The 137,186-nt window shown below is 49.9% G+C and overlaps 1 protein-coding gene across 1 annotated transcript; it reads right to left on the bottom strand.

Annotated features, from left to right (window-relative positions):
• Nucleotides 1-29,044: 29,044 nt before the first annotated feature.
• On the bottom strand, nucleotides 29,045-125,874 carry LOC141157772 (uncharacterized). Its single transcript, XM_073645301.1, has 31 exons — nucleotides 125,737-125,874; nucleotides 97,955-98,022; nucleotides 97,219-97,377; nucleotides 88,097-88,175; nucleotides 87,729-87,858; nucleotides 87,553-87,613; nucleotides 87,000-87,124; nucleotides 86,858-86,920; nucleotides 86,509-86,588; nucleotides 84,591-84,683; nucleotides 84,220-84,325; nucleotides 83,999-84,106; nucleotides 80,881-81,018; nucleotides 80,635-80,637; nucleotides 78,388-78,587; nucleotides 76,075-76,158; nucleotides 75,922-75,993; nucleotides 71,307-71,394; nucleotides 71,145-71,254; nucleotides 70,237-70,289; nucleotides 68,509-68,718; nucleotides 67,759-67,822; nucleotides 67,149-67,278; nucleotides 66,895-66,955; nucleotides 40,423-40,547; nucleotides 39,997-40,059; nucleotides 35,359-35,438; nucleotides 32,818-32,910; nucleotides 32,343-32,448; nucleotides 29,611-29,718; nucleotides 29,045-29,459 (listed from the first exon to the last, which is right to left on the bottom strand). The coding sequence occupies exons 2-31, from the start codon at nucleotides 98,016-98,018 to the stop codon at nucleotides 29,316-29,318; spliced, it is 3,000 nt and encodes a 999-aa protein (XP_073501402.1). The 5' UTR covers nucleotides 98,019-98,022; nucleotides 125,737-125,874; the 3' UTR covers nucleotides 29,045-29,315.
• Nucleotides 125,875-137,186: the final 11,312 nt, after the last annotated feature.

Here is a 137,186-nt window from a genome sequence, read left to right as displayed (position 1 = left end):
GAGGATGTTACCCCCTGACTGCATTGTGCCCCCTATACAGATGGTGGAGGAGGATAATGCTCTGGGCTGTTATCAGGGGGCGGCTGCGGACCCTCAGCTCCAGTGATGGGAAATCTTATATAACACAAACTGTAAGCCTGACCTCCCCACAACATCAGGGTCTGACCCCACAAATGATCTTCTGGGTGAAGGGACAAAAATTCCAATAGACCCTTCCAAAATCCTGTAGAAATCCCAGACGAGCGGGAGCTGTTATATCTGCACAGGAGCGACTCCATATTAATGTCTATGGATGAAGATGAGGACAGAGAAGCCCCCGGAGGTGGATGTGGGGGGCACATACTTTTCTCCATATTAATGTCTATGGATGTAGATGAGGACAGAGAAGCCCCTGGAGGTGGATGTGGGGGGCACATACTTTCCTCCATATTAATGTCTATGGATGTAGATGAGGACAGAGAAGCCCCTGGAGGTGGATGTGGGGGGCACATACTTTCCTCCATATTAATGTCTATGGATGTAGACGAGGACAGAGAAGCCCCCGGAGGTGGATGTGGGGGGAACATACTTTTCTCCATATTAATGTCTATGGATGTAGACGAGGACAGAGAAGCCCCCGGAGGTGGATGTGGGGGGCACATACTTTTCTCCATAATAATGTGTATGGATGTAGATGAGGACAGAGAAGCCCCCGGAGGTGGATGTGGGGGGCACATACTTTTCTCCATATTAATGTCTATGCATGTAGATGAGGACAGAGAAGCCCCCGGAGGTGGATGTGGGGGGCACATACTTTCTCCATATTAATGTCTATGGATGTAGATGAGGACAGAGAAGCCCCCGTAGGTGGATGTGGGGGGCACATACTTTTCTCCATATTAATGTCTATGGATGTAGATGAGGACAGAGAAGCCCCTGGAGGTGGATGTGGGGGGCACATACTTTTCTCCATATTAATGTCTATGGATGTAGATGAGGACAGAGAAGCCCCTGGAGGTGGATGTGGGGGGCACATACTTTTCTCCATATTAATGTCTATGGATGTAGATGAGGACAGAGAAGCCCCTGGAGGTGGATGTGGGGGGCACATACTTTTCTCCATATTAATGTCTATGGATGTAGATGAGGACAGAGAAGCCCCTGGAGGTGGATGTGGGGGCACATACTTTTCTCTGTATTAATGTCTATGGATGTAGATGAGGACAGAGAAGCCCCCGGAGGTGGATGTGGGGGGCACATACTTTTCTCCATATTAATGTCTATGCATGTAGATGAGGACAGAGAAGCCCCCGGAGGTGGATGTGGGGGGCACATACTTTTCTCCATATTAATGTCTATGGATGTAGATGAGGACAGAGAAGCCCCCGGAGGTGGATGTGGGGGGCACATACTTTTCTCCATATTAATGTCTATGGATGTAGATGAGGACAGAGAAGCCCCTGGAGGTGGATGTGGGTGCACATACTTTCTCCATATTAATGTCTATGGATGTAGATGAGGACAGAGAAGCCCCTGGAGGTGGATGTGGGGGGCACATACTTTTCTCCATATTAATGTCTATGGATGTAGATGAGGACAGAGAAGCCCCCGGAGGTGGATGTGGAGGGCACATACTTTTCTCCATATTAATGTCTATGGATGTAGATGAGGACAGAGAAGCCCCCGGAGGTGGATGTGGGGGGCACATACTTTTCTCCATATTAATGTCTATGGATGTAGATGAGGACAGAGAAGCCCCTGGAGGTGGATGTGGAGGGCACATACTTTTCTCCATATTAATGTCTATGGATGTAGATGAGGACAGAGAAGCCCCCGGAGGTGGATGTGGGGGGCACATACTTTTCTCCATATTAATGTCTATGGATGTAGATGAGGACAGAGAAGCCCCTGGAGGTGGATATGGGGGGCACATACTTTTCTCTGTATTAATGTCTATGGATGTAGATGAGGACAGAGAAGCCCCTGGAGGTGGATGTGGGGGGCACATACTTTTCTCCATATTAATGTCTATGGATGTAGATGAGGACAGAGAAGCCCCTGGAGGTGGATGTGGGGGGCACATACTTTCTCCATATTAATGTCTATGGATGTAGATGAGGACAGAGAAGCCCCTGGAGGTGGATGTGGGGGGCACATACTTTCCTCCATACTAATGTCTATGGATGTAGATGAGGACAGAGAAGCCCCTGGAGGTGGATGTGGGGGGCACATACTTTCCTCCATACTAATGTCTATGGATGTAGATGAGGACAGAGAAGTCCCTGGAGGTGGATGTGGGGGCACATACTTTTCTCTGTATTAATGTCTATGGATGTAGATGAGGACAGAGAAGCCCCTGGAAGTGGATGTGGGGGGCACATACTTTTCTCCGTATTAATGTCTATGGATGTAGATGAGGACAGAGAAGCCCCCGGAGGTGGATGTGGGGGGCACATACTTTTCTCCATATTAATGTCTATGGATGTAGATGAGGACAGAGAAGCCCCCGGAGGTGGATGTGGGGGGCACATACTTTTCTCCATATTAATGTCTATGGATGTAGATGAGGACAGAGAAGCCCCTGGAGGTGGATGTGGGGGGCACATACTTTTCTCCATATTAATGTCTATGGATGTAGATGAGGACAGAGAAGCCCCTGGAGGTGGATGTGGGGGGCACATACTTTTCTCCATATTAATGTCTATGGATGTAGATGAGGACAGAGAAGCCCCCGGAGGTGGATGTGGGGGGCACATACTTTTCTCTGTATTAATGTCTATGGATGTAGATGAGGACACAGAAGCCCCTGGAGGTGGATGTAGGGGGCACATACTTTTCTCCATATTGATGTCTATGGATGTAGATGAGGACAGAGAAGCCCCCGGAGGTGGATGTGGGGGGCACATACTCTCCTCCATATTAATGTCTATGGATGTAGATGAGGACAGAGAAGCCCCCGGAGGTGGATGTGGGGGGCACATACTTTTCTCCATATTAATGTCTATGGATGTAGATGAGGACAGAGAAGCCCCCGGAGGTGGATGTGGGGGGCACATACTCTCCTCCATATTAATGTCTATGGATGTAGATGAGGACAGAGAAGCCCCCGGAGGTGGATGTGGGGGGCACATACTTTTCTCCATATTAATGTCTATGGATGTAGATGAGGACAGAGAAGCCCCTGGAGGTGGATGTGGGGGGCACATACTTTCTCCATATTAATGTCTATGGATGTAGATGAGGACAGAGATGCCCCTGGAGGTGGATGTGGAGGGCACATACTTTCCTCCATACTAATGTCTATGGATGTAGATGAGGACAGAGAAGCCCCTGGAGGTGGATGTGGGGGGCACATACTTTCCTCCATATTAATGTCTATGGATGTAGACGAGGACAGAGAAGCCCCCGGAGGTGGATGTGGGGGGCACATACTTTTCTCCATATTAATGTCTATGGATGTAGACGAGGACAGAGAAGCCCCTGGAGGTGGATGTGGGGGGCACATACTTTTCTCCATATTAATGTGTATGGATGTAGATGAGGACAGAGAAGCCCCCGGAGGTGGATGTGGGGGGCACATACTTTTCTCCATATTAATGTCTATGCATGTAGATGAGGACAGAGAAGCCCCCGGAGGTGGATGTGGGGGGCACATACTTTTCTCCGTATTAATGTCTATGGATGTAGATGAGGACAGAGAAGCCCCCGGAGGTGGATGTGGGGGGCACATATGTAGCACCCTGAGGACTCGGCTGCTACAGGGGTACTGCACCTCGACCCAGAGGTGTGGTATTCCACTCCCGGGTAAGGATGGAGTGTGGGACTGAGCTCAGTAGGCTGCATGCACTACATACATCCCATTTCCGGGGGACAGAACTACGGTACTCCCACCAGATAAATGTGCAGGTACGACAGCGTCTGTCCCTGGCTGGAGTGGGAGGGGGGGAGGAACATCCCAGTAGTGTAGGGGCAGATAGGGGAGGGGCTCTGGGCATAGAGGTAGGAGCCCATTGGGTGCTAGTCACCTGGGCTCACACATAGAGGGAGTATATAAGGTGGGCACCATCTTAGATTAGAGTCAGTCAGTCAGAGAGTCCAGGAGAAGCCGAGCAGAGGAGCTCAGCCAGGAGGGCTGACAGGGAGCTGTGGCTCCTGCTGGGCCCAGCTCCAGGGCCAGGCTTGTAGTGGAGGAGGAAGAAGAAAGGCCCAGAGACGCAGAGCCAGAGGGAACCCTGAGATCCCAGAATTAAGCCAGAAGGGTGAAGGGTTGGCAGAAGAGGGCACCGGATCCCAAGCTGGCGGAGGCAAAAGTAACCCTTAGCCAGGAACCGGAGGTCGTGGTCAAGCTTTGCCACGACCCTCACCACATCCACCAGGAAGGTACACCAAGAGTAGGGTCAGGAAAGCCAGAGAAGGTTTTGCCACCAGGAGGCCCAAGGGAACCGGACAAAGGTGGATCCCTGGTGGGGACGGCCAGCAGAGAGAGAAAGAGAAGGGAGCTCAGGACCACGCTCCGGAACTGCCTGGGGGTTAGCCGAGTCCCACACCTGGTGAATGCAGCACGGCTCGGGTGGTCACTCAAGGCCAGAGTGACTGAAAGAACTACTGTGAGTAAAAACCCTGAAACTGCATCTCACGCCTCTGACTCTCCTTTCTGCACTACCACTACCTCCATCATCCACACCAGCTGCCCTGAGGCCATACCCCTCCCGTTGGGGGTTATACCACCATCGCTGCACACATACTACCGGCCTCAGCGGACTGTTCTGCAGCGGCGGCCTTGTGACCGCAAATCAACGGGTGGCGTAGTCGACACTTAACAACATGTACAAAGACTGCCACACACTTAGTTTGACACCCTGGGCACGGACCGGGTCACCGCCACGAGGACTACTACCCCTGTCAGATCCGGCTCCGGGTATCCCCTGAACATGGCCCAGGGGGCGCGTCAACTTTGGCGTAGTTGGCAGGATCACGTGCCCGCAACTACCGGGTACTGCGTGCCTGAAGAAAAGTCTAAATGTACCGTAAAAAGAAGTCTCCCGCCAGTTCCGGAGGGTCCCCGCCATCGGACGCCATCTCGGATCATTTCCCGCCGGTTGCCCGCCATCTGCAGCTTTTTCCCGCCATCCACGGAGTTTCCCGCCACTGGGAGACGATTCCCGCCATCTGAGAAGATTTCCCGCCCTGGCAGAGCGGACGCCATTATGGGCGTGCCAGAGGGTGGCAAGAGACCACCTCCCATCGTGGGCCAGGTCCAAGAATGGCGCCAAAAGCGAAGACCGCCCCCACCATCAGAGACTGTAATGATTGAGATGTCCGTCAGCGTGGTGGGTCTGCCCCTGGAACTGACAATCACCAAGTTGCCCCAGGACCGCCCTGAGTGTGGGCGGATCAAGAACAAAAGAGTGAGGATGGGTGCAGCCTGGAGGAGTCTGGAGAGGACGCACCCGGAGATGGAGGGAGAGGCAGGCAGCACCGACCCAGTGGTCAGGAGCCTGTTGCAAGCCACCACCCCACCAGGCCTGGTGGAGATCCTGGCACAGCTCCCCCGAGACCGGGAGCGTGCACAGACCACGCTGGAGGGCTTAGCACAGAAGATGGCCGAAGTACAGCAAAAAGCGCTGATTGAGTGGAGCAAGGAGATGGCCCAGAAGGCTGGAACCCGCCAGCAAAAGACACCGCCCGCAGCGAGGAGCACGCCTGCCCCTGAAGGGAGAGCAGAAGGGACGAAGGCCGGAGACGGCGCCGTGGAGGGAGCTGAAGTAACGGAAGCAGGTAATGGGGACGTCAACACCCCGTACCCGGAGGCCGAGGACTTGCCCCAGCTCCCCGTCGCAGAGCCCGAAATCCCGTTCACTGCGCCCGTCGCTGCACCGCCACCGCTCCAAACTAGGCCTCACGCGGCAGGAGCCGCGGCCGCGCTCCCCGTGACGTCACGCGCCTCAAATCAGAGTGCGACCAAACAGGAAGCGCCATCGGCCTGGTCACAGGGCAGAGTACCCCCGGGCGCAGCCGTTTCCACAGTGCCCTTCACATTCAAAGTGCCCCCGGGCGCCGCGGCAATCATCGCGCCCTCAACCTCCATCGTGCTACCCCTGGGAGAAGATTTGTTTGCCCAGCATAGGTGGCCACCGGAGTTCGTCAATCCCCGACTCCGGAGGGAACGGCCTCTGGATGAACCTCTAATTCCGGCTCCGGCGCCCGCCAAACTTGACCCGCTGCCGTTGGAGGACGCCCAATTTGAGTGGGACCCCACCGGTGAGGACCTGATGGGATTCACCGAGGAGACCCGGGCGGCCGCAGCCCAGCGTGCAGAGTGCTGCCGGCAGCAGTTAGTGGTCTTTGACAGAGAAAGGAGAGAGAGGCGGGTCCGCGAGGAGCGGCTGCAAATCCAGAGTGCAGAGCAGAAAAGCCGGACCCGACGGAACCCCCGTGCAGCCCACGGTCCCCGTGCCACCGGGACTGTAATCAAATTCCAACTGCAGCACGGTTGGGGCTTCATCAGGGATCACAAAACCCCCGGTGACGTTTTTGTAACCCGCAGAGATGTCGAGTCTCACCTACCGGAGGGACACCGTGGTCGTGACCTGTACCTGGGTGACGAGGTCACCTTCACCCGGCACCAGTGTGCCGAAGGACCCTATGCCCTTCATGTACATCGCCTGACGGAAGAAGAGCTGCGGTGGGAGGAGGAACAAGAGGACCCGGACGGGTCTGAAGCCTACCCTCAGGAAGGAGCAGGAGGGCATCGTCACCATTAAGAGGCGAACTGAAACTGTATATAGTTACCCGTAAGGGTATATGCCATATGAGTTCCCCGTTGGGACAAGTGTGAACTGTTCCAGTGTGTCCCATCTCCCCACAGGCTGAGGACTGTGAGCAGCCACTCCCTTACCCCCACTGGCCGAGGACTGAGAGCGGCCATATTCCCTGTAAATAGTTGCGCTTCTTAAGGCGCCCCCTACTGGTTTTATAGAAGGACTGCGTTTCTATTTTAGAACTAGAGACTGTTGCACTTTTACCTGGTCACAAGTTGCACGGTGGCCAGAGATCAAGGACGTATTGGTCAGAAATGTTTTATATGAAAAGTTTTATTATGCTGAAAGAGTTAATGTTATTTTATGATGTATCCGTAACATTTTATACCTGTAACATTTTAAGAGAAAAGTACCTCCCATAAAGGGATGGGTTGAAAGTTATATTTTATATATGAGTGCACTTTAAAAATTTGTATGTTTATATGTTTTGCTCTTTTACAGCCCGAGGACGTGCTGTGATTTACCAGGGGGGAATGTAGCACCCCGAGGACTCGGCTGCTACAGGGGTACTGCACCTCGACCCAGAGGTGTGGTATTCCACTCCCGGGTAAGGATGGAGTGTGGGACTGAGCTCAGTAGGCTGCATGCACTACATACATCCCATTTCCGGGGGACAGAACTACGGTACTCCCACCAGATAAATGTGCAGGTACGACAGCGTCTGTCCCTGGCTGGAGTGGGAGGGGGGGAGGAACATCCCAGTAGTGTAGGGGCAGATAGGGGAGGGGCTCTGGGCATAGAGGTAGGAGCCCATTGGGTGCTAGTCACCTGGGCTCACACATAGAGGGAGTATATAAGGTGGGCACCATCTTAGATTAGAGTCAGTCAGTCAGTCAGAGAGTCCAGGAGAAGCCGAGCAGAGGAGCTCAGCCAGGAGGGCTGACAGGGAGCTGTGGCTCCTGCTGGGCCCAGCTCCAGGGCCAGGCTTGTAGTGGAGGAGGAAGAAGAAAGGCCCAGAGACGCAGAGCCAGAGGGAACCCTGAGATCCCAGAATTAAGCCAGAAGGGTGAAGGGTTGGCAGAAGAGGGCACCGGATCCCAAGCTGGCGGAGGCAAAAGTAACCCTTAGCCAGGAACCGGAGGTCGTGGTCAAGCTTTGCCACGACCCTCACCACATCCACCAGGAAGGTACACCAAGAGTTGGGTCAGGAAAGCCAGAGAAGGTTTTGCCACCAGGAGGCCCAAGGGAACCGGACAAAGGTGGATCCCTGGTGGGGACGGCCAGCAGAGAGAAAAAGAGAAGGGAGCTCAGGACCACGCTCCGGAACTGCCTGGGGGTTAGCCGAGTCCCACACCTGGTGAATGCAGCACGGCTCGGGTGGTCACTCAAGGCCAGAGTGACTGAAAGAACTACTGTGAGTAAAAACCCTGAAACTGCATCTCACGCCTCTGACTCTCCTTTCTGCACTACCACTACCTCCATCATCCACACCAGCTGCCCTGAGGCCATACCCCTCCCGTTGGGGGTTATACCACCATCGCTGCACACATACTACCGGCCTCAGCGGACTGTTCTGCAGCGGCGGCCTTGTGACCGCAAATCAACGGGTGGCGTAGTCGACACTTAACAACATCTACAAAGACTGCCACACACTTAGTTTGACACCCTGGGCACGGACCGGGTCACCGCCACGAGGACTACTACCCCTGTCAGATCCGGCTCCGGGTATCCCCTGAACATGGCCCAGGGGGCGCGTCACATACTCTCCTCCATATTAATGTCTATGGATGTAGATGAGCACAGAGAAGCCCCTGGAAGTGGATGTGGGGGGCACATACTTTTCTCCGTATTAATGTCTATGGATGTAGATGAGGACAGAGAAGCCCCCGGAGGTGGATGTGGGGGGCACATACTTTCTCCATATTAATGTCTATGGATGTAGATGAGGACAGAGAAGCCCCCGTAGGTGGATGTGGAGGGCACATACTTTTCTCCATATTAATGTCTATGGATGTAGATGAGGACAGAGAAGCCCCTGGAGGTGGATGTGGGGGGCACATACTTTTCTTCATATTAATGTCTATGGATGTAGATGAGGACAGAGAAGCCCCCGGAGGTGGATGTGGGGGGCACATACTTTTCTCCATATTAGTGTCTATGGATGTAGATGAGGACAGAGAAGCCCCTGGAGGTGGATGTGGGGGGCACATACTTTTCTCCATATTAATGTCTATGGATGTAGATGAGGACAGAGAAGCCCCTGGAGGTGGATGTGGGGGGCACATACTTTTCTCCATATTAATGTCTATGGATGTAGATGAGCACAGAGAAGCCCCTGGAGGTGGATGTGGGGGGCACATACTTTTCTCCATATTAATGTCTATGGATGTAGATGAGGACAGAGAAGCCCCCGGAGGTGGATGTGGGGGGCACATACTTTTCTCCATATTAATGTCTATGGATGTAGATGAGCACAGAGAAGCCCCTGGAAGTGGATGTGGGGGGCACATACTTTTCTCCGTATTAATGTCTATGCATGTAGATGAGGACAGAGAAGCCCCTGGAGGTGGATGTGGGGGCACATACTTTTCTCTGTATTAATGTCTATGGATGTAGATGAGGACAGAGAAGCCCCTGGAGGTGGATGTGGAGGGCACATACTTTTCTCCATATTAATGTCTATGGATGTAGATGAGGACAGAGAAGCCCCTGGAGGTGGATGTGGAGGGCACATACTTTTCTCCATATTAATGTCTATGGATGTAGATGAGGACAGAGAAGCCCCCGGAGGTGGATGTGGGGGGCACATACTTTTCTCTGTATTAATGTCTATGGATGTAGATGAGGACACAGAAGCCCCTGGAGGTGGATGTGGGGGGCACATACTTTTCTCCATATTAATGTCTATGGATGTAGATGAGGACAGAGAAGCCCCTGGAGGTGGATGTGGGGGGCACATACTTTTCTCTGTATTAATGTCTATGGATGTAGATGAGGACAGAGAAGCCCCCGGAGGTGGATGTGGGGGGCACATACTTTCTCCATATTAATGTCTATGGATGTAGATGAGGACACAGAAGCCCCTGGAGGTGGATGTGAGGGCACATACTTTTCTCTGTATTAATGTCTATGGATGTAGATGAGGACAGAGAAGCCCCCGGAGGTGGATGTGGGGGGCACATACTTTTCTCCATATTAATGTCTATGCATGTAGCTGAGGACAGAGAAGTCCCTGGAGGTGGATGTGGGGGGCACATACTTTTCTCCATATTAATTTCTATGCATGTAGATGAGTACAGAGAAGCCCCCGGAGGTGGATGTGGGGGGCACATACTTTTCTCCATATTAATGTCTATGGATGTAGATGAGGACAGAGACGTCCCCGGAGGTGGATGTGGGGGGTACATACTTTTCTCCATATTAATGTCTATGGATGTAGACATGGACAGAGAAGCCCCCGGAGGTGGATGTGGGGGGCACATACTTTTCTCCATATTAATGTCTATGGATGTAGATGAGGACAGAGAAGCCCCTGGAGGTGGATGTGGGGGACACATACTTTTCTCCATATGAATGTCAATGGATGTAGATGAGGACAGAGAAGCCCCTGGAGGTGGATGTGGGGGGCACATACTTTTCCAGGTCTTGCTCTCATAAGGTACGCTGGGGTACAATTAGTAGAACTCACGGGTATGTGGTTATACTGGTCCACCAGGTCAGGTAGCTTTTCTGGCCACTGGTTCCTTTCTTCCAAAGGTAGGGTTTTCAACAGGTCTATAACAATGTTGTTCATTTTCTCGCACATACCGTTGGTTTGCGGATGATAAGGCGTAGTCCGGATCTTCTTGCATCCATATGTGGCGCCCCTGAGGGTTCGGTCGCCACAGAGGTATTGCATCACACCCAGAGATGTGGTATCTCACTCTCAGGTAAGGAAGGAGTACAGCTCAGGACCCTAACACCTGCATCCAACACACCACTCCAGGCCAGCAGGAGGGGCAAGATGCCTCCCACGTAAATGCTGAGTCCCTTCCCTGCCTGGAGTGGGGGGGAACCTAGTAAAGGGGAACCATGTAGTGGGTGTGGGTGGAGGACGTATTTAAGGGGAGCACATAGAAGAAAGATATAAAATAAGACACCATCCTAGAGAGTAGTGTTCAGTCAGAGGAGGAGAAGTGACAGGAGCAGAGGCTCTGTACGAGCTCTGCTCCAGAGGCGGGCCAGGACAGTGAGGCCCAAAGGAGAGAAGAGAAGGAGGAGAGGGAGCAGGAAGTCTCCAGGAATGGAAGAAGGGACCCTAGGGGTCCGGGCCGTGCAGAAGGCCACCCGTACGCCTGCATCTACCGGGAGGTGGAGGGGTCAGGCTGTATACAGGGTACCGGATCCCTCAACTAGCAGAAGATTGCATATCTTAACTAGAAACCGGAGGCTGCAGTATTTCATGTCCTGTAGCCAACATTCCATACCAGTCTCACCAGGAAGGTAACTACATAGGACCCAGGGGACGGAACAGACATCGCCCGCGAAGGCCCGCAGGTACCGGACTGGGACCCTTGGTATGAGGTTCAGGGAGACAGCCAGAGAGAAGACACAGAAAGGGGTCCTGCTAAGTACTCCAGAGATATCTGAGGGTGGACTGAACCCCTCACTGAGTAAACGCAGCACGACGTGGACAGTTATACTGAGCTCTGTAACTTGGACTGCAATAACCATGAGTAATGACCCTGGGACTGCTCCACCTTGTCTCTGTGTATCTTGCTGCACCAACACTCCCTGCACTACAACGCCCAGCACAACCACCAACATCCACACCCTGCCCTGAAGCTAACTCTTCCTGTGGGGAGTCATAACATCCTTGCTGCAATACCACCAGCTTCAGAGGACTGTTCCGGAGCGGCGGCTTCCCCCTTTAGCCGCATTCCACAGGTGGCGTAGTCGGACTCTTTAATAAAACCTATACATATAATTTCCCTTGGATTGAACGCCCTGGGTCACGGGCCGGGTCATCGCCACTGTGACTACAACCCCCAGCATCTACCGGCCCAGCACCGGGTACCCCACGGCCCAAGGGGCACGTCAACTTTGGCGTAGTCGGCAGGATACGTAACCCACCCGTTATCATCGGGTATTGTGTGCCTAAAAGACTGTGTTTCCTACTGAATGTGGCACCCGCCCCTGAAGAACGGGCGCCATTATGTGCCAGCCAAACAACAACCAAAGATCACCTCTCATTGTGGGCCAGGTCTCAGAATGGCGCCAAAAGTGCAGCCCACCCACTGCAACTGTGGCCATAACCCTGGACCTGTCCATCAGTCTGGAAGAGACGCCCCCAGGTGTGACCGACAACAGGCAGACATGGGACCTGCCCAAAAAGTTGAGAGGGAAGAATAAAACTGGAAGACGGGGTGTGGTCTGGATCCTTCCAGACGGACCATACCCGGCAGGGAAGATGGAGTCAGGTGTAGCCGGAATCCCTGCTAGCGGCCTGCCGTCACAGGAGGCACCCCTCACCCTGGAGGAGTTAGTTGCCTGGCTGTCCCGGGAGGATTCCGAGTTCCTCTGCACCGGGATGGAAGACCTGAGCCGGAGGATGGGGAGGGCCCAGCAAGATGCTATCATCGGCTGGAAGAAAGAAATGGTGGAAAGGTTGGCGAGCCGGTAGCAAACACTGCTGCCAAGCATGGGCAGCGCCCCAGCTGTGGCGGATCCGGACCAGTGCCAGGAGGCAGAGTGCAACGCAAGAGCAGCCACTGGAGCAGGTAAGAGGAGTCTCCCTGTCTCGGGCGCTAGAGCCGCTGACCCGCTCCTGGGCCCCCTGGCGGAGCCGCCAATCCCGGGCGCTACAGATATCGGCCCTCTCCTGACACCCCAGCAAGGCCCTCTGCCCCTGGCCGCGGCAAGCGAGGACCCATTCTGGACCCTCCTTCCAGGACACCTGTCCCCAGGCGAGCCCGCCCTAAACGTCCTCCAGGCCCCGGAACCTTTACCTCCGGGCACCAGCGACACCGGCCCGCTCCTGGGCCCCCTGCAGGAACCGCCCCCTCCCACACTCGAGTGGATATGCAGACGCCATCTATGGGACTGGTCCGCGAAGGTGGAGGACCATCTGCCCTCACTCCCGCCAGCTCTCCAGCCCCCTGCCGACTCCCGCGGTGAGGAAGAGGAGTATGAGTGGGATAATCTCGGGGAAGACCTCATGGGGTTTTCCCAAGAAACCAAAGCAGCGACGGCTCGCAGAAAAGAGTACTGCAGGCAGGAGCTGGCGCAGCTCGAGAGGGAGCGACACGTCTGGCGGGTACGTTGGGAGAAGTTGGAGGCCCGCAACATGGAGGAGAAGGCCCAGGCTCGCAGAACCAGCAGAGCAGCATCCGGTCCCCGTGCGGAAGGGGTTATTGTAAAATTTAACCTGGAAGGAGGTTGGGGTTTCATCCGGGACCCGCACTCCGATACTGACCTCTTCGTTAACCGGAGGGACGTGGAGTCCCACCTAAAAGAAGGTCACCCGGACCGGGATCTGTATCCGGGTGATTATGTCACGTATACCAGACACCGAGGTGAATGGGGCTGGTATGCCTTGAATGTCCACCGGGTGGGGAAAGGGAGCAGCTCCTCACCCTACAGTGCTGAAGACCCGGCTGGGTCAGCCTACAGTGGACAAGAGCTTCCCCAGAGGGAGCACCACTACTGAGCGCAGTAGATGGAACTGAACTTTAACTTACATAAGTTACCCGTCAGGGTGTAGCAGAGACACTGCAAGTTAAAAGAGTTTATGTTTGCCCAGTTACCCGGTAAGGGTACCAAAAAACTGTCAGGTTATGGATGGTGAATAACCAAAGAACTTTCCCTTGTAAATAGTTGCACTTCTTAAAGTGCCCCCTATTGGTTTTATAATTGTACAACAAATGACCTCAGAACAAAACCCGTTTGGCGTGGCCGAAGACGTGGTCCAACGCCAGATCACCTACGCCCTGCAGCCACGCCCAGGGCCTACGTTGACGGTTTTCGGACTGGTCCCTCATGTTCGTGTTTACCAGTTAGCACTTTATTAAAGAAAATGGACACCTGGTTGCAAATTACACTGTGACCGGTTGACAAATGTTTGATATGAAAAATGTTTATAAAGAAAAATGTTTTATATGCAAAAGATGTGCTTATGCAAGTGAAAAGAGTTTGATAATGTTTTATACATGTGAAGAGAATTTTATAATGTTGTGATAGAAACGTAACCAGTAATGTTAAAGAAAAAGAACCTCCCCTAAAGTGAAGAAATGTTGTGTTTGTAATCTTCTATGTGAATGCATTCAAAAATTTTGCATGTCTTTAAAATACTTTGTCTTTTACTCTGTTCCAGCCCGCGGACGTGCTGTGTTTTACCAGGGGGGTGTGTGGCACCCGTGAGGGTTCGGTCGCCACAGAGGTACTGCATCACACCCAGAGGTGTGGTATCTCACTCTCAGGTAAGGAAGGAGTACAGCTCAAGACCCTAACACCTGCATGCAACACACACCACTCCAGGCCAGCAGGAGGGGCAAGATGCCTCCCACGTAAATGCTGAGCCCCTTCCCTGCCTGGAGTGGGGGGGAACCTAGTAAAGGGGAACCATGTAGTGGGTGTGGGTGGAGGATGTGTTAAGGGGAGCACATAGAAGAAAGATATAAAATAAGACACCATCTTAGAGAGTAGTGTTCAGTCAGAGGAGGAGAAGTGACAGGAGCAGAGGCTCTGTAAGAGCTCTGCTCCAGAGGCGAGCCTGGACAGTGAGGCCCAAAGGAGAGAAGAGAAGGAGGAGAGGGAGCAGGAAGGCTCCAGGAACGGAAGAAGGGACTCTAGGGGTACGGGCCGTGCAGAAGGCCACTCGTACGCCCGCATCTACCGGGAGGTGGAGGGGTCGGCTGCATACAGGGTACCAGATCCCTCAACTAGCAGAAGATTGCATATCTTAACTAGAAACAGTATTTCATGTCCTCCTGTAGCCAACATTCCATACCAGTCTCACCAGGAAGGTAACTACATAGGACCCAGGGGACGAAACAGACGTCGCCCGCCAAGGACCGCAGGTACCGGACTGGGACACTTGGTATGAGGTTCAGGGAGACAGCCAGAGAGAAGACACAGAAGGGGGTCCAGCTAAGAACTCCAGACATATCTGAGGGTGGACTGTACCCCTCACTGATTAAACGCAGCACGACGTGGACAGTTATACTGAGCTCTGTAACTTGGACTGCAATAACCATGAGTAAAGACCCTGGAACTGCACCACCTTGTCTCTGTGTTTCTTGCTGCACCAACACTCCCTGCACTACAACGCCCAGCACAACCACCAACATCCACACCCTGCCCTGAAGCTAACTCTTCCTGTGGGGAGTCATAACATCCTTGCTGCAATACCACCAGCTTCAGAGGACTGTTCCGGAGCGGCGGCTTCCCCCTTTAGCCGCATTCCACAGGTGGCGTAGTCGGACTCTTTAATAAAACCTATACATATAATTTCCCTTGGATTGACTGCCCTGGGTCACGGGCGGGGTCATCGCCACTGTGACTACAACCCCCAGCATCAACCGGCCCGGCACCGGGTACCCCACGGCCCAGGGGGCGCGTCTCATACAGGTGTTAGAATTCCTTGAATAGCTCAGCTTAAAAAGCAGGGCCTTGATCTGTGAGCACCTTTTCCGGATATCCATGGTGTCTGCAGAAGTAGGCTTGGAACGTTCTTGCTGCAGTTTCTGCCGTCAGGTCCTTGACAGGGGCTACCACCAGGAACCGGGAATAGTGATCCACCATGGTCAGGGCATAGGAATAGCCTGACCTGCTGGGTGACAGTTTGACGTGATCCAGAGCGACAATCTCCAGGGGTTGGGTTGTTTTGATGGACTGCAAGGGTGCTTTCTGGCTGCCGTAGTCTTTCCTTCTGAGGCTACAGGGCCCACAATTCTGGCACCACCTCTCTATGGAGCTCCGCATTCCAACCCAATAGAACCGGTCCTTCAGCAGGGTCTCCAGCTTCTTCCAGCCAAAGTGACCTACTTGATCGTGGTAGGCCTCTAACACCATCTGGATATCTGTCCTAGGTACAACAATCTGCCACACCATTTCATGGGTCTTGGGGTTGACATACCTTCTGCACAGCTTCTCTCTGTAGATGAACAGCCGGCTTCTCTCATTCCACAGGTGTTTTGCTTGTGGGGGAGCATCCTTCTCCAGGTGAGAACCTTCTTGGGTTATCAGTCTTTTGATGAGGCTGACAACCGGGTCACTGTCCTGGGTCTCCTTCCAGCTGTGATGAGGTAGAGGGTTTGGCATCCTACCATGACATCTTCTGGAGGCGTGTTGCTCGTGGACCACTCCGCTTCTGTGGAAGGCAGGTAATTCAACTTCTTCTAGGTCATCCACTTCATCCTCGGTGTCTGACTGGTGGGGCATCCTTGACTGGGCATCAGCATTGGTATTCTTGTGACCTGCCCGGTACTTGATTGTGAACTGATAATTCGACAGTCTGGCTACCCAACGCTGTTCCATGGCTCCCAAACTGGCAGTCTCCAGGTGTGTCAAGGGATTATTGTCGGTAAAGGCTGTGAATTTAGTTGAGGCTAGGTAATGCTTGAATCTTTCGGTGATAGCCCAGACCAAGGCCAGGAACTCCAGCTTGAAGGAACTGTAATTCTCCGGGTTCCTCTCAGTAGGGTGAAGCTTCCTGCTGGCAAACGCAATTACCTTTTCTCTGCCGTTTTGCTTCTGGGACAACACAGCTCCCAGTCCCTCGTTGCTAGCGTCGGTGTACAACAGGAAAGGCTGGCTGTAGTCAGGGTAAGCCAGGATTTCTTCACCAGTTAGGACTTCCTTCATTGATGCAAAGGACTCAGTCTGCTCTTTGCCCCACTGGAATGGGGGACTTTTTCCTCTTTTGGACTGTCCTACCAGTGTCCTACCTTGTAGAGGTGCTACCTTTTTGGTATAGTCCTTTATGAACCTCCTGTAGTACCCGACCAGTCCCAGGAATTGCCGTACTTCTTTGGTGTTTCTCGGTTCAGGCCACTTCTGGATGGCAGTGACCTTCTCCGGGTCTGGTGCTACTCCCTCTGAGCTGACTACGTGTCCCAGGTACTGAACCTTCTGTTTGAGCAGGTGGCACTTGGAAGGTTTTAGTTTCATCCCATACCGGGACAATGCTTCAAATACCTCCGCCAGGTGCTTCAGATGGTCCTCATATGTCCTCGAGTACACGATAATGTCATCCAGGTACAGCAGCACTGTCTCGAAGTTCCGGTGTCCTAAGCAACACTCCATCAGCCTCTGGAATGTCCCGGGGGTGTTGCAGAGCCCAAACGGCATACTGTTGAATTCGCACAGTCCCAACGGGGTGGTAAAGGCTGTCTTCTCCCGGTCTTCCTCAGCAACAGAGACTTGCCAGTACCCGCTAGTGAGATCCAATGTAGCGAAGTAATTGGCAGATTTTAGTGCAGCCAGGGATTCCTCTATACGGGGCAAAGGGTATGCATCTTTATGTGTTATTCGATTAATTTGTCTATAATCTACACATCCTCATGTTACCTGTAATGCACACGCCCGGGCTGAGCGGCGTGTGTGTGTGATTCCACTGGACCGTGCCAGAGAGTGAATGCCTGGAGGGGCGTAACTAGGTATTCACCCGATCCGACCAAGGTCGCACGAGGGTATACGACGCCAGTGCACCAAGGAGGAACCGAGCAGAGGGACCAGGTGCTACTCCAGGACAGACCCCGGACACGGCTGTTGACCCACACAGGGGAATACAGGAACAGACAGGTTAGGCTGGCACACAGACTGGTGGGTATAGGCAGGCACGACTGGTATGCAGGCAGGCGGGTATGCAGGCAGGGGGTACAGGCAAGCATGGCTAGAGTGCAGACAGGGAGGCACTAGCAGGTAGGAACACAGGCGGGATAGGACCCAGTACACACTGGGACTCAGGAACAGAACCACAGATGTGGCGGACAAACACAGCAGAGTAAGGCCGCCCAGAGTGGTGAGCGAGAGCAGGGCAAGACGAGGCCGCCTGGAGCGGTGAGCGAGAGTAGAGCAGGACGAGGCCGCCTGGAGCGGTGAGCAAGAGTAGAGCAGGACGAGGCCGCCTGGAGTGGTGAGCAAAGGGTCAGAGCAGAGCGAGACTGCCGGAGCAGCGAGCAAAGGGTCAGAGCAGAGCGAGACTGCCGGAGCAGCGAGCAAAGGGTCAGAGCAGAGCGAGACTGCCGGAGCAGCGAGCAAAGGGTCAGAGCAGAGCGAGACTGCCGGAGCAGCAAGCAAAGGGTCAGAGCAGAGCGAGACTGCTGGAGCAGCGAGCAAAGGGTCAGAGCGGAGCGAGACTGCCGGAGCAGTGAGCAAAGGGTCAGAGCGGAGCGGGACTGCCGGAGCAGTGAGCAAAGGGTCAGAGCGGAGCCAGACTGCTGGAGCAGTGAGCAAAGGGTCAGAGCGGAGCAAGACTGCCGGAGCAGTGAGCAAAGGGTCAGAGCAGGCCAGAACCGCCGGAGCGGTGAGCAAAGGCAGAGCAGGCTAGAACCGCCGGAGCGGTGAGCAAGGCAGAGCAGGCTAGAACGGCCGGAGCGGTGAGCAAGGCAGAGCAGGCTAGAACCGCTGGAGCGATGAGCAAGGCAGAGCAGGCTAGAACCGCCGTAGCGGTGAACAAGGCAGAGCAGGCTAGAACCGCCGGAGTGGTGAGCAAGGCAGAGCAGGGGGGACAGGGCTCTGTACACACAGAACAGGCAGGAAGGGAAAGGCAGAACCAGATACCCACAGGGTACTTACAGTGAAGTAGCGAGTGGACCACTAACTCACAAACGGAAGTACAGTGACAACGAGCAGGAGTTAGGTACGAGTTCAGACTCTGCAGAAAAAGGAAAGGTACGGACATAGAGAAACACAGGAAACAGGCTAGAAGAGTATACAGACAAGAACAGACACAGTAGCAAGATACAGGAGCAGGTCTAGGTATGCAGCCCCTAGAAGGCGGGAGGAACAGGCTAGGAGCGTGTTCAGACAGGACAGACAAGATACAGGAGCGGGTCTAGGTATGTGGCCCCTAGAAGGCGGAACAAACAGGCAAGGAGCGTGTTCAGACAGGCCTGGAAATACAGCCTCCAGGAAGGGCAGGCAAGCAAACACAGAAGGGGACCTGGCACATTCAGAGTGAGAGAGCACACTGAATGAAACACGATGCTCAGGCATGGGTTAATTGGAGCAGCTGGTTTAAATACCAGGTGACAGACAGCAATAGGCTGAGGACGCACAAGGGGTGTGCCTGCAGCAGCTACAAGAAGCAGGAAGTGATCGGGCGCCGCCCTTAAGCAGCAGAAACAGAAGCAAACAGACAGCATGGAGGGAAGCCAGAGAGACATTCTGGATTGGAGATCAAGTGCGCGCTCTTGCACAGTGGGAGATGGACCACTATGCAAGGACGCCGCCAGGTATGTTACCGTCCTTTTTCCTGACCAGGACCAAGGGAGCTGCCCAGGGGCTACAGCTATCCCTTATTACACCTGCCTTTTTCATGTCATGCAACATTTCCTTGGCTTTCTGATAATGTGCTGGTGGTATGGGTCTGTAATGCTCTTTAATGGGTGGATGGTTGTGTTTTACCCCTTTAACCCTTCCAAAATCAAGTGGGTGTTTACTAAACACTTGTTCATATTCCTGAACCACTCTGTTATCACCGTGTTTCTGATGGACAGGAGTGGCGTCAGTTCCAACATGGAGCTGTTGACACCAATCCTCCAGCTGAGCTTCAGAGTCATTGTCATCCACTGTATCCGGTGGGGTCAAGGATTCCACTGTGTATGGCATCATTACTCACAGTATACAGTCTGGCAACAGTGGCGTATCTTGGCAATTTGACTTCCTCCTCCCCACAATTTAGGAGACGTACGGGTACCCTCCCATTGCATACATCAACTACCCCTCTAGCAGTTAAGAGTGTAGGTCTGTGCTCTGAGCTAATGGGCTCCACTACCGCCTGGTAGTTCTGTCCCTTGAGACCTATTGCTGCCCTACACCAAATCAGCATCTCACTCATTGGGGGAATCACAATGGGTGTAGGGTCTGTCACCCGTACATTACCAATCTCACCACCTGTTAGTTTTGCCTGTTGCTGGTACAGGAGGGCTCAAATTTCTTTCTGGAGCACCTTCCTCTGCCCTGGTTTGGCAGTGTCAGCAATCTGTTGGAGTAAAAACAACACTTCTCCCAAACAGTTACCAACAATATTTGTACCAAGTATCATATACGGACCAGGGTTAGATTCTATGACAATTAGTCCTTGGTCCTTTAGTTCCACTCTCCCCACCTTCACTGTCACGTCCTTAACCCCTACTAGGTTAAGAGGAAGGCCATTGGAGGCATACACAGAGAGGTTCGGGGCTGGCGGGTGGAGTTCATCTATGGACCAGTACCTTTTGTAGAGAACATCAGGTATGATGGTTACCTGTGAGCCGGTGTCCAGTAATGCAGGTGTTGCTTTGCCGTCCAGCACGATGGACAGGAAAGGCCTTCCTCCTACAAACCGGTCGTACCAGCTTGATGGGCCTGGTTGATCTACTCCTGGGTGTCGGCCCTTGGCCCCAAGGTTTGCCCGTTTAAAGGACAGTTCCACACGGTGTGGCCTGCCTTTTAGCAACGGTAGCAGATGAATTCTCCTGGAGGGCGACGTTGGTCGTTGGTCCTCCCATGGGGTGCCGTTGTCCTCCTACGGGGTGGCGTTGTCCTCCTTCTTCTCCTCATCCAGGGGACATCCTCAGGACTGTCGGCGAGTAGGATCCTTCCTTCCTGCTCGGGCTCCGTCTGTAGCTACAGGGTGCTCAGGACGGTGGTCAGGGTTTTACTTAGCTGACGCACTTCAGAGTGCAGGCTGTCCAGCTCGCTAGGGGGCACTGTTTGTGTAGCACCCTGAGGATTCGGCTGCTACAGGGGTATTGCACCTCAACCCAGAGGTGTGATATTCCACTCCCGGGTAAGGATGGAGTGTGGAACTGAGCTCAGATAGACTGCATGCACTACATACATCCCATTCCAGAGGAGCAGGCCGACGGCACTCCCACTTAGAAATGTGCAGGTGCGACCGAGCCTGTTCCTGGCTGGAGTGGGAGGGGGGAGGAACATCCCATGTAGTGTAGGGGCAGATAGGGGGAGCAGTCTGGGTAGTGGTAGGAGCTCATTGGGTGCTGGTCACCTGAGCTCACACATAGAGGGATATATAAGGAGGGCACCAACTAGGATCAGGGTCAGACGCAGAGAGTAAGTCAGATGCAGAGGACAAGCCTGCAGAAAGAAACAACAGCCCTGGAGAGAGAGTGGAGTAAAGAAGGAGACCCAGAGGGGGACAAAGAAAGGACCCAAGAACCCAAATAAGAACACCGGGTGAGGAGTCAGCAGAAGGGTACCGGAACCCAAGCTGGTGGGGGTAAAGACATTCCCCAGCCAGAGACCGGAGACCGTGGGCAGAGTCTGTCACGGTCACCCACTACATTCACCCTGAAGGCACACCACATGGAGGGTCAGGGAACCTGAGGCCAAAGGTTGCCCAACAGAAGGCCCGAGGGAGCTGGATTTAGGTGAATCACTGGTGGGGACGGCTGAAGGAAGGACAGAGGGAGAGCTCAGGGCCACGCTCCGGACTTGTTTGGGGGTTGGCCGGATCCAGGACCTGGTGGACGCAGCACGGCTCGGGAGGTCACTTGGAGCTAGAGTGGCCAGGAACATCTGCAGTAAGTAAAGACCCTTAACTGCACTACCCGAGTCTGTCATCATTACCGGCTGCACCGCACCACCACAACCCCCATCCTCTGCGCCTGTCCCCTCTGAGGCTATACCCCTCCCGTTGGGGGTTATCCCACCAAGCTGCGCATCCACCATCAGCCTCAGCGGACCCTGCTGCAGCGGCGGCCACAGTGACCGCATCACAACGGGTGGCGTAGTCGACACAACGAACTTTAATAACATCAGTAAAGACTGCCACATAACCCTGAGCTTGACGCCCTGGGCACGGGACCGGGTCACAGCCGCTCGGAGACTACAACCCCCCCCCCATCTGATCCGGTGCCGGGTATTCCCCTCAAAACGGAATATGTCCCAGGGGGCGCGTCAACTTTGGCGTAGTCGGCAGGATTACGTGCCCGCAACACCCGGGTACTGCGTGCCTGAAGAAAAGTGCAAGTTTACCTCAGAAAGAAGACTCCTGCCGGTTCCGGAGGGTCCACGCCATCGGACTCCATCACCAGTCGTTTCCCGCCGATTGTCCGCCATTTCCAGCTTGTTCCCGCCATCTGCAGAGTTTCCCGCCACTGGGCGACGCTTCCCGCCAAAACCGCAGATTTCCCGCCTTGGAAGAGCAGCGGACGCCATTATGGGCGTGCCAAAGGAGGGCGAGAGGCCACCTCCCATCGTGGGCCGGGACAGAAAATGGCGCCAAAAGTGGAAACCGCCCCCACCAACAGAGACTGTGATGCTGGAGGTGTCTGTCAGCGTGAAAGAACTACCCCGGGAGCTGACAGTCACCGAGTTGCCCCGGGACCGCCCTCGAAGTGGGAGGAGACGAAAGAAAAGAGCAAAGATGGGTGTCGCTTGGAGCAGTCTAGAACGAGCGCACCCGGAGGCGAGGTGTCCAGAGCGAGAGCACCCGGAGTCGAGGAGAGAAAGAGTAGACCCGGGAATGGAGCGGCAGCAGAGCAGCACCGGCCCGCTGGCCAGGAGCCTGCAGAAGGAAGAAGGAGGAGAGCAGAGCAGCACCGGCCCGCTGGCCAGGAGCCTGCCGGAAGAAGAGCAGAGCAGCACCGACCCGATGGTCAGGAGCCTGCTAGAGTCAACAACCCCGCTAGGCTTAGCGGAGATCCTGGCGCAGCTTCCCCGAGATCGGGAGTGCGCGCGGAGTGCCCTGGAGGGCCTCGCGGGAAGGATGGCCCGAGTGCAGAGGGAGATCCTGGCGGAGTGGGGCCGGGAGATGGCCCAGCAAGCTGGAATCCGCCCACGGAACCCGCTCCCTTGGAAGAAGACACCGACTACCTCTGCGGATGACGCGGGAGGACCCAAGGCCGGAGACGGCGCAGAAGAGGGAGCGAGACGTATGGCAGCAGGTAAGGGGGATGCCTATACCCCATACCGGAAGACCACCCACCTGCCCCAGCTCCCCGTCGCAGAGCCCGAAAGTCCCCCTGCCGTACCCGAGACCGCCATGACACCGCCACCGACTAGGCCCCGACCGGAAGCCGCCGTCGCGACCCCAGTGACGTCACGCGTCGTGACCCGGAGCGTGGCGCAGGAAGAAGAGCCTCCGGCCTGGTCGCAGGGCCTAGCGTTTCCGGGCGCCGCATCCAAAGCAGAGCCATCTACCTCCGCGGAGCCTCCGGCCTGGTCGCAAGGCCAGGTAACCCAGGGCGCCGCCGTCCTAACGGTGCCCTTCACCTTCCAGGTGCCCCAGGCCTGGCCGCAAGGCCTGGGCAACCCGGGCGCCATCACCACCGCGCCCGCGCCCGTAATACCAAGGGTGCCACACCTGGGGGAGGACCTCTTCGGCCAGCTCACATGGCCGGACGGGCGGCCCTTCATCTGGCCCGAAGGGTACCCTGAGCTAGAGCGGCAGCAAAGACTAGGGCCCTTGTGTGAGCCCCTGATCCCGGCTCCAAAGCCCGTGACTCGGGTCTCGCCTCCACTCGAGGAAGCCCAGTTCGTGTGGGACCCCACGGGAGAAGATTTGATGGGGTTCACCGGAGAGACTCGGGCAGCTGCAGCAGAGCGTACCGAGTGTTGCCGTCAACAGCTGGCAGAGTTCAAGAGAGAGCGGGAGGAGAGGCGGGCCAGAGAGCAATGGGCCCAGACCCGCAGCGCGGAGCAAAAGAGTCGGACCAGAAGGAACCCCCGTGCAGCAGATCGTCCCCGTACCATCGGGACGGTAATAAAGTTTAATGCGCAGCATGGGTGGGGCTTCATAAAGGACCGGAACACCATGGGTGACGTCTTCGTTACCCGACGGGACGTCGAGTCCCACCTGCCAGAGGGTCACAAAGGCCGTGACCTCTACGTCGGTGACGAGGTAACGTTCACCCGGCACAAGTGTGCCAAGGGACCTTATGCCCTCCACGTGCACCGCCTGACAGAGGAGGAGTTGCGGTGTAGGGAGGAAGAGCCAGAAGACCCGGACGGGTTCAAGGCTAGGAGGTACTACGATTAAGAACAGTAGTAAAGAAAAACTGTATATAGTTACCCGTCGGGGTACACAAGAAACCGTGGCTGCTTTAACGTTTAGTCCCCGTTGGGACCAGTGAACAGTTTAACCCGTGTGTCCCTTACCCAAACCAGGCTGAGGACTGTGAGCAGCCATCCCTTTCCCTTACCTGGCCGGGGACTGAGAACGGCCAAAACTTCCCTGTACATAGTTGCGCTTCCTAAGGCGCCCCCTACTGGTTTTATGAGAAACTGCTTTTCAAAAGACTGTCGCACTTTACCTGGTCACGAGTTGCACGGTGACCAGAGGAGGAAGAAAGAAAGAGACGACGAGAATGTTATGATGATGTTTATATGAAAAAGTTTATATATATATAATATTTTATATGTTTTATATGTTTATAAAAATTTGTATGTTTGGTGTTTTTGTCTTTGCAGCCCGAGGACGTGCTGTGATTTACCAGGGGGGAATGTAGCACCCTGAGGATTCGGCTGCTACAGGGGTATTGCACCTCAACCCAGAGGTGTGATATTCCACTCCCGGGTAAGGATGGAGTGTGGAACTGAGCTCAGATAGACTGCATGCACTACATACATCCCATTCCAGAGGAGCAGGCCGACGGCACTCCCACTTAGAAATGTGCAGGTGCGACCGAGCCTGTTCCTGGCTGGAGTGGGAGGGGGGAGGAACATCCCATGTAGTGTAGGGGCAGATAGGGGGAGCAGTCTGGGTAGTGGTAGGAGCTCATTGGGTGCTGGTCACCTGAGCTCACACATAGAGGGATATATAAGGAGGGCACCAACTAGGATCAGGGTCAGACGCAGAGAGTAAGTCAGATGCAGAGGACAAGCCTGCAGAAAGAAACAACAGCCCTGGAGAGAGAGTGGAGTAAAGAAGGAGACCCAGAGGGGGACAAAGAAAGGACCCAAGAACCCAAATAAGAACACCGGGTGAGGAGTCAGCAGAAGGGTACCGGAACCCAAGCTGGTGGGGGTAAAGACATTCCCCAGCCAGAGACCGGAGACCGTGGGCAGAGTCTGTCACGGTCACCCACTACATTCACCCTGAAGGCACACCACATGGAGGGTCAGGGAACCTGAGGCCAAAGGTTGCCCAACAGAAGGCCCGAGGGAGCTGGATTTAGGTGAATCACTGGTGGGGACGGCTGAAGGAAGGACAGAGGGAGAGCTCAGGGCCACGCTCCGGACTTGTTTGGGGGTTGGCCGGATCCAGGACCTGGTGGACGCAGCACGGCTCGGGAGGTCACTTGGAGCTAGAGTGGCCAGGAACATCTGCAGTAAGTAAAGACCCTTAACTGCACTACCCGAGTCTGTCATCATTACCGGCTGCACCGCACCACCACAACCCCCATCCTCTGCGCCTGTCCCCTCTGAGGCTATACCCCTCCCGTTGGGGGTTATCCCACCAAGCTGCGCATCCACCATCAGCCTCAGCGGACCCTGCTGCAGCGGCGGCCACAGTGACCGCATCACAACGGGTGGCGTAGTCGACACAACGAACTTTAATAACATCAGTAAAGACTGCCACATAACCCTGAGCTTGACGCCCTGGTCACGGGACCGGGTCACAGCCGCTCGGAGACTACAACCCCCCCCCCATCTGATCCGGTGCCGGGTATTCCCCTCAAAACGGAATATGTCCCAGGGGGCGCGTCATTTGCATTTTTGTTTCAGCCGTTAATGAAGGAGCAGTAGGTGCTGCGGGCACTGGGATGGCCCCACCCTGGCAACGCTGGATAGCAGTGTCTGTGGTTTCCAGGGGCTGCAGGCCCTTTATAGTCATGTCCTTCAGGGCGTCAAAGGTGGAATTTGGATGATCTAAGGCCCACCACCGTAGAGTTCTGCTCTCCTCCTGGGACCTCAACCCCCGGATGAACTGTTCTGTCAGCATTTTGTCCTCACCATGTATGCTGGCTGGACTAACCTGTTTCAGGGCCCGCAGGGCTTCCTGTAAGCGCCAGGCATAGTCCCGGATACTGTCCTCAGGTTTCTGGGTACAGTGGTAGAACCTCATCCAGAGATCTGTCTCAGTGCGGTTTTCAAAGACAGTTTGCAGTCTCTTAAAGATAATGGATACTGATTCCTGGTCTGCGGCTGGCCAGGTTTCAACTTCCCGCTCTGCGGCACCAGTCAATTGTCCCAGCACAACAGCGGCTCTCTGCTTACCAGTCATTGAGTACATATCCAGTACACCGCATATTTCCCTTTTGAATCCGGGCAGGGTGTCTGGTTTGCCATCATATTGGGGAAGCAATATTGCTCCAGGGATATACGGCAGGGCCATGGGTATTAATGGAGTCACAACCCCTGCTGGTGTGGCGGCCGCTCCTTCCTGAGCAGCGCCGGGCGCGAGTTGAGCATCAGGAGCATTAACCGGTGCGCCGGCGTTTTGCTGGTCGTCGGCCATGGTTGCGCCCCCCCCAGCAAACCGTAGCCTACCTCCTGTTTCTTTTTCAGTTAGGCCGCAGCTCCGCAGACGACGGTCTCCTTCCAGGACCTGACGCTTCCTGGTGCTGCGTCAGAGCGCGAGGCGGGGCTTGAGCTTAACGCGCTTCTAGCAGTCACGCCTCTCCGATTCCCGCGGTTACGCCCCTCTTCTTCCCAAGCGGCGATGCGGTAATGGCGGCAATGTTCACCATAGTAAAAACACAGTTCAATTACGGCACACAGTACCCAGTGGCAACGGGCACGAAATCCTGTTTGTGATGCCAGGAAAGAGAGCTGTGTCACCCAGGGGGAATATAGGGGACTCGGTACCCGGGCCTTTTACCTTGTTTAGGAGGTCACGGCAGTCGGCTCCTGGGCCCGTACTCTGGGTCTCGCTTTAAAAAGGAGTTTTAGTGTACAGTTTGTCTCATGACCCCACCTGTGGTTTCCGGTAATAGTTACCGGCGCTGCTGCAGACCTCCGGGGGTGATGGAATGGCAGCTGGGATGTTTCTGCTCCCCACAGGCGGAGCGGGCCCCCGGGGCAGTGTAGGTGCAGATGGTGGTGATGCTGGGGCTTGTAGTGCAGGAGACATGGCGCAGCAGGAGTAACTGACAGAGACAGGGGATTCACTTCAGTACCTTTACTGGTGCGGATGACAGGTACGTTCCAGGGTACTCGGTAGGAAGGGTGCACTTCAGGACTTCTCCCCAGTGAGTGGGTATAAGGCCTCCTGGTCCGTGTTTCCCTCTCTCTAAGCTCCTGGCCAGCCTGCAACTGGGCCTAGCTTCTGTGTCGTGCTGTTCCTTCACCTGTCGCTTGGTATTAGGACCTTTTTCTGGCAACCACTATCCCTGGATGCCGGGGCCTTCGTGGTTCCTAGTCCTGTCAAGGGTTTAGCTTCAGGTCAACCAGGGACTTGTAGTCCTCCTGGTATGCCGGTGATCCCTACTGGGTATAAAGGACCCTGTAGGCGCGGACCCGGTGTCCGGTTCGTGTCTTGGGGTGAGCCTATGATGCTCCTCTGCCCCCTCAACTCCTCTCTCCTCTCCTCTTTGCCTCCAGACACACTCGGGGCCCTCAATGCAGCAGCAGACGTGCTGCGTCTTCACTGCTCTCAGTGGCAGCACACTCTCTGAACAACTAACTCTGACTTTCTGACTGCCTGGCTCCACCTTCCATATATATATATCCCTAACGGGCTCCCTCTGGTGGTATGAGGTGGAAGGGTGGAGGTGTTTGTTTGTAACGAGGGCCTCTTGTGGAGAAGTCCGTCCATGTACCCTTTTGGGACCTGTGGTACCTGTGAACAGCAGTGTGCCACACATACTTTCTCCATATTACATTGCTTGGTTTGAGGACCGAGAAGCCCCCGGAGGTGGATGTGGGGGGCACATACTTTCCTCCATATTAATGTCTATGGATTTAGATGAGGACAGAGAATCCACTGGAGGTGGATGTGGGGGGCACATACTTTTCTCCATATTAATGTCTATAGATGCAGATGAGGACAGAGAAGCCCCCGGAGGTGGATGTGGGGGGGACATACTCTCCTCCATATTAATGTCTATGGATGTAGATGAGGACAGAGAAGCCCCCGGAGGTGGATGTGGGGGGGACATACTCTCCTCCATATTAATGTCTATGGATGTAGATGAGGACAGAGAAGCCCCCGGAGGTGGATGTGGGGGGCACATACTTTTCTCCATATTAATGTCTATTGATGTAGATGAGGACAGAGAAGCCCCCGGAGGTGGATGTGGGGGGCAAATACTGTTCTCTGTATGTTATAGGTCAGATATTCTTACATTTAATAATATGAGCTCCTCCTCCTTCATTTTGCTCTATATTTACCAGGGGAGGGTCTCGGTCTGCAGAGGTCGGGGCTACCCCGGGACCTGGCACCTGAGGGCCACCATTAAGGCTTCCCCTTCTTCTCATCCTACCATCTTCTGTTTCCCAGTTGACCGCATGTCCATTCCTGGATGAGCTGGGTGCCCGGGGTCATGGGGGGTGTTATCGCCCCAGAGGGATCTCTGCTCTCGAGTCCGCAGGTTATCAGAGGGAGAGGAGTGACACATGTAGGATCCGTCTGCACAGAGTTTGTGTGTGGTCTGGACCCATGGAAATACATAGCTTTGCATAGGAGCTGCATACCTGAAATGTTTGGAGATTTGTAATTAACCTTCCTCACAACGATACTGGTGTTTGTTACTTTAGAAGCTTTGGAGCAATAACTTTTATATTCAGTGCAGACAAATACTAATGGAAGACAAAATGACATAAAACATGAAGATTCTGGGCATTGCCTGAGCCCGGTCTGCATCATCAACTCTGCTGCATTATGGTACCTGCCAGCCTGCTTGTCTCAACTATTCCAAGGTGCTGACTGCACACTCTTTCCTGCTGTGACAAGGTAACCACCGGCATACTCGTCTTTAGTAATCCAAGGTGCGGTCCGCACACTTGACTCTGCTACATTTAGTGCTTCCAGTTCACAGATTCACATGCCGCCCTGCAATCCCAGCTCTACTTATCCTCGCCGTTCCTTGTGCCCACCCTCAGCTGCACCGATGCTTCCGGTCTGTACTGCTCACCTTGATTTATTTAGTCCACCTTATAAGTGAGCCTTCACCACATTGATCAGATAACTTAAACTGACATTACGCTAAAACTGTGACAAAAGCGGCTTTTATTCACATGTGGTTCGGCTGCGGTGAAGAAAATGTGAATATGTCCCAAGTAACATAACCATAACAATAATGGCACCGGAATGACATAGGGAGCAATATTCTCCCTGTAGCTTCATTACAATGTAACACCCTGGATTATCACTTTAAAGTTCAGGTGCGACCTCATACAGGTCAGTGACCTTCTGTGAGATCACTGGTCCCGCCCATGAGGATCCTGGTCCTGGAAACAGCAGACATTAGCTGACGAGTTCGGTCACATGACAACGCAGCAGCTGCACTTCTGTGGATAGTTCTCCGTATACACTTGGTCCTCTTTTCCATATACAAAGTAATTATAGCGGTTCCCCTTCCACGCGTACTCCACCTTGGTGAGTGGCAGCAATTGGATGCTGTGTCTCTGCAGGAGCAAGGAAAATAATCATTAAACTTTGCATGGGTTAACCTCGCCCTCTGGGAAAGGATGGTCCCCGCATGAAGCCCACCGCCCACAGCTGCCATGTTGTAATCTCTATTAGAATCATAATTATTCATTTCTGCTAGTAACGCACCTGTCTGATCACTCGGCTCGAGGAGAAAAACTCGGTACGGTGCTGCTGCAAAGCAAACTGGGAAGACTGATTTATGGAAGGAACTGGAAAAGCAACGAGCGGAGACAACTGCAAGAAGGAAAATTTCCGATCACAAACACCGGCCTCTCCCATCTTTATTAAATTCTATTTATTATCAAAATGAAGAAATTATTTTTTTTGTAATAAACCAATGAAACAAGTACAATATAAATAACTGAACACAAATAATAATAATATAACAAAGATTTCTCTAAATACACCATAAAATGTCACTGTCGGTGGTGTCCACAGTGAAGCATTGGTGGTGGCTCAGTGATGCCTACAGTGAAGCATGGTGGGGGCTCAGTGATGCCTACAGTGAAGCATGGTGAGGGCTTGATGATATCTATAGTGGAGCATGGCGGGGGCTCTGTGATGTCTGCAGTGAAGTACAGCGGGGGCTTGGTGATGCCTACAGTGAAGCACGGCAGGGGCTTGTTGATGTCTGCAGTGAAGCACGTGGAGGCTCGGTGATGTCTACAGTGAAGCATGGCGGAGGCTCCGTGATGTCTACAGTGAAGCATGGCGGAGGCTCGGTGATGTCTACAGTGAAGCATGGCGGGGACTCCGTGGTGTCTACTGGGAAACATGGCAGGGGCTCGGTGATCCCTACAGTGAAGCACAGTGGGGGCTCAGAGATGTTTACAGTGAAGCATAGCAGAGGCTTGGTGGTGTTTACAATGAAGCTTGGTGGAGGCTCAGTGATGTTTACAGAGAAGCATGGCGGAGGCTCGGTGATGTCTACAGTGAAGCGTGGCAGAGGCTCGTTGATGTCTACAGTGAAGCATGGTGAGGACTCGGTGGTGTCTACAGTGAAGCATAGCTGGGGCTCGGTGGTGCCTATAGTGAAGCATGGTGGGGGTTCAGAGATGTTTACAGTGAAACATAGCGGGGACTCCATGGTGTCTACAATGAACCATGGCGAAGGCTCGGTGATGTCTACACTGAAGCATGATGGAGGCCCGGTGATATCTACAGTGAAGCAGGGCAGAGGCTCGGTGATGTCTATGTAGCGCCCCAGGGGTTCGGTTGCTACAGAGGTATTGCATCTCACCCAGAGGTGTGATGTCTCACTTCCAGGTAAGGATGGAGTGTGGCTCAGGACCCTAACACCCACATGCATTACACCACATTTCTGGGGGACAGGGCGACAATGCTCTCCGGTGTGAGCACAACTGCCCCTGTCCCTGGCTGGAGTGGGGGGAGGGAACACCTAGAAAGGGGGAACCCGGTAGTGTGTGGGTGGGGAGAGTAGATCCTGGGTGCACTGGGTAGAAGATATATAAGGTGGGCATCATCTTAGAGTTCAGTCAGTTCAGTCAGAGGAAGCAGAGAGAAAGAAGGAGGCTGGGAGCAGGGGCTCTGCATGGGCTCTGCTCCGCAGGCAGGCCAAGTCTCAAGGACTGAGCCTGGAGAGAGAAAACAGAAAGGAGAGGAACGGAGGAGGCTCCAGGAGTGGAGTGAAGGGACCCCAGGGGTGCGGACCGGCCAGCCGCCACCGCACACCCGCCGCTACCCTCATCTAGTGGAGGAGAGCAACTACCCTCAGTTAGTAACCGGAGGCTGTGGCATTGTACGTGCACGGCCCCTCACTACACCCGTTAGGAAGGCACCACATAGGGCCCAGGGAAACGGAACATACGTTTGCCCGCCAAGGCCCGAGGCAGCTGGACAGAAACGTGGTCAATTGTGGGGTACGACAGGCCAGAGAAAGGACACATGAAGGGGGTCCTGAAAAGCATTCCAAAGGTACCTGGGAGTTGGCCGAGCCCCTCACCTGGTGAGCACAGTACGACGTGGGCCGCCATTACCTGCAGAAGTGGCTTGGAGTGTAAAACTGTGAGTAAAGACCCTGGACTGCATCACTGGACTCTGAGTCATTACTGTTGCTCCTGCGCACCATCACCCCCACCATCTGCACTCACTGCCCTGAGGCTATACTCCTCCTGTGGGGAGTTATACTACCCCCTGCTGCGCACACAACATCAGCCTCAGCGCTCTGCCCGCAGCGGCGGTTCTCAGTGACCGCAATCTACTGGTGGCATAGTCGGACATTTAAACCTTACAAAAACCAAAGAAAGAGATCCGCCACTGGTTTGACCGCCCTGAGCCACGGGACCGGGTCGCCGCCACGGAGACTACAACCCCCAGCATTACACAGAGACCCGGCTCCGGGTATTCCCCTACCCACACGGCCTAGGGGGCACGTCATCTACAGTGAAGCAGGGCGAAGGCTCGGTGGTGTCTACACTGAAGCATGGCGGAGGCTCGGTGGTGTCTACAGTGAAGCACAGCAGGAATTCGGTGATGCCTATAGTGAAGCATGGTGGGGGCTCAAAGATATTTACAGTGAAGCATAGTGGGGGCTCATGTTGTCTACAATGAAGCACGGCGGAGGCTTGGTGATGTCTACAGTGAAGCATGGCAGAGGCTCATTGATGTCTACAGTAAAGCATGGCAGAGGCTCGGTGATGTCTACAGTGAAGAATGGCGGAGGATTGGTGATGTCTGCAGTGAAGCATAGCAGGAGCTCGGTGATGTCTACAGTGAAGCATGGCAGAGGCTCGGTGATGTCTACAGTGAAGCATGGCAAGGGATCAGTGATGCATCTATTCATTTTTGGGTTATCCATCCATCTATCTTTCTAAAGTACAAAGCCAAAGTTTTCTCACCTGCAATTTCTCATCCATGAATATTTTCTCTCCCGTCACCTTTCCAAACAGCTCAGTAGGAAAATCTGAATTGTGATCAGCTACAAACTCATAAATATGATTTTTCCTGGACTCAGAAGAGACAACACAATAATGACATAAAATTCACTATTACCCCCTAATATTCCGGTTGTGGTTTTCCCCCTCACCCTGAGATAAAGACTCCTCAGGGGTCGGCCTAGATATATGGAAATCCTCCACCTCACTACAGATGGAGGATCCTGCCTGCTGCAGTAAGTGGAATTATGGACTGGGGCCCCCCGGTGGAGCTATTTGACACCTGTCTCCCACCCTCCCCCTATTTAACTGCCTCCGTGACGACTACTACAAATTTTCTAATCCTTTGAAATTAAAACTTCACTGAAAACCCGCCAATAGTAATGATTAATGACTTTCTCTCTGGACCACCGCTGCAGATTATTACTCCCCTCCTCACCATGTGACAGTCAGCTCGATGAAGTTCAGGATCCGTCCGCGTCCAGAGCATCCCTCACACTTCACGTATTTGCTACTGTTACAGATCGTGCACCTGAGATTGAGGGGATGAAGAGTAAATAGAACATAAACATTGTACGTAATACTGAAAATGTAGCAAATATTGGATGTACGCAGCTCCCCTGCAGAACTATGGGCTCGATTTATTATTGCATTTGGCTTTTTTTTGTGTCATTTTTCCTGTTTTTTTTTGCTTTGTTTTGTCCTTCATTAAGTTGCCTCTATCTTGAAGTCGATTTTCCACTTATTCGTCATTGTGGCCGCTGTTTTTGAAATCCGGATGTTTGCAGGCAATTCATTATTTCTGACTTTTTAAGGCTGTGTGCCCACGTAGCATTTTTCAAGCGTATATGCTGCGGAGTTTCCGCAGCGTAAACGCTTGAAAAACGCATGTATATCCGCACCCCATGGTCCCCAATGGGATTCCGCAAGTTCTATGCACATGCTGCGGATTTTTCCGCAGCGTCTATGCCGCGTTCAAAAATCCGCAGCATGTCATTTAATTTTGCGTTTCCGCAAGCGGAATTGCCTTTGTCCAATGCATAAAAAACGCAAGGCAATTCCGCATGTGGAAAACGCGTGATAAACGCGCGAAAAATGCGCGATAAACGCGTGCGGAATTCCGCATGCATTTTTCCGGGAGAGGACTTGCATTTATGCAGCAGAAATTTTCTGCTTCATAAATGCAACGTGGGCACATAGCCTAACCCTTTTCCATTTTTTGGTTTTTCCTCCCCTTCTTCCCAGAGCCATAACTTTATTATTTTTCCGTCAATATGATTGTATGAGGGCTTGTTTTTTTTTTGTTTTTTTGCGAGACAAGTTTGACTTTTGAATGACATCATTCATTCTACTGGAAAATGGGGAAAAAAAATCCAATAGCAGTGAGATTACAAAAAAAAGTGCAATTAAAATTGTTTTTTGGATTTTTTATTTTTTTATTTACCATGTTCACTTTATGATAAAACTGACCTGGCAATATGATTCTCCAGCTCAGTACGAGTTCGCAGATTCCAAACATTTCTAGTTTATTTTTAATTTAAGAGGTGAAAAAAAAAATTCTGAAATTTTGTACGGAAGAAAAGAATTTCGCGTTTGTTGCCATTTTCTGAGACCCGTAACGTTTTTAATTTTCTTGATCTGGGGCTTATTTTTTTGCGCGCTATTTGGGGGTAGATACGATGTTTTGATTGCCTGTTATTGCATTTTATTGCAGACTGGACATTTCTGAATGCAGCAATACCAATTATCTGTATTTTTTTTTATTGTTTGTTTTTTAATGGGACAAAAGGGCGGTGATTTGAACCTTTTTTTATTTTTTACCGGGTTGAATAGTCCCCTTAGGAGACATGAAGCTGAAACCTTCTGATCGCCTGCATAACAAAAATCACGATCCCCTATGAACGCCAGTCACAGGGGTCTTCTGAAGACTCCCGGCTGTCAGGACAACCCATCGGCGCCCCGCGATCATGTGACAGGGGTGGGACTTCTGACGCGCTTCCGGTTAAATGTCGCTGTCAGTGATTGATGATCTATGGGTACCATTTTGGGGCATTTACAGCTTTTTGATCACTTTTTATTCAGTTTTTTTTATGGCACTTAGAGAAAACAAACTACAGAAATTCTAGCATTTTCTGATCATTTTTTTTACGGCATTAACCATACAAGATTAATAAGCTTATAGTTTTATGGTTCGGTTCTTTATGACACAATGATACTAATATGGATAGTTCTTTTTTTTCAATATTTCCTTGAATGGGATTTTTATTTTTTACAGGTAAAGTCTTTTTTATTTTACTTTTACAATTTTTATTCTCACTGTATGACCGTTTGGTCGTTTTTTTTTATTGCAGTCTATTATAACTATGGCAGAGTCTCATGGATGTACTAAGATTTCTGACCTGGGAGCCTATGTTAGGCCCCTGACTACCATAAAAACCGTCTGCACCCCTTGATTTCATTGTAAGGGTACTAATCAAGTGACAGATGCTGCTCCTTCCCTCTGTCTGACCGCTTACATGCTGTGGTTGAAATTCACTGTGGCATCTAAAGGGGTTAAATGGCTGGAATTAGAGGGTGTTGTAATCATGGCAGGTTGTCAGCTGTAAGTTATATCTATCACCGGCTCAGTATTAAAGCTTTATATGTCCAGCACACGGTAGAAAGAGGATAGGAGGGTTTTCTCAGTCCCTACGGTGGTGGGTATTCCTCAGGGTCTCTCTCTGTCCTGGGTCTTTCTATGACATCTGTAGGTCCCTGATATAACATATGGGCATGGGTTGTCTTTATGAGACACCTGTGGGTAGTGCCGGTGATATCTGACCGTTGGCCGATCCAACATGGCGTGAAGTGGAGAACTGGCGGTGAGATAGGGGACACGGTGAATCATGTTTTGAGGTGCTGCCCAACTGTCCGACAAGTCTCTTATTAGTCTCTTTACCTTCAAACAAGATGTTGTTATGGACTGAGACGTTCCACCCACCTTTCTGTTCCATGTCCCCTACATTGATGACAAGCATTCTCGAATTGGTTCCCTCTCCCATGACAAACCCAACACCTCACCTGCACAAGAGCAAAAAGTGACCCATGAATAGTGGACGAGCCCCTGATATCAATGTATCACTCAACTTCAGGACGACGTCAAAATGTTTCTATCCAGCGGCAACAGTGTTATCACCAGAAATACCGAATTCTAGGAACATGTAATCTCCGTCCTGTGCACCGACAACATCCGACATTTGAGAGAAGTTACAGCGTAAACCTCTGTGTAGACCTAACAAGAGCGGAACTAGCAAAATCATCCTGTGCATTTACTCCATATAACTAATCCTGTATTTTACAAAAATGCCAGAAACTGATAAAGCAGCAGGTTCCGTGCCCAGAGACAGGACGAGGGCAGAGGATGACTTTTCCATCATCTGTCCATTAATTTCCACCAGATTCAATGATTCCTAGAGTTTCACACAAGATCAAATATTATCCAGCCAGGCATGGTCCAAGAAGCACCGGTCACGTCCAGAGGAGTGGAGGGTCACGTCCAGAGGAGCAGAGGGTCACGTCCAGAGGAGCAGAGGGTCACGTCCAGAGGAGCAGAGGGTCACGTCCAGAGGAGCAGAGGGTCACGTCCAGAGGAGCAGAGGGTCACGTCCAGAGGAGCAGAGGGTCACGTCCAGAGGAGCAGAGGGTCACGTCCAGAGGAGCAGAGGGTCACGTCCAGAGGAGCAGAGGGTCACGTCCAGAGGAGCAGAGGGTCACGTCTAGAGGAGCAGAGGGTCACGTCCAGAGGAGCAGAGGGTCACGTCCAGAGGAGCAGAGGGTCACGTCCAGAGAAGCAGAGGGTCACTTCCAGAGGAGCAGAGGTGTGACGATACAACTTAAAATCTTAATCAGCCAGACGATTAGATTTGTTAATCCAAGAGAAATACACTATTGTGTTTAATTAGAGATTGCTGGCTGTGTTTTATTAATGTTCTGCTTGCTCGTCAGTTTATGTACACTAAACTTGTAAAGTGTCCAGAATTCCACTAATCTCATTAGTATCTCAGGAGCCTCTAAACATTGTTCAAAAATCGTTTAGGCCAAAGGTGTAAGTGTTGAAAGAGATCCGGCAGAGCCTTCGCCATAGGGAGTCTCACATGTAGACCCAGGTGATGCGGTTGACCTGAGAAAGATACCTCCACTAATGCACACTTAGCTTTGGGGGAGGAGGGTGAGAACAGTTCTGCCATTCAGGGGGCTGAGCTCAGAGAAGCAGAAGGGACATGTGTTTTTGTAGCAGTTTGACTTGGGACAGAGAGTGAGAAAGACTTTACAAGGAGAATGAGAGACATAGAGACATCCTTGAGGACAGCAAATGGATTGCATGGCACCCAAAGAGACACAGATTTGTCTTTTACATGATTCTAGTCTAAGGGTATCGGCCCTGACTGCAAAGATACAGATCTGCTCCATTTGACCATCAGAGAGACATGGATACATTTTGGGGAGACCAGGGTGCGACGAGGAAGTCCCTGGCCCCATGGATATGTTGTTTGGAGTTGCCAGGAGGGACCCACCAGTCGTCTGGCCACATGGAAAATCTCGGAGAGGTTGGGACCCTCGGGTCTCCTGGTCTTGTACCTCGATGGACTGCTAGCTTCCTAAGCTTGCCGCTACCTTCTCTCTGTGGGGGCCCGCCAGAAGCGGGTTACCACTGGTTGAGGTAGTCGGCCCTGGAAGTCTCCAAAGTCGCAGCTGTTCTATCCCAGGTGGGCGGAGAAGCAAAGGTGACACTGTGTAATGTTGTACCATCTTGGGTATTTTCTGAGACTGTTCTGTGTATTTATTGTCCCCTTTGTGGTTCAATAGAGTTTTGTCATGCTGTTTTATCTACACCCTGTGTTGTCTGAGTAGCGTTACACCCACGGAAGACCCCGGGTCTTCACAGGAGGGTCACGTCCAGAGGAGCAGAGGGTCAAGTCCAGAGGAGCGGAGGGTCACGTCCAGAGGAGCGGTGGGTCACGTCCAGGGGAACGGATGGGTCACGTCCAGAGGAACGGATGGGACACGTAAAGGGGAGCGGACGGTCACGTTCACATGAGCGGAGGGTCATGTACAAAGAAGCGGAGCGTCAGGTCCAAGGAAGCGGAGGGTCATATCCAGAGGAGCGGAGGGTCACATCCAGAGGAGCGGAGGGTCACATCCAGAGAAGCGTAGGATCACGTCCAGAGGAGGGGAGGGTCACTGTGAAGACCCGGGGTCTTCCGTGGGCGTAACGCTACTCAAACAATGCAGGGTGAGGGTAAAACAGTGTGGCAAGTTTAGGAAGCTAGCAGTTCATCAAGGTACAAAACCAGGAGATCCAAGGGTCCCACCCTGACCTCTCCAAGAGTTTCCATGGGGCCAGATGACCGGTGGGTCCCAATCTTGCTTCTCCGAATGTCTCCGTGGGTTGCAGGTGACCGGTGGGTCCCTCCTGGCAACTCCAAACAACATATCTAATGGGGCCAGGTGACTTCTTTGTCCTCTCCTGGTCTCCCCAAAATGTATCCATAGTCTCTATGATAGTTAATGGAGCAGATCCGTATCTTTCCAGTCAGGGCCGTATCCTTAGGCTAGAATCATATAGAATTCAAATCTGTGTCTCTTTGGGTAAAGCTATGCAATCCATCTGCTGTCCTGAAGGATGTCTCTCATTCTCCTTCTAAAGTCTTTCTCATTCTCTGTCCCAAGTCTGACTACTACAAAAAACACATGTCCCTTCCGCTTCTCTGGAATGGCAGAACTGCTCTCACCCTCCCTCCCCCAAAGCTAAGTGTGCATTAGTGGAGATATCTTTCTCATGTCGACCACATCACCTGGGTCTACATGTGAGACTCCCTGTGGTGAAGGCTCCACCGGATCTTCTTTCAACACTTTCACAATGGGCCTAGACGATTTTTAAACAATGGTTAGAGGCTCCTGAGATACTAATGAGATTAGTGGAATGCTGGACACTTTACCAGTTAAATTAGTGTACATAAACTGACGAGCAAGCAGAACATTAATAAAACACAGCCAGCAATCTCTAATAAAACACAATAAGGTATTTCTCTTGGATTAACAAATCTAATTATCTGGCTTATTAAGATTTAAGCTGTATCGTCACAGTCACATCCAGAGGAGTGGAGGGTCATGTCCACAGGAGCGGAGTATCAGGTCAATGGTATTGGAGGTAACTAACAAATAAAGTAGCACTCTGCAACGCTAGGTATGCAAACATAAAATATATGAAATGTGAACAACATTACAGTATTGCTCTAGAAAATAGAAATAACTGAGAAATCTTAGCACATAAGTTGGCCAATTCATGTTTACCTGGTAGCCACAATAAGGCGTTTAATTACAGCAAGATCTTACCTTCCCATACACATGCAGACTTTGGTCTCTTAGAGAGGAGTTCACACAGGCAGGTTCCTGGTATTAAGAAGCGCCTTACCGTGGCTACCAAGTACACATGAATTGGCCAATTTATGTGCTAAGATTTCTCAGTTATTTCTATTTTCTAGAGCAGTAATGCTATTCAAATTTCATATATTTCATGTTCGCATACTTAGCGTTGCAGAGTGCTGCTTTGTTTGTTAGTTGTATATGGAGGAAGCTGCTCCTAGTAAGCATCTGTTCACACCCATTTCTTGTTTTGGATGTGCCGGTCAGTTTTTTCTGTTTATAAGGGTAGCGGAGGGTCACTTCCAGAGGAGCGGAGGGTCACGTCCAGAGGAGTGGAGTATCGGGTCAAGGGTAGTGGAGGGTCATGTCCAGAGGAGCGGAGGGTCAGGTCCAAGGGAGCGGAGGTTCACGTCCAGAGGAGCGGAGGTTCACGTCCAGAGGAGTGGAGGGTCACGTCCAGAGGAGTGGAGTATCAGGTCTAGGGTAGAGGAGGGTCATGTCCAGAGGAGCGGACTGTCAGGTCCAAGGTAGCGGAGGGTCAGGTCCAAGGGACCAGAGGGTCACGTCCAAGGGAGCGGAGGGTCACGTCCAAGGGAGCGGAGGGTCACGTCCAGAGGAGTGGAGTATCAGGTCAAGGGTAGAGGAGGGTCATGTCCAGAGGAGCGGACTGTCAGGTCCAAGGGAGCGGAGGGTCAGGTCCAAGGGACCAGAGGGTCACGTCCAAGGGAGCGGAGGGTCACGTCCAAGGGAGCGGAGGGTCACGTCCAGAGGAGTGGAGGGTCACGTCCAGAGGAGTGGAGTATCAGGTCAAGGGTAGAGGAGGGTCATGTCCAGAGGAGCGGAGTATCAGGTCAAGGGTAGAGGAGGGTCATGTCCAGAGGAGCGGAGGGTCAGGTCCAAGGGAGCGGAAGGTCAGGTCCAAGGGAGCGGAAGGTCACGTCCAGAGGAGCGGAGGGTCATGTCCCGGGGAGCGGAGGGTCACGTCCCAAGGAGCGGAGGGTCACGTCCCGAGGAGAGGAGAGTCACATGAAGTCTCCTTCCTCCAGTCCGAGCGCCTGACTCTCTCCCATTACATATATTTACATATATTCTGTTCAGACGGAGGAGGTCAGCGTCTATAGTCACCTGATGATGTGTTTCAGGTTTTATTTCCTGCAGTCAGTGACCCGCTCCACGGACTTGAGATAACTTGTTCCTCATACTTAGCACTCACCTTACCGGTCCCATGACATTTCTTGCAGACGGTTCTGCAGGTTCCTAGACACTGGGGACAAGTCTGAAACAACAGAGGGACCAAGGATCTTATTATTACGCAGAGTAAAAAAAATGAAATCTGCTGCAGAAATATAATGGAGATACGCAAAATGGCGTCCAACCAGAGTGACAACGGTAATTAACCCTTTAAGGACGCAACAATTTTTATTTTTTCCTCCACTTCTTCCAAGAGCAATAACTTTATTTTCCCTTTGATGCAGCGGTGTGGGGATGGGGGGTGTTGTTTTCTGTGTGTCGAGCTCTAGTTTTTGTTGGTGCCATTGTGGGGAACCTGCAATGTTTGACTGCATTTTATTGCATTTTTGGGGGAAGGTGCAGCAGGGTCAGTGGTGAGGAAAAGGCCTCCCATATATTGGCAGCTTACCTTCAAGGAAGACGTATGAGGGACGGGCATCTTGGCTTCTCCATCTTTGAATAAAGCTGGGACCAGAATGGTGATATCCCACGGCAGAGGGGGGACCCCAAATTCTGCAGAGTCCACAAGCTGACCTGTCAGCAAGGACAAAAGGAATTAAATGTTGCAGTTTATTGGGAGTTTTCTTCTGCAAAATTTACAGTTAATCACTGAAGACTTTACTCAGGGGGAGAGAATAGACAGCAGCCACCATTACTTGCCCTTGGCTGGCACTTAGAAGCCTTCTAATCTGTCACCAGGTTCTGGGGCTAGCTGGATTTATAAAATGCTAATTTTATTACCAGATGGGAAAACTTAAACAAAAAAAATGTTATACCATTACTCAATGGATCTTAAAGTAGGCACACCGGCCTCATCAGGTTTAAAACATCTTTTAATGTATGCAGCATTTATTGTGAAATATGGTGATAGATCCCCTGTAAATGCACTAAACACTAGAGGATGCTGCACTGCAATAAAGCAGCAATGCCTGGAGACAAGGAAATGATGCAGATGGGGAAGGATTCTGTGCTAATCAGTACGTTTTACAGAGCATGGAAGGAAGCATGTGCAAACAGAAGGAAAACCTCCGAAAGCCATGCGAATAGAAAAAATAATACACCCAAAATCCATGCAACAGAAGGATAACACCCAAAATCTATGCAACAGAAGGATAACACCCAAAATCTATGCAACAGAAGGAAAACACACAAAATCTATGCAACAGAGGGAAAACACCATAAATCTATGCAACAGGGGGAAAATATAAAAAATCCATACAACAGAAGGAAAACACCCAAAATCTATGCAACAGAAGGAAAATACCAAAAATCCATACAACAGAAGGAAAACACCCAAAATCTATGCAACAAAAGGAAAAAACACCCAAAATCCATGCAACAGAAGGAAAACACCCAAAATATATGCAACAAAAGGAAAAAACATACAAAATCCATGCAACAGAAGGAAAACACCCAAAATCAATGCAGCAAAAGGAAAAAACACACAAAATCTATGCAACAGAAGGAAAACACCCAAAATCTATGCAACAGAAGGAAAATAGCCAAAATCCATGCAACAGAAGGAAAACACCCAAAATTTATGGAACAGAAGGAAAACACCCAAAATCTATGCAACAGAAGGAAAACACACAAAATCTATGCAACAGAGGGAAAACACCATAAATCTATGCAACAGGCGGAAAATATAAAAAATCCATGCAACAGAAGGAAAACACCCAAAATCTATGCAACAGAAGGTTAGCACCCAAAATCTATGCAACAGAAGGAAAACACCCAAAATCTATGCAACAGAAGGAAAACACCCAAAAGTTATGCAACAGAAGGAAAATATCAAAAATCCATACAACAGAAGGAAAACACCCAAAACCTATGCAAGAGAAGGAAAATAGCCAAAATCCATGCAACAGAAGGAAAACACCCAAAATTTATGCAACAGAAGCAAAACACCCAAAATCTATGCAACAGAAGGAAAACACCTCAAATCTATACAACAGAAAAGGAAAACACCCAAAATCTATGCAACAAAAGGAAAACACCCAAAATATGTGCAACAGAAGGAAAAGCCCCAAAAGTTATGCAACAAAAGGAAAACACCCAAAATCTTTGCAAGAGAAGGAAAATACTCAAAATCCATGCAACAGAAGGAAAACACCCAAAACCTATGCAAGAGAAGGAAAACACCCAAAATCTATGCAACAGAAGGAACATAGCCAAAATCTATGCAACAGAAGGAAAACACCCAAAATCTATGCAACAGAAGGAAAATAGCCAAAATCCATGCAACAGAAGGAAAACACCCAAAATTTATGGAACAGAAGGAAAACACCCAAAATCTATGCAACAGAAGGAAAACACACAAAATCTATGCAACAGAGGGAAAACACCATAAATCTATGCAACAGGCGGAAAATATAAAAAATCCATGCAACAGAAGGAAAACACCCAAAATCTATGCAACAGAAGGTTAGCACCCAAAATCTATGCAACAGAAGGAAAACACCCAAAATCTATGCAACAGAAGGAAAACACCCAAAAGTTATGCAACAGAAGGAAAATATCAAAAATCCATACAACAGAAGGAAAACACCCAAAACCTATGCAAGAGAAGGAAAATAGCCAAAATCCATGCAACAGAAGGAAAACACCCAAAATTTATGCAACAGAAGCAAAACACCCAAAATCTATGCAACAGAAGGAAAACACCTCAAATCTATACAACAGAAAAGGAAAACACCCAAAATCTATGCAACAAAAGGAAAACACCCAAAATATGTGCAACAGAAGGAAAAGCCCCAAAAGTTATGCAACAAAAGGAAAACACCCAAAATCTTTGCAAGAGAAGGAAAATACTCAAAATCCATGCAACAGAAGGAAAACACCCAAAACCTATGCAAGAGAAGGAAAACACCCAAAATCTATGCAACAGAAGGAACATAGCCAAAATCTATGCAACAGAAGGAAAACACCCCAAATCCATGCAACAGAAGGAAAACACCCAAAATCTATGCAACAGAAGGAAAACACCAAAAATCCACGCAAGAGAAGGAAAACACCCAAAATCCATACAACAGAAGGAAAATAGCCAAAATCCATGCAACAGAAGGAAAACACCCAAAATCCATATAACAGAAGGAAAACACCCCAAATCCATGCAAATAGAAGGAAAACACCCAACATTTATGCAACAGAAGGAAAACCCCCAAAAGCCATGCGAATAGAAGAAAAAAAGCACCCAAAATCCATGCAACAGAAGGAAAACACCCAAAATCCATGCAACAGAAGGAAAACACCCAAAATCCATGCAACAGGAGGAAAACACCCAAAATCTATGCACCAGAAGGAAAACACCCAAAATATATGCACCAGAAGGAAAATACCCAAATTCTATGGAACAGAAGGAAAATATTCAAACTCTATGCAACAGAAGGAAAACACCCAAAATATATGCAACAGAAGGAAAATACGCCAAATCTATACAACAGAAGGAAAATAGTTAAAATCCATGCAATAGAAGGAAAACAACCAAAATCTAAAAAAATCAAAATCCAAAATCTTTTTTAATAAATTTGCAAAGATTTCTACATTTCTGTTTTTTTTTTTCAGTCAAGAGAGTGTACTTTAATGAGAAAAAAAATTGAACTTTTTAGAATTTACCAAATGGCTGCAATGAAGCAAAGAGTGAAAAATTTAAAGGGGTCTGAATACTTTCCGTACCCACTGTATGCAACTGAAGGAAAGTACCCAAAATCTATTCTTCAGAAGGAAAACACCCAAAATCCATGCAACAGAAGGAAAATACCCCAAGTCTATGCAACAGAAGGAAAACATCCAAAATCTATGCAACAGGAAGAAAATACCCAAAATCCATGCAACACAAGGAAAACACCCAAAATCTATGCAACAGAAGGAAAATACCCCAAATCTATGCAACAGAAGAAAAATACCCAAAATCCATGCAACCGAAGGGAAACACCCAAAATCCATGCAACACAAGGAAAACACCCAAAATCCATGCAACACAAGGAAAACACCCAAAATCTATGCAACACAAGGAAAACACCCAAAATCTATGCAACAGAAATAAAACACCCAAAATCCATGCGACAGAAGGAAAATACCCCCAAGTCTATGCAACAAAAGGAAAACACCCAAAATCCACGCAACACAAGGAAAACACCCACAATCTATGCAACAGAAGGAAAATACCCCAAGTCTATGCAACACAAGGAAAACATCCAAAATCTATGCAATAGAAGAAAACACTCAAAATCTATGCAAAAGTAGGAAAACATCCAAAATCTATACAACAGAAGGAAAACACCCAAAATCTATGCAACAAAAGGAAAATACCCAAAATCTATGCAATAGAAGAAAACACTCAAAATCTATGCAACAGAAGGAAAACACCCAAAATCTACAGTACAGACCAAAAGTTTGGACACACCTTCTCATTTAAAGATATTTCTGTATTTTCATGACTATGAAAATTGTACATTCACACTGAAGGCATCAGGCTGTGTAAGGGCTATTTGACCAAGAAGGAGAGTGATGGGGGGCTACGCCAGATGACCTGGCCTCCACAGTCACCTGACCTGAACCCAATCGAGATGGTTTGCGGTGAGCTGGACCGCAAAGTGAAGGCAAAAGGGCCAACAAGTGCTAAGCATCTCTGGGAACTCCTTCAAGATTGTTGGAAGACCATTTCCACTGACTACTAGTGTTGAGCGAGCACTAAAATGCTCGGGTGCTCGAAGCTCGGGCCGAGCTCGCCGTGATACTCGGGTGCTCGACCCGAGCAACGAGCCCAATGTTAGTCTATGGGAGACTCGAGCATTTTTGCGGTGCACCCCCGGCAGTCTTTTAAAAGCCTAACAAGTGCCCAAAACGCTAGTGACAGTGCTCAAATGACATGGGGACAGCATGGGGATCGCCCCAGGAAGCATTTCTGACCCCCAGGTCACTGCTGTCAACAACGTGGTCAGAGGTATTAAGCCACTTTTACAGGCTCACAATAAAACGTTCAAAAACGAAAGTGAAACTTTTTTCCTGTGAAATATGTTAAGGAACATCCTTTCCAGGGTAAAGACTTGTGTATAAGTTAAAATAAATGACCAAAAACAAAAATACTCCTCCACACCTTCGGCTATGTTCACAAGTAGCATTTTTTATGAGTTTTTGCACTTTTGTATTGCTTTCAACTATGACAAATGCATTCACCGTGAAATGTCATTTTAACATTTTACAACCTTATCTGGCCATGTGATGTGTGACACATGCATAAAGTGCTGAAAAGACAAGGGAACAGCATGGGGAAGACCCCTGGAAGCATCTCTGACTCCCAGGTCACTGTCTAAAAGTGTGCCCATCATAAGTGATCCTTACCGCATCAGAAGATGCAGACTTGCAACTATCCCCATGCAAGTTCTAGTCCCAGGGCAGTGTTCAATTGTACCTCCCCCATTCCTTGCAATACAAGCTCAAGTATGCAGCCTGCCACCCACCCACCCCCAGGCTGCAATACCATACTGCTTGCTTGCTTGAACTTGAAATTGGGCTTTTTAGGCATGTGGAGGCGGAATCTGGCCACCACGTCATGGCTGTGTTGGCAGCCTGGAATCCATACTCAGTCCCCAGCCGCCCGGCAGCCGGGTGTCCATACTCGGTCCCCAGCCGCCCCGCGGCCGGGTGTCCACACACGGTCCCCAGCCGCCTGGGGGCAGCCGGGTGTCCATAAACGGTCCCCAGCCGCCCCTATTTCTCCTTGGAACATCCCCCCACACACTTTTCTTAGCCCGGCCTGCTTTAGGCAGCATTGGACGAGCCCACCAGAGAACCAGACTCCTCCGGTGGGCCCTGACTTCTCCACCGGTGGAGTTGAGAGTGCCAAGGTGAGGAGCATGATGATGATGACAGAAGTTAGCATCTGCTATGTTTTCTTTTAATGCAAGTGTAAGTGTGCAGCCTGCCACCCACCCACCCCCAGACTGCAATTCCATACTGCTAGCTTGCACTTGAAATGGGGTCTTTTAGTTTGGAGGAGGCCGAAGCTGGCCACTACCTCATGGCTGCTTCGGCAGCGAGGTATCCATACTCAGTCCCCAGCCGCCCATATTTGTCCTGGTGTGCCTTATACATAAGATTAAGCGCGTATACCAAAACATTACCTGTGCCTTCCCCAGTGCATTTAGTGGGAAGGAGAGCCTATTCCGCTGTAGTGTGTGCATGCCAAACCCCTGTTCATGGTACATGCGAAGATGCCTCCCACCTTGCACCTGTCGTTGCAGACTTGCAACTATCCCCATTCAAGTCCTTGTCCCAGGGCAGTGTTCAATTGTACCTCTCCCATTCCTTGCAATTCAAGCGCAAGTATGCAGCCTGCCACCCACCCACCCCCAGGCTGCAATACCATACTGCTTGCTTGCTTGCTTGCACTTTAAGTTGGGCCTTTTAGGCATGTGGAGGTGGAATCTGGCCACCACACCATGGCTGTGTCGGCGGCCTGGTATCCATACTCAGTCCCCAGCCGCCTGGTGGCCGGGTGTCCCCGCTTGCTCCCCAGCCTCCAGGGGGTGGTCGGGTGTCCATACTCGGTCCCCAGCCACCCCTATTTGTCCCGGTAACCTTTCCCACACTTTTCTTAGCCTGGCCTGCTTTAGGGCAGCATTGGCCGAGCCCACCGGACTATCAGACTCCTCCGGTGGGCCCTGGCTTCTCCATCAGGGGAGTTGAGAGTGCCAAGGTGAGGAGCATGATGAGGATGATAGAAGTTAGCATCTGCTTTGTTTTGTTGTAATGCAAGCGCATGTATGTAGTAGCGGCTAGGCCTGAGGTGGTCAGTGTTTTGGCGCATATCCTACCTCCTCAGAGGATTGCTGGATGTTTTCCTGCTACTATCCAAGTTCTATGACTCCCGTTAAAACAAAGCTTCAGGTGACAAATGATGGATGAGGTAGTGGCAAAGGAGAAAGAGCAGGAGGAACAGGGACCATTGACATCAATATCAGGCCAGTCAACCAGATATGTCTTGTAGGATATGTTTCTGTAACAAAAGGAGCGGTTCGGCTACACAGTTATTGGGCATACAGTGAGTGCAATGCCTACCAAAAATTTCGAGCCACTCCAATGCCCCTTGGAAATGACATGGAGGTCAGAGGGCGTTAACTAAACCTTTTTTTCCATTTATAGCAACTGGGTCTCCCGTGCACTGTTGGCCTAAGCTGTGAATGGAAGGCTTTCCAAAAATTATGAGGAACTGCAATGCCCCTTACAAGAGCCATGTGTGGCACCCCAGGGGTCTGGTCACCACAGTAATAGAGATATTACGTCGGATAGCTAGTGGGAGGTTTCCTGGTCAGGATCCCTTAAACATGCAACATCCTCCTGCCCCAATCCTGGGAGGGGAGAATTCTGCCCTTATAAACTGGATCTGGGGCGGGGTTGAGTGAGTCAGAGAACAGTCAGAGTGAGAGCAAGGGAAAGTAACAGCAAGGAGCTCTGTAGGAGCTAGGAGCTAAAGACCAGGGGCTGGAAGCTGAGCAGAGCTCGCCCTGGCAGAAGACAATAGGAACCGGACACAGGAGTCCGAAGCTGTGAGGACTTATATATCCAGCAGCAGAAACCAGCCGGCAGGGGATTTCAGGTCCTCTGGCCATAGAAGCCCGGAGGCTCAGTCACAAGCAAGGGACCAGCACCGCCGTCGTGGAGCGGAGGCTAACAGAAGGCCCCAAGTCACCAGCCATACGGGTGAGCACTACACGGTACACTCAGGGACGTGGGCTACTTCTACCCGCTTACAGCAAGGTAGCCAGGAAGAGTGCAGACAGACGGGGAGGCCTACAACTCCACCTGGCCAGAGGAACTCCTGCTTGCTCACAGACTGACCAGGCCTCTTATGCTAGCCAGTACTCCCGGGAGGGTCTACCTTATAATCATCAGTAAAGACCCTGAACTGCACTGCAAAGACTCTGAGTCATTCCTGCTGCGCTCGTGCACCATCACCCCCATCATCCACACTCACTGCCCTGAGGCTATACTCCTCCCGAGGGGAGTTATCCCATTCTATGCTGCGCACACAACACCAGCCTCAGCGGTCTGCCTCGCAGCGGTGGTACTCCCTGACCGCAATCCACGGGTGGCGCAGTTGGACAATTAACCTCAAAACCTAAGAAAGACTGCCACTGGTTTGACCAGCCTGAGCCACGGGACCGGGTCACCGCCACGGAGACTACAGACCCCAGAGACCCGGCACCGGGTATCCCACACACGTGTACACACGGCCCAGGGGGCGCGTCACATGCAGTACAGCATATTACAAACATAAGTCCCATTATTGGGGAGTGGGTGTCCCATAGTATTTGCTTATGCTTTCCCAGCAAAAGCTGCCAAAAAATTAGGACGGAGCAACTTGCAATGCCCCTTACAAGAGCCATGCAGTACAGCATATTACAAACATAAGTCCCATTATTGGGGAGTGGGTGTCCCATAGTATTTGCTTATGCTTTCCCAGCAAAAGCTGCCAAAAATTAGGACGGAGCAACTTGCAATGCCCCTTACAAGAGCCATGCAGTACAGCATATTGCAAACATAAGTCCCATTATTGGGGAGTGGGTGTCCCATAGTATTTGCTTATGCTTTCCCAGCAAAAGCTGCCAAAAATTAGGACGGAGGAACTTGCAATGCTGGCACCCTGGTGGTATAGTGGTGGTGGAGGCTGAGGATAAGGAGAAGAAGATTAAACAGCCGAAACGAGGAAGCGTATACCCATGTGTGGGTGTGAAGCGGTGCATGTGAATACACCTCCCGAAATAACACAGTGGATTTGACTTTATGTTACTCTGCTGTCATTTGGTGGTGATGAGAAGTCTGGCCCAATCCAACCCTTGTTCATTTTGATAAGGGTCAGCTTGTCAGCATTGTCAGTTGACAGGCGAGTGCGCTTATCAGTTATAATTCCCCCAGCGGCACTAAAAACACGCTCCGATAACACGCTAGCGGCAGGGCAGGCCAGGACCTCCAAGGCGTACAGAGCGAGTTCATTCCAAGTGTCCAGCTTGGATACCCAATAATTAAAAGGCACAGAGGAATCACGGAGGACGCTGGTACGATCGGCAAGGTACTCCCTCACCATCTTTTGAAACTTTCCACTCCTTGTGAGAGTACCCCGCGCCTCAGGGCCTGTAAGCTGGGCGGGTGTCAGAAAACTGTCCCAGAACGTTGACAGTGTTCCCCTGCCTCTGCTGGATTGGAGTTGCATCTCTCTCGCCTGTACGCCTTGGTTGGGCAACGAACTGTGACCTCTGCCGCTAGCGTGTTCAGATGGGAATTTTTTTAAGAGTTCTGCAGCAAGGGCCTCCATTTTTGTAGACCTCTCCACCTCAGGAATAAGAGAGTGAAAGTTCTCCTTGTAGCGGGGGGTCTACAAGTGTCACCAACCAGTAATGACTGTCACCCAACATTTTGACAACGCGAGGGTCACGGTTAAGGCAGCGTAACATAAAGTCAGCCATGCGTGCCAGACTGGTAACGGGCAAGATTTCCGTGTCCTCACCAAGATGACGACTGACCATGCTCTCCTCCTCCTCTTCCTCCTCCCCCCCTGTCCTCAGGCCACCCACGCTGAACCGACGGTATGACACCTGTACAGGTACTACCGTCTACAACGCATGATAGCAGCTCCTGTTCTTCCTCCTCCTCCCCCTCCTCCTCTCCCTCATTGTCCCCCAATGCACGTTGGGATGAGATGAGGCTGGGCTGTGTGTAATCGCCCGCTACGGCTTCTTGATCCATCTCATCATACTCTGGCTGCAATGCCTCCTCTTTAATTCTCTGCAGAGAGCGTTGCAAAAGACAGGCAAGTGGGATGCTGATACTAATGATGGCGTCATCGCCACTCACCATCTTGGTGACCTCCTCAAAGTTTGTCAGGATGGTACATATGTCAGACATCCAGGTCCACTCCTGAGGTCTTATGTGTGGAGTCTGACCTGAATATCGACGGCCTTGTTGCAGCTGGTACTCCACAACTGCTCTCTTCTGCTCACAAATCCTTTGCAACATGTGGAGGGTAGAGTTCCAACGTGTGGGGACATCACACACCAGTCGGTGTTCCGGAAGCTGCAAACGCTGCTGCAACACAGCAAGGGCGGCGGAAGCTGTAGCCGACTTGCGAAAATGAGCTGACAGGCGGCGTACTTTCACGAGCAGATCTGGCAACTCGGGGTACGATTTAAGAAACCGCTGAACCACAAGGTTAAGCACATGAGCCAGGCATGGTACATGTGTGATCTCACCTCGCCTCAGAGCCGCCACCAGGTTACGGCCATTGTCACACACGACCATGCCGGGATGTAGGTTCAGCGGTCTCAGCCACAGATCTGCCTGCTCTTTCACAGCTGTCCACACCTAAGCTTATGAGTTTCAGCACAGCCTGTTGCCGCTTGGCTGAGGCAGTACTGCAGTGCTTCCAGCTTGTAACTGATGTGGTGATATCTGAGATGGAGGCTGAACATGAGGAGGAGGAGGAGGAGGAGGATGCGCAGGAGCTGTACACTGTGAGGGCAACTCTGACTGACATAGGGCCCGCAATCCTCGGTGTGGGGAGGATGTGTTCCGTCCCAAGGTCCGACTGGGTCCCAGCTTCCACTATGTTTACCCAGTGTGCCGTCAGAGAGATGTACCGTCAAGGCCACAAGCACTTGTCCACGTGTCCGTTGTCAGGTGGACTCTCCCAGTAACTGCGTTGTTGATGGCACGGCAGATGCTTTGGGACACGTGCTTGTGTAGTGCGGGGATGGCACACCGGGCAAAATAGTGTCGGCTAGGGACCGAGTACCGAGGGACGGCCACCGCCATAAGATTGCGGAAGGATTCCGTCTCCACCAGCCTAAAAGGCAGCATTTCCAATGCAAGCAGTCGTGAAATGTGCTAATTTAGGACTGTGGCCTGTGGGGTGTTAGTTGCGAATTTCCGCTTTCGTTCAAAGGTCTGGGATATGGACAATTGAACGCTGCGGTGGGACGTGGACGTTGATGCTGTTTCTTGAGAAACTGCCATAACAAGTGAAGACTGAGAGGAAGGGTATCTTTACATGCAGTATAGACAGAGGATTGCCTTGCACACACAACAGGGGGTTCTATTGCACACACAACAGTGGAAGAAGCTGTGGTGACACCCGCTGACACTGGTCGTGGACCCTGGGTTTCGCCCCACAAAGTCGGGTGCTTTGCTGCCATGTGCCTGATCATGCTGGTGGTGGTCAGGCTGGTAGTTTTGTCACCCCTGCTGATGCTGGCATGGCAGGTGGAACATATGGCCTTTTTGGGGTAATCAGCAGAGTCTTTAAAATAATTCCAGACTCTGGAAGACCTACCGCTTGTACTGGCAACGTCCCTCGTGTTGGTGTTACGGGGAACGGTTGCCTGCCTTCTGTCTGCGGCCACCACACTGCTTCTTCCTGCCTGTTGGGGTACTCTGCCTCCCTCCCCCTGTGTGCTGCTGGCCTCACTCTGCATATCCTCCTTCCACGTTGGGTCAGTTACTAGATCATCCACCACCTCCTCCTCTTCCACTTGCGTACCACGATCCTCCTCCTCACTTCCTGGCAATTGTGTCTCGTCATCGTCCACCTCTTGTGACAGATTGCCAACGTCGACTTCCTGTGGCCGTGGCTGTTCAAATATTTGGGCATCTCAACATGGGATCTCCTCTTCCACCACTTCAAGCGTATCAGGCGAGGGGCCCAAATATGGAAATGGACCAGTGAACAGCTCTTCAGAGTGTCCAAGTGTGGGATCACTTGCTGTCTGACGACACTCGGCATGGTGGGAGGAAGGAGCATCAGGGTGAGGAGGAGTATGCAGTCGAGACTCACGGCTACTAAGAGTTGACCGTGTGGAAGACAGACCGGAGGTGGTGACCAGGTAACTGGAAGTATTATCTGCTATCCAATTAATAACCTGTTCACACTGATCAGTTCTCAATACTGGTATTGTTCTGTGCTTCCCTAGTAATTCGGTCAAGAAGTGGGAGCGAGAAGATGTGGCTGTTGGTTGTGGCACATTTTCACCTTGGCCACGGCCCCGTCCTCTGCACGAACCATCACCAGAACGTCCCTTGCCACGCGCCTTGCCCATTGTAAATGAAGTAAAATAGCTTACACTTGCACTATCAATGGAAAAAGGGTAATAAAGAGTAGATTAGAACCGTGGAAGAGGAAAACCACAGTTATTGTTTACTGGAGTATACCACACTTTTTTAAATAGAGATATTTGCGGCTGAACAGTGAGTGACACACTCAAACTGCTTTTTTTTTAGATACCAAAGGCCCAAAACTGGATAGTACAGCGATTTGACCCGTGGAACTGCGAAACCACACTGGGATGTCGGGCCTACACAAGACTATTTTCAACAGATATATTTTTGTGTCACAACAGTCAGGAGACACTACTGTTTTTCTTTACGGAAAAAACTACCAAAACCTGAATAATAGAGATTTTTTACCGTGGGATGGCAAAACCACAGTTATTGTTTACTGGGGTATACCACACTTTTTTAAATAGAGATATTTGAGGCTGAACAGTGAGCGACACACTCAAACTGCTTTTTTTTTAGATACCAAAGGCCCAAAACTGGATAGTACAGCGATTTGACCCGTGGAACTGTGAAACCACACTGGGATGTCGGGCATACACAAGACTATTTTCAACAGATATATTTTTGTGTCACAACAGTCAGGAGACACTACTGTTTTTCTTTCCGGAAAAAACTACCAAAACCTGAATAATAGAGATTTTTTACCGTGGGATGGCAAAACCACAGTTATTGCTTTCTGGGGTATACCACACTTTTTTAAATAGAGATATTTGCGGCTGAACAGTGAGCGACACACTCAAACTGTTTTTTTTTTTAGATACAAATGGCCCAAAATGGATAATACAGAGGTTTGAACCGTGGAAGTGCAAAACAACACTTCTGTTTCCCTAGCCTACACCAGACTATTTTCAACAGTTATATTTGTGTCTGAAAAATCAGAGACAACCTTTTTTTTTTGGGGGGGGGGGGACACACCAAAAGGTTAATAAGACGGGTATTTGTACAATGTGAAGGAGGAAAAAAAAAGGAGGATTTAGATGGAAAAGAAAGGATTTTTCCTGTCCCCCGACACCTGGTGCTAAGTCCAGCAATTTCAGCAACAGGAGCACACAGGACTGTAATGCAGCGTTTGCTGGTATAACCACTGTGTCTCCTATACAGCCTGCCTGCCTGGTATCTGGGATGGATATTAATCCTGAAAAGGACTGTTTGTTTGTTCTGGCAGCCTTTACAGACCCTACACTAACTATTTCACAGTTTATATCTCTCCCTAAATCAGCAGCGCTGTCCCTACACTGTCTAATCCTGAGCGACTGTGTCCAAGATGGCGGCGCCCCGTTTTAAATACTCGAGGTGACGCTGTGCGGCCAGCCAATCACTGTAATGCCCACAACCAACATGGCTGCAGCATTACAGTGACTGGCTGGCAATCCCTGCATGTTCATTGGCTCTGTAAAGAGCGCCAAACATGCAGGGCGGAGACCCGAGCTCCCGCCCGAGTAACCCGGAAATGCTCGGTGCTCGCCGAACATCCCGAGTAGCGTGATGCTCGGGCGAGTACCGAGCAGTGTCGAGCATGTTCGCTCAACACTAGTGACTACCTCTTGAAGCTCATCAAGAGAATGCCAAGAGTGTGCAAAGCAGTCATCAAAGCAAAAGGTGGCTACTTTGAAGAACCTAGAAAATAATACACTAGATCAGGGGTCTCAAACTCGCGGCCCGCGGGCCAACTGCGGCCCGCGGGACAATATTTTGCGGCCCCCCGCCTGGAAAAGCACTTAGCCACCTTAGTCCCCTTCCCTCCGGTACTTGAAGAAGATGAAGTCGCCGCTCTGAATGCACTTGGTGCAGGTCAGCCTCCGGCGGTGTTACATGACGCGCCCCCTGGGCCAGTGTTGTTGGGGATACCCGGAGCCGGATCAGATGGGGGTTGTAGTCTCCGAGTGGCTGTGACCCGGTCCGTGCCCAGGGTGTCAAGCTCAGTGTGTGGCAGTCCTTACTGATGTTACTAAAGTTCTTTATGTCGACTACGCCACCCGTTGAATTGCGGTCACTACGGCCGCCGCTGCAGCAGGGTCCGCTGAGGCTGATGGTGTTTGTGCAGCCCAGGTAGTATAACCCCCAACGGGAGGGGTATAGCCTCAGGGGGTCAGTTGCAGAGGATGGGGGTTGTGGTGGTGCAGCGGGGATGGAAATGAGACTCAGAGTCGGGCTGTGCAGTTCAGGGTTTGTTTACTTACTGCTGTTCTTGTACCGGTCACTCCGGCCTTGAGTGACCACCCGAGCCGTGCTGCGTCCACCAGGTCCTGGACTCGGCCAACCCCCAAGTAGTTCTGGAGCGTGGTCCTGAGCTCCCTTTCTGTCCTGTCCTCGTCTCTGGCCTTCCCCACCAGGGATCCACCTATGTCCGGCTCCCTCGGGCCTCTTGGTGGTAAACCCTTGTCTCTGGGTTCCCTGACCCTATGCGTGGTCTGCCTTCCGGGTGGATATAGTGGGTGGCCGTGGCAGATTCTGCCCACGGCCTCCGGTTCCTGGCTAAGGATAAGTGCCCTCCACCAGTTTGGGATCCGGTACCCTTGTGCCAACTCTTCACCCTTTGATTTAATTTGGGCTCTTGGAGTTCCTTCTTTCTCCCCCTCTGGGTCCTTCTTTCTCCTCTCTCACTCTTGGCCTTGGGGCTGCTCTGCTCCTCTGCTTTCCTCCACTGCTCTGCAAAAGACTGACAGACTGACCAGCCTTCTACAAAAGACTCCTCTGCAAAGACCCTGATCTAAGATGGTGCCCACCTTATATACTCCCTCTATGTGTGAGCTCAGGTGACCAGCACCCAATGAGCTCCTAGCACTACCCAGACTGCTCCCCCTATCTGCCCCTACACTACTGGGATGTTCCACCCCCCTCCCACTCCAGCCAGGAACAGACACTGTCGTACCTGCACATTTCTCTAGTGGGAGTACCATCGGTCTGTTCCCCGGAAATGGGATGTGTGTAGTGCATGCAGCTAACTGAGCTCAGTTCCACACTCCATCCTTACCCGGGAGTGGAATATCACACCTCTGGGTTGAGGTGCAATACCCCTGTAGCAGCCGAATCCTCAGGGTGCTACATTCCCCCCTGGTAAATCACAGCACGTCCTCGGGCTGTAAGATATAAACATCCACAAACATACTTTTTTTTTTTTTTTCATAACATAAACATATAAGACATCATATATTATCAGCATAAACTTTTCATATAAAACTTATCATAAATAACACTCTTGTTCCTCCGGCCACGGTGCAACTTGTGACCGGGTAAAGTGCGACAGTCTCTTGAAGAAACACGGTTTCCTATAAAACCGGTAGGGGGCGCTTTAGGAAGCGCAACTATATACAGGGGATATGGCCGCTCTCAGTCCTCGGCCAGGTATTAGGGAGGATTGACCGCTCTCAGTCCTCGGTCAGTGAGAATAGGGACACACGGGGTTAACAGTTCACTCTTGGCTGGTCCCAACGGGGACTATATTTTATCTAAGTAACAATTCTTGGTACCCCGACGGGCAACTTTATACAGTCTCTCACTACCGTACTCAACGACGGCGTCCTCCTGCTCCTTCTTTGTGGACAGTTTCAGTTTCAGACCCGTCCGGGTCCTCTTGCTCCTCCTCACACCGCAGCTCCTCCTCCGTCAGGCGATGCACATGGAGGGCGTAGGGTCCTTTGGCACACTTGTGCCGGGTGAAGGTGACCTCGTCCCCTACATACAGGTCACGACCTCTGTGTCCCTCCGGCAGATGGCTTTCTACGTCTCTGCGGGTCACAAAGACGTCGCCGGGGGTATGATGGTCTCTGATAAAGCCCCATCCGTGCTGCATGTTGAATTTTATCACAGTCCCGGTGGAAGGGGGACCATGAGCTGCACGGGGATTCCTCCTGGTCCGGCTCTTCTGCTCCGCGCTCCTTATCTGTGCTTGCTGTTCCCGGACCCGCCTCTCTCTCCGCTCCCTCTCAAAGACCTCGAGCTGCTGGCGGCAGCACTCTGCACGCTCCGCTGCGGCTGCCCGAGTCTCCTGAGTGAACCCCATGAGGTCTTCTCCGGTGGGATCCCACTCAAACTGGGTCTCTTCTAGCGGGGGCGAGATCCTCTTTATGGGCTTTGGAGCCGGGATCAGGGGTTCGCACATGGCCCTTGCTTTTTGCAGCTCCAGCTGGATGTATTCCTGGGGCCATACGAAGGGCTGCCCATCCGGGCACGTATGCTGGGCGAACAGGTCCTCACCCAGGTGCGGTACTTTAGGTGTTATGGGCGCCGTGGTGGTAGCGGCGCCCGGGTTAACCAGGCCTTGCGACCAGGCCTGGGGCACCTTGAAAGTAAAGGGCACCGTAAGAACGGCGGCGCCCTGTGTTACTTGGCCCTGCGACCAGGCCGGGGGCTCCGCGGAGGTAGGGGGCGCTGTTGGTATTGCGGCGCCCGGGGGTACTAGGCCTTGCGACCAGGCCGGTGGTATTTCCTGCTTGGCCACGCTCGGGGTCGAGGCGTGTGACGTCACAGGGGTCGCGGCTCCCGTTTGAGGCCTAGTCTGCGGCGGTGACGTTGCAGCGACGGGCACGGTGGGGGGTACTTCGGGCTCTGCGACGGGGAGCTGGGGCAGGCACGCGGTTTCCCGGCTCGGGGTAGTGACGTCCCCTTTACCTGCCTCCTTTCGTTCGGCTCCCTTCTCGGCGCCGTCTCCGGCCTTCAGTCCTCCTGCGCCATCCTCAGAGGCGGTCTGTCTCCTCGTCTCGGGTGGCGTGCTCCGCTGACGGGTTCTTGTCTGCTGGGCCATCTCACGGCTCCATTCTGCTAACGTCTCTCGCTGCACCCGGGCCATCCTCCGTGCGAGGCCCTCCAGCGCGGTCTGTGCACACTCCCGGTCTCGGGGGAGCTGTGCTAGGATCTCCAGCAGGCCTTCTGGAGTGGCGACCTGCAACAGGCTCCTGACCACTGGGTCGGTGCTGCCTGGAGTGGCGGCCCGCATCAGGCTCCTGACCGCTGGGTCGGTGCTGCCTGGCTCTCCCTCCATCTCCGGGTAGGCTCTCTCTGGACTCTCCTCCAGACGTCTTGTCTCCGGGTGCGCTCTCTCCAGACTGCTCCAAGCGACACCCATCTTTGTTCTCTTCTTCTGTCTCCGCCCACATCGAGGGTGGTCCCGGGGCAACGTGGTGCTTGTCAGTTCCAGGGGCAGTTCTCTTACGCTGATGGACACTTCCAGCATCACAGTCTCTGTTGGTGGGCGCGGTTTCCGCTTTTGGCGCCATTCTTCGACCTGGCCCACGATGGGAGGTGGCCTCTTGCCACCCTCTGGCACGCCCATAATGGCGTCCGCTCTTCCAAGGCGGGAAATCTTTGGAAATGGCGGGAATCGTCTCCCAGTGGCGGGAAACTCCATGGATGGCGGGAAAAAGCTGCAAATGGCGGACAACCGGCGGGAAACGACCTGTGATGGGGCCCGTTGGCGGGGACCCTCCGGAACCGGCGGGAGACTTCTTGTTAAGGTAACGGTGAACTTTTCTTCAGGCACGCAGTACCCGGTTGTTGCGGGCACGTTATCCTGCCGACTACGCCAAAGTTGACGCGCCCCCTGGGCCAGTGTTGTTGGGGATACCCGGAGCCGGATCAGATGGGGGTTGTAGTCTCCGAGTGGCTGTGACCCGGTCCGTGCCCAGGGTGTCAAGCTCAGTGTGTGGCAGTCCTTACTGATGTTACTAAAGTTCTTTTTGTCGACTACGCCACCCGTTGAATTGCGGTCACTACGGCCGCCGCTGCAGCAGGGTACGCTGAGGCTGATGGTGTTTGTGCAGCCCAGGTAGTATAACCCCCAACGGGAGGGGTATAGCCTCAGGGGGTCAGTTGCAGAGGATGGGGGTTGTGGTGGTGCAGCGGGGATGGAAATGAGACTCAGAGTCGGGCTGTGCAGTTCAGGGTTTGTTTACTTACTGCTGTTCTTGTACCGGTCACTCCGGCCTTGAGTGACCACCCGAGCCGTGCTGCGTCCACCAGGTCCTGGACTCGGCCAACCCCCAAGTAGTTCTGGAGCGTGGTCCTGAGCTCCCTTTCTGTCCTGTCCTCGTCTCTGGCCTTCCCCACCAGGGATCCACCTATGTCCGGCTCCCTCGGGCCTCTTGGTGGTAAACCCTTGTCTCTGGGTTCCCTGACCCTATGCGTGGTCTGCCTTCCGGGTGGATATAGTGGGTGGCCGTGGCAGATTCTGCCCACGGCCTCCGGTTCCTGGCTAAGGATAAGTGCCCTCCACCAGTTTGGGATCCGGTACCCTTGTGCCAACTCTTCACCCTTTGATTTAATTTGGGCTCTTGGAGTTCCTTCTTTCTCCCCCTCTGGGTCCTTCTTTCTCCTCTCTCACTCTTGGCCTTGGGGCTGCTCTGCTCCTCTGCTTTCCTCCACTGCTCTGCAAAAGACTGACAGACTGACCAGCCTTCTACAAAAGACTCCTCTGCAAAGACCCTGATCTAAGATGGTGCCCACCTTATATACTCCCTCTATGTGTGAGCTCAGGTGACCAGCACCCAATGAGCTCCTAGCACTACCCAGACTGCTCCCCCTATCTGCCCCTACACTACTGGGATGTTCCACCCCCCTCCCACTCCAGCCAGGAACAGACACTGTCGTACCTGCACATTTCTCTAGTGGGAGTACCATCGGTCTGTTCCCCGGAAATGGGATGTGTGTAGTGCATGCAGCTAACTGAGCTCAGTTCCACACTCCATCCTTACCCGGGAGTGGAATATCACACCTCTGGGTTGAGGTGCAATACCCCTGTAGCAGCCGAATCCTCAGGGTGCTACATTACACAGCGGGCAGCGCTCCACCGCCAAGTACAGTACCTCGGCGTCTCACCAGGGGGAGTAAGTGGCGGTGGAGCGCTGCCCGCTGTGTAACACCGCCGGAGGCTGACCTGCACCAAGTGCGTTCAGAGCGGCGACTTCATCTTCTTCGATGGGAGGGACACGGAGAGGCAAGTACCGGGGGGGGGGGGGTAGGAGCTTGGGACCCCTCGGTGCACAGGGCGCGTTCATAGAGAAGACACGTCTCCCAGCTCGGGGCTTCCCTTGCGCTGGAGACGCCATGACAGCAGCTTCTTCTTTTGTTTTCAATCTAGTGCAGGCTTGGAAGAAAAAAAAAGTGGGGCGTGGAGAGCGTGACTGACAGGCTCTCCAGCCTGTCAGTCACGCTCTCCACGCCCCACTTTTTTTCTTCTTCTTCCCAGTCAGGCGACAGGACGTTCTGCCATTGGAGGCCCTGCATGGGAGGAGGAGACGCAGGGGTTTCTCAATGGGCGTCTCCTTCTCCCTGGCTGTGTTGTGATCCAATCACATCAAAGAGTGTCACAGACAAGGAGTTTTTTTCTTCCTGGCTGTGACTCTCACTGTGATTGGATTGAGGCACATGGAGAAGGAGACGCCCATTGAGAAACCCCGGCGTCTCTTCCTCCTTGATGCTCAGTATTAGCATACAGGGCAAGAAATATACAGGGGGGCACAGCAGAGTGGAGGAGTGCTATTTTTATAAACCAGACCAGGTGCGTGCCCACCCTAAAGGTATTTGGCTACTCCTGTGAGTAAAAATCAGGTCCTCTTTAATGTTGCCGAAGGTCATGCTAGGCAGCTAGGGGGACTGGGAAACTCTATTTCCGCTCATCCAGAGCACCTTGTGCTGAAGTGGGTATCTCAAGGCACCATAGGCCTAAGTTTTTGCTACGCAGCCCCAAATATGTCTTGCTCAAAGCCTGCAGTGAAGAGAAAGGTTGATGATGAGCACAGACAATTTCAGGAAAAGTGGGAAAAGCAATATTTCTTTATTGAGCACAAGGGCATCCCAACTTGTCTTATTTGCACAGAGAAAGTTGCAGTGCCCAAAGAATACAATTTGAAGCGTCATTACACAACTAGACATGCTGAGGAGTATGCAAAGTACCAGGAAGATGAGAGAGCCAACCAGGTTGCTAAACTTAAGACATGTCTGCTGAGGCAACAAGATTTCTTTAAGAAAGCAACCAAAGAGAATGATGCAGCAGTCGAAGCCAGCTACGTAGTTAGTATGATGATTGCTAAAGCAGGAAAGTCATTTAAAGAAGGGGAATTTATAAAAAAGTGCATGTTACAGGCTGCAAGTATTATCTCTCCAGAAAAGAAAGGTCAGTTTAGCAACGTCAGCCTTTCTTCCAACACCGTGGCAGAGCGCATTTCTGACCTTTCAAGTGACATTTATGATCAACTGTGTGAGAAAATAAAATGTTTCAGTGTATACTCAGTCGCTCTTGATGAGACCACAGACATCACCGACACTGCCCAGCTTGCAATCTATGTCCGGGGTGTTGATGACAATTTTGAAGTCACAGAGGAGTTGCTCTCACTAGTTCCAATGCATGGCCAGACCACCGCCCAAGAGATATTTCACCAGCTGTGTGATGCTTTTCAGAATGCTGGTTTGCCTTGGAGGAAGTTTGTCGGAATAACAACTGATGGAGCGCCATCAATGATCGGGAGGAAAAAAGGACTGGTGGCACTTGTTAATAAAAAAAAGGAAGAGGAAGGTTTAGAGGAGGTCATTGCTCTGCACTGCATTATCCATCAGCAGGCCCTTTGCAGCAAATGCCTGAAGTTTGACAACGTGATGTCTTTCGTTGTGAAATGCATCAACCAAATCAGATCCAGGGGCTTAAAACACAGAATGTTTCGTGCTATTTTAGAGGAAATAGAGTCAGAATATGGGGATGTGCTCTACTTTACCGAGGTGCGTTGGCTCAGCAGGGGAAACGTATTGAAGAGATTTTTTGAGTTGAGAGCGGAAGTGAAAGCTTTTATGGAGAAAGATGGGGCTTCTGTTCCTTTGCTAAGTGATCCAAAATGGCTCATGGACTTAGCTTTTTTGGTTGATATCGCACATGAGCTTAATGTACTGAATAAGAGGTTACAAGGCCAGGGGCAACTTGTCAGTGCTGCCTATGACAGCGTGAGAGCGTTCTCTACAAAACTTATATTGTGGAAAGACCAGCTTTCTCAAACAAACCTTTGCCATTTCCCAGCATGCAAGTCACTCATTGATTCAGGCACACTATTCAGTCATGAGGAGTATGTGGATGTCATTTTGAGGCTACAGGAGGAATTTGATCATAGATTTGCAGACTTCAAGAGACACAGAGCCACATTTCAAATTTTTGCAGACCCCTTCTCCTTTGATGTGCAAGATGCCCCTCCAGTGTTTCAAATAGAGCTCATTGACCTGCAGTGTAACTCTGAACTCAAAGCCAAGTTTAGGGATGTGAGTGGAAAAGCAGACAAACTTGGGCAATTTTTAAGAGAATTGCCCCCCAGCTTCCCTGAGCTTTCCCGAATGTTCAAGCAGACCATGTGTCTATTTGGGAGCACATACTTGTGCGAAAAGCTCTTCTCTACCTTGAACTTCAATAAGTCAAAGTACAGGTCTAGAATTACTGATGCTCATCTTCAAGCTGTGCTGAGGGTCTCAACTGCTTCCTCACTTACGCCAAATGTGGCTCGGCTATGCAAGAGTAAGCGCTGTCAGATCTCTAGCAGCAAGAAGTAGGCAGATAAAGCCATGTTCAAACAGTTTATGTCCATTCATGTTCTAAAAGTTAAATGTTAAAGAACTGTTAATAAAGACATTTGAATCTGAATAATGATATTTTGTAAGCGCATTTTTTGTGGAAAACTTGATGCGGCCCAGCCTTACCCAGAATCTACCTCCAGCGGCCCCCAGGTAAATTGAGTTTGAGACCCCTGCACTAGATGGTGGCCCGATTCTAACGCATCGGGTATTCTAGAATAGGTATGCGGCCGACCGGGCGCAATCAGCAGAGCGGTATTTAAATTTGGCGCCAAAATCGCTGATTGGTTGAGGCCGGCAACCGCGACCAATTAGCAAAGCAGTGTTAAAATTTGGCGCCTATATCGCAGATTTGTCACGGCCAGTGGTCGCGACTAATCAGCAGAGCGGGGTTTAAATTTGGCGCCAATAATACTGGTTATTTGTGACCGGTAACCACGACCAATGAGCAGAGCGGTGTTTAAATATGGCGCCAATATCGCTGATTGGTCGCGGCCGGCCACCACGACCAATCAGCGAAGCGGTGTTTAAATTTGGCGCCAATATCACTGATTGGTCACGGCCGGTGGCTGCGATTAATCAGCAGAGCGAGGTTTAAATTTGGCGCCAGTACTGCTGATTGGTCGCGGCCGGCCACCGCGACCAATCAGCATAGCAGTGTTTAAATTTGGCGCCAATATTGCTGATTGGTCGCGGCCGGCCACCACGACCAATCAGCAGAGCGGAGTTTACATTTGGCACCAAAATCGCTGATTGGTCGCGGCCGGCCACCGCAACCAATCAGCAGAGCGTTGTTTAAATTTGGCGCTAATCTCGCTGATTGGTCGCGTCTGCCGTCCGCGACCAATAAGCAGAGCGTTGTTTAAATTTGGCGCCAATCTCGCTGATTGGTCGCGTCTGGCGTGAGCGACCAATCAGCAGAGCGTTGTTTAAATTTGGCGCCAATCTCGCTGATTGGCCGCGGCTGGCAGCTGCGACGAATCAGCAGAGCGTTGTTTAAATTTGGCGCCAATCTCGCTGATTGGTCGCGGACGGCCGGCCACCGCGACCAATCAGCAGAGCGGTATTTAAATGTGCCGCCCATCTCGCTGATTGGTCGCGGCCGGCCACCGCGACCAATGAGCAGAGCGGCGTTTAAATTTGCCGCCCATCTCGCTGATTGGTCGCTGCCGGCCACCGCGACCAATGAGCAGAGCGGCGTTTAAATTTGCTACCCATCTCGCTGATTGGTCGCGGTCGGCCACCGCGACCATTCAGCAGAGCGGCGTTTAAATTTGCCGCCGATATCGCTGATTGGTCGCGGTGGCCGGCCGCGACCAATGAGCAGAGCGGCGTTTCAATTTGCCGCCCATCTCGCTGATTAATCGCGGTCGGCCACCGCGACCAATCAGCAGAGCGGCGATTAAATTTGCTGCACATCTCGCTGATTGGTCGCGGTGGCCGGCCGCGACCAATCAGCAGAGCGGCGTTTAAATTTACCGCCCATCTCGCTGATTGGTCGCGGCCGGCCACCACGACCAATCAGCACAGCGGCGTTTAAATTTGCCGCCCATCTCGCTGATTGGTCGCGGTGGCCGGCCGCGATTAATCAGCAGAGCGGCGTTTAAATTTGCCGCCCATCTCGCTGATTGGTCGCGGTAGCCGGCCGCGACCAATCAGCAGAGCGGCGTTTAAATTTGCCGCCCATCTCGCTGATTGGTCACGGTAGCCGGCCGCGACCAATCAGCACAGGGGCGTTTAAATTTGCCGCCCATCTCGCTGATTGGTCGCGGTAGTCGGCCACCGCGACCAATCAGCAGAGCGGCGTTTAAATTTGCCGTCCATCTCGCTGATTGGTCGCGGCCGGCCACCGCGACCAATCAGCACAGCGGCGTTTAAATTTGCCGCCCATCTCGCTGATTGGTCGCGGTCGGCCGGCCACCGTGACCAATCAGCAGAGCGGCGTTTAAATTTGCCGCCCATCTCGCTCATTGGTCGCGGTGGCCGGCCGCGATTAATCAGTAGAGCGGCGTTTAAATTTGCCGCCCATCTCGCTCATTGGTCGCGGTGGCCGGCCGCGACCAATCAGCAGAGCGGCGTTTAAATTTACCGCCCATCTCGCTGATTGGTCGCGGCCGGCCACCACGACCAATCAGCACAGCGGCGTTTAAATTTGCTGCCCATCTCGCTGATTGGTCGCTGCCGGCCACCGCGACCAATGAGCAGAGCGGCGTTTAAATTTGCCGCCCATCTCGCTGATTGGTCGCGGTCGGCCACCGCGACCATTCAGCAGAGCGGCGTTTAAATTTGCCGCCGATATCGCTGATTGGTCGCGGTGGCCGGCCGCGACCAATGAGCAGAGCGGCGTTTCAATTTGCCGCCCATCTCGCTGATTAATCGCGGTCGGCCACCGCGACCAATCAGCAGAGCGGCGATTAAATTTGCTGCACATCTCGCTGATTGGTCGCGGTGGCCGGCCGCGACCAATCAGCAGAGCGGCGTTTAAATTTATCGCCCATCTCGCTGATTGGTCGCGGCCGGCCACCACGACCAATCAGCACAGCGGCGTTTAAATTTGCCGCCCATCTCGCTGATTGGTCGCGGTGGCCGGCCGCGATTAATCAGCAGAGCGGCGTTTAAATTTGCCGCCCATCTCGCTGATTGGTCGCGGTAGCCGGCCGCGACCAATCAGCAGAGCGGCGTTTAAATTTGCCGCCCATCTCGCTGATTGGTCACGGTAGCCGGCCGCGACCAATCAGCACAGGGTTGTTTAAATTTGCCGCCCATCTCGCTGATTGGTCGCAGTAGTCGGCCACCGCGACCAATCAGCAGAGCGGCGTTTAAATTTGCCGTCCATCTCGCTGATTGGTCGCGGCCGGCCACCGCGACCAATCAGCACAGCGGCGTTTAAATTTGCCGCCCATCTCGCTGACTGGTCGCGGTCGGCCGGCCACCGCGACCAATCAGCAGAGCGGCATTTAAATTTGCCGCCCATCTCGCTCATTGGTCGCGGTGGCCGGCCGCGATTAATCAGCAGAGCGGCGTTTAAATTTGCCGTCCATCTCGCTGATTGGTCACGGCCGGCCACCGCGACCAATCAGCACAGGGGCGTTTAAATTTGCCGCCCATCTCGCTGATTGGTTGCGGTAGTCGGCCACCGCGACCAATCAGCAGAGTGGCGTTTAAATTTGCCGTCCATCTCGCTGATTGGTCACGGCCGGCCACCGCGACCAATCAGCAGAGCGGCGTTTAAATTTGCCGCCCATCTCACTCATTGGTCGCGGCCGGCCACTGCGACCAATCAGCGTCGTATTAGTGTGGGCCCGGGAGCGGCGCTGCTTGTGCGGCTTCGTATTAGCGAGGACCGGGGAGCAGCGCTGCCTTTGCTGCTCCTTCTGCTGCGAGAAGCCGGGAGATGAGTGACTGCTCGCAGCAGAAGCATCCCGACCGGCGGCGCCGCTCCCCGGTTCTCCGTTCACACTTGCTGTCGGGAGATCAGCGGGCCAAGCCGCTGATCTTCCGACGTTAGCCGCATGGAGATCAGCGGCGCCGGTCGGGGTAGTTGTGCTCCTAGCGCCGCTCATCCCCCCGCTGCATTGCCGCTGACCTCCGTCCGCCAGATGAGCCGCCAACGGCCGCCATCTTTTTTCAGAAATCCCGCGCCGATGATTGGCCGCTGCCGGACCAATGAGCGACGCGGGATTTCCAGGACAGACAGACAGACAGAAAGACAGACAGACAGACAGAAAGACAGACAGATAGACAGACTGACAGACAGACAGACGGGATAAGACAATTATATAGTAGATATTTTCAGTTGTTTCACACTTTTTTGTTAAGGCTATGTGCCCACGATGCAGAAATGAAGCAGAAAATTTCTGCAGCATTTCTGCATCTCCCTGGCAGAAAAAACGCATGCAGATTGTGCATGCGTTTTTCCTGCAGAATACATGCGGATCCACATGCCGATTCACATGCGTTTCCGCATGCAGATTGACAAGCGCTTTCCAGGCGATAGAATCACTTGGAAAGTGCTTGACAACTAGGTCACAATGTATAAATCCATGCAAACAGCATGGATTTATACAGTGTGAACCGTAAAAATTAAAACAAATAAAGCTATACTTACCCCCGAGGCCCCGGCGTGGCTGCAGCGCTCGTTCCTGTCTGGTTCCCGGCTGCCGGCATATTGCGAGACAGAGCGGTGAAGGGCCTGCGGTCACATGACTGTGACGTCACCACAGGTCCTCAAGCGATGCCGGCATTGAGAGAGAAGCCGCCGGACAGGTGAATATACACTTTATTTGTTATTTTATTCTTTTTTTACAGGTACAATGGTACCCAGGTCTGGATGAGAGTCTCCTCTCCTCCAGAACTGGGTACCATCCGTACATAGAAACGCATAGAAGTCGCTTGTAGAAATGTACAGTCGCGGTTTCTATGCGTTTCAATGCAAGTCAATGGCAGGAGTTCCGCTGCGCTACCGCAAAATTAAATGACATGCTGCGGATTTTTGTACGCAGCATAAACGCTGCGGAAAAATCCGCAGCATGTGCATAGAACATGCGGAATCCCCTTGGGGACCATGGGGTGCGGATTACCTAGCGTTTAACAAGCGTTTACGCTGCGGAAATTCCGCAGCATAAACGCTTGAAAAACGCTACGTGGGCACCCAGCCTTAGTATATAATTCCACATGTGTTAATTCATAGTTTTGATGCCTTCAGTGTGAATGTACAATTTTCATAGTCATAAAAATACAGAAAAATCTTTAAATGGAAAAGAAAACACCCACAATCTATGTAACAGAAGGAAAACACCCAAAATCCATGCAAATAGAAGGACAATACCCAAAATCCATGCAAATAGAAGGACAATACCCCAAATCCATGCAAATAGAAGGACAATACCCAAAATCCATGCAAATAAAAGGAAAATACTCAAATACTATGCAAATAGAAGGAAAACACCCAAAATCAATGCAAATAGAAGGAAAACACCCAAATCCATGCAAATAGAAGGAAAACACTCAAAATCTATACTTCAGATAAAAAATGACCCAAAATCTATGCAACAGAAGGAAAACACCCACAATCTATGTAACAGAAGGAAAACACCCAAAATCCATGCAAATAGAAGGACAATACCCAAAATCCATGCAACAGAAGGAAAACATCCAAAACCAATTTAAGATAGCCCTATTACCCCAGGACAATGATGCTGCTCGCGGAGCCTAATTATACACTGACCAGTGAAGGGCGCCGTCACCCAGTCACACTCCCGCAATTCCGTGAAAGTCTCCAGTCGATACTAGAAATAAATAATAAAGTGATGTATTGGATATCAGATCATTGTAAAATGTATCTTCACCAAAATGTTTAGAGAAATACAAAAAATATTACTGAAGAAGAGGGAAAGTGCAGATGAAAATATACTGGAGGACAATATCTATAAAATGTGTTCTTAAAGGGGACGCATTACGATGTGCATGAAGTTTACACACCCGGTATGTATTAAACGCCTGCAGTTCTTGGAAGTCCATCTCCTCTGCGGGGCGGGAGCCGTAGCAGCATTTACTGTTGGAGTACTCCATCAGCGCAGTTCTGGCATCATCTTCTGAGATAGACGGGATTCTGGAAACATGGAGGCACCAAAGCAATCAATGACATGGATACAACTGAAGAATGTATTCAAGGAACACTCCACTCAGACGTCAGTGATTTTTCATGTGTTTGATCAGTGTCTCCAAAACACAGAACAGGTGTCAATCTTTCAATTATAGTTTTTCTCTAAGTTCCACTCCTAATTTTTCCATACAAATACTGATGAGAAAGCACTGCCGTCTGAATGAGCCCTTACACTGCTATGTGTTGTGGTTAGTGCAGGCTCTGCGGGGCGGGCAGGGCACAGAGATTCTCTATGGGTGGTCCTTGGGTCATGCTCCACCCCTGAGGTGCAATCCTCTGCAGGACAAAATATCGGTTCTGCAACAATTGGAAAGCCCCACGATGGAGCCCACCACTACTTCACAAGATGGATCAGAGGAGCCCAAATCTGCAGATCCTGTGTGCGATACATTTGCTTCTTTCTGCTACTATTTATATGACTCTTACAACCAGCTGGTGGTTTCAGGTGTCGGCCCAATGTCCGGCATCGGTGGTGGAGGCAGGAATTTACCTGTGGACGGCAGAAAGTTCTGCATTAGACAAATGGTGGCGAGAATAACGTGAATGAGAATTTTTTATATTTTTGTTTTCATGGAAATAAATATCATTAGATAATAAGAAAGTTCTACAACTTTGTAATAAACTCTGTGACTCTGTGCCACCATTTCACAGATCTCTGCTTTCTCTTACTGTCATGGTGCTGCCGAAAATCTGCACAGACCTAACACTTCTAACAGCTGAGGGTTTGTTACAATTGTATCCAGTCTGGACAATCCTCTGAGAGCTGAACACATCAGAAGCACACATCTCTCCTGTCCTGATAGTTTGTTACAATGTATCAGTTCAAGCTGTTTAGCTCACAGAGGATTGTCTAGACTGGATGCAATAGTAACAAACCCCCAGCTGTGAGAAGCATTATTTCAGGACTGGTTTTAAGCCTCTGGATGCAGGTGGAAATGTTCTCAGCAAGCAGAGATTTTAGAAATGGTGACAAACTGTTTCACAAATATATTAGGAAGTGGCAGAGCTTTTAATAGAGGTTGATAACTTCGCAGCATTTTAAGAACAAAAAAAAAACTTAAGGGGGTAAGGTTCCAAATATAGACAAGTCCTTTAAATACTACAATGCCAAAAAGTCAGATAATATTTTAGAATAAAACATAAGAATGAGCAAAGAAACGTCCTCAGGTCACTTACCGCCATGATTGCCACTCATACCTTCATACCCCGGAATAGGTGCCCAGTCAGAGGGTGGCGCTGTTGGACCATCGATGAAGACTGCAGGGTTAGTAAGTGAAGCCCCTTCTGACATCAATGCTGGAGCCAGAGCCGGGTTCATTACTGCAGAAGTCGCTGCTGTCTCTGGATAGTGCGATAATCCGGGGAGCAGAGGAGCCCGATCATAATCTGATGGAAAACAAGGACAGATCCAAAGGTAAAATTATTCACATAAAAAATCAATATGGGGATGGAGTCATCGGCCGTCCTCCGTGTGTGCCTCCTCTGCTGTCTGTGAGTCGTTACATAGAGGAGGCAGAGTTAGCGGAGCGATACGTGACTGTTGGATCAGACTACACAGGGGTTATTTAATATTACAATTTTCAACTGGTGCCAATCCATAGTATTTACGTACTGGAGAAGGCAGCGCCGAAACGCGCGTTGGGGTGGACGCATCACGCCCCCTGAAGAAGGCAGCGCCGAAACGCATGTTGGGGTGGACGCATGACCTGTTTGTGAGCCCTGGTACCCTGCGGTCCCGTGCTTAGGTATCGATATATATATATATTTATGCACTGTCATTGGAGGATCAATAACTTATACCTTGCACCAACATTTATACATGCTCTGTACTAATGATCGCAGTGTACACTGGTTGTTATATAGTTTGTGTTTAAGATATATGGCTATAAAGCCTTAAATGGGATTAATGATTGCAGGTCATACCTGCTAATGTACACTTAGTATTTAATGTATATGGCTATTTAGCCCGATTTGGGCTCGACAATATGGGTCTTGCATGTCCCATGTCGTGATGCATTTTTTACACACTGTATGTTATTTGTGCACCAACTATCTGTGTTTGAAACTTTTAATGGATTTAATAAAAAATATTTTTATACTATGAAATGTGGGCTTTGGATCGTGGTTGTCTTGCTTGAACAGGGGGTTATTTGTAGTCTGTTACCATAGAGACACATAGATCTGCATTGGAGCTGTGTGCACAAAAGGTAAAAGCTGATTGCAAAAGTTGTTTAATATGTTTTTTCTTTTTTAATACATTTATAAAATTCTAAGAATAGAGAAATTTATATTTTACAGTAGTGCTCGGGTATATTCAGATGATGCAAATGTGATGCGAAATTATCACAATTTTCGAAAGACGCAGCAAAAAAAATGTCTCACTATTGCATCATTTGAACATGGACTTACGGTTCCTGGAATGTGAATGTCTGATCGCCCGTACATGATGCAGTTTACCTGCGTGTGTGAATGTTATCAGGCATGATATACTCCGTGTGCGGAGGAGGACACTGCGTGATTGTTGCATCGTTTTATACATGGGTGGCACTATGACCAGAACAACTCTTTCTATGCATTCCATTTTTCAGTGTATTCCCCCTATTTTATGACAGATCTGATGAATTTTACAGAAATTAACAGCAACTGATTGTTTCTGCTGAAGATTTGTTACAATGTGTCAGGGGGAAACAGTCCTCAGAACAGAACAAATTTCCTTCCTGTTCTACATCTGATCTGATACATTGTAGCAAATCAGAAGAGACCAGAGATTTCCGCTGCTGATGAGAGGGAAGGAGAAGAGTTCAACATTGTCAACCATTCACTGACAGCAAACAGTGGTAAGAAAGATAAAGCACATTAGTATGAAGGTTTATCAGACTTGACGAGTCCTGTAATGTGTCGTACCTGGAGGCGCATACGGTGGCGCCATCGCTCCATAGTTCGCCATGTTTGGTGCTCTGGTTGACAAAAATTAAATGAATTAATAAATGTAAAGAATAATAAATGAAAGAATGAAGCAGATGAAAGTATTAGCAGCGGTCAGTGTTGGTGGAGAGGTGACAGTCGCTATCGGCCCCTTACCCAGGGAGACCCCGGGTCCTCAGTGCTGCAGAACGTTAGGGGAGGAGGGTTGAGCTCAGACTTTTGACCTGTAGCTTTAAGCTTCGTCTCCTCTGGACGAGTTAGAACATAACAGAATTTCCTGTCCTCATTACATTAGTGCAGATTTACATCATATGACTGGGACGTTCCCACCTCCGCCCTATGTTATAATACATAACGCTCAGGTTTAGATGGTTTTCTAGAATTTTCTGCCCCCATTAATAGACCAGGAAGGTTGCAGATGTTGCAATGACCAAAGCATTCCCTGCAGAGTTGTCATAGGGCCGTCACCTGCTCCTCCTCATATGTAGTAAAATTAGGTCTAGGGGGCTTCATAACTCAGGTCACTGAACCCTAAATTCTATGATCTATCCAATTCCAGACCCCTAGGGCTAATAAAAATGACATTAGCAGATTTAGATGGAGGTGTTCTTTATGGTAAATGTATTGTTATCATGTAACCATTAGTCTCCACCCAGCTTTCCCAGACTCCTGGAGGGTAAACCTGCCCAGCAATGGAGCTTTAGGTATAAACCCATGCTAAAAACAAAATGAGACGTGGCTGATAACAGAAAGCAATAGAGGGTATTAATGTATCCTATAGTCAGTCAGTTCCCAGCTCATAATGACTGATAACAGGGAACAATAGATTGCATTGCATAGAGGACACTTGAGGTTTAGCCCCCCCCTTGAGACCCAACGTCACTGACCTGAACCCCCTGCGCTCGTCCATGGCTCCTGACTGACACAGGAGGTCACACGCTCCGCTCACTTCCTCTTCCTTGTGAATCATTACACGGGGACGTTCTCCGCCCGCCGGTCACTATGTGCAGGAAGGAGAACACTTTCTGTTTCAGTTCTACAATTTCTACCCTGTATCCCAGCACTGAACGATTCCCGTCCCGCTGAGACGCCTTCACTTCATTATTCATATACTGTAAAATATTCCATTTCTGCTTTCTGTCAGTGAATGAGAAAATTCATTTCCAGAGGCAAAAAAGATCTAAGAACTGTCACAGCTACAAATGTATCCAATAAATTCATCAATAGCGACAGAACACAATCTCTCTCCAGTCCTCACTTGTTACAATGTATCAATTGTGGTAAAGCGACTTGCTCGGCTCTCACAGAGGCAGACACAGGAAACATGTCTCGGGTTAACTTCCTGCAGGTTTATTGATATATTGTAACGGGTCTGGGAGGTGGAACCACAGAGCAACTATACAAAGGGGCAGTCCTTGTAAGGAAGCGGGTGACACCCAGGGAAGGCAGGCAGGCAGTCACGGCTAGTGACGGGGACAGTCTCTGGGTAAGAGGGCAGGAGGTCACGGCAAGTGACGGGGACAGTCTCTGGGTAAGAGGGCAGGAGGTCACGGCAAGTGATGGCTAAGCCTCCAGGTAGGCCAGCAGGCAGGTAGCAGGTGGACGCTCCCAGGTGAGCGGGCGAGAGTCTCTGGACAAGCGGGTGGTCACAGCAAGTGACGGCTGAGCCTCCAGGTAGGCAAGCAGGTAGGTAGCATGTGGACGCTCCCAGGTGAGCGGGCGAGAGTCTCTGGACAAGCGGGTGGTCACAGCAAGTGACGGCAGAGCCTCCAGGTAGGCTAACAGGCAGGTAACAGATGGACGCTCCCAGGTGAGCGGGTAAGAGTCTCTGGACGGGCAGGTGGTCACAGCACGTGACGGCAGAGCCTCCAGGTAGGCTAGCAGGCAGGTAGCAGGTGAGCGCTCCCAGGTGAGCGGGCGAGAGTCTCTGGACGGGCAGGTGGTCACAGCACGTGACGGCGGAGCCTCCAGGTAGGCTAGCAGGCAGGTGGCAGGTGGACGCTCCCAGGTGAGCGGGCAAGATTCTCTGGACGGGCAGGTGGTCACAGCACGTGACGGCAGAGCCTCCAGGTAGGCTAGCAGGCAGGTAGCAGGTGAGCGCTCCCAGGTGAGCGGGCAAGAGACACTGGACGGGCAGGTGGTCACAGCACGTGACGGCAAAGCCTCCAGGTAGGCTAGCAGGCAGGTAGCAGGTGAGCGCTCCCAGGTGAGCAGGCAGACGGATCTATAGACAGACTGGCAGGGCTGGTAGGCAGACTGTCGGACCGCAGGAATAACAGCAGATAGACACGAGTCAGGCAGGTATCAGACAGGAAACTGGCAGGTAGCTGGCAGGTAAATGGCAGGTAACTGGAAACGGGACCTGAGGGCTGAAGCAGAGTGATGAACTATGCTACAACATTGCTCGGGCACCTCCAATTTGGAGGAGGTTCCTTATATATGGAGAGGTCCTCTGGCCATTGGCCGGGGACTCCTTAGGACGGCGCGCGCGGCCCCTTTAAGAGAGGGGGAGCGCGTGCGCGCCCTAAGCACAGTGACCGGGGAGGAGCGCGCGCTGCCAGCAGAGCGGAAGGAAGACGCCGGACACGGAGCGGAGAGGTGAGGGGAACAGCGTCCCTGCCTAGCAGGAGGCAGGGACGCCGACGCTACATATATGGCATAAACCTCAGCAGGGTTCCACAAAATAAACACATTCTCTCCGGGAATAGCGAAAACAAAAAGATAAAGTATAGTACAGTCCATAGGCAAGTGGGTTTTGCCCGCTCTGGGTAGCACATAAAGGTTTCAATACAAAGTCCTTCTGTGGAGCTGTCTAGCTTCGACACACAGTCTAGAGTCTTCCTTCTCCAGACCACACCTGGGAAAAAAAACAGTGACTGAGCATTTAACTTGCCCAGCCACACCCTGAGGTGGAGATATGGTGAATGACCTCCCACCCTTTACAATGTCATTCACAAAAAAACACTCCCTTTTCAAATGGTGGTTTAACACCCAACACATAACATGCTGGAGGAAATTTGTAGGTTTAGTTCACTGAAGCAAGAAGCCCCTCTCATATATCCCCAGTGAGTCGGTCACACATTGCAGAGAAAATATATCAGTCTGAGATCCACAGAGGATTGTTCACCCACAGGATGACACAGCTGCTGGGATGGCATTGAGATGAGAGGCTGGATCGCAGCAGAGCGCTACCATCCAGCTTGTCATCCTTCAGAGACACTGCAGAGCGCAAGCATGCTTGCGCTCTGCAGTGTCTCTGAAGCGCTACCTGCAGTGTCTTTGAAGCGCTGGATCGCAGCAGAGCGCTACCATCCAGCTTGTCATCCTTCAGAGACACTGCAGAGCGCAAGCATGCCTGCGCTCTGCAGTGTCTCTGAAGGATGACAAGCTGGATGGCAGCGCTCTGCTGCGATCCAGCCTGTCATCTCAATGCCATCCCAGTGTCGGAGAATTCTCCTGCTCAAGCGGTGAGCGCAGGAGAATTCTCCCACACTGTCAGTGATGTGCATGAGGTGAGCTGAGTTCATTGGACATGAACTCGGCTCATCTGGATGCCGTCACAGCCAGACACTGAGGAGCTTCACTGAGGAGCTTCTCAGTGTCTGCGGCATGGCAAGCTGGATGGCAGCGTTCTGCTGCGATCCAGCCAGTCATGTCAATGTAGCAGAGCTGGAGCCGTCCTGGGAACCATGGAAAGGTAAGGATGAGGTTGCTTTATTATTTTTCTTTTATTGTAGGAGATCGTTGGCTTCAGCTGGAATGGGCGTGATGGTAAGTATGGTTTAATTTAGAACATTAAAGGAATGTGTCTTTATTTCAATTAAAGGACTTTATTCTGGGTGTTTGTGTTTTTTTTAACTTTGCCTATGGGGCTAGTAATGGGGGTGTCTTATAGACGCCTCACCATTACTAACCTGGGCTTGATGTCAGCTAGCATTATAAGCTGACATCAACCCCAGCCCTATTACCCCACTGCCACCGCTACAGGGCAGTGGGAAGAGCGAGGCTAAGTGCCAGAATTGGCGCATCCTATGGATGCGCCATTTCTGGGACGGCTGACGGCTGGTGTTTCTAGCCTGGGAGGGGGCCAATATTCATGGCACCCTTCCTGGGCTATTAATATCAGCCCCCAGCTGTCTGCCTAGCCTTCGCTATCTATTAAAATAAGGGGGACGTCACGTCATTTTTTTTTGGGTCCCCCATTTTAATAGCTAGTAAAGGCTAGGTATTCAGCTGGGGGCTGATATTAGTAGCCTGGGAAGCTCCGTGGGTATTACCCTCTTCCCAGGCTTCAAACATCTGCCCCAGCCGTCTGCTTAACCTCCGCTAGAGACTAAATTTACGGGGAACCCCACGCCAATTTTTTTTTTAATAAATCCTTTATTTTAACACTAAATGACAAGTACAGTAACCAACACTGTCACTGTACTTATTATATATGTGACTGACATGTTTCTATCTATCTAATCTATGTGTGATACTCTATTCTTTCTGTTCTAAATTGTCGGGTAGCGGTGTATGCCGCTGATGAATTGCCGGCTTTTCATGTTTCACTGTGAGCACTGTTCCCATCGATTTGGGCAATCACTGTAATGCCACAACCACCATGGCCGCGGCATTACAGTGAGTGGTGTTACGGATCCGGGTGGTGGAACCTCTGTGCCACGGTGCAAGGAGGGACCCAGAGGGGCGTAACTAAGTATCAACTCAGACCGACCCTGCTCGTACGGCAGCTAACGACTCCGTGACCAGGGAGGGACCGAGCAGAGGGACCAGGTGCTACTCTGGGGACGACCTTGTAAGAGAGCAGGTGGCTCCCACGGGTCAGCAGACTGGGACTGACCGGTATAGCGGATGGGCACAACAGGCAGGCAGAAGTCTCTGGATAGTTGACAGGTGGTCACGGCACGTGACGGCAGGGCAGGTAGAAGTCTCTAGGTAACAGACAGGTGGTCACGGCAAGTGACAGCAGGAGCCTCCAGGTAGGCTAACAGGTAACAGGTAGGTAACAGACGAGTGCTCCCAGGTGAGCGGGCTAGCAGGCACGGCAAGTAGCAGGCAGGTAACTGGCAGGTGCTTCCTGGTAAGCAGGCGGACTTGCCCATAGACAGACTGGCGGGTAGAACGGAAGGCAGACTGGCGGGCTGGAGAGTAGTCAGACTGGCGGACTGGAACAGTAGTCAGGCTGGCAACTGGACCTGAGGGCTGAAGCAGAGGTAAGTATACTGTGCATCAACTTTTGCTCGAGCACCTCCATTTTGGAGGAGGTGCCTTATATATGGGAGGACCCTCGGCTATTGGCCGGGGACTCCTTAGGACGGCGCGCGCGGCCCCTTTAAGAGAGAGGGAGCGCGCGCGCCCTAAGCACAGTGCCCGGGAAGCTGCGCACGCCGGCTGCAGCAGGAAGAGGAGCGCAGGAGGACGCCGCGCGGGGTGAGAGGGACGGCGCCTCTGCCTGGCAGGGGGCAGAGACGCCGATTCTACAAGTGGCAGACAATGCCTGCATGATTAGTGCTCTAAGTAGCGCCAGACATGCAGGACGGGGACCCAAGCTCCCGCCCGAGCATCTCGAAAGTACTCGGCGAGTACCGAGCAGTGGCGAGCATTCTCGCTCATCACTATTCAGGAGGAGTGTGATATGAACATATAATGAGAGGCTTCTACCTGTAGCCACATCGGTGTTCTATCCGCTGACACTCCTCATAATTGTATCCATGGAGATCGTGTGATGGGAATCTGACACAATATGAGTTATTGTGTCAGATTCCCATCACACAATCTTCATGGATACAACTAAGGGGAATTCTCATCACAGACCTTTTATCAGGACAGTCCATAAATGTCTGACCGTAGCTGCTGTGATTGGAGCGGCAGTCACACGTGCCTTGCTCACTCCATTCACTTCAATGAGAGTACAAAAATTATGGCTTTACAGACAAGCAAAAAAGGGACCCTCTCCTGTTAAAACTACAAGTCAGAATTAAATACTCCACGCTACAGAAATGATTACATGGTGAACAAATAGGGTAGAAGATGTCATCAGTGAGTGGAATAGATAAGGGGAGAATGCGATAAATAGTAAATGTATCCAGATGGTCCGAAAGATCCGTCTCCCCAGACACAAAAAGTGTTATATAGTACCCAAAAACTCAACACTAGAAAGAAGTATGTCAGAGCTAAACTAGATAATGTGATGTACAGTGGGTGAAATAAGTACTGAACACGTCACCAGTTTGCTATTAACATGAAATTCTCCCCATATGTCGGTAACAACCCATCCAATCCACACAGGAAAAAAACACCATAGATGTCCAGAAATTATGTGCAATAATGAGAAATGACATAGGGAAAAATTATTGAACACGCTTACTGAAATATATGGAGAAACTAGTCGCAGACATTGCTCAGGTGTGATTTTGGCCGATTCTTCCACACAAACACTCTTCACATCCTGAAGTTTTCGTGGCTCCTTCTATTAACTCTGAGCTTTATTTCCTTCCATACATTGTCTATTGGATTCAGATCCGGGTAAACTGACTTGGCCGTTCTAGTAGCTTTATTTTCTTTCTCTGAAATCAGTTGAGAGTTTCTTTGGCTGTGTGTTTGGGATCATTGTCTTGCTGAAATGTCCACTCTCATTTCATCTTCATCATCCTGGTAGATGGCAGCAGATTTTTATCAAGAATGTCTTGATACATTTGTCCATTCATCCTTCCTTCAATTATATGAAGTTCGCCAGTCCCGTATGCTCGAAAACAGCCCCACATCATGAGGTTCCCGCCTTCAAACTTCACTGTTGGTATGGTGTTTTTGGGGTGATATGCAGTGCATTTTGGCCTCCAAACATGGTGTATTATGGCATCCAAATAGGTCAATTTTGGCTCATCTGACCAGACTATATTCTCCCAGTATTTCACAGGCTTATCAAAATGTTGTTGAGCAAACTGTAAATACGCTTGAACATGCTTTTTGTTCAGAAATGGAGTCTTTCGTGGTGAGCGTGCATATAGGCCATGGAGGTTGTGTGGTGAGCGTGCATACAGGCCATGGAGGTTGTGTGGTGAGTGTGCATACAGGCCATGGAGGTTGTGTGGTGAGCATGCATATAGGCCGTGGAGATTGTGTGGTGAGGGTGCATACAGCCCATGGAGGTTGCGTGCAATGCTTATTGTTTTCTTTGAAACAATTGTACCTGCTTATTCAAGGTCTTTCTGTAGATCTTCACAGGTGGTTCTTGGCTCTTGGACAACTCTTCTGATAATTCTTTTCACTCCTCTGTCTGGTCATGGGTGGTTTATGGTGAAATCTTGCGAGAAGCACCTGGTCGTGGCCGGTTTATGGTGAAATAATGTTCTTTTCACTTTCGGATTATGGCCCCAGCAGCGCTCACTGGAATCTTCAGTAGTTTAGAAATTCATCTGTCAATTCTGTCAGTATGCTTCACAACAGTAAGGTTGCGAAGGTCTTGAGACAGCTCACTGGTTTTCCCCATCATGAGAGCTTTCTTGTGTGACCCTTTGGTAATGAGACACATTTTTACAGATCATCAGATGAACCAGCTGATATTAATTGTCACTGTCAGGATTGCTTTCTAATTACTGACAGATCTTAGCCGGTGTCAGGACTTTCCAGGCCTTTTTGTTCCTCTCTTTCTTCATGTGTTCAATACTTTTTCCCTTTGTCATTTCTCATTATTACACATAATTTATGGACATCTATGGGTGATCTCTTTCCATGTGTGGATTGGATGGGTTGTTACTGATATCTGGTGAGAATTTCATGTCGATAGCAGCTTTAGAAATAAATTTACTTAAATTAACCCTCCAGAGATTGTCAGAGCTGAGTGGATAATGCCCAATAATAATACACCGCACTTTTCAGCGAGCAAAGTGCAGATCAGTGCACCAGCTGCCATCTATCCTATACATCAGCTATTAATGTATACATGTGTAACATGTCCTCTTATCTATCACAGAGGTATCACCCTATAATAGAGATATGATACACCCCTCCCCCAATTCACTGGATGACTCTCCCTGAAAATGCCCTAAAATACTCAACATTGAAATTGCAACAGAATGAAGGAAAAGTGGTAGATAATGGAAACCATCGAATGGAGATGTCACTGACCTGCAAATAATGGAAAATGGAAGCAAAATCTTGAAGCAAAATCTTGAAAACTTCTGGATTTCTCCAGTCTGGAGTCTGAGCCCCGTGCAGAAATCCCGGCACCTCCGGCCTCGGCTGCTGTCACTGAGGTCATTAATCGTCGTCTGGGGAAGGTTCTGCAGCTGAATGTACAAATCATCAGGATCCACTGCCCGCAGCTCCTGTGTGATCACCGACCAATGACGTCCGGGATGTGCTCGATGGAGACAAGTCCAGAGATGCTGCAGCCATTTAGGCCACACAGGCGGCTTACAGTGGTATGAGGAATGTATGACTTGGGGTTGTGGTGCTGAAAAGCTGTTACTGTGACACTTTGGAGAATTGGTAACACCACTGGCTCCACCATCTAATCAATGAATTACCGAGCTCTTGGTGCCTCAGGAATGAAGAGTTGAGGAGTATGGCTAAGGCACATTATGCCGCATCACACTGTAAACCGGGAGCAAGAGTGGTATGACGTTCCTCTGCTGGACGGCGTCTTCATTGCGTCGCCCATCACGGATCAAGATCACCCTAACAAGTGTACAAGTCCATGAGGTTTCTTTTTAAATCAGTGAGTACACAATAGCCATACTACTACATGGATGACTATGGGCTGTACATTATACTACATGGATGGCTATGGAGGTGCATTATACTACATGGATGGCTATGGAGGTGCATTATACTACATGGATGGCTATGGAGGTGCATTATACTACATGGATGGCTATGGAGGTGCATTATACTACATGGAGGACTATGGGGGTGCATTATACTATATGGAGGACTATGGGGGTGCATTATACTACATGGATGGCTATGGGGGTGCATTATACTACATGGATGGCTATGGGGGTGCATTATACTACATGGATGGCTATGGAGGTGCATTATACTACATGGATGGCTATGGAGGTGCATTATACTACATGGATGGCTATGGAGGTGCATTATACTACATGAATGGCTATGGAGGTGCATTATACTACATGGATGGCTTTGGAGGTGCATTATACTACATGGATGGCTATGGAGGTGCATTATACTACATGGATGGCTATGGGGTGCATTATACTATATGGAGGACTATGGGGGTGCATTATACTATATGGAGGACTATGGACTGTGAATTTTACTATATGGAGGACTATGGACTGTGCATTATACTATATGGAGGACTATGGGCTGTCATTATACTATATGGAGGACTGTGGGGGTGCATTATACTATATGGATGATATTGTAGAATTTACAATAGATATCACTCATGTAATGTAAGAAGTGAAATTTTTGCATTGTACTATATATAGATTTCTCTGCCGTATCTGTGCATCATGAATTGTGATATGTGTTCAAGGGGCCACTGAGACTCTTTCGCCCAGGGCCCACGAAAACCAGGAGCCGGCCCTGTCCTAACTCCATTCACCATCCAAAACTCCAGGAATATCATGTGTTAGATATTATGCAGAATTTGAAAAATATGACTCTCTTCTTGTAAAAACAGCTCCTCTCCTGTGTACAGGTCATGTGTGGCACTGCAGCTCAGCTCCATCCACTTCAATGGGGCTGAAATGTTATGTCTGACAGCCCATAGACTATAACAACCATTTTTTTTTCTAATCCTGTACAACCCCCCTAAATCACTTATTTCCCCCCAAGCCACCAGAACTGTATTAACCCCTAATGACGCAAAGCAGAACTGTATGATCTGCACATGTAGAAAAGGCAACAACGGGGGTATGAATGGGGAGGGAGGGGTGGCATCACCATCAGCAGCGCACGTTTATTTGGGTCTTACCAACAACAAAAATACAGAGAAATGATCATATAGTAAAAGTGAACATTTAATATAAGATATAAGAAAACAAAGTATATAAAACCATCGGCATTCAGTCATAGATACAGGATACAATGATACGTGTAATCATTTCCAGTGAGATACAATTGTGTAATATTACATCCCTGCATGAACCCGGAGAATCCCTATAAGTTAAAGGGCACTTCCCCAAAAATAAGAAGTATTCCAGAAAAATCCGTGAGTCATCCTATTATGTCCTGTTGTCACAATGATATTTTGCCATTTCTTGGTTTCAACCGTTTCTGCAAAAACTGGGAGTCCGACACTAACATTAACCATTTCAGGACTCTAGAAAAGTGTTGTGACAACCAGTGATTGAGGTAAATACAGTCACAGCGGAGGTCACCGCTCTCTCCTACAGAACTTACCAACTACACAAGGAAATACAATGTAGCAATAAACGCAGACAAAGAGTAAAATGTATAATACACAAGATGTCACATATAATAATATACATCTGGATCATCCGCCAAGCAGCCGGAACACTACAGAGTATACAGCGTTGTCTGCTAACAGAGAGGCAATAACGGGACGACTGATCACAGTTCTACAGTCTCTGTTTCTTCATTAAGAGATTAAAAATAAAAACTGAAAAAGTAAAAAGTTCTCGTTCACAGGATGACGCAGCAGCAAGTGGACGGATAATCCTTAGCCTCCACTTTATTCTCTCGTCCATATACAAAGTAGCTGCAGTTATTACCCTTCCAGATGTACTCAACCTTAGTGAGCGGCAGCAACTCGATGGTCTGTCTCTGAGGGGGAAATACAGAATATTATACAACAGCAAGACACAGCATTATAGCAGTTATATTCTTGTACATAGGGGGCAGTATTATAGTAGTTATATTCTTGTACATAGGGGCAGTATTATAGTAGTTATATTCTTGTACATAGGAGCAGTATTATAGTAGTTATATTCTTCTACATAGGGGCAGTATTATAGTAGTTATATTCTTGTACATAGGAGCAGTATTATAGTAGTTATATTCTTGTACATAGGGGGCAGTATTATAGTAGTTATATTCTTGTACATAGGGGGAAGTATTATAGTAGTTATATTCTTGTACATAGGAGCAGTATTATAGTAGTTATATTCTTGTACATAGGGGCAGTATTATAGTAGTTATATTCTTGTACATAGGGGCAGTATTATAGTAGTTATATTCTTGTACATAGGAGCAGTATTATAGTAGTTATATTCTTGTACATAGGAGCAGTATTATAGTAGTTATATTCTTGTACATAGGGGCAGTATTATAGTAGTTATATTCTTGTACATAGGAGCAGTATTATAGTAGTTATATTCTTGTACATAGGGGGCAGTATTATAGTAGTTATATTCTTGTACATAGGGGGCAGTATTTTAGTAGTTATATTCTTGTATATAGTGAGCAGTATTATAGCAGTTATATTCTTGTACATAGGGGACAGTATTATAGTAGTTATATTCTTGTACATAGGGGGCAGTATTATAGTAGTTATATTCTTGTACATAGGAGTAGTATTATAGTAGTTATATTCTTGTACATAGGGGGCAGTATTATAGTAGTTATATTCTTGTACATAGGGGGCAGTATTTTAGTAGTTATATTCTTGTATATAGTGAGCAGTATTATAGCAGTTATATTCTTGTACATAGGGGACAGTATTATAGTAGTTATATTCTTGTACATAGGGGGCAGTATTATAGTAGTTATATTCTTGTACATAGGGGGCAGTATTATAGTAGTTATATTCTTGTACATAGGAGCAGTATTATAGCAGTTATATTCTTGTACATAGGGGGCAGTATTATAGCAGTTATATTCTTGTACATAGGGGGCAGTATTATAGCAGTTATATTCTTGTACATGGGGCAGTATTATAGTAGTTATATTCTTGTATATATGGGGCAGTATTATAGTAGTTATATTCTTGTACATAGGGGCAGTATTATAGCAGTTATATTCTTGTACATGGGGCAGTATTATAGTAGTTATATTCTTGTACATGGGGCAGTATTATAGTAGTTATATTCTTGTACATAGGGGCAGTATTATAGTAGTTATATATTCTTGTACATAGGGGGCAGTATTATAGTAGTTATATCATTGTACATAGGGGCAGTATTATAGTAGTTATATTCCTGTACATAGGAGCAGTATTATAGTAGTTATATTCTTGTACATAGGAGCTGTATTATAGTAGTTATATTCTTGTACATAGGGGCAGTATTATAGTAGTTATATTCTTGTATATATGGGGCAGTATTATAGTAGTTATATTCTTGTACATAGGGGGCAGTATTATAGTAGTTATATTCTTGTACATAGGGGGCAGTATTATAGTAGTTATATTCTTGTGCATAGGAGCAGTATTATAGTAGTTATATTCTTGTACATAGGGGGCAGTATTATAGTAGTTATATTCTTGTACATAGGGGGCAGTATTATAGTAGTTATATTCTTGTACATAGGGGGCAGTATTATAGTAGTTATATTCTTGTACATAGGGGCAGTATTATAGTAGTTATATTCTTGTACATAGGGGCAGTATTATAGTAGTTATATTCTTGTACATAGGGGGCAGTATTATAGTAGTTATATTCTTGTACATAGGGGCAGTATTATAGTAGTTATATTCTTGTACATAGGGGCAGTATTATAGTAGTTATATTCTTGTACATAGGAGCAGTATTATAGTAGTTATATTCTTGTACATAGGGGGCAGTATTATAGTAGTTATATTCTTGTACATAGGGGCAGTATTATAGTAGTTATATTCTTGTACATAGGGGGCAGTATTGCAGTAGTTATATTCTTGTACATAGGGGCAGTATTATAGTAGTTATATTCTTGTACATAGGAGCAGTATTATAGTATGTATATTCTTGTACATAGGAGCAGTATTATAGTAGTTATATTCTTGTACATAGGAGCAGTATTATAGTAGTTATATTCTTGTACATAGGGGGCAGTATTATAGCAGTTATATTCTTGTACATGGGGCAGTATTATAGTAGTTATATTCTTGTATATATGGGGCAGTATTATAGTAGCTATATTCTTGTACATAGGGGCAGTATTATAGCAGTTATATTCTTGTACATGGGGCAGTATTATAGTAGTTATATTCTTGTACATAGGGGCAGTATTATAGTAGTTATATTCTTGTATATATGGGGCAGTATTATAGTAGTTATATTCTTGTACATAGGGGGCAGTATTATAGTAGTTATATTCTTGTGCATAGGAGCAGTATTATAGTAGTTATATTCTTGTACATAGGGGGCAGTATTATAGTAGTTATATTCTTGTACATAGGGGGCAGTATTATAGTAGTTATATTCTTGTACATAGGGGGCAGTATTATAGTAGTTATATTCTTGTACATAGGGGCAGTATTATAGTAGTTATATTCTTGTACATAGGGGCAGTATTATAGTAGTTATATTCCTGTACATAGGGAGCAGTATTATAGTAGTTATATTCTTGTACATAGGGGGCAGTATTGCAGTAGTTATATTCTTGTACATAGGGTCAGTATTATAGTAGTTATATTCTTGTACATAGGGGCAGTATTATAGTAGTTATATTCTTGTACATAGGGGCAGTATTATAGTAGTTATATTCTTGTACATAGGGGCAGTATTATAGTAGTTATATTCTTGTACATAGGGGGCAGTATATGTTGTGGCTCTTACTGATGTGATTAACCCTGTATTGATCCCATTCTGTGTCGCTCAGCACTCACCTGCTTCAGGATACGACATGTGGCCATATACTGGGAGTAATGCTGTTGGACGGCGGTCTGAGAGGCCTGGTTTATGGACAGGTCAGGGAAATTCACGATCGGCGGCACCTATGCAGAACACACATATTTACCATACTGTACATCTATATGAACGTTGTTATACCGCAATAATATCAGTAAGGTCAAACACCCCCAAATCACTTCCGATTTCCACCCCTCACCAGTATCTGCTCGTCTGCGTACATCTTCTCTCCGGTCACTTTCTTGAAGAGATCAGTCGGGAATTCTGAGCGATGATCGGGGATGAACTCGTAAAGATTGTTTTTCCTGCAATTACAATGAGAATCCATCATGAACCCCGATCTACTCCTTCTTCACCGTTCGTCTCTCTTAAAGGGACACTACAGCAATCTCCTATTCCGGTATAGCAGAATGTGATCTATTGTCCCCTGTTATCAGCCATTTTAGCTTGTGGCGTTATTAATTCTATATACAGCTATTGTCCCATGTTATCAGCTTTGTAAGCTTGGCATAAAGCTGATCATTTAGCAGCGGCAGTGTTATAAGCCGCCCTGGACGTCCATGTTCTCACCACGTCACTGTCAGCTCGATGAACGTCATCACTTGGCCTTTCCCGTTGCAGCACGGACACGTCTGGACGTTGCTCTGGTTGCAGGTTTTGCATCTGCAAATTGAAAAATATATAACGTAAAATGAATGTAAAAATGAAATATTGCATAATATGGTCAGACATGCACTATATGGCAAAAGTATGTGACCCCCAAGAGGAGGCGAACAAGTAGATGATCTCTGACAATTGTGGAGGTGGGGGGACTAATGGGAATCAGATTTGGACTGGGGGGACCATGAGAGTAGTTTATAAAGAATTTATAGGGGGCAACAGGAAAGTCCGGTTTCAGAGGAGACACCAGACACGATGGAAACTCCAGCGACAAAACCATGAGGTTCTCCGGATCAGATGAAGGGGGTCACATACTTTTCTCGTAGAGTTTATCAACTGAGCTCACAAGAAAAAAAAAAAAGTCACCTCAATGCTGGGTCATAAAAGGTATAAACTAGCTGTGGGCCCATCACATTGTATATAGGGGAGCTGTGGGCCCATCACATTGTATATAGGGGAGCTGTGGGCCCATCACATTGTATATAGGGGAGCTGTGGGCCCTTCACATTGTATATAGGGGAGCTGTGGGCCCATCACATTGTATATAGGGGAGCTGTGGGCCCATCACATTGTATATAGGGGAGCTGTGGGCCCATCACATTGTATATAGGGGAGCTGTGGGCCCATCACATTGTATATAGGGGAGCTGTGGGCCCATCACATTGTATATAGGGGAGCTGTGGGCCCATCACATTGTATATAGGGGAGCTGTGGGCCCATCACATTGTATATAGGGGAGCTGTGGGCCCTTCACATTGTATATAGGGGAGCTGTGGAGGTATTATACGGTGTATAGGGGAGCTGTGGGATCACCATACTGTATATAAGGCTGCTGTGGGCCCATTGTACTGTGTATAGGGGAGCTGTAGGTCCATCGTACTGTATAAAAGGGAGCTGTGGTCCCATTGCACTGTGCATAGGAGAGCTGTACATGAGGGGACTCAGGGGACATTATTAAATGTTAAATAAGCACTTAAAAAACATTATTGGGGTCTTCAGAGTATTGTGACTCTCAAAGGTGCACAGGGGGAAATATAACTTTCTAGGGGCAAAATGTGGAGGGAACATGCACAGGGCATTAATATTTTCTAAGAGACAATTTTACCATCTAGAGAGCACAAAGGAGGCATTATGCTTTGCAAGTGGCACAGTGTTGGGCATTACTATGTGGGGCAGTAAGAGGAGCATTGATTTTGTGCCAAACATTCACAGGAATAGGGACACATACGGCAGCAGCAGCAGCTCAATATTGGGCTATCAGTAGGATGAGGAGTTTGTGCAGGTTGGGGATAGATGTGGACAGAGCTGTAAATGTCAGAAGTCAGATGTGTCTGTGTTATAATCTCTGCAGATGAGTCCTGGCTGGAGAAGTAGTCATGTCGGTCTGGGCCAGACGGAAAAGACGAGAAAAGTGAACGACTCACCAGAAAGGACATCAATTGTAAGTCACCATCTATAACTGTGCTGTAATTTCTTACATGTTCTGCAGGACTGGTATCTACCACTACATGATCACCATATGGCGGTAATATCAGTGCTGGTCTTTGTATAGAGATTATTTTCAGTAACAGCGCAGTCATCTGCTGAGGTTCTCCTACATCCACTATTAGGGTGCTCCACCATAGTTGTAATCAGGGTGACCAGAAAGGGGCCACTCAGATGTCTCGCCCCCCGCCCGAACTGCGCCTCTGCTCCTATACTTTCGGTGAATGGCACAAGGATCCAGTAGTATGATGGTATGATGGCACCTACATGGCCAGAGCTGTCAACCAGAGTTTGGGTGGCATCACTGGCGGGATCATCCCCTCCCCCAAGTTCTACTACGTACCCGATAGATCCCGTCCCGCTGCAGTTCATACATTCCTCCGCCGAGCGCTTCCCAGATCCATTACAGTCATCACATTTCACCTAAACGCAAAAGAAACACATAATATTCATTATATTCAGCCTGAATACTCTTGATTCTGTTACATTGTAACAACACTGTTCCCTATAAACTGGACATTTTCCAAAACTATACAGAAGGGCAAAGGGTGACCAATAGTGGGGGACCCCCTAACAATGCCCACTAAGAAACAACCCTGGGGCAGATTTATCAATCTTATTGCACCCCCGCCACCTGTATATAACATCGCCCCCTGCTGGCAGTCAGTGGTACTACACAATCACACACTCACCCGGCTGTTCCCGTTACATTTCTGGCAGATGATTTTGCCTTTTCCATTACATTCTTGGCAGGACTGTAAGACAAGACCGGAGGATTAGTTTCCTTTATCTCCATTGATTGTTATATTGGTTTCCTTGCCGGACTGTAATAACCTTCTTGGAAGTCGTGTGAGGAACGGGATGTTTTTCAGTTTCATCATGGAAAAGGGTTGGAGTCTTCACTTGGATTTCCCAGGGCTGTGGAGCCGGACCTTTCTCAGGAGAGTCGAGGACATCCCCTGCAGAAAAATGCAGATAACAGTATAGGAAGAATGGAAACTGACCGACCACCAATATGGCCACCATTATAGATCACGTCAAACAATTTCTCCAAACTTCTGAAGGGCAAAGTATTGCTCACCTCTATTGATGTGTAAGGGGGGTGCACCGCGTGCATCATTGAATTGCTGCGCCATTATACTCTGCACTGACTGCATAAACCTGCAGTGATACCTGCTGCCACTAGATGTCACTATAGAGCCACAGATTATATAAAAAGGCTGCGAGCAGGAAGAAGTTAATGTGTGGCTGAGACCAAACGGAGGGAGGGAGGAACTAGGGAGTCTGTGTTCCGGCAAAGTCCCTGATATTTCACCCCCATACACCGCAATGGGGTAAATCTGGGTGACAATTGGCCAAAATAGAACATATTCTGGATATAACTAACCAGACAGAGGTTTAGACACCCATTCACATGACCGCGACTCTGTGAATGTTTCCAGGCGATACTAGAGGGGAAGGAAACAAAAAAGAAATAAGTAAACTGGTAGCAACTAAGCGTAAAGAATGTGATAACGCTAACAGAGTGACTGCACGGACAGACAGCTAGGGGGCAGCACTGACCCGATAGGTGTTGTATGGACTGAGCTGAGTAATTTCCATCTCTTCTGCCGGGGATGACCCATAACAACACTGCTCATTGGCGTAGTCCAGCAGAGCCCGCTTGGCCGTCTCTTGGCTGATGGATGGAATCCTGCAGACAGAAAGAGCTGTCAGAGGCGCAGAGAGGGTCTCACCTACAAGGGGCTCATGTGTCCCATTCCATCGAATTGGGGCAGAAGGGCTATGGCTCCTCTGCTGCTGCTCCTTAGGGCACCGGCTGACAGCACAACCTCTCCGCAGGGAGCGGCGGCGTCAGAGCATTGCTTTAAAACTGCGCAGAACACGACCTGTATTGATAAATGACACATTGTAACAGAGCAGCCACTTACGACCAGTCCCTGTTTGTAGGAGCGGGTACATTGCCAGGTTCTGGTCCAAAAGGTGGTGGGGGAGGTAGAAATCTGCCATCTGGAAATAAAACAGGAGACGAACCCTGATTGCACATCTCAAATGTAAGATACAAGTTGCATTAATAAAAAGGTTTTTCCCCTTTCTTATCACCACTAGATGTAATGCAGCAGAGGGGGGGCATGGAGGGTCTGGTGGGTGCAGTAGAGGGGGGAAATGGAGGGTCTGGTGGGTGCAGTAGAGGGGGGAAATGGAGGGTCTGGTGGGTGCAGTAGAGGGGGGAAATGGAGCGTCTGGTGGGTGCAGTAGAGGGGGGGTATGGAGGGTCTGGTGGGTGCAGCAGAGGGGGGGCATGGAGGGTCTGGTGGGTGCAGCAGAGGGGGGTATGGAGGGTCAGGTGGGTTCAGCAGAGGGGGGCATGGAGGGTCTGGTGGGTGCAGCAGAGGGGGGACATGGAGGGTCTGGTGGGTTCAGCAGAGGGGGGCATGGGGGGGGTCTGGTGGGTTCAGCAGAGGGGGGCATGGGGGGGGTCTGGTGGGTTCAGCAGAGGGGGACATGGAGGGTCTGGTGGGTTCAGCAGAGGGGGGCATGGAGGGTCTGGTGGGTGCAGCAGAGGGGGGAGCATGGAGGGTCTGGTGGGTTCAGCAGAGGGGGGGAGCAGTCATCTCTGCTTGTTGTCCAAATTGCTGAATTGCTGAAAGCAAACAGAGATATTCACTATTGTGCGTAACTAACAAAGAACAGGGGTCTCACAGCCGAGGGGCACAGTCAGGAGGGGACCCTGTGCAAGAACAATATACGGGCTCTGAGCAGTACAATAGTGTCCATGATAGAGGCTGATTTAGAGGTGGATGTGGCCCTTTGCTTCTGGGGCCCCTTTGCTGTGGCACTAATAGTATGTCCACCTCTGGTTAAAGTTGTATCCACACTAGACAATCCTGTGTGGGCTAAACAGTATGGACCTCAGACTGATACAGATATCTCAACATCAAAATATTGTATCAGTTTGGAGTCAACATTGAGTCTCACAATGAATATTTTCCAGACTGGATACAGTTGTATCAAACCCTCAGCTGTGAGAAATGTTAGGTCTGTGTGGGGAATTTATCTTCTACATTCCCTCATGAGTAGTGTTGAGCGATACCTTCCGATATCAGGAAATATCGTATCGGATTGGATCGGGCCGATACCCAAAAAGTATCGGATATCGCCGATTCCGATACCGGAAACCAATGCAAGTCAATGGGACACAAATATCGGAATGAAAATAAACCCTTTCTTTCCTTGTAGGTTAATTCTACATGAAGTAAAACAACTAAGAATAATGTAGAGTGACATGAAAAGCCGGCAATTCAGCAGCGGCATTCACCGGTACCCGACAATTTACAACAGAAAGAATAGAGCTTCACACATAGATTAGGTAGATAGAAACATGTCAGTCACATATATATGAAGTACTGTGACAGTGTTGATTACTGTACTTGTCATTTAGTGTAAAGGATTTATTTAAAAAAATAATAGTGTTTTCATGCACCGTCTCTTGAAGAAAGCCGGCCGGCAATTCAGCAGCGGTACCCGACAATTTAGAATAGAAAGAATAGAGAATCACACATAGATTAGATAGATAGAAACATGTCAGTCACATATATATGAAGTACAGTGACAGTGTTGATTACTGTACTTGTCATTTAGTGTTAAAATAAAGGATTTATTTAAAAAAAAATTGGCGTGCGGTTCCCCTTAATTTTAGGCTCTAGCGGAGGTTAAGCAGACAGCTGGGGCAAATGTTTGAAGCCTGGGAAGGGGGTAATACCCACGGAGCTTCCCAGGCTACTAATATCAGCCCCCAGCTGAATACCTAGCCTTTACTAGCTATTAAAATGGGGGAACCCCCCCAAAAAAATAACGTGGGGTCCCCCCTAATTTAATAGCTAGCACAGGCTAGGCAGACAGCTGGGGGCTGATATTAATAGCCCAGGAAGGGTGCCATGAATATTGGCCCCCTCCCAGGCTAGAAACACCAGCCGTCAGCCGCCCCAGAAATGGCGCATCCATAGGATGCGCCAATTCTGGCACTTAGCCTCGCTCTTCCACGCTGCCCTGGTGCGGTGGCAGGGGGTAATAGGGTTGGGGTTGATGTCAGCTTATAATGCCAGCTGACATCAAGCCCAGGTTAGTAATGGAGAGGCGTCTATAAGACACCCCCATTACTAACCCCATAGTCAAAGTTAAAAGAAAACACAAACACCCAGAATAAAGTCCTTTAATTGAAATAAAGACAATTCTTTATTGTTCTAAATTAAACCATACTTACCGTCACGCCCATTCCAGCTGAAGCCAACGATCTCCTGCAATAAAAGTAAAATAATAAAGCAACCTCATCCTTACCTTTCCATGGTTCCCACGACAGCTTCAGCTCTGCTACATCGAGATGACAGGCTGGACCGCAGCAGAACGCTGCCATCCAGCCTGTCATCCCGCAGACACTGAGAAGCGCAGGCATGCTTGCGCTCCTCAGTGTCTCTCTGTGATGTCATCCAGATGAGCCGAGTTCATGTCCAATGAACTCAGCTCACCTCATGCACGTCACTGACAGCGTGGGAAAATTCTCCTGCACTCAGCGCTTCAGCGTGAGAATTCTCCCACGCTGTCAGTGACATACATGAGGTGAGGTCATGTCCAATGAACTCAGCTCACCTCATGCACGTCACTGACAGCGTGGGAAAATTCTCACGCTGAAGTGCTGAGTGCAGGAGAATTTTCCCACGCTGTCAGTGACGTACATGAGGTGAGCTGAGTTCATTGGACATGACCTCGGCTCATCTGGATGCCGTCACAGCCAGACACTGAGGAGTGGAAGTATGCCTGCGCTTCTCAGTGTCTGCGGGATGACAGGATGGATGGCAGCGTTCTGCTGCGGTCCAGCCTGTCATCTCGATGTAGCAGAGCTGAAGCTGTCGTGGGAGCCATGGAAAGGTAAGGATGAGGTTGGTTTATTATTTTTCTTTTATTGCAGGAGATCGTTGGCTTCAGCTGGAATGGGCGTGATGGTAAGTATGGTTTAATTTAGAACAATAAAGAATTGTGTGTTTATTTCAATTAAAGGACTTTTTTCTGGGTGTTGTGTTTTTTTAAATACTTTACTAGAAATTCATGGTGGTCATGTCTAATATTGGCGTGACCCCATGAATTTCGGGCTTAGGGCCAGCTGATAATGCCAAGCTGGCCTTAACCCCTTTATTACCCAGTGAGCCACCGCACCAGGGCCCTGGATGAGTTGGGTACAGCGCCAGAAGATGGCGCTTCTATGAACGCGCCATTTTCTGGGGCGGCTGCGGACTGCAATTTGCAGCGGGGGGGGCAGAAAGCTTGGGTCTCCCTGCGCTGCAGATTCCAGCCCCCAGCTGCCTAGTTGTATCTGGCTGGGCACAAAAATAGGGCGAAGCCCCACGCATTTTTTTTTTAAATTATTTCATGAAATTCATGGAATAATTAAGAAAAAAAGGGCTTCCCTATATTGTTGTGTCCAACCAGGTACAAATAGGCAGCTGGTGGTTGGGGGCAGCCCATTCCTGCCTGCTGTACCTGGCTGGACACAAATATAGTGCGAAGCCCCACGTCAATTTTTTTTTAATTATTTCATGAAATAATTTTTTTAAAAAAGGGCTTCCCTATATTGTTGTGTCCGGCCAGGTACAAATAGGCAGCTGGTGGTTGGGGGCAGCCCGTTCCTGCCTGCTGTACCTGGCTGGACACAAATATAGGGCGAAGCCCCACGTCAATTTTTTTTAAAATAAATCCTTTATTTTAACACTAAATGACATTTGAGGAGTTAATAAAGATGCAGTCCCTAAATTATTATTTATTTTTTAATTAATTTTTCCCAAAACTTTTGACGTGGGCTTCGCCATATTTTTGTATGCCAGCCAGGTACAGCATCCAGCTTCTATGAACGCGCCATTTTCCGGGGTGGCTGCGGACTGCAATTTTCAGCGGGGGGGGGGCAGAAAGCTTGGGCCTCCCTGCGCTGCAGATTCCAGCCCCCAGCTGCCTAGTTGTACCTGGCTGGACACAAAAATAGGGAGAAGCTTCACGTATTTTTTTTTTTTTATTATTTCATGAAATTCATGAAATAATTAAGAAAAAAAGGGCTTCCCTATATTGTTGTGTCCAACCAGGTACAAATAGGCAGCTGGTGGTTGGGGGCAGCCCGTTCCTGCCTGCTGTACCTGGCTGGACACAAATATAGTGCGAAGCCCCACGTCAATTTTTTTTAAATCATGTCAGGAAATTCATGAAATAATTAAAAAAAATTGATGTGGGGCTTCGCCCTATATTTGTGTCCAGTCAGGTACAGCAGGCAGGAACGGGCTGCCCCCAACCACCAGCTGCCTATTTGTACCTGGCCGGACACAACAATATAGGGAAGCCCTTTTTTTCTTAATTATTCCATGAATTTCATGAATTTAAAAAAAAAAAAAATACGTGAAGCTTCTCCCTATTTTTGTGTCCAGCCAGGTACAACTAGGCAGCTGGGGGATGGAATCTGCAGCGCAGGGAGGCCCAAGCTTTCTGGGCCCCACCCGCTGCAAATTGCAGTCCGCAGCCACCCCGGAAAATGGCGCGTTCATAGAAGCGCCATCTTCTGGCGCTGTACCCAACTCATCCAGGGCCCTGGTGCGGTGGCTCACTGGGTAATAAAGGGGTTAAGGCCAGCTTGGCATTATCAGCTGGCCCTAAGCCCGAAATTCATGGGGTCACGCCAATATTAGACATGACCACCATGAATTTCTAGTAAAGTATTTAAAAAAAACACAAACACCCAGAAAAAAGTCCTTTAATTGAAATAAACACACAATTCTTTATTGTTCTAAATTAAACCATACTTACCATCACGCCCATTCCAGCTGAAGCCAACGATCTCCTGCAATAAAAGAAAAATAATAAAGCAACCTCATCCTTACCTTTCCATGGCTCCCACGACGGCTCCAGCTCTGCTACATCGAGATGACAGGCTGGACCGCAGCAGAACGCTGCCATCCAGCCTGTCATCCCGCAGACACTGAGAAGCGCAGGCATACTTCCACTCCTCAGTGTCTGGCTGTGACGGCATCCAGATGAGCCGACAATGAACTCGGCTCACCTCATGTACGTCACTGACAGCGTGGGAGAATTCTCCTGCACTCAGCGCTTCAGCGTGAGAATTTTCCCACGCTGTCAGTGACGTGCATGAGGTGAGGTCATGTCCAATGAACTCGGCGCACCTCATGCACGTCACTGACAGCGTGGGAAAATTCTCACGCTGAAGCGCTGAGTGCAGGAGAATTTTCCCACGCTGTCAGTGACGTGCATGAGGTGAGCTGAGTTCATTGGACATGACCTCCGCTCATCTGGATGCCGTCACAGCGAGACACTGAGGAGCGCAAGCATGCCTGCGCTTCTCAGTGTCTGCGGGATGACAGGCTGGATGGCAGCGTTCTGCTGCGGTCCAGCCTGTCATCTCGATGTAGCAGAGCTGGAGCTGTCCTGGGAACCATGGAAAGGTAAGGATGATGTTGCTTTATTATTTTACTTTTATTGCAGGAGATCGTTGGCTTCAGCTGGAATGGGCGTGATGGTAAGTATGGTTTAATTTAGAACAATAAAGAATTGTGTCTTTATTTCAATTAAAGGACTTTTTTCTGGGTGTTTGTGTTTTTTTTAAATACTTTACTAGAAATTCATGGTGGTCATGTCTAATATTGGCGTGACCCCATGAATTTCGGGCTTAGGGCCAGCTGATAATGCCAAGCTGGCCTTAACCCCTTTATTACCCAGTGAGCCACCGCACCAGGGCCCTGGATGAGTTGGGTACAGCGCCAGAAGATGGCGCTTCTATGAACGCGCCATTTTCCAGGGCGGCTGCGGACTGCAATTTGCAGCGGGTGGGGCCCAGAAAGCTTGGGCCTCCCTGCGCTGCGGATTCCAGCCCCCAGCTGCCTTGTTGTACCTGGCTGGACACAAAAATACGGCGAAGCCCCACGTATTTTTTTTTTTAAATTATTTCATGAAATTCATGGAATAATTAAGAAAAAAAGGGCTTCCCTATATTGTTGTGTCCGGCTAGGTACAAATAGGCAGCTGGTGGTTGGGGGCAGCCCGTTCCTGCCTGCTGTACCTGACTGGACACAAATATAGGGCGAAGCCCCACATAATTTTTTTTTAATTATTTCATGAATTTCCTGAAATAATTTAAAAAAAATTGACGTGGGGCTTTGCACTATATTTGGGTCCAGCCAGGTACAGCAGGCAGGAACGGGCTGCCCCCAACCACCAGCTGCCTATTTGTACCTGGTTGGACACAACAATATAGGGAAGCCCTTTTTTTCTTAATTATTCCATGAATTTCATGAAATAATTAAAAAAAAAAAAACGTGGAGCTTCTCCCTATTTTTGTGTTAAGCCAGGTACAACTAGGCAGCTGGGGGCTGGAATCCGCAGCGCAGGGAGGCCCAAGCTTTCTGCCCCCCGCTGAAAATTGCAGTCCGCAGCCGCCCCGGAAAATGGCGCGTTCATAGAAGCTGGATGCTGTACCTGGCTGGCATACAAAAATATGGCGAAGCCCACGTCAAAAGTTTTGGGAAAAATTAATTAAAAAATAAATAATAATTTAGGGACTGCATCTTTATTAACTCCTCAAATGTCATTTAGTGTTAAAATAATGGATTTATTTAAAAAAAAAATGGCGTGGGATCCCCCATAATTTTAGTCTCTAGCGGAGGTTAAGCAGACGGCTGGGGCAGATGTTTGAAGCCTGGGAAGGGGGTAAAACCCACGGAGCTTCCCAGGCTACTAATATCAGCCCCCAGCTGAATACCTAGCCTTTACTAGCTATTAAAATGGGGGACCCCCCCAAAAAAAATGACGTGGGGTCCCCCCTATTTTAATAGCTAGCAAAGGCTAGGCAGACAGCTGGGGGCTGATATTAATAGCCCAGGAAGGGTGCCATGAATATTGGCCCCCTCCCAGGCTAGAAACACCAGTCGTCAGCCGCCCCAGAAATGGCGCATCCATAGGATGCGCCAACTCTGGCACTTAGCCTCGCTCTTCCACGCTGCCCTGGTGCGGTGGCAGGGGGTAATAGTGGTGGGGTTCATGTCAGCGCCAGCTGCCATGAAGCCCAGGTTAGTAATGATGGGCGTCTATAAGACACCCCCATTACTAACCTACAAAGTGTTAAAAAGAAAAAACACACTACACCCAGAAAAAAATAATTTATTTGAAATAAAACACACAATTTTATTTAATTCTTAGTTTACTAAAAATAATAGTTACCTGTCCACGTTCCTGCGCTGATCTCCCATGCACAGCTGTCACATCTGGAGATGGTGACAGCTGTCATGGCTGCTGTAAGCTCACGCTGCCGGGAACACGTCCGCTCCCGGCAGCGGGAGCCACTGACTGAGGTCACCGGAGTGCATTCAGGCAGCGCAGCTCCGGAGACCTCCTTTACGGCACTGCTGTACCGTGGGAATTTCTCACGATACAGCAGTGCCGTAAAGGAGCTAACCGGAGCAGCGCTGCCTGAACTCCGGTGAACCCTTACGGCTCCGTCATTCTAGCGGTGGCAGCGGTTCAGAGCGGTCACATTCTATGTGGCTGCTCTGAACTGGAGATCTTCGTGGGACACTCGTGGACTGCTACGGAGGGGTAAGGATAAGGTTGTGGTTTATTATTTTATATTTTATTACAGGAGATCGATGGCTTCGGGGAATTAGGTGTCTAGGTGAGTATAGGTGTAGTTTTTTATTTTTTACTTTATTTTAGGTGGTGATCGGCGGGGACAGGTAATGTATGAACTAATTTCTTTTAGGTAACCACTGGCCACCAATGACATGTATTTAACATTTATTGGGGACACAGTAGGGCAATTTAAATAGCAGGATCAGGCTGATGGGAACTACTGCTCCCATCGAGCTGATCCTGCTGGCAGGAGTGGACGGGGGACAGACATAGGCCGATGGGAGTAGTAGTGTCACATCGGCCTATGTCTGCCTGCACGCACACACACCGCACACACCCGCACACATCGCACAGACACCGCGCACACCCGCACAAACATCGCGCACACACACCCCGCACACACACCCCGCACACACACCCCGCACACACACTAATCATGACGGGTCTGGGAGGTGAGGCTGACCTGTGCGGCCATGGGAAAGTTCATGTGAGTTCATGCAGTCAAGCATGAACTCACATGAACCCTCTGAGGGCAACGCGGCGACTTCAAATGAACAACTGATCGGCATCACCTGATACCTCAGCTGTTCATTTGAAATAACCGGCGGGAAAGCGCAGCACAGAACGGGAAAGCCGGCGGTGAAGTCTTTTCACTGCCGGCTTCCCCGCCCGGGTTCTTCACTCCCCGCTCCTTGGAGCTGCGCTCCCCGCCCAGTCCTAACTTACGATCGGGATGGGAGGTGGCGAGGGGAGCGGAGGATCGGGGTGGGAGGCTGCGGGGAAGCAGTATGGGGCTGTGTGATTGTTTAAAAGCCGGCGGCTTTATACCGCCCGCCGGCTTTTAAACAATCAGGAGAATTCTCCCCCGCTGGGATGGCATTCTGATGACAGGCTGGATCGCGCTGCCATCCAACTTGTCATCCTTCACAGACACTGCAGAGCGCAGGCATTATGGGAACTTCCGATTCCGGTATCCGATATTGTAAAAGTATCGGAATTAAGTATCGGAATTCCGATACCGCGAATATCGGCCGATACCCGATATTACAGTATCGGAATGCTCAACACTACTCATGAGTATTTAGTACTTTTTTGATGTTGCAGATTTTCCCAAAAAAATGCAAGTAACCAATTTTACTTAACGGGTGCAGAAAATCTGCAACATCAAAAAACTCATTGTAGGAACGTAGCCTTATAAAAGTCCTTGAGAACGTTCCCTTCTTTTTCAGTGTGGAGATCCTGAGATAGCAAGAAATGAACAAAGTATACAAGAAAGACGCAGACATTTTTTTTGATACATGAAACCTCTTGAAGACATTTTTATGTTAATACAGAAAAAATGCAAAAACCCTAAACAAGTAAATGAAATCCCATTACTCACGGTTGCTGTCTCCGGCCAATCCTTCATAGCCAGGGATGCCGGTAAACTGAGGATAAGGCGCCATCTGAGGGGCGAGGGCATTTGTGTTCACAGAGGGGTAATAGCCTGGAGCCACTGCAGGGTTCATAGCTGGCGGGTACGGGACACCGGAGGGCATTGCTGGAATAATGTGGAAAAAAAAAAAATGAATCCTGGTTCAGATCTGAAGTCATTTATTAATTTGCCTCTGACAAGTTGTGGATGATCTTGTATAAAATGCTGTGAAATTTTTACAAGAGGTTTTTCATTTTGTTTTCCTCTGTTGCAAATAAAATAAAGTGGAAAACTTTAGAAAAAAAGTTTAATTTAAAGGGGTTGTCTCATACTCTGAAGTAGGTAAAATATTGCAAAGTGCATGTGAAAAACAGTCCAAACAGTCAAGCAGCACCGCCTTTCAACAAGCAGGAGGCAGAGGAACAGCGCACTGACGAAGAAAGATTAGACAACCCCTTTTAACATTTACTGTTTCCTGTATGCAGCTCCTATGCAGAGCTATGTGTCTCCATGGTCATTCAACCGTCTGGTTTTGCACTTGTAGGTTACTACTCCTCTGCCTGTCTGTAGAGTGAAGACAATTACATCTCATCAAGTGTAGTGAAACAGCCAAAAAAAGATTAAAAAACAACCAATCTGCACTCTGAATTCCCATAATTCATGATGAAAACCTCCATCATTTATCCTTCCGTTAAGGCATTACCTGGATTCATGGGGTATCCTGGCTGGAAAGGGGGAGCAGATTGTCCATAATTTGGTATATCCATGTTTCTAGTTGAATTAAAACAAAAATAAAGAAAATAAATTATGAATTACATTCTTCAATGAAAAATAATAATTGTCATTCATATGTGCATCCAGCATGGGGAGCACAAATACATTAGAAAACCGCTGGAGTCTCCCATTATGGCTGCTGCACTCATACGGTTAAGACAGGCGCAGCGATGTCTAATCCACTGCTACCAGGGAACAGTTTTCTGTTGTGTGAACACAATTATTAATGATTACAATGTTATCTATGTGCAAGTGTGTTACATTGTTTCACTGGTGCATATGTAAGAAGATTACCCACCAGACCCTCTATGCCCCCCTCTACATCACCAACCAGATCCTCCATACCCCCCCTCTACTGCACCCACCAGACCCTCCATGCGCCCCCTCTACTGCATCCAGACCCTCCATAACCCCCCCCTACTGCACCCACCAGACCCTCCATAACCCCCCCTACTGCACCCACCAGACCCTCCATGCTCCCCCCTCTGCAGAACCCACCTGACCCTCCATGCCCCCCCTCTACTTCACCAACCAGACCCTCCATGCCCCCCCTCTACTGCACCCACCAGACCCTCCATGCGCCCCCTCTACTGCACCCACCAGACCCTCCACACCCCCCCCTCTACTGCACCCACCAGACCCTCCATACCCCCCCTCTACTGCACCCACCAGACCCTCCATACCCCCCCTCTACTGCACCCACCAGACCCTCCATACCCCCCCCTCTACTGCACCCACCAGACGCTCCATGCCCCCCTTCTGCTGCACCCACCAGACCCTCCATGCTCCCCCCTCTGCTGCACCCACCAGACCCTCCATGCTCTCCCCTCTGCTGCACCCACCAGACCCTCCATGCCCCCCCTCTGCTGCACCCACCAGACCCTCCATGCCCCCCCCTCTGCTGCACCCACCAGACCCTCCATGCTCCCCCCTCTGCTGCACCCAGACGCTCCATGCCCCCCCCTCTGCTGCACCCACCAGACCCTCCATGCTCTCCCCTCTGCTGCACCCACCAGACCCTCCATGCTCCCCCCTCTGCTGCACCCACCAGACCCTCCATGCTCTCCCCTCTGCTGCACCCACCAGACCCTCCATGCTCCCCCCTCTGCTGCACCCACCAGACCCTCCATGCTCTCCCCTCTGCTGCACCCACCAGACCCTCCATGCTCTCCCCTCTGCTGCACCCACCAGACCCTCCATGCTCCCCCCTCTGCTGCACCCACCAGACCTTCCATGCTCTCCCCTCTGCTGCACCCACCAGACGCTCCATGCCCCCCTCTACTGAACCCACCAGACCCTCCATGTCCCCCCTCTACTGAACCCACCAGACCCTCCATGTCCCCCTCTACTGCACCCACCAGACCCTCCGTGCCCCCCCTCTGCTGCACCCACCAAACCCTCCGTGTCCCCCTCTGCTGCACCCACCAGACCCTCCATGCTCCCCCCTTTGCTGCACCCACCAGACCCTCCACCCCCCCCTCTGCTGCACCCACCAGACCCTCCATGCCCCCCTCTACTGCACACTCTTAGGTTTGCACTTGGCACTTAGCACATAATGTGTCAATCACACGCCCTGGTGCCGTATCCATTTTCCGGGAAAGTAGGAATATTTGGCAGCTTTCACATTCTCTCCTCTTATTATGACTCCAGCAGGATTTCCCCAGGGACTCGTCAGATTTCATATCAGATTTCCACATATTGACTCCGCAAAGAACTTCACAAAACGCGTGGATGTGCTCAGACCTGTGAAGCCTAAAGATACAACGTCAATTATATAGGTCACATGCTGCAGAAGTGAACAGGTTACAGTCACACCCAGGCGCTGGAGTCTGAGGGGCCCCAATATCCCTCTGCTAAATGCAGAAATCCCACTATTATACATGGTTTCTGTCTCTATATACAGAGATTAGTACTAAATATGACACTACAGGGTGTGGGACCTGTTAATGATTTTCAATAGAGATCTAAGAACGTTTAGAGCTTCTATGAAAGAATAGAGATTTTTGGCCCAGCTTAGGGAGCACAATTGTGAAGGGGTTAATAGCACCACTTGTTTTAGATATAGTTCTTAAGTTAGCCCCACTAGGGGGAGTTCACTGCATCCAGCAATAAAGAGCTGAATTAATCTATACACAGTGTGCTCCCTCTAGTGGTGGCTGTATAAATCTGTATGTAGTGAGCTCCCTCTAGTGGTGGCTGTATAAATCTGTATGTAGTGAACTCCCTCTAGTGGTGGCTGTATAAATCTGTATGTAGTGAGCTCCCTCTAGTGGTGACTGTATAAATCTGTATGTAGTGAGCTCCCCCTAGTGGTGGCTGTATAAATCTGTATGTAGTGAGCTCCCTCTAGTGGTGGCTGTATAAATCTGTATGTAGTGAACTCCCTCTAGTGGTGGCTGTATAAATCTGTATGCAGTGAGCTCCCTCTAGTGGTGGCTGTATAAATCTGTATGCAGTGAGCTCCCTCTAGTGGTGGCTGTATAAATCTGTATGCAGTGAGCTCCCTCTAGTGGTGGCTGTATAAATCTGTATGCAGTGAGCTCCCTCTAGTGGTGGCTGTATAAATCTGTATGCAGTGAGCTCCCTCTAGTGGTGGCTGTATAAATCTGTATGCAGTGAGCTACCTCTAGTGGTGACTGTATAAATCTGTATGTAGTGAGCTCCCTCTAGTGGTGACTGTATAAATCTGTATGTAGTGAGCTCCCCCTAGTGGTGGCTGTATAAATCTGTATGTAGTGAGCTCCCTCTAGTGGTGACTGTGTAAATCTGTACGCAGTGAGCTCTCCCTAGTGGTAGCTGTATAAATCTGTATGTAGTGAGCTCCCTCTAGTGGTGACTGTATAAATCTGTATGTAGTGAGCTCCCTCTAGTGGTGACTGTATAAATCTGTATGTAGTGAGCGCTCCCTAGTGGTGGCTGTATAAATCTGTATGTAGTGAGCTCCCTCTAGTGGTGACTGTATAAATCTGTATGTAGTGAGCTCCCCCTAGTGGTGACTGTATAAATCTGTATGTAGTGAGCTCCCTCTAGTGGTGGCTCTATAAATCTGTATGTTGTCAGCTCCCCCTAGTGGTGACTGTATAAATCTGTACGCAGTGAGCTCCCGCTATTGGTGGCTGAATAAATCTGTATGTAGTCAGCTCCCCCTAGTGGTGAGTGTGCAGTCAGTCTAATCTACATTATTATATCAGGAAACCAAAGCAGATATTATGAGATGAATCAGGATTGTGAGCCTAAAAATTGAATATTTTTAAGTTGTGAAACTGTGGTTGTCCTAGAGCTGGATCCGTCATCTGACATTTCACAATGGGTTTTTCTTTGCAGTTATGGCTCAACTCAATGATCTACCCCAACCTATAAGGTGAACTGAAGCAAAAGTGTAAAGTTTTTCCTGAAGTGTTTGCGCAACAATTCATCTTTGTAAAAGTCCTTATCCCTCCCCCGCACACATACCGGATACAAGGCGGAGGGATAGAACAAGAGATCACATCAGGTCCTGGTGGAACAGAGGGTGTGATCACCTGTGCATAGCACTACAGAGTACCAGAGTTATTTGTAGTGTTACATAGGACTGCAGGTGATATCTACAACATTATCTGCACTCAGAGAGATATCACTGTGTTATCTGTGGTGTTACATAGGACTGCAGGTGACATCTACTACATCATCTGTACTCAGAGAGTTATCACTGTGTTATCTGTGGTGTTACATAGGACTGCAGGTGACATATTCTACATTATCTGTACTCAGAGAGTTATCACTGTGCTATATGTGGTGTTACATAGGACTGCAGGTGACATCTACATTATCTGTACTCAGAGAGATATCACTGTGTTATCTGTGGTGTTACATAGGACTGCAGGTGATATCTACAACATTATCTGCACTCAGAGAGATATCACTGTGTTATCTGTGGTGTTACATAGGACTGCAGGTGACATCTACTACATCATCTGTACTCAGAGAGTTATCACTGTGTTATCTGTGGTGTTACATAGGACTGCAGGTGACATCTACTACATTATCTGTACTCAGAGAGTTATCACTGTTATCTGTGGTGTTACATAGGACTGCAGGTATCATCTACTACATTATCTGTACTCAGAGAGTTATCACTGTGTTATCTGTGGTGTTACATAGGACTGCAGGTGACATCTACATTATCTGTACTCAGAGAGTTATCACTGTGTTATCTGTGGTGTTACATAGGACTGCAGGTGACATCTACTACATTATCTGTACTCAGAGAGTGATCACTGTGTTATCTGTGGTGTTACATAGGACTGCAGGTGACATCTACTACATTATCTGTACTCAGAGAGTTATCACTGTGTTATCTGTGGTGTTACATAGGACTGCAGGTGACATCTACTACATTATCTGTACTCAGAGAGTAATCACTGTGTTATCTGTGGTGTTACATAGGACTGCAAGTGACATCTACTACATAATCTGTACTCAGAGAGTTATCACTGTGTTATCTGTGGTGTTACATAGGACTGCAGGTGACATCTACTACATTATCTGTACTCAGAGAGTTATCACTGTGTTATCTGTGGTGTTACATAGGACTGCAGGTGACATCTACTACATTATCTGTACTCAGAGAGTTATCACTGTGTTATCTGTGGTGTTACATAGGACTGCAGGTGACATCTACATTATCTGTACTCAGAGAGTTATCACTGTGTTATCTGTGGTGTTACATAGGACTGCAAGTGACATCTACTACATAATCTGTACTCAGAGAGTAATCACTGTGTTATCTGTGGTGTTACATAGGACTGCATGTGACATCTACTACATTATCTGTACTCAGAGAGATATCACTGTTATCTGTGGTGTTACATAGGACTGCAGGTGACATCTACTATATTATCTGTACTCAGAGAGTTATCACTGTTATCTGTGGTGTTACATAGGACTGCAGGTGACATCTAATACATTATCTGTACTCAGAGAGTTATCACTGTGTTATCTGTGGTGTTACATAGGACTGCAGGTGACATCTACTATATTATCTGTACTCAGAGAGTTATCACTGTTATCTGTGGTGTTACATAGGACTGCAGGTATCATCTACTACATTATCTGTACTCAGGGAGTTATCACTGTGTTATCTGTGGTGTTACATAGGACTGCAGGTGACATCTACTACATTATCTGTACTCAGAGAGTTATCACTGTGTTATCTGTGGTGTTACATAGGACTGCAGGTGACATCTAATACATTATCTGTACTCAGAGAGTTATCACTGTGTTATCTGTGGTGTTACATAGGACTGCAGGTGACATCTACATTATCTGTACTCAGAGAGTGATCACTGTGTTATCTGTGGTGTTACATAGGACTGCAGGTGACATCTACTACATTATCTGTACTTAGAGAGTTATCACTGTGTTATCTGTGGTGTTACATAGGACTGCAGGTGACATCTACTACATTATCTGTACTCAGAGAGTTATCACTGTGTTATCTGTGGTGTTACATAGGACTGCAAGTGACATCTACTACATAATCTGTACTCAGAGAGTAATCACTGTGTTATCTGTGGTGTTACATAGGACTGCAGGTGACATCTACTACATTATCTGTACTCAGAGAGTTATCACTGTTATCTGTGGTGTTACATAGGACTGCAAGTGACATCTACTACATAATCTGTACTCAGAGAGTAATCACTGTGTTATCTGTGGTGTTACATAGGACTGCAGGTGACATATACTACATTATCTGTACTCAGAGAGTTATCACTGTGTTATCTGTGGTGTTACATAGGACTGCAGGTGACATCTACATTATCTGTACTCAGAGAGTTATCACTGTTATCTGTGGTGTTACATAGGACTGCAGGTGACATCTACTATATTATCTGTACTCAGAGAGTTATCACTGTTATCTGTGGTGTTACATAGGACTGCAGGTGACATCTAATACATTATCTGTACTCAGAGAGTTATCACTGTGTTATCTGTGGTGTTACATAGGACTGCAGGTGACATCTACTATATTATCTGTACTCAGAGAGTTATCACTGTTATCTGTGGTGTTACATAGGACTGCAGGTGACATCTAATACATTATCTGTACTCAGAGAGATATCACTGTGTTATCTGTGGTGTTACATAGGACTGCAGGTGACATCTACTACATTATCTGTACTCAGAGAGTTATCACTGTGTTATCTGTGGTGTTACATAGGACTGCAGGTGACATCTACTACATTATCTGTACTCAGAGAGTGATCACTGTGTTATCTGTGGTGTTACATAGGACTGCATGTGACATCTACTGCATTATCTGTACTCAGAGAGTTATCACTGTGTTATCTGTGGTGTTACATAGGACTGCGGGTGACATCTACTACATTATCTGTACTTAGAGAGATATCACTGTGTTATCTGTGGTGTTACATAGGACTGCAGGTGACATCTACTACATTATCTGTACTCAGAGAGTGATCACTGTGTTATCTGTGGTGTTACATAGGACTGCATGTGACATCTACTGCATTATCTGTACTCAGAGAGTTATCACTGTGTTATCTGTGGTGTTACATAGGACTGCAGGTGACATCTACATTATCTGTACTCAGAGAGTTATCACTGTGTTATCTGTGGTGTTACATAGGACTGCAGGTGACATCTACTACATTATCTGTACTCAGAGAGTGATCACTGTGTTATCTGTGGTGTTACATAGGACTGCAGGTGACATCTACTACATTATCTGTACTCAGAGAGTTATCACTGTGTTATCTGTGGTGTTACATAGGACTGCAGGTAGCATCTACTACATTATCTGTACTCAGAGAGTTATCACTGTGTTATCTGTGGTGTTACATAGGACTGCAGGTGACATCTACTACATTATCTGTACTCAGAGAGTTATCACTGTTATCTGTGGTGTTACATAGGACTGCAAGTGACATCTACTACATAATCTGTACTCAGAGAGTAATCACTGTGTTATCTGTGGTGTTACATAGGACTGCAGGTGACATCTACTACATTATCTGTACTCAGAGAGTTATCACTGTGTTATCTGTGGTGTTACATAGGACTGCAGGTGACATCTACTACATTATCTGTACTCAGAGAGTTATCACTGTTATCTGTGGTGTTACATAGGACTGCAAGTGACATCTACTACATAATCTGTACTCAGAGAGTAATCACTGTGTTATCTGTGGTGTTACATAGGACTGCAGGTGACATCTACTACATTATCTGTACTCAGAGAGTTATCACTGTGTTATCTGTGGTGTTACATAGGACTGCAGGTGACATCTACTACATTATCTGTACTCAGAGAGTTATCACTGTTATCTGTGGTGTTACATAGGACTGCAGGTGACATCTAATACATTATCTGTACTCAGAGAGTTATCACTGTGTTATCTGTGGTGTTACATAGGACTGCAGGTGACATCTACTATATTATCTGTACTCAGAGAGTTATCACTGTTATCTGTGGTGTTACATAGGACTGCAGGTGACATCTAATACATTATCTGTACTCAGAGAGATATCACTGTGTTATCTGTGGTGTTACATAGGACTGCAGGTGACATCTACTACATTATCTGTACTCAGAGAGTTATCACTGTGTTATCTGTGGTGTTACATAGGACTGCGGGTGACATCTACTACATTATCTGTACTTAGAGAGATATCACTGTGTTATCTGTGGTGTTACATAGGACTGCAGGTGACATCTACTACATTATCTGTACTCAGAGAGTGATCACTGTGTTATCTGTGGTGTTACATAGGACTGCATGTGACATCTACTGCATTATCTGTACTCAGAGAGTTATCACTGTGTTATCTGTGGTGTTACATAGGACTGCAGGTGACATCTACTACATTATCTGTACTCAGAGAGTTATCACTGTGTTATCTGTGGTGTTACATAGGACTGCAAGTGACATCTACTACATAATCTGTACTCAGAGAGTAATCACTGTGTTATCTGTGGTGTTACATAGGACTGCGGGTGACATCTACTACATTATCTGTACTTAGAGAGATATCACTGTGTTATCTGTGGTGTTACATAGGACTGCAGGTGACATCTACTACATTATCTGTACTCAGAGAGTGATCACTGTGTTATCTGTGGTGTTACATAGGACTGCAGGTGACATCTACTACATTATCTGTACTCAGAGAGTGATCACTGTGTTATCTGTGGTGTTACATAGGACTGCAGGTGACATCTACTACATTATCTGTACTCAGAGAGTGATCACTGTGTTATCTGTGGTGTTACATAGGACTGCAAGTGACATCTACTACATAATCTGTACTCAGAGAGTAATCACTGTGTTATCTGTGGTGTTACATAGGACTGCGGGTGACATCTACTACATTATCTGTACTTAGAGAGATATCACTGTGTTATCTGTGGTGTTACATAGGACTGCAGGTGAGATCTACTACATTATCTGTACTCAGAGAGTTATCACTGTGTTATCTGTGGTGTTACATAGGACTGCAGGTAGCATCTACTACATTATCTGTACTCAGAGAGTTATCACTGTGTTATCTGTGGTGTTACATAGGACTGCAGGTGACATCTACTACATTATCTGTACTCAGAGAGTTATCACTGTTATCTGTGGTGTTACATAGGACTGCAAGTGACATCTACTACATAATCTGTACTCAGAGAGTTATCACTGTGTTATCTGTGGTGTTACATAGGACTGCAGGTGACATCTACTACATTATCTGTACTCAGAGAGTTATCACTGTGTTATCTGTGGTGTTACATAGGACTGCAGGTGACATCTACTACATTATCTGTACTCAGAGAGTTATCACTGTGTTATCTGTGGTGTTACATAGGACTGCAGGTGACATCTACTACATTATCTGTACTCAGAGAGTTATCACTGTGTTATCTGTGGTGTTACATAGGACTGCAGGTGACATCTACTACATTATCTGTACTCAGAGAGTTATCACTGTTATCTGTGGTGTTACATAGGACTGCAAGTGACATCTACTACATAATCTGTACTCAGAGAGTAATCACTGTGTTATCTGTGGTGTTACATAGGACTGCAGGTGACATATACTACATTATCTGTACTCAGAGAGTTATCACTGTTATCTGTGGTGTTACATAGGACTGCAGGTGACATCTACTATATTATCTGTACTCAGAGAGTTATCACTGTTATCTGTGGTGTTACATAGGACTGCAGGTGACATCTAATACATTATCTGTACTCAGAGAGTTATCACTGTGTTATCTGTGGTGTTACATAGGACTGCAGGTGACATCTACTATATTATCTGTACTCAGAGAGTTATCACTGTTATCTGTGGTGTTACATAGGACTGCAGGTGACATCTAATACATTATCTGTACTCAGAGATATCACTGTGTTATCTGTGGTGTTACATAGGACTGCAGGTGACATCTACTACATTATCTGTACTCAGAGAGTGATCACTGTGTTATCTGTGGTGTTACATAGGACTGCATGTGACATCTACTGCATTATCTGTACTCAGAGAGTTATCACTGTGTTATCTGTGGTGTTACATAGGACTGCAAGTGACATCTACTACATAATCTGTACTCAGAGAGTAATCACTGTGTTATCTGTGGTGTTACATAGGACTGCGGGTGACATCTACTACATTATCTGTACTTAGAGAGATATCACTGTGTTATCTGTGGTGTTACATAGGACTGCAGGTGACATCTACTACATTATCTGTACTCAGAGAGTGATCACTGTGTTATCTGTGGTGTTACATAGGACTGCAGGTGACATCTACTACATTATCTGTACTCAGAGAGTGATCACTGTGTTATCTGTGGTGTTACATAGGACTGCAGGTGACATCTACTACATTATCTGTACTCAGAGAGTGATCACTGTGTTATCTGTGGTGTTACATAGGACTGCAAGTGACATCTACTACATAATCTGTACTCAGAGAGTAATCACTGTGTTATCTGTGGTGTTACATAGGACTGCGGGTGACATCTACTACATTATCTGTACTTAGAGAGATATCACTGTGTTATCTGTGGTGTTACATAGGACTGCAGGTGACATCTACTACATTATCTGTACTCAGAGAGTTATCACTGTGTTATCTGTGGTGTTACACAGGACTGCAGGTGACATCTACTACATTATCTGTACTCAGAGAGTTATCACTGTTATCTGTGGTGTTACATAGGACTGCAGGTAGCATCTACTACATTATCTGTACTTAGAGAGATATCACTGTGTTATCTGTGGTGTTACATAGGACTGCAGGTGACATCTACTACATTATCTGTACTCAGAGAGTGATCACTGTGTTATCTGTGGTGTTACATAGGACTGCAGGTGACATCTACTACATTATCTGTACTCAGAGAGTTATCACTGTGTTATCTGTGGTGTTACATAGGACTGCAGGTGACATCTACTACATTATCTGTACTCAGAGAGTTATCACTGTGTTATCTGTGGTGTTACATAGGACTGCAGGTGACATCTACTACATTATCTGTACTCAGAGAGTTATCACTGTGTTATCTGTGGTGTTACATAGGACTGCAGGTGACATCTACTACATTATCTGTACTCAGAGAGTTATCACTGTGTTATCTGTGGTGTTACATAGGACTGCATATATGCAATCCGCCAATTAACTTCAGTGTTTGCTGAAGCTTATATGGGAACACATTCCACTTTGCTACATGCACATAGCAGAAGAGAGGCAGGACGCTGACTAGGACCTACAATTAGCGATTCTCCTCCGCCTGCTGTGGACCTACAACCCCCAGCATCCTCGGAGCATGGTGATACGCCTGTACATCGCCAGCTTCCTCAGTCTTTCCTGCAGTTTATAGAATCGGCCATTTGCCTTGTATCAGCTGAGAAGTTGCAGGACATGGACAATGCGATGGCAGCCAGCAGAGGTGTAGTCATGTGCTGCCCTTGTGCCCTGCGTGCAGCTTCTGTGCCCGGCTATAAATACATAACCTTTACCCGAGGGCCGATCACATTACCCCGAGCTCATGGCGCAGGCTCCAGTCCTGTCACTTTGGGCCCAGCTGCTCTCATGGACCCCATGTTCTGCGTCTGGTAATGGGGGTCGCTCACCTTACTGATCCCACACTCCGCGCCTCTTCTAGTCACTACAGCATTTTCCATGTAACTGTTCATCCTGAACCTTCTGGTTCATGAATAGGCTGCCAGAGCTAATGCTGCGCCTGACATACAGATGTGGCAGTAAGGTCGTGTGCACACACTGCAGATCCGGTCTGGATTTAGGCACAGATTCTTCCAGCAATGAATGGGGTTAATGTACTAAATCCACAGAGGATCTGCCAAGTGCAATCCCAAAATCATCACACCTAACAGTTCTCACAGCTGCTGGTTCGTTACAATTGTATCCAGTGCAGACAATGCTCCATGAGCTGAACACATCGGCACAGATCTCTCCTGTCCTGATACAGGCGCATCTCAATAAATTAGAATATCATCAAAAAGTTAATTTCTTTCAGTTCTTCAATACAAAAAGTGAAACTCCTATATTATATAGAGTCATTACACACAGAGGGATCTATTATATAGAGTCATTACACACAGAGGGATCTATTATATAGAGTCATTACACACAGAGGGATCTATTATATAGAGTCATTACACACAGAGGGATCTATTATATAGAGTCATTACACACAGAGGGATCTATTATATAGAGTCATTACACACAGAGGGATCTATTATATAGAGTCATTACACACAGAGGGATCTATTATATAGAGTCATTACACACAGAGGGATCTATTATATAGAGTCATTACACACAGAGGGATCTATTATATAGAGTCATTACACACAGTGATCTATTATATAGAGTCATTACACACAGAGGGATCTATTATATAGAGTCAGTACACACAGAGGGATCTATTATATAGAGTCATTACACACAGAGGGATCTATTATATAGAGTCATTACACACAGAGGGATCTATTATATAGAGTCATTACACACAGAGGGATCTATTATATAGAGTCATTACACACAGAGGGATCTATTATATAGGGTCATTACACACAGAGGGATCTATTATATAGAGTCATTACACATAGAGGGATCTATTATATAGAGTCATTACACACAGAGGGATCTATTATATAGAGTCAGTACACACAGAGGGATCTATTATATAGAGTCATTACACACAGAGGGATCTATTATATAGAGTCATTACACACAGAGGGATCTATTATATAGGGTCATTACACACAGAGGGATCTATTATATAGAGTCATTACACATAGAGGGATCTATTATATAGAGTCATTACACACAGAGGGATCTATTATATAGAGTCAGTACACACAGAGGGATCTATTATATAGAGTCATTACACACAGAGGGATCTATTATATAGAGTCATTACACACAGAGGGATCTATTATATAGAGTCATTACACATAGAGGGATCTATTATATAGAGTCATTACACACAGAGGAATCTATTATATAGAGTCATTACACACAGAGGGATCTATTATATAGAGTCATTACACGCAGAGGGATCTATTATATAGAGTCATTACACACAGAGTGATCTATTATATAGAGTCATTACACACAGAGGGATCTATTATATAGAGTCATTACACACAGAGGGATCTATTATATAGAGTCATTATACACAGAGGGATCTATTACATAGAGTCATTACACACAGAGGGATCTATTACATAGAGTCATTACACACAGAGGGATCTATTACATAGAGTCATTACACACAGAGGGATCTATTATATAGAGTCATTACACACAGAGAGATCTATTATATAGAGTCATTACATGCAGAGGGATCTATTATATAGAGTCATTACACGCAGAGGGATCTATTATATAGAGTCATTACACACAGAGTGATCTATTATATAGAGTCATGACAGACAGAGCGATCTATTTCACGTGGTTATTTCTGTTAATGTTGATGATTATGGCTTACAGCCAATGAAAACACAAAAGTCATTATCTCAGTAAATTAGAATAATTAACAAAAAAATACCTGCAAAGCCTTCCTATGTGTTTAAAAATGTCCCTTAGTCTGTTTCAGTAGGCTCCACAATCATGGGGAAAACTGCGGACTTGACAGATGTCCAGAAGGCAGTCATTGACACACTCCACAAGGAGGGTAAGCCACAAAAGGTCATTGCTATAGAAGCTGGCTGTTGACACAGTGCTGTATCCAAGCAGATTAATGAAAAGTTGAGTGGAAGGAAAAAGTGGTAAAAAAAGGTGCACAAGCAACCGGGATACCCGCAGCCTGGAAAGGATTGTTAAGAAAAGGCCATTCAAACATTTGGGGGAGATTGACAAGGAGTGGACTGCTGCTGGAGTCACTGCTTCAAGAGCCGCCACACACAGACGTATCCAGGACATGGGCTACAAGTGTCGTATTCCTTGTATCATCCCATTCATGACCAATAGACAACGCCAGAAGCGTCTTACCTGGGCCAAGGAGAAAAAGACCTGGACTGTTCTCAGCGCTCCAATGTGTTGTTTTTAGATGAAAGTACATTTTGCATTTCATTTGGAAATCAAGGTCCAGAGTCTGGAGGAAGAGTGGAGAGGCCACAATCCAAGCTGCTGGAGGTCTAGTGTGAAGTCTCCACAATCAGTGATGGTTTGGGGGCCATGTCATCTGCTGGTGGAGGTCCACTGGGTTTTATCAAGACCAAAGTCAGCGCAGCCGTCTACCAGGACATTTTACAGCACTTCATACTTCCCGCTGCCGACAAGCTTTATGGAGATGGAAATGTCATTCTCCAGCAGGACTTGGCCCCTGTCCACACGGCCAAAAGTACCAATACCTGGTTTACACACAACAGTATCACTGTGCTTGATTGGCAGCAAACTCGCCTGACCTTAACCCTATAGAGAATCTATTATAGAGTATCTATGGGGTATTGTCAAGAGGAAGATGAGACCCCAGACCCAACAATGCAGACAAGCTGAAGGCTGCTATCAAAGCCACCTGGGCTTCCATAACACCTCAGCAGGGCCACAGGCTGATCCCTCCATGCCACAGGCTGATCCCTCCATGCCACAGGCTGATCCCTCCATGCCACAGGCTGATCCCTCCATGCCACATTGCCGCATTGATGCAGTAATTGATGCACAAGAAGCCCGACCAAGTATTGAGGCATTTACTGAACAGACATTTCGGATTTTAAAATCATTTTCAAGTTGTTGTTATAGAGTATTCTAATTTACTGAGATAATGACTTTTGTGTTTTCATTGTCTGTAAGCCATAATCATCAACATTAACAGAAATAAACACGTGAAATAGATCCCTCTGTGTGTAATTGTAGCGCCTCGAGGGTTCGGCCGCTACAGGGGTATTGCACCTCTGCCAGAGGTGTGGTATTCCACTCCCAGGTAAGGATGGAGTATGGACCAGGGCTCAGTTAGCTGCATACAGCACACTCACCCCATTTCCGAGGGACAGCTCAACGGTGCTCCCACTAGACAAAACTGCAGGTACGACAGACCAGGTCCCTGGCTGGAGTGGGCAGGGGGGAGGAAAACCCAGTGATGTAGGAGCAGATAGGGGTTGGTTCCTGGGTGTAGGTAGGAGCCCATTGGTTGCTGGTCACCTGGGCTCATGCTCTAGGGGAAGGTATATAAGGTGGGCACCATCTTAGTTCAGTTCAGTCAGAGGAGTGAGAGAAGGAGTTCAGCGAGGAGGGCTGACAGGGAGCTGTGGCTCAGTCTGGGCCCAGCTCCATGAGGCAGGCCTAGAGAGAAGGCCGGGAACAGAAGGGAACAAGAACAGAAAGGAACAGAAACAGCAAGGAACAGAAACAGCAAGGAACAGCAGAGAAAGTGAGAGAGAGGAACAGAAGGGCTCAGGAACAAGAAGGCAGAAGGGACCCTAAGAACCCACGAGAATCCAGGGTGAAGGGTCAGGCAGATTAAGGGTACCGGATCCCAAGTTGGTGGAGGAGAAACAACCCTCAGCCAAAGACCGGAGGTCGTGATCATTTATTGGTGCGACACCTCATCAAACCTGCTAGGAAGGCACCATATAGAACAACGGGGAACGGGATCCACGTTTACCCGCACGAGTTCGCGGCAGCTGGACAAAAGTGGGTCACTGGTGAGGCAGGCCAGAGAAAGGATAAAAGGGGGTCCTGTGCCATGCTCCTGAATCGCCTGGGAGTTGACCGAGCCCCTCACCTGGTGGACACTGCACGGCTTGGGTGGTCACTACTTGTACAGAAGTGACCTGGAGAATCTGAACTGTGAGTAAAAGACATTGGACTGCAGTACGTTGTCTGTGTACTCTTTCGCTCCTCCAGCACTAACGGCACTGGGACTCCCTGCACCATCACCCCCAACATCCACTACATTGCCCTGGGGCTGCACTCTTCCCGTGGGGAGTCACACTACCTCAGCTGCATACATCATCAGCCCCAGCGGTCTGCCTTGCAGCGGCGGTTCATAATAATCGCAATCCACGGGTGGCGTAGTCGGACATCTGTAGCACCCCGAGGGCTCGGCTGCTACAGGGGTATTGCACCTGTGATATTCCACTCCCGGGTAAGGATGGAGTGTGGACCAGGGCTCGGTAGGCTGCATGCACCACACACACCCCATTTCCGAGGGACAGCTCAACGGTGCTCCCACTAGACAGAAGTGCAGGCACGACAGCATCTGTCCCTGGCTGGAGTGGGGCGGGGGGTGGAATACCCAGTGGTGTAGGAGCAGATAGGGGTGGGTTTCTGGGCATAGGTAGGAGCCCATTGGTTGCTAGTCACCTGGGCTCGGGTGTTAGAGGGAGGTATATAAGGTGGGCACCATCTTAGGACAGCAGGCAGTTCAGTCAGGAGGAGAAGAGGAGAGGAGCTCAGCCAGAGAGGGCTGACAGGGAGCTGTGGCTCAGTCTGGGCCCAGCTCCAGAGGCAGGCCTGGAGTGGAGGCCAGAAACAGCAGAAAGAGAGAGGAAAAGGAACGGAAAGGAAAGTAAGAAATGAACTGGAACAGAGGAGAAAGGAAGCAAGGAACACAGAGAAAGGCCCAGAGACACGAGGACAGAAGGAACCCCATATGCCCAGAGGAGATACAGGGTGAAGGGTTGGCAGAGCAGGGTACCGGAACCCAAATTGGTGGAGGCGACTAATCCTCAGCCAAAACCGGAGGTTGTGACCACATCTTGGTGCGACCCCTCACTACATCCACCAGGAAAGCATACCACATAGGGTCAGGGAAACCGGAGAGAGGTTTCGCCAACAGAAGGCCCGAGGAAGCTGGACAAAGGTGGGTCACTGGTGGGGACGGCCAGAGAAAGGTAGAGAAGGGAGCTCTGAACCACACTCTGGAATTGCCTGGGAGTTGACCGAGTCCCTCACCTGGTGGACGCAGCATGACTCGGGCGGTCCTAACTGCGCACAAGTGACCTGATAAAGAACTGTGAGTAAAGCATTGAAAACTGCAACTGCACGTCTCTGTGGTTCCTCGCCGCACCAGCACTATTAGTACTGGGACGCTCACACCATCATTCCCATCATTCACACTAGCTGCCCTGAGGCAATACTTCTCCCGTGGGGAGTTATTCCATACTCGGCTGCGCAAACTACATCAGCCTCAGCGGTCTGCAGCGCGGCGGCGGTCCCCACTGACCGCAAGCCACGGGTGGCGTAGTCGGACATTTGTTATTACCTAAGACTGCCACTGGTTTGACCACCCTGAGCCACGGACCGGGTCGCCGCCACACTGAGACTACATCCCACCAGAGGCCCGTTTCCGGGTTCCCCACGCGGCCCAGGGGGCGAGTCAACTTTGGCGTAGTCGGCAGGATTTCGTGCCCGCAACCACCGGGTACTGCGTGCCTGAAGAAAACTGCACATGTACCTTAAAAGGAAGTCTCCCGCCATTTCCAGAAGTTTCCCGCTGTCCGGAGTCGTTTCCCGCCATCCGGAGCCGATTCCCGCCATCAGATGCCATCTTGGACCGTTTCCCGCCATCTTCATCCGTTTTTCCCGCCCGGGCAGAGCGGACGCCATTATGTGCGCACCAAAAGACAGCAGGAAGCCACCTCCCATCGTGGGCCAGGTCCCAGAATGGCGCCAAAGGAGGAGCCCGCCCCCACCAGCCATGAATGCAGCAGTGGGGATGTCCATCAACATGGGGGGGCTGCCCCTGAAGGTGATTGTCAGCAGATGCCCCCAAGACCAACCCCTATGGGGGCGGATAGGAAAGAAAACTGAGGGGCTGGGTGCGGCCTGGATCAGTCTGGACCTGCTGCACCCGGAGATGGAGGGAGCAGAGAACTCCACCAGCACCCTGGCCCGCAGCCTGCTGCAAGCGGAGCCACCTTGCAGCCTGACAGAATTGCTGGCCCAGCTGCCTAGAGACCCAGACTGCGCACGAGCGGCGCTAGAGGACCTAAACAGAAGAATGGTCCGGGCGCAGCGGGATGTGTTTGCCGGGTGGAAAGAGGAGATGGCCCGGCAGCAAGAAGGCAGCCAGCGGAGGACCCCGCCGGAACCGGGCAGCGCGCTTACCGCTGGGCGCGGAGAAGAGGGACCGGCAGCTGCAGATGACGCCACGGAGGAGGCCACAGAGACCGAGGCAGGTACTGGGGACGCCACCACCCCAAGCTCTGGGAACACCAGCCTGCCCTCACCCTCCGTTGCGGGACCCGAGGCCCCGGGGACCGTACCTGAGACCACGCCTCCACCGCCACCAGCTAGGCCTCAGGCAGCAAGCACCGTCGTCACGCCCCGCCCCGCACTGTGCCCTCTGAACCCGGGCGCCGTAAAGCGGGAGACGTCACAGGCCAGGACGCAAGGCCCAGCACGCCCGGGCGCCGCTGCCTCACCAGCGCCTCCTACCTTGGCGGTGCCACCCCCGGGCGCAACCAACAAGCGATCACCGGCCTGGTCGCAAGGCCGAGTGCCCTCGGGTGCTGCCACCCGCCCGAAGCCCGTGGTACCACCCCTGGGTGCGGACCTGTACGCCCAACATACCAGCCCGGACGGGCTGCCCTTTGAGTGGCCACCGGAGTTTGTCAACCCCCGGCTCCAGAGAGAACAACCCCTGAGCGAGCCTCTGATCCCGGCCCCGGAGCCTGCCAACATCGCTCCACCCCCGCCGGAGGATGCCCAGTTTGCGTGGGACCCCACTGGCGAGAATCTCATGGGGTTCACCCAGGAGACCCGGGCGGAAGCAGCCCAGCGCTTGGATTGCTGCCGTCAACAGCTGGCCACCTATGAAAGGGAGCGGCGGCAGAGGCGCATCAGGGAGGAGCGACTCCAGGCCAAGAGCGCGGAACAGAAGAGGAGGGCCCGACAAGACGCCCACGCCATCTGCGGTCCCCGAGCCACCGGGACAGTAGTCAAGTTCCAGCTAGAGCATGGCTGGGGCTTCATAAGAGACCCGGAGGCTGACACCGACGTCTTCGTCACTAGAAGGGACGTCGAAAGCCACTTGCCAGAGGGACATCATGGCCGTGACCTGTACTCCGGCGACGTGGTCACTTACACCCGGCACAAGGGCGCAAAGGGACTGTATGCCCTCCATGTCCACCGTCTAACAGAGGAGGAGCTGCGGTACCGCCCAGACATGGACTACCCTGAGGATCTGGACGGATCTGAAGGCTATGAGGAAGGCGCATCAGGAGGACACCATTACCAGTAAACGGTAAAATGGGACTGTATATAGTTACCCATCAGGGTACAGGAACTGTTACAGAGAACTGTTTATTGCTGTGTGAACTGTTACCTGTGTGCCCCTAATCCCTAACCAGGCTGAGGACTGTGAGCAGCCATTCCCCTATCCCCACTGGCCGAGGACTGAGAGCGGCCTCCCTTGTATATAGTTGCGCTTCTTAAAGCGCCCCCTACTGGTTTTATACGAAACTGCAACGTCTACCTCAGAATTAAATGGACTGTTGCACCTTTACCTGGTCGCAAGTTGCACAGGTAGGGGAGACCTCATAAACATGTATAAATACATCAGGGGGCAGTACAGAGATCTCTCCCATGACCTGTTTATACCAAGGATGGTGACAAAGACGAGGGGGCACACTATGCGTCTGGAGGAAAGGAGGTTCCTGCACCAGCATAGAAGGGGATTCTTTACGGTCAGAGCCGTGAGACTCTGGAACTCTCTGGGAGAGGAAGTGGTGATGTCCAACTCACTTAATGAGTCCAAGAGAGGCCTGGATGCCTTTCTTGAGAACAATAAAATTACATCTTATTACTGCTTAGTTAATTAATCCAGGGATTTAATCTGACTGCCAGATTGGAGTCGGGAAGTGAATTTTTCCTCAATGATGTAAATTGGCCTATACCGCATGGGTTTTTTTTGCCTTCCCCTGGATCAACGCTGCGGAATAGCTGCAGTGCACAAGAAATAGGCTGAACTCGATGGACGCTTGTCTTTTTTCGGCCTTATAAACTATGTAACTATGTAACAGCGGCCAGAGTTCAAGAATCTGCTTGAAAATGTTTTACTTGAAAATGTTTTTGTTTAAGAATGTTTTACTTGAAAAAGTTTTATATTGAAAAGTTTTATATGCTGCTAGAATAATAATGCAAATGTTTCATGTGATGTTTTATATGCTAAAAGAGTTCCGGTAGTTTTGACCATAGCTGGTGACAGAAGAATGTTAAAGAAAAGAAAAAGAGTACCAGTAACGTTAAAAAGAAAAGAGTACCTCCCATAAAGGGATGAATTTTTGGTTAATGTCTTATATGCGAGTGCACTTTAAAAATTTGTATGTTTTAAATTGTTTTGCTCTTTTCCAGCCCAAGGACGTGCTGTAATTTACCAGGGGGGAATGTAGCACCCCGAGGGCTCGGCTGCTACAGGGGTATTGCACCTCAAACCAGAGGTGTGATATTCCACTCCCGGGTAAGGATGGAGTGTGGACCAGGGCTCGGTAGGCTGCATGCACCACACACACCCCATTTCCGAGGGACAGCTCAACGGTGCTCCCACTAGACAGAAGTGCAGGCACGACAGCATCTGTCCCTGGCTGGAGTGGGGCGGGGGGTGGAATACCCAGTGGTGTAGGAGCAGATAGGGGTGGGTCTCTGGGCATAGGTAGGAGCCCATTGGTTGCTAGTCACCTGGGCTCGGGTGTTAGAGGGAGGTACATAAGGTGGGCACCATCTTAGGACAGCAGGCAGTTCAGTCAGGAGGAGAAGAGGAGAGGAGCTCAGCCAGAGAGGGCTGACAGGGAGCTGTGGCTCAGTCTGGGCCCAGCTCCAGAGGCAGGCCTGGAGTGGAGGCCAGAAACAGCAGAAAGAGAGAGGAGAAGGAACGGAAAGGAAAGTAAGAAAGGAACTGGAACAGAGGAGAAAGGAAGCAAGGAACACAGAGAAAGGCCCAGAGACACGAGGACAGAAGGAACCCCATATGCCCAGAGGAGATACAGGGTGAAGGGTTGGCAGAGCAGGGTACCGGAACCCAAATTGGTGGAGGCGACTAACCCTCAGCCAAAACCGGAGGTTGTGACCACATCTTGGTGCGACCCCTCACTACTTCCACCAGGAAAGCATACCACATAGGGTCAGGGAAACCGGAGAGAGGTTTCGCCAACAGAAGGCCTGAGGAAGCTGGACATAGGTGGGTCTCTGGTGGGGACGGCCAGAGAAAGGTAGAGAAGGGAGCTCTGAACCACACTCTGGAATTGCCTGGGAGTTGACCGAGTCCCTCACCTGGTGGACGCAGCATGACTCGGGTGGTCCTAACTGCGCACAAGTGACCTGATAAAGAACTGTGAGTAAAGCATTGAAAACTGCAACTGCACGTCTCTGTGGTTCCTCGCCGCACCAGCACCATTAGTACTGGGACGCTCACACCACCACCACCATCTCTCACATTAGCTGCCCTGAGGCAATATTTCTCCCGTGGGGAATCATCCCATTCTTGGCTGCGCATATAACATCAGCCTCAGCGGTCTGCAGCGCAGCGGCTGTCCCCACTGACCGCAATCCACGGGTGGCGTAGTCGGACAATTACAAAACCAATAGACGGTCACTGGTTTGACCACCCTGGGCACGGACCGGGTCACCGCTACACGGAGACTACAACCCCCAGCATACTACAAAAGGCCCGGTTCCGGGTTCCCCAGCACAGGCCCAGGGGGCGCGTCACATCACTTATAACTTATAAAGGGACTGCCACTGACCTGACCCCCCTGAGCCACGGGACCGGGTTGCCACTACTACCCCCATCGTCTCCCTATTGCCCGGCTCCGAGTGCCCCACGGCCCAGGGGGTGAGTCAGCTTTTGGCGTAGTCGGCAGGATTTCGTGCCCGCTAACAACGGGTACTGCGCGCCTGAAGAGAAAGAGACTGTTTTATTGAACGTGACTGTGTTGAAAATGGCGCACGCCCCAGAAGAACGAGCGCCATAACGTGCGCGCCAAAAGACCACAGGAGGCCGCCTCCCATCGTGGGCCAGGTCCCAGAATGGCGCCAAAGAAGGAGCCCACCCCCAACAGCCATGAGCGCGGCTGTGGAGATGTCCATCAAGGTGGGGGGGCTGCCCCTGAAAGTGATTGTCACCAAGTTGCCCCGGGACCACCCCCAATGGGGGTGTGAAGAGAAGAAAACTGTGGGGCAGGGCGCGGTCTGGATCAGTCTAGACAGACCGCACCCGGGAATGGACGCATTCAGCCACACCAACCTATTGGCCCGGAGCCTGCTGCAAGGCGAACCACCCTGCAGCCTGGCAGAGATCCTGGCGCAGCTCCTGAGAGACCCGGAGCGTGCGCAAGCTGCACTGGAGGACCTGGAGCGGAGGATGGTCCGAGCGCAGCGGGGTGCGCTCATCGAGTGGAGGGAGGAACTGGCCCGGCAGGCCGAAACCCACCAGCGACAGGCCTCAACCGCACCCCAGAGTCTGCCTGCCTCCGAGGACGGCGCAGGAGGAGTGAGAGCCGGAGATGACGCCGCGGAGGGAGCCGCGAGGACTGAGGCAGGTACAGGGGACGTAACCACCCCAGGCCCAGCAGCTACAACCCTGCCCCAGCCTCCCGTCGCAGAACCCGAAGCCCCACTCACCGCACCTGTTGCCGTGCCGCCACTGCTCCCAGCTAGGCCTCAAGCGGCGAGCGCCGCGGCCACGCCCCGCCCGACGCCACGCCCCTTGACCCCGGGCGCCGTAAAGAAAGAAGCGTCATCGGCCCGGTCGCAAGGCCTGGTCAACCCGGGCGCCGCTACCCAACCAGCTCCCCCTTCCCGGGCTGGGCCGCCACCAGACGTGACCAGAAGATCCCCGGGCGCTGCTCCCAAACCGGGTCCCCCCACTATACCACCGCTGGGCGCGGACCTATTTGCTCACCATACTGGTCCGGATGGACTGCCGCTGGAGTGGCCGGCTGAACTGACCAGCAGCTCGCCATGGAAAACCCAGTCCGCGCGCGAGCCTCTAATACCGGCTCCGGAGCCCGTAGAGGTCACCCCTCTCCCATTAGAAGACGCCCAATTCGAGTGGGACTCCACCGGTGAGAACTTGATGGGGTTCACTCAGAAGACCCGGGCGGATGCGGTCCGCCGTCTGGAGGCTTGTCAGCAGCAACTGGCGACCTTCGAGCAGGAACGGCGGGAGAGACGCGTCAGGGAGGAGCGGCTCCAGGCCCGAAGCGCGGAGCAAAAATGCAAGGCCCGTCAGGACCCCCGGGCCGCCCGCGGTCCCCGAATCACCGGGACCATAATTAAATTCCATATGGAGAACGGTTGGGGCTTCATCAGGGGCCTGGAAATGACGTCTTTGTGACCCGCAGAGACGTTGAAAGCCACCTACCGGAGGGACACCGTGGCCGTGACCTCTACCCTGGTGATGTGGTCACCTTCACCCGACACGAGGGCGCAAAAGGACCGTACGCCCTCCATGTCCATAGACTCACGGAGGAAGAACTGCAGCACTATGGCTATGAGGAGAGCCAAGAGGACCCGGACGGGTCTGAAGAACCGTATGAGGAGGAGGAGGAAGGAGCATATGGAGGACACCGCTGCTAGTAAGTAGCAGAACATCTGTGTAAATAGTTACTCGTCGGGGTACAAAAAGAACTGTTATGGAACTGTTTCCTGTGTGCACGTTACCCCCTACGTCCCCTACCTGGCTGAGGACTGAGAGCAGCCATCCCCTTTCCCAACAGTGACCGAGGACTGAGAGCGGCCTTCCCTGTAAATAGTTGCGCTTCCTAAAGCGCCCCCTACTGGTTTTATAAAAAGACTACCACGTCTACCTCGGGACAGCGAGTCCCTCAAGTTCACAAGTTTACTGAAGTTTTGCACTTAAAAAAAAATGCACACCTGGTCGCAAGTTGCACCGCAGCCAGGATTCAAGAATGTATTTTTGAAAATGTTTTTCTTGCAATGTTTTATGTAAAAAGAGTTTTAGATGCTGCTAAATAGTATTATGAATGTTTTCTATAATGTTTTATGTCAAAAGAGTTCCAGAAGTGTTAGTACGTGTTTTATAATAGTGTAATAAGTAAGAAGAAGTGTTTCCCATAAAGGGAATTGAACCGTGTTACCTGTTTCCTGATGTGAAAAGTTTTAAAAAGTTTTGCATGTCCTGTATATAATTGTTTTTGCTCTGTTCCAGCCCGAGGACGTGCTGTGGTTTACCAGGGGGGAATGTAGCGCCCCAAGGGCTCGGCCGCTGCAGGGGTATTGCACCTCTGCCAGAGGTGTGGTATTCCACTCCCAGGTAAGGATGGAGTATGGACCAAGGCTCAGTTAGCTGCATACAGCACACTCACCCCATTTCCGAGGGACAGCTCAACGGTACTCCCATTAGACAGAAATGCAGGTACGAAAGACCATGTCCCTGGCTGGAGTGGGGAGGGGGGAGGAATACCCAGTGATGTAGGAGCAGATAGGGGTTGGTTCCTGGGTGTAGGTAGGAGCCCATTGGTTGCTGGTCACCTGGGCTCATGTTGTAGGGGAAGGTATATAAGGTGGGCACCATCTTAGTTCAGTTCAGTCAGAGGAGTGAGAGAAGGAGTTCAGCCAGGAGGGCTGACAGGGAGCTGTGGCTCAGTCTGGGCCCAGCTCCATGAGGCAGGCCTAGAGAGAAGGCCGGGAACAGAAGGGAACAAGAACAGAAAGGAACAAGAACAGAAAGGAACAGAAACAGCAAGGAACAGCAGAGAAAGTGAGAGAGAGGAACAGAAGGGCTCAGGAACAAGAAGGCAGAAGGGACCCTAAGAACCCACGAGAATCCAGGGTGAAGGGTCAGGCAGATTAAGGGTACCGGATCCCAAGTTGGTGGAGGAGAAACAACCCTCTGCCAAAGACCGGAGGTCGTGATCATTTATTGGTGCGACACCTCATCAAACCTGCTAGGAAGGCACCATATAGAACAACGGGGAACGGGATCCACGTTTACCCGCACGAGTTCGCGGCAGCTGGACAAAAGTGGGTCACTGGTGAGGCAGGCCAGAGAAAGGATAAAAGGGGGTCCTGTGCTATGCTCCTGAATCGCCTGGGAGTTGACCGAGCCCCTCACCTGGTGGACACTGCACGGCTTGGGTGGTCACTACCTGTACAGAAGTGACCTGGAGAATCTGAACTGTGAGTAAAAGACATTGGACTGCAGTACGTTGTCTGTGTACTCTTTCGCTCCTCCAGCACTAACGACACTGGGACTTCCTGCACCATCACCCCCACCATCCACTACACTGCCCTGGGGCTGCACTCTTCCCATGGGGAGTCACACTACCTCAGCTGCATACATCATCAGCCCCAGCGGTCTGCCTTGCAGCGGCGGTTCATAATAACTGCAATCCACGGGTGGCGTAGTCGGACATCACTTAAAACTTATAAAGGGACTGCCACTGGTCTGACCCCCCTGAGCCACGGGACTGGGTTGCCATTACTACCCCCATCGTCTCCCTATTGCCCGGCTCCGAGTGCCCCACGGCCCAGGGGGTGAGTCATAATGACTCTATAGATTATAAGAGGTTCACTTTTTGTATTGAAGAACTGAAATAAATTAACTTTTTGACAATATTTGAATTTTGTGAGAAGCACCTGTACAATGTATCAGCCTGAAGTTTAGAGGAAACCAGAACAGATACAATGTAGCAAACTGGTAACCGGTGGATACAGAACTTCTCATGTGTAATAGGCCTCATGTCTGTCTAATGAGGGCGACAGCCGGCGGCCAATCGTCATGTGACCAGACATAGATCAATGGCGGCACTGTCACTCCGAGTTATTGATGACCGTACAACTCCATATACACCGAGGGTAGAGCAGGATCCACTCCTGAGGGCGCAGAGGGTGCGGTCACACCCAGGGGTCGATGCCTGAAGGGGCCCCAGGAACCACAGGAGAAGACCCCACTATAAGGGGCACATAGTACTGGGAGCTACAGATCCTGCAGAGCCGGAGTTTTCCCTTCTGTATCCAATCTGATAACATCTCCATACATTACTAGTTCTATCAGGTCGTATACTCCAGTCACAGCCAAAGCTGCATTTACACATTCTCTTACTTTTCCAGAATTGCTGTTAATCTCCCCTGATTGATATTGGGACATGAGAATTATTAATGCAGCTTTAGGCTGTGTGCCCACAATCAGGAATAGCAGCGTTTGGACGCAGCTCACCTGCGCTGCATCCAAAACGCTGCGTTGTACAGTAGAAGCACAGCGGATGGATTTATAGAAATCTCCTGCCCACTGTGCTTCTATGTGACGCTGCGTAGACTCGCCAGCGGGGCGGCTTCACGAGCCACAGCATGTCAATTATCTGCAGTGAAGATGCAGAAACTTCCCCAATAGAATGGATAGGTTACGGCAACTTCAATGAACACATGCGGATTTACCTGGGGGATCGGACGCAGCACTTTGGACGCAGCGAAAATACGTCACACATCAGTCTTTGGAGTGTGGGAGGAAACTGGAGAACCCGGAGGAAACCCACGAGACATGGGGAGAACATACAAACTCTGTGCAGATGTTGTCCATGGTCGGATTTGACATTTACATCTATACAATATGTATGCAGGGTGCGGAGCTCTTGGCCAACATTGCAAAAGCAGCAACTGCCCCCAATGTGTGCAGCAGAGGGGCTTTCAGACACCAGGGTCCAGGTGTGATTTCTACCTCAGCGCCCCCTATAGCCATTTATAAGAGATAACTCTTCCTTACGTTATGCACCCCCAGAGGGGTTGCCGGCCCTTTATATCCACATTTCTTCTCCGTAGACTATTGCCGCCCTGTGCCACCCCTGGCATGAGGTTTCTCACACCAATGTGACAGCTGCAGTGCCCCCTCATCATAAAAGCATTGCATCTCCAAGGTGGCGCCCTGCAGAACATCTCAATGTGCACAATAGTCTGCAGAGCATCTAAAACCCAAAATCTCCATAAGCAGAAATGTTTGACACCAACTTCCCCAGGGTGGAAATACCCAGAACGGTGGGTGCAGGGATCTCGTAGTTCTGAAGGTCTTATGGGGGTGCAAAAAAAAAAAAAGATATGAAGCTCTAAAACATCATAATTCTCACAACTCAAAGAAAGTAAAAGGAGACTAATAAAACTCCGACTGTATCACTAAGGCCTCATTCAGACATTCCGGATGTACCCATAATAACCTGCTGCTGTGCACACGTCCGTTTTTTCCAGCAGCACGGATGAAGACGTCCATGAGAATCACGTGGAGCGCATGGATGGCAGCAGTGTACAGTCCGTGTCCTGTACGTGATTAACATTGCAAAGTATAGGAGAAACGGTGTCGTTTATTTATCTATGAAAAACACTGATGCACATCACTGCTTGCAGTCCCATGTAAATCTACAAATAATGATACGATAAGTAAATTTGCTGCAGCTCTGTAAACCAAATCCAATAAAGAGCAACAGATCAGACATCAGAAACTCTCCATAACCGAAGAGACTTCCCCGAGACCCCCCCACTGTCCCCCTACTGTGGGCAGAGCAGTCTAGTGGCCTCTCTCTCCAGAGCTGGAATGTGAGGTGGGTCTTGGGGGGGATGGGTGGTGTAAGGGAATGCATTATCTGGATTGGATTCTTTGTATCACTTCACTGTGTAATCAATAATGTTTGATACATTGAGATACAAAATATTCACAGAGAACAGGATGCAAATGGATACAATGTTGCACAGTCAGTAATAACGTTCGTACAGGGGCGGAAACAGACAGAAGAGACCCCTGTGGAGTAGCAGTATAGGGGTCCTCTGTGATCCAAGAGCTGATGTAATGCCCCCAAGTCTGTGTTTGACAGGAGCTGGATGTGGCCTCTTTACCTGTGGGACCCCTGTGGAGCTGCACAGTTTGCACCCATGGTTTATCCGCCCCTGGATCATTATGACGTTTCCTTCGCAGTATATTTTTGGGGGCGCGTAGTATAAACTAACACTAGGGTGCTACATTTAAATAAAACCCTTTGGATCAACTACAAATTTTGCCGACACGAAATCCGGAATGTATCACAATAGCAGCAAAGTGGATGAGATTTTACCAAATCACAAAAAAAAAAGCGCAAAATGCAAAAATCTGAGCAGAAATTAATGGTGGAGCGAATAGTAAGTCACAGAACGTGTCTGCGGGGCACGGAGGACGCGGCGCACATAGTACAGTAAGACACGGGACGGTGGCAGCGATGATAATCCTGAGGAATGGAGCTTGCAAATATTAAGTGTAAAAAGTGATCTTACCCTTCAGTGAGGATCTTCCTCGCCTGCCCCAGAGCTGGATCTGCTGCACTTGCTTTCGATTTTTTTTTCAGGGGGATATTGAGTTAAACGGAGACCCACCCTGTTAACTGTATGAGTGCCGGCAGAATATCCTTTCTTAGGGGAGGGGAGGAGCAGATAATATGGTGCAGGACTGTACACCAGACACAAAGAGCACTGATTGCAGCCAACTGGCGAGGAAACGATAAATATTAAAGTTGAGCAAAAAGATTCCCAGGACCCCGGTCCAGCGGCGATGTCGGCGGTCTGTGGCTGCGAGACCAGAGTCGGGTGAACAACCTGTCGCCCCGTCTGATTAGTCGGCCTCTATGATGTCATGTGTGCGTAGCGCCACAATATAATGACATCACGGGACTTACCAGTCAGAAGAGGCGGCTTTGACGAGGCCGATAGTAGGTGCTGTGGCCTCGGACTACCGATGTGGCTGCCACAACAGAAGTCTTTTTGCTCAGCTTTTTTCAGTTGATTCATCGGACAAATTTAGAACTTTTTTTTTCCTAGTAGAAAAACTACAAGAATTGACATGACTTATTCCCAGGTGGAAAAAAATATCACCTTGTGCACCCGAGAGCCCTCAATCCAGTGGGCTACGTTCCCACAGTGAGTTTTGGTGAGTTTTTTACGCTGTGTGTGACACGCCCCCTGGGCTGTGGGAGTACTGGGCAGCCGGGCCTCTGGTTTCTGGGGGATATCACGGTGGCTGGCCCGGTCCGTGACCCAGGGCGGTCAGTGAAATGGGGGAATACTTTTATATGGGGATTTTTGGTATTTTTCGTGACGCCACCTGTGGTGTCTGGTGAGGATCACCAGCGCTGCAACAGTCCTCTGAGGCAGATGGTAAGGCAGCTTGTGATGGAATGGCTCCCCACAGGTGGAGCGGGCCTCAGGGCAGCGTGGGGGTGTACTGGATGGTGGTGTAGGGGAGAGACGGCAGGACGGTCCCGGAGGAAGGACGGACACTCACACTGGCGTAAACTTCATTACCTTTACTGGTGATGTTGCAGGCACAGTCCAGGGTACTCCAGGTGAAGGGCGCACTTCTGGACTCTCCCGAGTGAGCGGGTATAGGGCCTCCTGATCCGTTGCTTCACTCTCTCAGCTTCTGGCCTGCCTGGAGCTGGGCCTAGCTTGGTTACTCTCTCTCGCTGCACCTGCTGACCTGGTGGTAGGGCCTTCTCTTTGGAGATCACTCTCCCTGGACGCCGGGACCTCTGTGACTCCTGGCTCTGGTACTACAATCAGCATTAGGTGGACCTGGGACCTGTAGTTCTCCAGGGGTTCCGATGGTTCCTACTGGGTATAAGGAGTCCCTGTAGGTGCGGACCCGGTGTCCGGTATATAAATCGGGGTGAGATTACTATGCTCCTCTGCCCCCTTAGCTCCACTCTCCTTTTCCTCTCGCCATCGACCACACTGTGGGCCCTCACTACTTGGCAGCTGGCGTGCTGCGTCTTCACCGCTCTCTGAGCGTCGGCACACTCTCTGCTCACTCTGAGCTGTGTTCCTCTCTGAACACTGACTGCAACTAATCTAAGCTGCCTGGCTCCATCTTCCCTTTATATATCCCTAACGGGCTCCCTCTGCTGGTCTGAGGTGGAAGGTGGAGGTGTATGAATGTAGTGAGGGCCTCTTGTGGAGAAGTCCATCCATGCACCCTTCTGGGTTCTGTGGCACCAATGCGCACCAGGGCGCCACATTCCCCCCTAGTAAAACTCAGTACTCCTGGACTGAAGCAATTTTCAAAACAGGTTAACAATAACATTAACATTTCTTCCCTTTATGGGAGGCACATCTCTTGAACGCTACAGGTGTAAAAACATAATAAATATATACACATATAGAGCGTCCTCAGAGTCTTATAAGTTAATGGTGTCCATCTCACCGGTGAAAGAACATGAGGCACATGAGGGACCCGCCTGAAAACCCTCAACGTAGGCCCTGGGCGTGGCTACAGGGCATAGGTGATCCAGGTGCTGGACCACGACTTCTGCCACACCAAACGGGTTTTTGTTCAGTGGTCTCTTAAAAGGGCACTCCAGGGAGTGCAACTATGTACAGATAAACAGTTTTTGGGCTGCACACAGTCCTCAGCCACAGAGTCTTTTATATATACCCTTACGGGTAACTAAATGCGTATATAAATTGTCCATTGTGAGGCAAAAATAAGTCAATAAATATATACATGAAAATTACACAAGAATAATGACTCGCCCCCTGGGCCGTGGGGCACCCGGAACCGGGCAGCAGGGCAATAATGGGAGTAGTAGTGGCAACCCGGTCCGTGGCTCAGGGTGGTCAGACCAAATGTTGTGGCAGTCTATTTGTAGGGTTTTAAATGTCCGACTACGCCACCCGTAGATTGCGGTCAGGGTTAACTGCCGCTGCAGTGAAGACCGCTGGGGAGATGTAGGTGTGCAGCGCTAAGTAGTATAATTCCCCACGGGAGGAGTGTGGCCCCAGGGCAGTATATAGATGGATGGTGGAGGGGATGATTCCGACCGCAATAGCCAGGAGACGGAGGCCTCTTAAACAGTTCAGGGTCTTTATTAGAACAGGTGAGACGACCCAAAAATAGTCCCGGCTAGGAGGGGGCCTGGATGTCTGAGAACAAGTGGGAAGATGGCCCTGGTCAGGGTGAGGGTGAAGGCCTACCGTACTCTCTGTGCTCTTTCTGGCTATTTCCCTCCTTGTGGTGTAACAGCCCACGTTCCTGAGCTCACCGTGTCTTCTCGCCCGTATGGCTTGCAACTTGGGTCCCTTTCTACTCTTGGCTTGGTGCAGCTTTGCTGGTCCCTTCTGCTGTGGCGGAACCTCCGGGCTTCTTAGGCCAAGGAACATACAGTCCCCTGCGGGCTGGTTATTTTCTGTAGGACTTGGAATCCTAGCAGCCTCGGACACCAAGTCCGGTAGATCAGTTTCTCTCTCGGCCAGGACAGGCTCACCTTGCCTTCCATCCCTGGCTTGTGGCTCCTCTGCTGCCACACGACCTCCTCAGCTACAGCTGAACTGACTCTCCCTTCTCTGGGACACCTCTCACTCCAGAGACAGGTCATCCAGAACTCTCTAACCCTGCCCCAGTTCCAGCTTTTATAGGGGCAGCCTGCTCCCCCTACTGGCCTGGGACAGGAGGTGCTGCATGCTAATGGGCCCTGACCAGAGAACCTCCCCCCTGCTCTCAGACACAGCCTTTAACTATTTGTGGCATCCAGGCCTGGTGTGACACATTCCCCCCTAGTAAAGTTTAGTACTCCGGGACTAACAGGAAACACAAATACTGGTTATAAACAACAACATGACATATGTACAAGTGCATTTTGTCCTTAAGGCCACGGCGCTTCCGTGACCGGGTGTCCATTTCACCCAACAAGGCGAAGTCTTTGAGCGATGTGGGGACCTGTCCAAAGCAAACCCCAAACGTTGGCCCTGGGCGTGGCTGCACGGTGAAACTACCTACTTTGGACCACACGGGGCCACGCCAGACAGGTTTTTCTTCTGTGGCCGTCTTCGCAAGAGGCACCAAGTGCAACTATCTACATGGTAGTTCCGGTTATTCACCATCCATAACCTGTCAGTCCATGAGCTAGAAAAACTAGAAAAACATAATTAATAACCAGGGTACAACATAACACATTAAATATATACATTATCCATTTAGATCAGGTTGACCTACGTAACCCACTGTCTGGTGGTGGTCTAACCTGGCTTTTCTCACTAGAGCTCGGGGTGCAGTCACTGGCTAGACTTACAGGCAGGGCAGGCAGCTGTCTGCGGGTCCTCTGGCTTACCGCAGGCAAGGCAGGCTCACTGTCAGCAGAGGGTTGACTCTCCTGGGCTGCTGGTACAGGCTCTTCTGCCTCTGGAGCTGCTTGTTCTTCTTCACTTTCCTGCTCTGGTGTAGGTTGTTGCTTAATTGGTTGCAGGAAATGCAGGACGGGTACCACTATGGCATCGTTTATCCGAGTCCAGGTCCGGGGGAACTCTCCGAGAATGGTGCTGATCATTTCTTCCTTGTCCTCTGTGGGTTCAAGGTCACTTTGATCCTCTTCTGCACCTTGGAGTTGCTTGGGGCACCTTTTTACGTGGTCTCTGGAGACGGTACTAGTGGTTTCTCCTCCATCCTTAGTGATCACGCACACCTTCGGGTTGTCGTGACCAGACTGCAGTACTGTGTAGGGTTCCCTCTCCCACTGGTCGTCCAGCTTGTGTAGCCTTCTCTTTCGCTTCAGGACCTGTTCACTAGGTTCCAGGGGACCAGCAGGGGCGTGTTGGTTGAAGAGCCTCTCTTGCTTTTCTCTCGCCTGGGCCAGGCTCTTCTCCACACTCTCCTGTACCTTCTTGTACTGCAGTCACCTTTCCGTATCCCAGTCCGCATCTGGGGAGGTGTCCTCGGGTGTTAGGACTCCCATCTCCAGGTCTATGGGCAGCTTACCTGGTCTGGCTCGCATCAGGTAAGCCGGGGTGCAGTTTGTAGCATTCACCGGGATATGGTTGTATAAGTCTATCAGGTCCGGCAGTTTTTCTGGCCACAGGCTGCGTTCCTCCAGGGGCAACATCTTCAGGAGATCAATGACTATATTGTTCATTTTCTCACACATCCCGTTGGTTTGTGGGTGGTAAGGCATTGTCAGAATCTTCTTACAGCCATAGAGGTTGCAGAACTCTTGGAAGATTTCAGCCTCGAACGCTGGACCTTGGTCTGTCAGGACCTGTTCCGGATACCCGTGTGGGCGGCAGAAATTTTGCTGGAAGGCTCTGGCCGCCGTTTGAGCTGTCAAGTCTTTTACAGGGACCACCACTAGAAATCGGGAATAGTGGTCCACGATTGTCAGGACATAAACGTATCCTGACCGGCTTGGAGCCAATTTGACGTGGTCCAGAGCTACCAGCTCAAGAGGCTGCTTGGTGACAATGGGCCTCAAGGGTGTCTTCTGGCTGGTGCGGTCCTTCCTCCTTAGATTACAAGGGCCACAGTCTCTGCACCACTTCTCTACAGCCCCTCTCATGCCGATCCAGAAGAACCGTCCTCTTAGCAGGAACTCCAGTTTCTTCCAGCCGAAGTGCCCCGCTCTGTCATGGTAAGCCTCCAGGACCATAGCTGCATCTCGCCTTGGGACCACGACTTGCCAGGTCAGCTCGTGCGTCCGGTGGTTGACGAGTCTTCTGCACAGCTTACCTTCATAGAGGAACAGCCTGCTCTTCTCTTTCCATAGCTGCTTGGCTTCCTCTTGGGCATCCGGATCTAGACGAGCGTCTTCTCGGGTCAGCAGGTCTTTCACCATGCGGATTGCAGGGTCACTATCTTGGGTCTCGGCCCAGCTGTGGTGAGGTAGGGGATTGATCATGATGGTTGTTAAGTCTTCCTCCTTCACGCAGTGGGAGTATTGAGTGGCCCCATACCGGTGGAATGCAGGGAGCTCTACTACCTCCAGCTCGTCCGTATCTTCTCCCTCATCGGGCAAGTGGGGCATTCTCAATAGGGCATCTGCATTAGCATTGGCTCGGCCTGCCAGGTACTTGATGGTGAAGTCATAATTTGCTAGCCGGGCCATCCACCGCTGCTCTAGGGCACCAAGTCTCGCATTGTCCAGATGCGTTAACGGATTGTTGTCCGTGTACACAATTAACTTCGCAGAGGCCAGGTAATGCTTGAAACTCTCCGTTACTGCCCACACCACTGCCAAGAACTCCTGCTTAAAGGAGCTGTAATTCTCCGGGTTTCTCTCGGTGGGCCTCAGCTTTCGGCTGGCGTACGCGATCACTGTTTCTCTGCCCTGTTGGTTCTGTGACAGTACGGCTCCCAGCCCCACATTACTGGCGTCTGTGTGGAGAATAAAAGGCTGGCCATAATCGGGGTAGGCCAGGATCTCATCCCCTGTGAGGGCCATCTTCAACTGGCGGAAGGACTCTTCCGGTTTGTCCCACTTGAAGGGTGGCTTTTGGCTTCTGGACTTAGACTGTCCTATCAGGAGGTCCTGCATAGGAGCTGCCATCTTAGTGAACCCGGGGATGAACCTTCGGTAGTAGCCTACCAACCCGAGCAATTGCCTCACTTCTTTGATGTTAGAGGGGCTTGGCAGCTCTTGATGGCTGTCACTTTGTTGGGGTCGGGGGCTACTCCCTCTGCACTCACCACGTGTCCTAGGTACTGGACCTTCGGTTTCAACAGGTGACACTTTGAGGGTTTCACCTTCAGGCGATAGCCTGCAGGGCTTCGAACACCTCGGCCAGGTGCTTTAGATGGTCCTCGTAAGTCTTCGAATAGACGATCACGTCGTCCAGGTAAAGGAGGACCGTCTCGAAGTTTTGGTGCCCTAGACAGCATTCCATCAGCCTCTGGAAGGTCCCTGGTGCGTTGCAGAGCCCGAAGGGCATACAGTTGAACTCACTCAGTCCCATCGGGGTGGTGAAGGCGGTCTTCTCCTTGTCAGTCTCTGCCACAGGAACCTGCCAGTACCCGCTAGTAAGGTCCAAAGTAGAGAAGAAGCTAGCTGATTTTAGGGCTGCTAAAGACTCCTCTATCCTAGGTAGCGGATACCCGTCTTTATGAGTGATGCGATTGACCTTTCTATAGTCCACTCACATTCTCATGGTACCGTCTTTCTTTTTTACCAGAACCAAGGGGGCTGCCCAGGGGCTACAGCTATCTCTAATGACCCCAGCTTCTTTCATTTCTCTCAGCATGCCCTTTGCGTTCTGATAATATGCAGGGGGTACAGGCCTGTGTCTCTCTTTTATTGGTGGGTGGCTCCCCGTGGGGATGTGGTGTTCTATCCCTCTTACTCTGCCGAAGTCTAGCGGGTGCTTACTAAAGATTCTCTCGTACTCCTGTACCACCCGGTAGACTCCTTGTTTTTGGTGCAGGGGAGTGGAGTCAGTACCCACATGGAGTTCCTGGCACCAGTCCTCTTTGTGTTTCTGTGAGCCATTACTCTCCACCGGGGAAGATGGAGGCAAGGGTTCTACGACCCTGATAGCATTGTGTTTGACGGCAAACAATTTAGCTAGTGTAGCGTACCGGGGCAAGTATACTTCCCTTTCCCCGATGTTTAAGATCCGGACGGGCACCCTTCCATGGTGGACATCAGCCACCCCCCTGGCTGTCAAAATGGTGGGCCTGCTGTCTGAGTACACGGGTTCTACCATGGCTTGGTAGTCTCTCCCTCTTAACCCGATTGCAGTCCGACACCAGATAATCATTTCACTTTTGGGAGGCATGGCAATGGGGAACGGGTCACTCATCCTCACGCTACCGATCTCACCACCAGACAGTTCTACCTGTTGCCGCCTCATCAGGGCTCTAATTTCTTTCTGGAGGACCCTCTGTTGGCTGGAGCTCGCATTCATTGCCACCTGCTGCAAAATCATAATTACTTCTGAAAGACAGTTTTCAATCACGTTAGTACCCACAGTTATTTTATGGTGACTTTCACGGCGATCAATGTCCACAATGATCACTCCCTGTGCCGGCAGTTCGACCTTACCAATCTTGATGGTCATCTCTCTGAACTCCACTTGCGGCACAGGTTGGCCATTGCTGGCGATGATGCTTAAGTCATCGTCGGGATAACGGGTTATATCTGCGTCATTCCAGTACCGCTTGAAAAGTACGTAGGGGATGGTAGTCACTTGAGACCCGGTGTCCAGCAGTGCACTCACGGGGATACCGTCCAGCACTACGGGTAAGACCGGGCATCCCCCCACGTACTTATCACGCCAATTAGACGGGCCTGGTGACCTTATGCCTGGGGGTTGGCCGTCTGCCCCAGGTCGGGCCCATTTAAAGTACAGTACCTTGCTAGGTGTCCTGGCTGACTGCAACGGCGGCAAATCGGCTGTCCATCCTCAGTGTAACGGTCGGCGGGCCTCCCTCTGAACGACGGGATCCTCCTCTGTCGATGCCACGGGACATCCTCCGGACTGGAAGCCAGCTTGATGGGTCCTGACGGGTCCACCTGTAACGACTGTACGGTCCTGGTCAATGCAGCAACACTTCTGGTTAGTTCCTGGACCTGATGGTGCAGGTCTGCAGGCGGGAATGGGCTTGAGACCTGCGCATCAGCCCCCACAAGGTCTGCAGGGTAGGGCGCCGCCCCCTGGTGGTAAGTAATGGCAGGGCGCCGGGAAGCTTCAGCGCCAGTTGGTGGGGGTTCTCGGAGCACCCGGATGGCCCTATCCTTGAACTGCGCAAAAGTCAAATCGGGGTTCTGTAGGGCCATGAGGCGCAGCTGGGTTCTGTGGGCGCTGGACAGCAGACCTTCTATGAACTGGTCAGTTAACAGCTTATCGGTGTCCTGCACGCTACCAGGGTCAGCTTGTTTGATAGCTCTCAGGTCTTCTTGCAGGTTCAAGGCATAGTCTCTGATACTATCCTGGGCTCGCTGCTTACAGCCATAGAACCGCATTTTTATTTCTGCTGAGGTACGGGTATCAAAGGTACTCCGCAGCTGGGTCAGAATGTCCTTTACAGTCTTTTTCTCCTCATCTGACCATGATTTCACTTCCCGCTGGGCTGCACTGGTGAGCTGCCCCGTCAGAATGCTCACTTTCTGTTCCTCTGTCAGGGGATAAACTTTAAATAAACTGTGCAGGCTTTCCTTAAAGTCAGTCAATGTATGGGATTCCCCTGAGTATTGGGGCAGCCAGGTTGCTCCGGGGATGTAGGGCATGGAGAAGGGCTTCACCGCTGCTGCAGCCACACTGGTGGTAGAAGGTCCCTCCGCATCCGTCATCTTCCTCCCCCCTAGTTAACCGTGGCCTACCTTCCGTTGATCCTCTTCCGTAGGCCCCGGCTCCGCTGGTGCTGCTCCGTGCGAGGACCTTGCGTCGCGTCCTGGTGACGTCAGCGTCGCTCTCTCTCCTTCCAGGACCTTGCGCAGCGTCGGTGCGTAGGGTGGGGCTTCAAGTCTCACGCGTTTTTGACATCCACGCCCCTCTTCTTCCCGCGCGGCGTCCTGAAGATGGCGTCCGATGGTGGGAAAACGGCTGAAGATGGCGGGAAAACGGCTGAAGATGGCGGGAAACGGCTCTGGATGGCGGGAACCTGCCTTGTCAAGGTACGCAAACAGTCTCTTCAGGCGCGCAATACCCGTTTGTGGGGGTTGGTCACTATCCTGCCGACTACGCCAAAGCTGACCCGCCCCCTGGGCCGTGGGGCACCCGGAACCGGGCAACAGGGCAATAATGGGAGTAGTAGTGGCAACCCGGTCCGTGGCTCAGGGTGGTCAGACCAAACGTTGTGGCAGTCTATTTGTAGGGTTTTAAATGTCCGACTATGCCACCCGTGGATTGCGGTCAGGGGCTGGGGCAGATGTAGGTGTGCAGCGCTAAGTAGTATAATTCCCCATGGGAGGAGTGTGGCCCCAGGGCAGTATATAGATGGATGGTGGAGGGGATGATTCTGACCGCAATAGCCAGGAGACGGAGGACTCTTAAACAGTTCAGGGTCTTTATTAGAACAGGTGAGACGACCCAAAAACAGTCCCAGCTAGGAGGGGGCCTGGATGTCTGAGAACAAGTGGGACGCTGGCCCTGGTCAGGGTGAGGGTGAAGGCCTACCGTACTCTCTGTGCTCTTTCTGGCTATTTCCCTCCTTGTGGTGTAACAGCCCACGTTCCTGAGCTCACCGTGTCTTTTCGCCCGTATGGCTTGCAACTTGGGTCCCTTTCTACTCTTGGCTTGGTGCAACTTTGCTGGTCCCTTCTGCTGTGGCGGAACCTCCGGGCTTCTTAGGCCAAGGAACATACAGTCCCCTGCGGGCTGGTTATTTGCTGTAGGACTTGGAATCCTAGCAGCCTCGGACACCAAGTCCGGTAGATCAGTTTCTCTCTCGGCCAGGACAGGCTCACCTTGCCTTCCATCCCTGGCTCGTGGCTCCTCTGCTGCCACACGACCTCCTCAGCTACAGCTGAACTGACTCTCCCTTCTCTGGGACACCTCTCACTCCAGAGACAGGTCGTCCAGAACTCTCTAACCCTGCCCCCAGTTCCAGCTTTTATAGGGGCAGCCTGCTCCCCCTACTGGCCTGGGACAGGAGGTGCTGCATGCTAATGGGCCCTGACCAGAGAACCTCCCCCCTGCTCTCAGACACAGCCTTTAACTATTTGTGGCATCCAGGCCTGGGGTGACACAATAACATACCCCAGGTGCAACTATTTATAATATCAGAGTTTCTCTTCCTACTCTCTGTATCTGACAGGGGTCTGACCTTGCGTGCTACGTGCTGACCTACGTAGTACTGGGATGCGTGTCGTACTGGCATTGGTACTACCTCCCATTCTGTCAGTTGTAGGTGTGGAGGGACTGCAAGACTGACTTGACCTCCCTACGGGACTGGCAAGTGTACCATTGGCTGGGCCTTCTTGCTCTGCTCCAACCGGGGATCCTTCTTCCGGGGATTCTTCTTGAGCAGGCTCTTCTGGGGACTTACAGGTTCTACTTGCTGTGGAGGGTCTTCTGGCTGTTGGTAGAAGGGAATCACAGGTATTATCACTGCTCCATCCAATTGAGGCCAATCTGACGGGAAATCTCCTAATTCCGTATGTATTACTGCTTCTTTAGGCTCCTCCGGTACAGTGAGAGGCACTTCCTCCTGGGGCTTTAGCAGACCTGGACACAACTTCAGATGGTCTCTAGATACCGTTGCAGTCGTTCTTCCTCCGTCCTTGGTAATTAAACAGGTCTTCCTGTTATCAAATCTTGAATTTAACACGGTGTAGGGTTCCCTCTCCCACTGGTCATCAAGTTTGTGGTTTCTTCTTTTTCTTTTTAGCACAACTTCTCCATGTGCTAAGGGTTCTGCTGGTGCACTCTTGTTGTACTGTGCTTCCTGCTTGTCTCTTACCCTATTCAGGCTATCTTCGACACAGGCCTGTACTCTCCTGTACTGCTTCTGTCGAGTCGCATCCCAGTCCTCAGTGGACATATCTGCTTCAGGTTCTACTACACCAAGCTCCAGGTCCATGGGCAACTTTCTGGGTCTTGCTCGCATGAGATATGCTGGAGTACAATTAGTGGAACTCACAGGTATGTGGTTGTACAAATCTACCAGGTCAGGTAGCTTGTCGGGCCACTGGTTTCTTTCTTCTAGCGGTAAGGTCTTCAACAGGTCGATGACGATGTTATTCATCTTTTCACATAACCCATTGGTTTGGGGGTGGTACGGTGTAGTCCGGATCTTCTTACACCCGTACAGATGGCAGAACTCCTTGAACAATTCGGCTTCAACGGCAGTGCCTTTATCTGTCAGCACCTGCTCCGGGTATCCATGGGGCCTGCAGAAGTACGCTTGAAACGTCTTTGCTGCAGTTTCTGCTGTCAGATCCTTGACGGGGCGACCACCAGGAACCGGGAGTAGTGATCCACCATGGTCAGGGCATACGAATATCCTGACCTGCTGGGTGACAGCTTGACAT

This window comes from Phyllobates terribilis, unplaced genomic scaffold, assembly GCF_046119375.1.
Source record: "Phyllobates terribilis strain yellow unplaced genomic scaffold, ASM4611937v1 Scaffold_8__6_contigs__length_399053987, whole genome shotgun sequence".
Classification (NCBI taxonomy): domain Eukaryota; kingdom Metazoa; phylum Chordata; class Amphibia; order Anura; family Dendrobatidae; genus Phyllobates; species Phyllobates terribilis.
The sequence above is the reverse complement of the archived record's forward strand: the minus strand, read 5'-3'. Positions and strand labels throughout refer to the sequence as shown.

Excerpts from the sequence above, each read along its gene's own strand:
- LOC141157772 (XM_073645301.1), bottom strand. The coding sequence starts at position 98,018 with ATGGATATACCAAATTATGGACAATCTGCTCCCCCTTTCCAGCCAGGA. Across the intron at positions 70,290-71,144 it reads GACGAGCGCAGGGGGTTCAG|AGCACCAAACATGGCGAACT; the intron begins GTCAGTGACGTT and ends TTTGTCAACCAG. Across the intron at positions 29,460-29,610 it reads CGAGCCGAGTGATCAGACAG|AGACACAGCATCCAATTGCT; the intron begins GTGCGTTACTAG and ends TTGCTCCTGCAG.